The sequence below is a fragment of the Panthera onca genome, chromosome B2 (genome assembly GCF_046562875.1).
Source record: "Panthera onca isolate mPanOnc1 chromosome B2, mPanOnc1 haplotype 2, whole genome shotgun sequence".
In the NCBI taxonomy this organism is placed as follows: Eukaryota; Metazoa; Chordata; class Mammalia; order Carnivora; family Felidae; genus Panthera; species Panthera onca.
Genome location: NC_138343.1, coordinates 133,916,376 through 134,060,554, shown reverse-complemented (window position 1 = coordinate 134,060,554; position 144,179 = coordinate 133,916,376). Strand labels below are relative to the sequence as shown.

The window sequence follows — 144,179 nt, the reverse complement described above, 5'->3', positions numbered from 1 at the left end:
AAATAAATAAAAAAACGTTGAAAAAAAAATTAAAAAAAAAAAAAAAAAAACAAACCAAAAAACTCCGAGTATTTGCAATATAACCCCCAAAAAGAAACAGAGTGGAAAGAGGGGTGTGCTTTGCACCTCCTGCCCTGAAGGAAGCATCTTTTCCTTTCCTCCCTCCCCACAAGCACCACCTTGCTCGCCCGGGCACCGTTCTACAGGTCGCTAACTTCTGCAGACACCTCCTGGGCAATAGTCAACGATACAGTGATGGTCCACTCAATGTACTTGGTCCACTTGCTGCAAATGGCCATGCTGACTGTGGGCACCCCAGGCGTAATTGTCCCACAGGCCAAGTTTGCCTCGGGCACCAACCCACTTCCCCTTACCACCCTCCCTTTATCCAAAACCTACCGCTTCTGTCTCCTTTTCCCAGGGCCTGGCTCTCAGCTCTCGGTGATGAGCTGGTTCACAGTGACTGTTAAGAAGCCCTAAGGGCCCTCCCCAAACTCCAGCATTTTAACAGCAGACGACTTAACCTGTCTGGGTGTCAGGGGAGAGACCGGGGAGGGGCAGGAATAAATGGAATAAGAGACGGGGGAGGAGGAGTTTGCAACCCAACAGATCAGGCTCTGAGATGTGCCCCTGGACCAGCCAGGTGGGCACCTGTCTTCGCTTTAGTTTCCTCAAGGGTGCGGTCAGAAGAAGGTCACTTCCTCGGGGGCTCGTTGCAATGATTGAAGCACAAAGTGCAAAGCGGCCTGGGACACGGGACTCTACAAATATTAAATATGAGCTCCAAGAAGCAGGAACAAGGTATGTCTCTGAGGACCCAGCACAGAGCCTCACTGAAGATTTTCGTAAATTGACGTTGAGTAAGTGGAGGGATGCACAGATAAATAAATGCTTTGGGCTTATGCATTTACCTCTGTGTGCTGAGGGGTGTGGACCCAGGATGACCTCGAGTGCTTTCTTGCCTGACTGGGAGCTCTGCAGACAACTAGGGACAGACCCCTCCGTGGTGGGAAGGTGGTCCCTGAGTGTGGCTTCAATCCTGCCATGGCCCAGGGCTCTCTGTGGTCAGAAATATGGCAGCCATAATGGGGTTATGAGGTTTTTACCAACCTCAAAGTTTGGTAAAAAAAAAAAAAAAATGTGGCAAGGATCGAACGGTAACAATCCTCACATCTCAAAAGAGACCAGAAGGCTCAGAAGAGAGGTTGGGGTGGAGCGTGTGGGAATCCGGTCCTGCAAAACAATAGACCTGAATGAAAACCCTCCATTCCAGAGACATCAGTTTAGTGATTCTAGGGGTCGGCCCCTGACTTCCCTTGCCTGGAGTCAAAGCTGGAGAGGAGAGCACTGCTTAGGGAGGGAAGGAGGGCTCTGGGCAGATGTATGTTTGTTCCAGCTTCTTCTGGTCTTCATCGTATTTACTGCCCTTTGGAAACTCTTGGCTGAGGAAACATCTTGGAAACATCTTTCCAAACATCTTTGGAAACATCTTGGAGTCTGGGGTCAGAGAGGCCACGGGACTGGATTTTGCTGCATGAAGCTCAGGGTAGCACCATTCCTCAGTTTTTCTCTTCCTGAACTGCTGAACTGCCAACCCCTTCCCCTCTACAAGCCCCCAGCCAGGGCCACTTCAGGCTGTGGTCCTGACCATCGTCACCAGAACCTGTGGCCCTGCTCACCTTTGCCTCCTCGGAGGAATCGGGTTCAGCCTCATCACCGAACATGCTCCCTCCACCCACACACCCAGCAAAGGTGTGTAGTCACAGAAACAGATGTGTGGTCACAGGAAAGAGAGCCCTCAAGAAACCATTTTTTTTTTAAGTTTGTTTGTTTGTTTGTTTGTTTACAGTATAAGTGGGGGTGGGAGCAGAGAGAGAATCCCAAGCAGGCTTTGAGCTGTCAATGTAGAGCCCAACACGGGGCTCAAACCCATGAACTGTGAGATCATGACCTGAGCCGAAATCGAGAATCAGAGGCTTAACCAGGCTCCCCAAGAAGCCATTTTTAAAAGAAGGGTGGTGGTGAGATGTTTGCTTGAGAACGGAGGACAGACTTGTCACTGCTGACAGAGGCATGTTTGGGAGTGGGGGTGGGGTGGGGTATCATCAGTTGTTCATATTCCTGCTCCAGTGTGCGCAGAAAATAGACCTTATTTTCTCAGATACAGTCTCTTCCCTACTTGTTCAGGTCGTGGCGAGCGGCAAACCTAAACTTACCAGTGTGTGATATCTTGGTGTCTCCTGCCTTCTGGATGACTTGGGGTTCATGTTTCCTCTCTCTCCCCCGCTCCTCTCCCAAACGGCATCTGGGGGCTTTGAGACCTGATGTTGGCTGGGAGAGGGGGGTCTGGGACCCTCACGGGGCTCTGCTACGGAGCAGCTGGTCTGACCTGGCTTAGCTTCCAGAATGGTCAACGTAGGAGGGTCATTGGTCTTTTTGGGATCCGTGCTGGCTTACAGCCCTGCCCCCCTCACAGGGGCCTCTTTGCCCCTCCCTAGGCCTCCGACAATCTCCTGGGCCTGGGGGCATGCGAGGGATCCAGGGTGATGCTTCCAGCTCACTTATCTGCCCCCTTCCTCTGAGGCAGCCGTGCAGCTCTGTGGACACTGTGCCCTGCTGAACCCAGGATCTCCAAGAGCCTTGTGACCTGCCAACACTGTGCTGGGAGACCGACCTTTGGCCTCCTCTTCACACCCATCCTGATGTTTCTATACTTTCTCCTCCCCTTCTGGCTGGTGGGTGAAGCAGGGGTGGGGGGTGCATGGGCAAGGACCCTGTGAACGCCCTCCTCTTTCTCCCTCCCTCTCCTTTCTTTCTTCATCTTCCTCTGGGGCAGAGGGACTGGTTCTACTTCCTTTCTTTGCACCACAGACATTGATATTTTCTCCTTACTGTTTGCATAACCCTCACAGCTTAGCCTCAGGGGCCCAAGGACTATTTTCTCTAAACTGGAAGACACTACGGGTGTAGGACTCAAGGCCTGGTTCCCGATACGTTACTGGAGTCAGAGCAATTTAGAGTTCTCGTGTATGTCCACAAAGCCTGACTTTCAAGACTATTGACTAGTGTTTCCAAAGCCTGCCTTCTTCTCGTGGGCCTATCCTGATCCCCTCTGAGAAAATAGCAGGAGAGGCCACACACACAAGAGAAAGCACAGCATGGAAATTTAGTGTCGTCCTTGTCTGGACGTGGGCGGTGGGCCGGCTGCCGCGGGCCAGGCTTCTGAACAGAGGCTGTCATGGTGCCCTGGGCTCTCCGTGAACTCTCAACTCTCCCCTTTGCTCCCTCTCCCTGCCCCAGTCACTCTGTTGTCTCTTTGGTCCCTAGACACAGAGAGCCTTTCGCGTTGTCTTTCCACCCGGTTCTTCCCCCTTGCCTGGGCTGTACCCCTCTGGTGGCTCACAGGACCTGTGTCTTCTCAGCCCTTCATGCATTCGACACATTTTTACTGTCCCCTTACCGATCATCAGGCGCCATGTGGGTGCTGGGAATTCAATGGAGAGCAAAAGGAGCCTGTGAGTTAAAGAGGGGGAGACCTGTTCATCCTATAGGTGTGTGTAATCATTTGGCTGAGATTAGGGCCAGGCAGAAGCAGCATGTGCTGTGAGGACTCGTAATAGGGGAATCGGAGGGGGACCAGAGGGCAGGGATGCTTTCCTGAGGAAGTAGAGATGAAGTTGAGATCCGCAGGAGAAGGAGGCGTGGACCGGGCTGAGAGGAGAAGAAACAGCTGGTTCAAAGGTCCTGCGGTGGAAGTGGGGAAGGTGGCTGGCCAGGACAAAGTGCTGCAGGCCGCATGGGTGGCTGGGCTGGAAGCAGAAGCCAGGCTGTATCGCACCCGGGGCGAAGTCCGACTGATTCTGCGATCTCATGATCTCGTCTATCCGCTCGTCTCCTTCGCCGGCCAAACACCACTGACCTGCACAGACTCGTCCTCAGGGGTGTTTTCAGGCTTCATGGGTTCCTCCAAGCAGCACCCGGATGCCTCCTTCCCATGGCTTCCACAGCGTGGCACTCCTGGTTTGCTTCCTGTTGGCCTGAGAGATCCTTTCCGTCTCTCCTGTGACATTGCCCCACCCCTGCCGTAACCAGCTCTGAGTTCCAGAGCTCCCCCCAGACCCGTCTCCCGGGCCCCTCACTCCCTCCCCTCACTCCCTCCCGGGAGTCAGGCAATTCTCTGGCTTCCAGTGCTGTGTAAGCACAGATGCCCTACACGTTTCGTCACCCAGAACTCTCTTCTGGAACTCAGCATGTCCACCTACAGGGGCTCCTCCAGCTCAGTAGGTGTCCATGACAAAACCCGCGGTCTTTCCCTCTACACCCTGTCCTCTCCCAGGACTCCCCGTCTCAAGGAGGAGCCCACCAGCCACACAAGCCAGAGATCTGGAAGCCTCCTCAATGCTTTCTTCTCTATCGCCCTGGATCTAACCGATCACCACATTCTGGAGATTCTCCTTTCCAGATATCTCTCAGGTTCACCTACCCTTCTCCCTTATCCACCACCACCCACTCAGTCCCAGTCAGCATCCAGTTTTGCTTTGATGACAGTGACAGCTTCCTAACTGGGTATCTCACCCCCACCTTGCTCCCTTCCAATTTACTGTCCTCTGTGTTGCCAGATTGAGCTTTTAGAAACATACATTGGATCGTATCACAGCACAGCACATATACCCCCCATCTTCAAATCCTGCTATGGCTTCTCATTCCTTTTAGGAGAAGAGTTTGGGCCACCTGGGTGGCTCAGTTGGTTAAGCCTCAGACCCTTGGTTTTGGCTCAGGTCATGATCTAACGGTTTGTGGGTTCGAGCCCCACACTGGGTTCCACACTGACAGTGTGGAGCCGGCTAGGGATTCTCTCTCTCTGCCTTTTTCTCTGCCCCTCCCCTGCTTGCACGCTCTCTCTCTCTCAAAATAAATTAAATTAAATTAAATTAAAAAGAAAAAAAAAAGAGTTTTCAGTAAGGCACGCCAGGCCCTGCCTGGTCTTGGGCCTTCTCTCCCACTGCTCTCTACTTCCTGATGCTTCAGTGGAATTTCTGGGGCACCTTGGCCTCCTTCCTTGGGAAGCCCCATAACACATACACAGCCCTCTCTTAGGGTAAGAGTATTCCGCAGATGGCTACTCTCCTCCGTCTTATGTTGATCCTTATAGCTGCAGGGAAAAAGGGGATCGTGCCTACTAATCCTTGGGGTGCACTTCCCCAGGAGCCCAAGACCCTCTATACACATGACTATCGCAAGCCGCATGGTGCCAGTTAAAGGATCCATTTTTTGCCGAGAATGAACTATTTTTCAAATGCAGATTTGCCTGATTCCCTTTGATTATGAGCCTGTGATTCAGGATATTCCCAGGGGAAATCACTCTTCAGAAACCTTTTCCGTGACTCTACAGATTTCTTTGTTTTCCCATCGTAGCCATGGAAATAAAGAAGCCTTCTCTTGCCGGGGAATCCAGCTGGCTGTGGACTGGTTCAGGGACAGAGGACACGCCTACATCAAAGTTTTTGTTCCATCCTGGAGGAAAGACCCACCAAGATCTGATACCCCTATTAGAGGTATGCTGGAGCAGATATATGCTCAAGAGGTACTCCACACCTTTCCTCGGTAGTTCTCGTGGCAATTACAGTCAATTAGCTATTTGTTTGATAATGTCTGTGTTTGTCACCGCACTATAAGCTCCATGGGAACACTAACTATGAATATTCACTGCCATAGCCCTAGCACCTAGCATAGGTGCTCAACATATAGTTGGCATATAGTAGGTGCTCAATAAATAGTTGTTGAATAGATGAATAAACTACTTATTTTGTCTTCTAGTGTGAACGATTAAGTCCCCCAAATGATTGTGTCATACAGATTTTAACATTCTGCAGAGATTGGATCTGCATCCCGCCCCTAACAGAATATAGGATCTGAAAGAGACATTCATTTGGTTCAATGATATTTATTTACTTTATACCTTGTCCAATCTCTGCATTAAAAAAAAAAAAAAAAAAAAAAGGGAAGGATACTTCGGTGGCTCGGTCGGTTATGCATCTGACTTTGGCTCAGGTCATGATCTTGAGGTTCATGGGTTCGAGCCCCACATCAGGCTCTGTGCTGACAGCTCAGATCCTGGAGCCTGCTTCAGGTTATGTCTCTCCCTCTCTCTGCCCCTCCCAGTGCTCGGTCTTTCTCTGTCTCCTAACAATAAACAAATGTTACACTCATTGACCATAAAACAAACTGATTTAAAAAATAATAACAATAATTAAAAAAAAGAAAACTAAGGCCCAGGGAATTCTTTATTTTTAATTCTTATATCAGCTAGGAATATTTTAAGCTACAAATAATAGAGCAGGTGGTTTAAATAAACAGGGTGTTGCTTGTTTGTTTTTGTTTGGCTTTCTCATTACTAGAAGTCAGACACTAAGCCACTGTTGGCATTGTTTCTTCAGTGATGGTGGGGCTGACCTCCTGGCGATTCGGGGAGATTTCTTTGATTTTGAAAAAAATCTTTTTAACATTTATTTATTGTCAAGAGGCAGAGACAGAGCATGAGAAGAGCAGAGACAGGGGGAGACACAGAGTCTGAAGCAGGCTCCAGGATCCAGTTGTCAACACAGAGCCTGACGTGGGGCTTGAACTCATGAACCGAGAGATCATGACCTGAGCCAAAGTCAGATGCTTAACTGACTGAGCCACTCGGGCTCTCCATCTTTGATTTTTTCTTTCAGCCTTTTAACCAAAAGTTTTTGGTGTGGTTTTTAATTCTACCAATGGTTTCTAATTGCTGCTTCTTCTCTTTCAGATTCCCTGTCTTTATTTTTTAAATAAAATGATATTCTTGTTGGGGCACTGGCGTGGCTCAGTCAGTTGAGCCTCCAACTCTTGATTTCGGCTCAGGTCACGATCCCACGGTTGTGGGACCGAGTCCTGCATCGGGCTCCATGCTGAGCATGGAACCTCCTTAAGATTCTCTCTCTCTGTCCCTCTGCCACTTCCACCAATCGCATGTGCATGCTCTGTCTCTGTCAAATTAAAAAAAAAAGATATTCTTGGGGTGCCTGGGTGGCTCAGTTAAGCGTCCAACTTTGGCTCAGGTCATGATTTTGCAGTGTGTAAGTTTGAGCCCCGCATCAGGCTCTGAGCTGACAGCTCGGAGCCTGGAGCCTGCTTCGGATTCTGTGTCCCCCTCTCTCTCTGCCCCTCCCCTACTCATGCTCTGTCTCTGTCTCTCTCTTTCTCAAAAATAAATAAACATTAAAAAATATATATCCTTGTCTTAGGGATGAAATATCTTTAATTATTTCTATAGTAATATAGACTTTAAAAAGTTCCCTTTAAGTTCTGTGAATCCTATTTATTTTTCTTGGGTCAGTTCCCTTTGTTCATTTCTGTGGTGTGTGTGTGTGTGTGTGTGTGTGTGTATGTGTGTGTGTGTGTATGTGTGTGTGGGGTGTGTATGTGTAGGTGTGTGTAGGTATGGGAGTTTGGGGGTGTGTTTGCGTGTGTGTGTGCATGAGTGTGTGTGAGTGTGTGTGGGGGTGTGTGTGGGGGGTGCTGTTAAGTCTTCTCAAAGGTCTAGTACTTGTTTGGCCGTCAGTTTTGATTTGCAAACAAAGAGCCAGATCAGTTAGATACACCTCTATGTGATTTCCTTGCGTCTTTTCTCCTAGTACGTGGATCTCTCCCGGAGTGGCAGGGCTGACTGACCGTCAGTGTAGACCAGCAGATTTCACTTGGGCAGACCCTGCATGGGGCAGGCAGGTGCACAGTGCAAGGTGCCCCATGATGGCTTTACTCCAGGAGGTCAAAGGCCACAAGGGAACCTCCTCCTTCCTAGTGATATCTCACTTTCCTTATAGCAGTAAGGGTAGGGAAAGGGTACTGCCCCAGGAGTAGCCCTTCAGGTAGTCAGTAGCCCTGACTTCCACAGACTTCCCACTTCCTCTCCACAGGCCCGCTGGACACTCTGGGCCTTTGCAGAAAGGATGGCCTCATATCCACTTTAGCCTTCTACCCACGTTCTGGGCTATGGCTCCCTACGTGCCGGGGGATCAGTATGGTTTCCTGGGTTTGCTGCTGTTCCCTGGCCCATTCTAATGTGATTATGGATCCCCTCCCCGTTTCGTACTTCTTTACTGCCATTTCAGTAGGATTATGAGAGAGAGGCAGGGATCAATACTTGTGTTCAGTTCTCCACCATGAACTGCTTACCCTAAATTATTCTTTACAGTCTGAACATGGAGAATGGCAGCTCTCAACAGCTGTGTACTATTTAAATATAGTATGGGTAGGGGCGCCTGGGTGGCTCAGTCGGTTGGGCATCCGACTTCAGCTCAGGTCACGATCTCGCGGTCTGTGAGTTTGAGCCCTGCGTCGGGCTCTGGGCTGATGGCTCAGAGCCTGGAGCCTGCTTCCGATTCTGTGTCTCCCTCTCTCTCTGCCCCTCCCCCATTCATGCTCTGTCTCTCTCTGTCTCAAAAATAAATAAACGTTAAAAAAAATTTTAAAAAAATATAGTATGGGTAAAGGGTAGGGAAATCACTTTGGGGTAGGGAAGGAATTTTAAAACAAGTCACAACAAGTGCAAAGCTTCAGGGGAAAGATTCATAAATTTGACTGCATTAAAATAAAAGCTTCTGTTCATTAGTGGATACCACAAAAACCAAAAAATGAAAAAAAAAGCCTTAAACTGGGAGAGGCGATCACACATTCCTGATGAAGGATTACTGTCCAGAATCTATAGAGAGCTTCTCCAAATTAATAAGACAAAGACAAAGGGCCAACAGAAAGATGAACTAAAGCATGAATGGGCCTTTCACAGAAGAGAAGACATAAATGGCCAATAAACGTATGAAAAGACGCTCACTCTCATTAGTACCCAAAGAAACGCAAAAGAAAACCACAATAAGAGGGCACTGTACACCCACCAGATTGGCAAAAATTCAGAAACCTGAAAAGCCAAGCCCTGACACGGTCTTCTTGAATGCTGTGTTGGGTAGTCAGCTGATAGAACTGCTTTGGAGAACAATCCAGCACTGTCTTGGAAAGTGCCTTTCCCTACCACTCAGCAATATCACTCTTAGAGTTACTCCCTAGAGAAGTCCTTGTACTCCTGTCCCCGGAGACTGACGTGCAGAACTGACAGTGGGGAACACAGGGACGTGGCCGAACCTCTCCAACACGATGTTACAGGAAGAAAGTAAGCGCGTAATTTCATGTGTGTAAAGTCTAGAGGTTCCTAATCGCGTGAAAAATAGTCCTTTTGGGACGATGCATACATACGTATTTTTAAAAATGAAAGGAGGGGCGCCTGGGTGGCTCAGTTGATTAAGTGTCCGACTTCAGCTCAGGTCATAACCTCGCAGTCAGTGGGTTCGAGCCCCGCATCAGGCTCTGTGCTGACGGCTCGGAGCCTGGAGCCTGCTTCGGATTCTGTGTCTCCCTCTCTCTCTGTCCCTCCCCCCGACTTGTGCTCTGTCCCTCTCCTGCTCATGCTCTGTCTCTCTCGTTCTCTCTCAAAAATAAATAAAACATTAAATAAAAAAAATAAAAAATGAAAGGAAGGGAACTGTAAAACACGAAGTCTACAAATTGGGCTACGTCAAAGGGGCAGCAGGACGTGCAAAGTGGGAGGGGCGCGGGGGACCTCAAAAGCATGGCCACGTTGTAGTTCTCTATGGGAGTGCTGCGTAGGTGGCTTTAAAAGTTATCCTTGGTGCCCTTATATGCATTATGGACTTTCAAAAAGTCATATAGGACAGGACGTAGATTTGAGGGAAGAGACAGTTAGTGAAGAATATGCTAAAGTTCTTCCAAGTTCTGAGTAACTGTTACAGTAGAAGGGATTTTCTTTCGCCTGCCTCCAAAGGCAAAACTAGGATCAAAGAGTAGACTTCCCGGGAATGTGGGTTTTAGCTCCTGTAAGAGACCTTGTGGCGTATCAGGTGTTCACCTCCTCACCAGTCCGCATACTAAGCTGTCGCCCACGTGAGCTTATCAGTCTACTCACAGACACTGAGACAGAAGGAGGAATTGCTAACCTCATTTTATACTAGTTGCAAAATCTGGTGTTCAGAGAGGGAGGAGCCACAGCTGAGACCAGAACCCAGGCGTAGGGTCTGAATCCCAGACTCTCCCTAGTACATCCTTGTGTCCCTCAGAGCTGTGTTACGGTGTGCTCTGTCCTAAGGGTGTCCCAAGCAGATTCCTGTACCATGGGGGAAGATGGACAGTGGCTCTGAGCTACGGGCTCAGGCAGGAGCCTTCCAGGTGGATGCAAGTCTCCTAGTAACTTCTAAGGCTTTGCCAGGATTCCAGTTAAACTATGAATGTCTTTCTCCAGAAGGCCTCTCGTGTCTGCTGTGGTAGGGGTATTATGGCGTGTGACCATCAAAAGGACAAGAGCTATGGCTTCGCTCTCCTTTCTGAAGTGACTCCCCCTTGTAGGGTATCATTCTCGGGACAGAAGCCAAGAGCCCTGTTGACCCCAAGCTGCTGGCAAATTTCTCTTGACCTCCCTGCTCATGTGCCAGGCTGGGCCATGGGGTGGGGGAGGAGGAGTTGGCTCAGAGAGGATCCCTGAGCTGCCGCACATGCTGGGCGATCTGAGAATGGTTTTAGGGGTGGGGGTCCCACCCAGAAAGCCGCCACATCCTGTCTCCTGCCCCCCCTGTGGCCCCCAGAGCAGCACGTGCTGGAGGAGCTGGAGAGGCAGGCGGTGCTCGTGTATACCCCGTCCCGCAAGGTGAATGGCAAGCGGGTGGTCTGCTACGACGACCGCTACATTGTGAAGGTGGCCTACGAGCAGGACGGTGTCATCGTCTCCAACGACAACTACCGCGACCTCCAGAGCGAGAACCCCGAGTGGAAGTGGTTCATCGAGCAGAGGCTGCTCATGTTCTCCTTTGTCAACGATCGGTACGTGGTGGCACAGGGGGTCCTGGCATGGCGGGGGGCTGGGGTGACCGGCAGAAAGCCAGTCCAAATAGCCTAAGCCCAGCGGGGCTTGCCGTCATGGGCACACCGTACCAAAGCAAAGGACACCCAGTCCTGGAGACAGAGCCCACTGGAAGTCACCTGCTCTCTCCCCCGGGGTCCGTAAAGGCTCTCTCAGTCCCTCTGGGTCTCCTCTCCATCGCGATCACGATTCCTCAGCAGGGCTGTTTTGTCCCAATTGTCCATGACCTTTCTGTTCCCATGCCCACATGTGGTTGACCTGGCAAAGAATTGCCCCACAGGTGGGCCAAGCTTGAGCTTGGGGCACCATCAACTTGTTGCTTTTATTTATTTATTTATTATTTTAAATGTTTGTTTATTTTTGAGAGTGCACATGGGGGAAGGGCAGAGAGAGAGAAAGAGAGAGAGAGAGAGAGAGAGAGAGACAGAGAGAGACAGAGAGAGGGATACAGAGAATCCCAAGCAGGCTCTGCACTGTCAGCACAGAGCCCGATGAGAGGCTCGAACTCACGAATCGTGAGATCGTGACCTGAGCTGGAATCAAGAGCCACCCAGGTGCCCCTTGTTGCTTTTATTTTTAAAGCATTTACTACAGGTAAGAGCACTGAAACAGCCATCCTGGGGAAAATCGGAACTTTGTTGCACTTCCCTTCACTTGTTTTACGTTCACGCCCTTTTTTTTAAGTTTTGAATTACGTACGGGAGTCATCTTTTTTGGGGGGTTGAGAAGAACTTGGAACTAAGTCCATCGCAATACCTGTTGTTGGTTGCAATTTTCAAGAGCGTCGAGTTGGTTCTTCTGTCCCCTAGGTTGGTTCCCCTGGGTCAGGTCCACCCTGAACCAACCAGCTCCAGCTGGGGGAGGGCAATGTCATGGACGCAAGGCACAAACCTGTTAGCAGGTGCTGGGCAAGGGCCCCTGGACAGAGCTAAGGTGGGGAGGGAGCAGTGCGGATGTCGTCAGGCACGCTGAGGGCAAAGGCTAGGGGTCTGGCAAGGTGGCCATGGGTCTGAGACTTAGCGGGGGTGGGTGGGGAGGCAGGGTGCAGAGGGTAGAGCACGCTGGGATATCACTCTCACTTCGCTTTCTGTTCCAGGCAGTGATAGCTTGACCCTCATTCTGGGCTCTTGGACTGGCCTTTAGAAATATGGTTTAAGAGAAACTCCCAACTCTGTGACGACAGGGGCTGTATGTGCCTTGTCTGCCATGGCCCATCACAGGCACTCAAGAACTAGTTGTAGGTGGCAAGTGAGTGAGTGAGTGAATCAGTAAAGCGAATGGCTGCGGTCCTGGGGAAGGGAGAGAGGTGACAGGTCGGCTGGGTCAGGCCACTTGCGCGCGGCAGGCCCGTTCCTGACCTTGAAGCCCAGGAGGCAGTGTGGTGTTCTGGAAAGAGCTAGAGCTTTGGAGGCAGCAGATGAGGTTTCCAGTGGAGGCTCCGTCATTTACGGGCTGTGTGTCATGGGGGAAATCCCTGTCATTGAACTAAATGTCCCTCACCTTGAATTAACCATACCTGGATTAATCATATTTATGTTTGAGATGGTTCTGAGGACTAGGGAGAACTGTACCCCGAAGAGTACCTAACTGTACCTAAGAGTAGCACTTACTTTCAGGCCAGGCCAGGACGTGGTGCCTCTAGAGGGCACTGTGCCCCTACTACTACCCTCCCAAGCCCCAGAGCAGAGGCTTGCAAGCAGCCAGCTACCTGCTCCCCGGCCCCAGGAGCCTCCATGGCCATTTCCATATACTCAAGGCCAGCAGCTCCCTCTATCCAGCTCAGGCCTGGAGAAATCTGGAAAGTCTGGTGACTGTCGGTTCCAGAAAATCCTCACTGAAGTCTGATGGATCATGGCTGCCTTTGGCCTGGCCACAGCCTGGGGCCAAGGCCAAGTCCTTTTGACGCACCGGCCTCTGCTAAGGGCCTGCCAGAAGGTCCCCCAGCTGCCAGAAGGCAGAGCCTCCCTGCCTGCCTGTGGGTGAGGACGCCTGCCCCAGTGCCCTGGGCACGTCCATAGGGCCCTCTTGGCCCAGCTCACCGCGGCCAAGGCCTAGCAGAGAGCAGGAGGTAAAGCCTTTGGGAACCTCTAATAACCGCAGTGGGCGGCTCCCCAGATTCTTGGTCAGGGCCCAATTCTGAGAAGCCGGCTGTGTAGCTGGGATCTGAGCCACGGAGGCTGCCTGGGACCAGCGACTGCCCAGTTCTGGGCTGGCCTAGGGTATGTGGTCTGCATGGTGGGACTCAGTATGACCCTTGACTCTCAGAGGGACACCAACCCCTGAAAACAGCCCCCCACTTAGGAACCACAACCCCTCTAGCGGAACCTTTATATGACCTGGAAATGCCTCCTGGGAACGAAAGTATTCACATAAAAAAATGGATGGCCCTAAATGAAGGGCGTTTTCCTCCCAAGGAATGTGTTCCCCTCTGAGCTGTGGGCACACTGACGATGCATTCCCTTCCTTGTGAGGCTTAATTCCAGGGAGATGGGAAGGGGCAGACAGGGGGCAGGAGGGTATCAGAGAACGGGGCCGGGGTCAGGCAGCCCCGGAAGCTGAGACCAAACCCAGAGCTCCCCGGGGTTCCAAAAGGACCTGCCCTGAGGCTCTGTGTGCCGGCTACACCTGCTTCTTCACCGGCTCACTGGCTGGCATTTCAAACCGTATTAATATTTATCCCCCATCTGTATATGTCCAGAGCTGTGGGGCAACACAGGAGATCTGAGTAAGGGAGCCCGCAGGACTAGGGCTGTTTGCAGCCCCGGGGAGGTCCGGACAGTGAGAAAGCAGCACAGGGTCACTTTCGGACCCGGGACCCAGGGGAACCCTAGAGGGATTACGCTTCAATTTCAGTGCATAAAAATCACCTGGGAAGTTGTTAAAAGGCAGATTCCTGAACCACCTGAGAGTCTGATGAAGCAGGTCTGGTGGGAAGCCAGGAGCCTGCAGTTTTAAAGGCGTTGCCGGGTGATTGCAGCCCTTGCTGGACAGACTTTCGGAAGAGGCCCGAGGCCACTCTCCCGAGAGCCGTGCTCTCCGCTCATGGGTTCAGTGAGAAGGGAGGGCTGTGCTGCTTTCAAATGCTACACGGCCCCGGGGTGGGGGGGAGAGCCCTGGATGGTGAGCCCCGCCCGAGGCCGGCCGTGCCTGCTGCGCCCATTCTCTCGCCCGGCTGGCTGGGGCCCGCTCCCCATGCAGGTGCTGGTGGTGAGTTTCTGTGGGTCTAGCAGTTGCCCCCCTGTGCTTGTTTTACAGGTTCATGCCTCCCGATGACCCCTTGGGCCGCCGGGGACCCACCCTGAGCAACTTCCTGAGCAGGAAGCCCAAGCCCCCAGAGCCATCCTGGCAGCACTGTCCGTACGGTGGGTGGCACCCCCATGCCTCGCGATCCCGGTTCAGGTCTCGTGTGAGGGCGGCACAGGGCGCAGTCAGAAGTGCGGGCCTGCTCGTCAGCAGCCTGGGTTCTTGCCTGGGTTCTGCCCCTAACTGGCTGTGTGACATCAGAGAGACCGTTTAACCTCTCTGGATGGCACTTGCTGACAGGGTTGTTATAAGGATGAACTGACATCCTGGGTGACTGTTGCATGGGAGTGTCTGTGAGGGCCGGATGCCGGGGTCCCACACAGGGCAAAGCTGTATGGTGTGTACCCCCAAGCTCCTCCTTCTCAGTCCCTCCCCCTTGCACTCTGCCACGCCTGTCTGCATCCCTCCACCCCTCCCTCCACCAGCCCTCCACCCCTGGACCTTCATGGCCTTCGTCAATGCTATCCATTAAGAATTAAGGCTTTTTATCCCAGAGCACTTCTAGCCAGCTCTTTCGCTAACTTGCTTTGGCAAGTTCATTTGTTCGTTTAATGCCGCCGGGGCTTGTTTTTCGTGTCCAAAGAAGTTCAAAGTCATATTCAAAGTCATTTCTTGTTCGAGTTAAGGTGACCACACACACATTCACGTTGGTTCACCTTGCTCCCATGCCCTCTCAGAAGTGTCCAGGTCTGGGCAATAAACTGCTTGATCACCTCTGTTAGAACAGCCTGTTGGGGAGGGCAATGATCAGCACAGGCGATGAGGCCAACGGTGGAAACTGAGGCAGACTGGACGTGCAATCCTGTGCGGGGCGCACCGGCTCCCCACCCTCTCCACAAGGGTGGCCCCATCCACAGGGTTCCCTGGGGAAGTGGAGGCCGAAGGTCATTGGATCTAGAGGTTTGCTTTCAGTCCCTGGTCGAAAGGAGTTCCCATACGGACAATCTCCCGGCCTGCCACTGAGATTACTGGGTCCAGCGCCCTACACCAAGGGAGTGGGTACTGCACCCTCACCCACCTAATCCGGCCCCAGGACACTTTCTCCCCTCCTCCCCTCCTCGTCCAGCCCCAATCGTGAGACTCCTGAAGGGGGCCCGAGGAGTCTCCAAGGAGAAGGGCCGGGCGCCGACCACAACCCCCACACCCCCTCTCCTACCCGAGGTCTCACCCGCCCTCTCCCCCTTGCCCCCTCCCTCCCAGGCAAGAAATGCACCTACGGCGTCAAGTGCAAGTTCTACCACCCCGAGAGGCCGCACTTGGCGCAGCTGGCGGTGGCCGACGAGCTTCGCGCGCAAACGCGGGCCTGGCGGGGCGCGGGCGCCGAGGCGGAGCGGCGGAGGAGCGCGCGGGCGGCCCGGGAGGAGCAGGGCGGCCCCGGGGGCGCTCCCGCCGCGGCCTGGCCGGGGCCCCCGGAGCCCGGCGTGCGCAGCCTGCACCCCGCGCGGCGGGCGGCCGACGTGGCCGCGCTCGAAGCCGGCTTCTCGCGCCTCGCCTTCAGCGAAGACCCTGGGCCCCTCGGGGCGCCCCCTCGGGACGCCGGCCTCGCGCCCCGGCCGCGCCGTCCGGACTGGGGGGCGCCGGGGGCCTCGAGGTCCCCGGGAGCCCTGCCCGGCCTGCTGACCCCCCAGGTCGGGCCGAGGGGGGGCCACGGCCCCCCGCACAGTGATCTCCCCCAGCGCAGGAGGCCCGCCGAGCCGCGGGCCCTCCAACAAGGGACCGGCCGGTTCCCGGGCCGCTCGGCCTGGGCGGAACGCGGCTGGGGCGACGGCGCCTTCGGGGGACCTTCGGGGTCCCCGCCTCCCTCCGCTCCCGGCGAGGTGGACGCGCGTGCCCGGGCGCGCATCGCGCTTTGCAGCATCTTCCCGCCCCACCAGGTGGACAGCGTCATGGCCCTGTTCCCGGCGCTCTCCGATGTCACCCGGCTCATCCTTCTCATCCAGAGATTCCAGACGTCTGGGGCTCCCGTGGGGAAATCCTAAGGAAGTCGTCCAAGCCACCGGAAGTCCCAATCTTGCCTTGCCGCTTGGTCAGGGCGGATGGTCGGCCTGCCCCTGGGGCGAGCCACCCTGCAGCCCTCTTTTCCTTCAAGAAGGTCAGGGAAGCCGGCTTCCTCACCCCCAGCAGCACCCATGGTGGCACTTGATGACCCTCACTGACACTGCAGGGCTTGCTGCTGGAGGTCCGTGTCCTGCAGAATAAGGCTGGCCACATCCATGGAGGGAGTGGCCTCCTATGTCTGGAAGACTAGAAGGTCCCATGACGGCTCCAGGGGTTTGTCCAGAACACTGCATGGCTGTTTTGTCAAGCTGCATTTGGGATCCACGAGTGGGTCACAACGTCAATTTAGTGGGTCACACCAGAAGGAGTGGTGTCGGAAATCTCAGAGCACAGGCCACATGGCCAAGCTAAGTATGAAACTCTTGTATGTTAGCTACACGTGTGTGCACCTGTGTGCCCTTGGTAGCCGCGCAAACTTAACGTGGGTCATGGGCAAAAGTTTAAAAAATCCTGGTAAACGGCCTTGGCTTTTACTGTATCACGTGACATCTGAAATACGTAGTCAGTTGACTGGTGGAGGTCTTGGCGTCTGATGGGTTTCATATCAGCTGTTTCTTACCTCATGAGAGGAACCTAGAATTCTAGCCTTGATGGGTGGGTCCGCTTGTCACTCTGTGTGGTTGGAGGTGGGGCAGGGGCACATGGTCTTGAGGGCAGAGCACAGATCCTCAACTGGTTGAGCCTTCTAAGTCACACCTGACTCTTGAGTCAAGGCCCAGTGAGTCAGGACTTGTGCTCAGAAACCTCCAGGTGGGTCCGTGAAGAGCTGGGATGAGCCTCAGTCATGGGGGTTTATCGCCACCTTCCACCAGTGCTGTTTCTTCCAGCCAGCTACTGCTTTGAGTTTTGGGGAGGAGGGACCCACCTGCTTGCAGTGGACAGGACATGAGACCGTGCTTGCGGGGTGTGGACCCTGCGTCCTCAGGGGCCCTGGCATCTCTAGTGGGCATCCACCCGTTCACTCTGGGTTACAAGTCCAGATGTGCAGGTCTTAGCTCATTCGTTCGTGAGGACCCTTGGTGTCTTGGCCATCAGGGAGAATGTGAGGCACCTCCCAGTGGAAAGTCAGCTCCCATCCCCCAAAAGCTTCCTGCAGACTGGCGAATGCAAAGGGAAACTCTTCTCAGAGCATCGTTCAGTGTTGTGGACACAGAGCAGGGTGCACCCCTGGGCGAGTCTGCTTCTAGCCCTCTAGTTCATGGTAAATGCCGCCAGTGGAGGTACAGTGACGCTGTGTCTCCCTGTGACCCCTTTGACCTTTTTTTTTTTTTTTTTTTTTTTTAAGTAGGCTTCATGCCCCATGCAGAGCCCAACTTGGGGCTTGAACTCACAACCCTGAGATCAAGACCTGAGCTGAGATCGAGAGTTAGATGCTTAACCGACTGAGCCACCCAGGCGCCCCCTTTTCGTCTTTTTAAACCAGATTCTTAGAGTGGCTCCAGCCTGATCTGTTCTTCACCTCTTTTTTGCACCCACAGTTATATCTTAGTATTTTGGGAACTTAGTCCTGAAGAGGCCCCACCCTTCCTGGATAAAGTGGATTTCCCTCGTGGTGTTTTGTTTTGTTTTTTCCTTTCTTTTGACAGGACAACTTTATGTGTTTGTCTCTTGGGTCTGTCTCCTGGCGTAGAGCCGTCTCCTTGCTGACTTACAGTTGGAGATGTTTAAACTGCTTCCTTTGAGGACAAGTTTGAGTTTTAGTAAGCTGTAAAGCTATTTTATTTGGTTCACTGTGATGAAGACAAGCACAAAAACAGGTGAAGAGACAGCGCTTTTCAGTGTAATCCCCTTTGGAATTTTTTCCAGAGTCTTGGTACGTCTTTTTGACACAAAGCATGGATGGATGGGTGACTGAAATGTTCCTAGTTGCATAACTGTCACCGTGATCCAAAAATAAATCACTTTTATTCACACCTGGGCTCTCCGTTACCAAATTGTACATCATTTTCTCCCATGGCGGCTTCTCCCCTTAGGCCAAGTTTTCACGTCAAATATTGTGGGTGTGAAAACTGATGTTGTGGCTGCTTTATTTAGTGTTATCCGTCCCTTGGGGGTGAGGAGGCTGGGATCTGCCTTTTCCAGGGGAGGCCCAAGGTGAGAACATGCCTTTGGTGGATGTTCAGCCGGCGGTTACCAAGGACACAGGTTGCGTATCTGTTTGCTAGACTCTTAAAGTCCTCGTTACAGAACCACAAAGCAGTCTCATAAAAGCCGCTCTTCCTGTGTACACCTGCAGCAGAATCCTTGATTGCTCAGATCTGAGGAGCCTGCTGCTACTCCGTGCTTTTGCTGGGGCTGCTTTCCCAGAGGCCTCTGGGCCGCGGTTTGCGGCAGAAACTGCAGAATATCAGGGGTTAAGGGGGTAGAGGCAGGAGAAGCCACTCACGTCAGCCTTGCTCCAGATAAAATGAATCCCAGCCCTGCGGAGTTTACACAGAATTCACGTGGGGGACAATGAGCCAACTGCCCGCTGGCACGGGTACAGCTTCCGGTCTCTAGAGCGGTCTTCCCCCCAGAGCGTGGTGGGGGGGAGGGGAAGAGGCATTAAGGAATGGGTGATGGGGGAGGGGGCTCTGGGAGATGGAACAACTACTTGGAATCACAAATCCCACCGTGAGGGAATGCACGGAGCCAGGCCCAGCTACTTGTGGGGCCCTGTATGGATTTAAAATGCAGGGCCCCCCAGGGGCGCCCGGGTGGCTCCAGCTAAGTATCTGACTGGGGCTCAGGTCGCGATCTCACGGTTCGTGAGTTCGAGCCCCACGTCGGGCTCTGTACAGACAGCTCGGAGCCTGGAGCCTGCCTCGGATTCTGTGTCTGCCTCTCTCTCTGCCCCTCCCTTGCTCGCACTCTGTGTGTCTCTCTCTCTCAAAAATAAATACACGTTAAGAAACAAATTTAAAAAAATGCAGGTATCTGTTCAAACGTGGTCAAGAATGTCAAGACAGCACAGCATTCAACCAAGCATGGGGCCCTTCTAAGTGGGGGTGCCCCGTGTGCCTGCCTACTGCCCATGAAGCTGCCCGGTGTGGAATTACCAAGCGTGCAAGGGAACATTTTTCACGCCCAGAGTGTCAGAGCCCAAGATATGATGTGCACACTTCATAGCTGGGAAAGGCCACGTGTGTCCAGGGAGGGTCCTGGTCCCCCCGGGTCTCCCCCTCAGGGACTGTCTACTGCACCCCCTGAGGACTGACTGAGCGGACCTTCCTTGGCTTTCTCTGCCCACCTCTGACAACAAGGGGCAGAAGAGGAGAAGTTAAGGGTCCTGGGAAACCAGACACTGGACCAGCTCTGTCCGTATGAGTACGAGAGGGCAGTAGGGGTGGGCCCAGCTGGGCAGCGAGTATACTGGTTTGTATTGGGCAAGGCTCTTTGGGTGTGGGCATGGCTTACAAACCAAAGGCCAGGAGGCCAGGGGTGGAGGCGGCTTCGGGGTCGGCTGCAATGAGGGGCTTGAACCCTGTCTGTCAGAATTCTCTCTTTGGTTTTCTTCTGCATGTGGATTATTCTCTCCTTCTGAGGTTTTCTCTGCACAGCGAGGGCCACTGTGTTGGCAGACCCAGGCACGTGTCCTTCCAGCTGAAGGACTTTCAGCCTCAGAAAAATCCTGGGAAGAATTGAGTGGCCTGACTTGGGTCATGTGCCCAGCACTGAACCAGTCACTGTGAGGTGTTGCCCTAGACGCAGCTGGGTCTCACGGCCCCGTCTGGCTCAGACGAGGGCACGTATTGTGATTGTCAGCCCCCGCCAGACCCCACACGGTTGGTGGGGGAGAGGGGGCGGGAGGTTTAAGGGGATGCCGGGCTCTTCCCTCAGATCTAAGAAGCGGGCACGGTGTCCAGGCAGACAGAACGAACGCCAGGCAAAACAGCGCTCAAATCTGGACTCTGGGCCAGGGTTTAGGATGGCCGCACCGTCCTCCACCGCCGGCTCCGGTGGCACCGGAGAAGGGAGCCGCTGTGTGTCTTCTCTTTCTCGCTTAATCGGGAAAAACCTTCCATCCACAGTCGGCACAGCTCTCTGCGGGAGCAAGTTGGAGGGCCTGCTGCTACAGGGCCTGAGCGATCGTCGATCGTCGTGCGCATCTCGCCACTCCCGGACTGCAGCCAGATGAGCACTTAGGTGGGAGACTGCCAAAATGCCCCGCAGAGGAGGAAGTGGCTCTTCAGAGTCAAAAGGTGACCTTGTTCCCTTTGACTCACTTCTGAACCGATGCCCTCTAGAACTCAGGAAGCTCTCAGGATCGGAGCGCTCAGCCCAGCCGCTGGCAGCTTCGCTGAAAAGGGGGGGCGGGGGCGGGCCCTGGCCCAGCTTGGTAATTACTTAGCTCCGAGTTCCTGGGGGAACAATGTCACCTCTCTGTCCTTATGGAGGAATGACAGACTTAACCCCAATGCCCAGGAACAGGAAAGGTGTGGTAAATAAACAGAAAGGCAAGTGGGCCACAGGGCTCAAAAGCCAGTTGAATGCCGTATATATATCCACTGGCTGGCTGGCTGACGCTGAGTGACACTGAGTGACACTGACTGGGTGGCTGACAAGGTCTGAGTAATCACTCAAATAGGGTTAGTAAACCACAATAGTTGCGACTTTGCCTGAAGTCCAACTTACTCTTGAAAATGGCGTCTGTGTGACTAAAACAAGCCACACCAAGCCTTACCGATGCCGTTCTTGTTGGGGTAGTGGATGGAGGCTTCTTCCCCCCAAAGGAAGGATGGGAAGCACAGGATGGAAATGAGGTCTCCCTCTTTGCGCCGGTGATTTTTTTCCCAGTCCGGCCCCCTTTTCCTTTCTCTGAGACTGTCTCTAGCCCTCGTTTTCTCAAAGCCCCTTCTTCCTACAGAACCACCTTCTCAGTGGTCTTTTGGGGGCCGTGTTTCACTTGATTGTATGTCACTCCTCTGATCTGTCCTCTTTGGTCTCCTGCTCCCACCGCTGCCCTCAAAGCTCTCCGGCCCTCAAAGCCCTTCTCTCTCCCCTTCCTCCATGAAGTCTACCGGGGCCATTCCAGCCCTTGTGACCCGGTCCTCTTCTCGGATTCTTCACCGCTGTCCCTTCCGGGGCTGGACACTTCCCACTGCCCCAGGGCACCCTTGGAAAGATTTTGCTCTGAGTAGTTATTTGCTGTTCATCATTGAACTCTTTCCTTGTATTTGGGCATGTAGACCATGCACATTTGAGAGGGTTGGGGCTCTTGTCTTTAGCCTTGTCTTTCCATCAGCTCTGAGGCCAGTCGGGACCAGTGAGGTTATGTCACTGAACCCAAACAGTCCCAGATCCCAATGGCTAGGACCACAGGGTTGTGCTACATTGTGCTCCAGGTCTGTCGTAGGTTAGCCGGGGCTGTGCACGCAGAGACCCAGGCTGAGGGAGGATCTGTCTCCAGCTTCCAAGTGGGCGGAAGAAGAGAACGTTCTCAAACGTGCACCGATTCTTAAAGCTTCCAAGTAGATGGCAACACCCATCTGCACGGGGCAGGAGAACGCGATCCTCCTGTGCGTCTGCTTAGGGTAGGCAGAATGGCACCATGATAGTTTGCCTGTGGTGGCCAACAGTGAATTATTTATTGATTGAAAGCCTTGAAGGAAGAAATGAGTTAAATAAAACATGGTACGTTCATTTAATGGAATCGTATAAGCCACTAAAATGATATTGCTGGAGGATGTTAATGACATAGAAAACGTTGAGCATAGATTATGAAGTATAAAAGCAGATTGTAAAAAAAGAATGTGCCATATTTCTCTTTTGTTAAAAACGCATATTATATGGGGCGCCTGGGTGACTCAGTCAGTTAAATGTGTGAGTCTTGATTTTGGCTCAGGTCATGATCTCACTGTTTGTGGGATCGAGCCCCACATGGGGCTCTGTGATGACAGTGCCTGGGATTCTCTCTCTCTCCCTCTCTCTCTGCCCCTCCCCTGCTCACATGCTCTCTCTCACTCTCTCTCAAAATAAAATAAACATTTAGTAAATGCATATTATACTTATAGAAAAGAAATTCTCGAAAAGGTCCACAGATCCAGATGGTGAGATTATGAGGACAGGCAACCTCTCCTCCTTTTGGTCTTTATCTATTTTCTAAATCTTCTCCAGTTGATCGCTTTCATAACAAGAAAAAAAATTTCTTGCTAAACAACCCGGCCTTTTAAAAAGTGGTAAAGTATACATTCATCATAAGAGATGCGGAAAATTCAAGCCCCCCTTGAATTGACATGCAAAAACACCAAAGTTTAGATCTTTCCAGACCTCTTTCCATGTATGCGTGCATATTTCGTTGAAAGCGAATCCTCACCCGCCAGAGCCTGGAGCGCATGGGCTGATGTCAGTGACGTGATGGTGCCCGTGAGCATTGTGCTGGTTCCATGGCCAGAAAATCCTGTGCAGGCCCTGGCTCCTGGGAGGGATGAAGGATCCTGGGAGGTACCCCCCCCCCACCCCCCCCCCCACCCCCCCCGCCAAAGCTCTATGTCTGCCAGCTTCTGTGGCTGCTCTGTGGAAGGCCCACCATTCGTGGCACCCCGGGTCCCAAACACGTACATTCGGGCTCGTGATATCACAGGCAAGGAGGGGGCACTCGCTGTGGAGAATTTGGCCCTGGGGCCTCACGGCCTCGTTGCTTGGGAAAGGAGGAAGATGGACGTTTCCCCATTCTCGGTTTGTGTTCTTTGAGTTGGTTCTGCTCCAGGGAATTTTTTTGGCCAAGGCAAGTTCAAAATAACTCTTCATGATCTGTTTGGTGCAAATGCAAGTTGATTTATGGCTTTGCTGACCTTTGATTCACTGGCAAAGCACTGCCTGGGGCCCTGGGGAGATTTTCCTTTGCTTGTTTACCCGGGGTGATTTAGGAGCTACAGTGCCAAGAAGGTTTTCCTATTTCTTCCACCCCAGGACTTGACCTCGCGGTCCCTGCCCTCAGGGCTCACACCCTGGGGGACTCAGCCTCAGATCGTCTACAGACGGACAGTTAACCTTCAGATGCCCTGGACCATGTTACTCATTCATAGTCTCTGGCTTTTAACCCCTTTCAAGAGGTCCCCAGAGAGGGGTGCCTGGGTGGCTCAGTCGGTTAAGCGTCCAACTCTTGATTTTGGCTCAGGTCATGATTTCACAGTTCGTGAGTTCCAGCCCTGTGTCGGGCTCTGTGCTGACAGTGGGGAGAGCCCGACTGTCCTTCCCCCACTTACTCTATCTCTCAAAATAAATAAATAAACTTAAGAAAAGAAAAGAAAAGAAAAGTTAAAAAAAAAACAAAAAGACAAAACAGGAGCGCCTGGGGGGCTCAGTCGGTTAAGTGTCCGCCTTCGGCTCAGGTCATGATCTCATAGTTCGTGGGTTCGAGCCCCGGTTCAGGTTCTGTGCTGACAGCTCAGAGCCTGGAGCCTGCTTCGAATTCTGTGTCTCCCTCTCTCTCTGCCCTTCCTTTCCCTGCTCACACTCTCTCTCTCAAAAATAAACAAACATTTAAAACATATATATGTATGAAGTGTATTTATAGGATGTCTCTTTATTTTTTTAAAGTTTCTTTATTTTGAGGGAGAGAGGTGGGGGGCAGAGAGAGAGAACCCCAAGCAGGCTCCGCAGTGCCAGCACAGAGCCCGACGGGGGGCTCGAACCCACGAACCATGAGACCATGACCCGAGCCGAAACCAAGAGTCAGACGCCCAACTGGCTGAGCCACCCAGGTAACCCAGTAAAGCTCTTTAAAAGCAAAAGAAACCTGTAAAGAAAATGTGTTCCCAGAAGAACTGACTCCGGAGGGTTCGAGGTGGACTGGCTCTCACCATGGGCTGGTCCCAGCTTCTCCTTGTCACCTCTCTGTCTTGTACCAAGCCCAGCAGGAGGCGACCCTGCCCTGTCTGTGCCCCCTGGAATGCGCTGTTCCAATGTGCCCACCTCAGCCTGAGGGGCAGCTGGGGTGGGGGGCGGTCTGTGGAGAGACCACAGGGCTGCTGGGCCCCCCTGTGGAGAGCAGTGGCCTGTCCCGGCTGTTCTACGCTCACTCAAGGTGGGTCCTCTGCCTGCTTCAGAGGTGGGCTGGCGCTGGGCCCCATCCAGGCTCTGGTCTTCTTCCGTCCCCTTCACGGACACCCCGGAGGAGAAATCCCAGACCGTGGCAGCCCCTCCTGTTTGAGTCCCAGCCACCAAAGCCCCAGAGGAGGTCGGCGGGGGGAGACAAGGAGAGGAAAGCCTTAAGTAGGTGCTTCAGGAACAACTGGAAAACGGGAGATGGCGGTGGGGGGTGGGCATGGGAAGCGGAGAGGGGAGAAAGCGGCAACAGAAAAAAGAGAAGGCGCGAGAAAGTACCACCTTCCAGTTCTGGCCCTGAGGCAGACCACCACTGATTTTATACCTACTTGTTTCTACCTAGCATTTTCCAAGCAGTGTCAGTATCCGTGAAGTCCTGGGGCGATACGTTAGCTACAGTTTCCCCAGGAGACATTGAAATAAATAGGTAACAGAAGCCATTTCTACAGAGACAGAAAGATGAGCGGTTTCCTGGGGCCGGGGGCTTGCTGGGAGAAGAAGGGGATGAGAACTAAAGGCATGGGTTTCGTTGCGGGGTGGTGGAAATGTTCTAAATTTGATTGTGGCGTCGGTTGTACAAGTCTGTACTAAAAAGCATCGAATTGTTCACTTGAAAGGAGTGAATTGTATGGTATGTGAATCATACCTCAATAAAGCCTTTACAAAAGCGAAACAAAAAAGAAAGAAAACAAAGCGGGGCTTTATGAAGCCTGGCTCTCCCTGCACCTCTCGGCGGGGCCGGGACCGCTTTGGAAATACTTGGCAACGAGAAGTCCACGGCCCTTTCCAGTTCTGACATCTCGGGGCCCTTGCTGAAGCTGTACCGTGAGCGGGGTGAGTAGGGAGCCGGCGTGTGGCAGTGGAAGGGACCCGACTGCCGCCTGGCTTTTCGAGCTAAGCAAGCAGGGGCCAGCCGTCTAGGAACCGGAGAGGGCTGTGACCCACAACGGTGTTCCTACCACATCGAGGGCTCAAAAGCAGTGACCCAAGGCAGCTGCCAAACATCCGTCAGTGTTGCACCACCGAGAAAACATCTGGGATCCAAAGTTGCAGCTGCCCTCGGCCTCAGAGACAGTCAGCCACGAGACCGCTGGACACTTCTGTGGGTCTAGGGCTGGCTTGGTATGGACATCGAGGCAGGCAAAGAAACTGGAGCCTCTCAAAGCCCCTCAGATGGGGCAGGGCTCCTGGGGTGACTCTTATGCAGGTTGCCCGAGACTAGCCCGGTTTTAGCATCGAAAACCCCACACACCCAGGAAACCCTCTGTTTCGTCGGGACAAACCGGACAGCTGGTCACCCAGATTCCTCACAGACCCCTGAAAGCAAAGGGCCAGGCTGAAAGACTCCTGGAAAGGCCACAAGAACGGCTTTCACTCTCCCTCTGCTCCGATAGCCACAGTGACTGAAAGGAGTCCTGGAGAAGGGAGAGAAGAGGGTCTTACTGTAAGCCTGGCAACCCACTTTCCAGAAACAGAAAACAACAAGAAGCCAGACTTGAGAATCAGGCCCTTGGCCAGGGCGGCGTGGCCACTCCTGGCCTTTGGGGGGGGTCTCCATCACAGAGCCACCCGTGGGGCCCAGCGGCCACTTGCTTCCTTCGGCTCCCACGCTCACCCTTGAGGGGGTAAACTGTCACTGATTGTGATGTTTAATTTCATATGTCAACTTGACTGGGCGACAGGGCACCCAGATATTTGATCAAATATTTTTCTGAGTGTGCCTGTGAGGGTGTTTTCTGGATGAGAATTGGTAGACTGAGTAAAGGGGATCGCTGTCTCGAATGCGGGTGGGCTTCATTTAATCAGGCGAGGGGCCTGACTAGGCCAAAAGGGCTGACCATCCCCTGACTTACAGAGAGTTCTTCCTGCCTGACAGCCTCTGAAGGCATCAGGTCTTCCTGGGTTTCAAGCCTGCCAGTCTTTGGACTATACTTCGGCTCTTCATCTTAGGCTTTTGGACTCAGACTGGAATTAAACCATCGGTGCTCCTGGGCTTGTCAACTCAGCTGCAGATCTTGGGGCTGCTGGTCTCCATTATCATGCAAGCAAACTCTGTATAATCTCTCTCTCTCCTATTGGTTCTTTTTTTTTTAATATTTAATGTTTATTATCATTTATTATTTTAATTGTTTTAATGTTTTTTTATTTTTGAAAGAGAGAGAGAGGGAGAGAGAATGCGAGCAAGGGGAGGGGGGCAGTGAGAGAGGGAGACACAGAATCTAAAGCAGGTTCCAGGCTCTGAGCTGTCAGCACAGAGCCCCACGTGGGGCTCAATCTCACGAGCCAAGAGATCATGATCCAGCGCAAGTCAGACCATTAACCGACTGAGCCACCCAAGCGCCCCCTATTGGTTCTTTTTTTGAAAAGCCTTAATACACTGATGAGTCCAGCTCTCTCCCTGCCCTACTCAGTCAACGACCTTCAAATGAAGATGTTGATTTTTGGTAATTTTGAAAGACTCAGGCTGGTGATGATGTCAACGTCAAGGCAAGGAAGCAGTCAGTTTCACCAGGGGCTAGTTCTTGTGCCGGCTTCACGAATTTATGAATGGCTGTGGCAAGAAAGGCCCGCTCCTCCCCTGGTCTTGCCTGTTTGGGGAGTGGCCTGTGTGGACGTGTCAGAAATACAGACATCGTTGAGTCCGTTTTGTTCTCAGTCTCAAAGCCTCTGGAGAGCTGGTAACATAAACCCTAAGGTCTTGTGGGGCCTGACATACTGTGAGCTTTAGACACTGACCCCACACAGCTAGCATCACTCACCAACTTGCTCTGAAACAGGAAAGAATACGTGTTCCGACCCCATGCAGTCTTTCTTTTTTTTTTTTTTTAATTTTTATTCATTTTTTGATAGAGACAGAGTGTGAGTGGGGGAGGGGCAGACACCGAATCCGAAGCGAGCTCCAGGCTCTGAGCGGTCAGCACAGAGCCGGCCGCGGGGCTCGAACTTGGGAACCGCGAGATCGCCCAACCGACTGAGCCACCCAGGCTCCCTCCCTTGCAGTCTTTCTTACCCGACTGCAGAAATAGTTCTTGGCCTGAAATCTCACTTCAAATGTGGGTCTAAGGTGTTCTTTTTAGAGGATTTCAGACACTGCCAGGACGCCGGGAGCAACCTTTTTCAGGACGCAAAGCTCGGTGCCCTTAACTCCCGGAAGAGGAGGAAAAGCACAATCTCTGAACTAGGTTAGGTCTTCTGGGGAGTGTTCATCGGCTTCAGCTCACTGAGAAGGGAGTTGGTCAAATATAAAATTCCCCAGTCTGAATCCTTCTCTCTCTTTCTGGTAAGAGCAGCTGGAAGACAAGCCACCCAGCTTAGTGTCCCCCCCCCCCCCCCCCACCTCCCCACCTCGGCTCCCCAGACTTTCAGACCCAGGAGCGCACACAAGTACCGATCCTGACCATTAGGTGTCACTGTTGTACACGACATGGACTGACCTGGGCTCCGGACGATTGACCGCCCTCCAACTTGATCGCCTTTCGATTTCTGCATGACCGTGGGGTTTCCCAAAGTGTAGCGGTGCCCAGCCTGAGGCCAGTAACCAGTCAACTGTTGACACAAAATACAGGTAAAGCCCACCTGGGCTTTGCACTCTGGCAGTTACAGCTCTTTGTGATGGAGGATGTAAAAGCAGTCGGTATGGCGAGCAGCCGGAAGGGCAAATAAAAATATTTTTTACCGTTGTATTTTAAAATTCATAATAAACTATGTCAAATGTACAGGAAAATTACAGAGAACATTATAAGAAACCCTTGAATTGAATTGCCATGTTTGCTTCAGTGTTTTGCTTTGTTTTATATATGTATTCACAAACATTGTATAGCATCGTTCTGTGTGTTTTCATATTTTATGTAAATATTTCCATTTCTATTACATCATTTTGCAAGTTGCTTTTACCACCTCAACCATTATTTTTCGTTTTGGGGGTTTATTACTGTCGCTGTAAGTAGCTCTGATTTATTTATTTGAACCACTGTATTGTATTCCATTGAATCTCTACAACAGTTTATAAAATCATTGGCTATTTCCAATTTTGTTATTACTGCAGGTAAGGCTGAAATGACAATTTAAAAACAACTTTATTTAGGTATAACTTACATACCACAGAGTTTACCCACTTTATTAAAGTATACAATTCAATGGCTTTCAGCGAATTTACTAAGTTGTGCAACCATTACCACAGTCAAGTTTCAAACGTTTCTATCACTCCCGTGAGACCCTAGAGCCCATTTACAGGTACTAACCCATTTTCTGTGCAATGACTGTTCTCACACAGGTCTCTGTGCTCATGTGCAAGAGAATCTTTCTCTTTCCACCTAAGAGTGGAATTTAAAAGGCCATGGACATACACATTTCAATTCTCAAATTCTGCCTCATTTCACGTTGTGTGGTTGAAACAATTTCCACTTTTAAAGCAGTGATGTGTATGGGGCGCCTCAGTGGCTCAGCCGGTTAACCGGCGGCTTTGGCTCAGGTCATGATCTTATGGTTCATGGATTCAGGTTATGATCTCACGGTTCGTGGGTTGGAGCCCCACGTCGGGCTCTGTGCTGACAGCTCAGAGCCTGGAGCCTGCTTCGGATTCTGCGTCTCCCTCTCTCTTTGTTCCTTCCCCGCTCGTGCTCTCTCTCTCTCTCAAAAATAAATAAACATTAAAAAAAGAAAATAAAATAAATTCTCTCTTCTTTAAAAAAGGAATAAAGCAGCGATGTGTAGACTTCTTTGGCCACATTATTAACATACTTCTTTTGTCCTTTTCTTTAGTTTTGTTCTTTTCCTTGCCAATCTGATTTTAACCATATTGTTGCTTCAATTTGCACTTTCCTAATTTCTTTTTTTTTTAAGTTATTTATTTTGAGAGGAGGGGAAGAGGCAGAGGGAGAGAGAGAATCAATCCCAAGGCAGGTTCCGTGCCATCAGGGCAGAGCCCGACATGGGCTCAATCTCACCAACCCATGAGATCATGACCTGAGCCGAAATGGAGAGTTGGACACTTAACCGACCTAGCCACCCAGGCGCCCTTTCCTATCTTCTATCTGTTGATGTTTGTTGGCTATTTGGGTTTCCTCTTCTGTGAGTTGCCTATTAATGCCCTTTGCTCATCTTCTAATGTATTACCTTTTCCCTATCAATTTGTAGCAGTCTCTTATATATACTGGGTAATAATTTCTGTTTTCAGTTACACACTTTGGAAATATCATCTCCCAGTCTGTGGTTTATTTAAACTCTAGGGACTTCTTCTGAACAGAAGTTATAAATTTTTATGCAGCCAAGTAATCAACAATTTCTTAGTGGTTTGTGCTTTTCATGTCTTAGGAGAAGTATTTCCCTATCACAATGTTACAAAAATATTCTTTTGTATTTTCTTCTGAAAGTTTTAAAGTTTTATCTTTCACTTTAGGTCTTTAATCTACCTATAGCTTGTTGTTGTGTGTGGTGAGGAATTGTTTTCTCCAAGTAGACATGCTGTTCCTCTACCAAGCCCCATCCTGTGTCACCTGTTCATCTGAGCCTGTTGCTAACGCCACAGCATCTCGGTTACTATAGCTTTAGAGCGAGTCTTGATATTTGGAGTGTGACCAAGCTCGATGAGGGCAGGAATTGCTGACCGTTCTGTTAACTGCTCTGCTCCCATCACTTCAAGCTAGAGTACACAGCGTGTGCTTCCCATTTGTTGAATAAAGAAATGAGTGGATATATAGTAGGGCACGTCTCTTCTCTCCTTTTTTTCTTTTTCTTTAGGAGAGTCTTGGTTGTACTTGGTCCTTACTTGTTCTGGATAATGTTAGGATCAGCTGGGCAAGTTCTACAAAACACATTACTGGACATTTTAGTAGAATTGTTTTGAGCTTAGAGACGAATTTGTGGGAAATTGACATCTTTATAATCCTGGATCTTCCCAGCTAGGAACATGGCATATCTCTAGACTTATTTAGGTTGTCTTTATTTTCTTTAGTAGTGATTTGAGATTTTTCTCTACAAAGGTATGCATGCATATGTTATTGAAATTATTCCTTGGTGCCTTGTAGTTTTTGTTGTTATTATGAACTGGTTCTTTTTTCTTTACACTTTCCTACAGTTTTTCATTGGTGTTATTTATTTTTGTATGAACAAATCTTGAATTTCTTGAATGTTTTATCTACATCTACGAAGATGATTACATTTTCCCTTTTTATCTATTAATATACATTTCTAATTTTTTAATGTTGAGCCATCTTTGCATATGGGAAAAGCCAGTTGATTTTCTCCATTAGTGCTTACCAACAGAAGTTTCTGTGATGATGGGAATGTTCTGGTCTGTCCAAGAGAGTAGTCATTACACATAGGTGGCTATTGAGCATTTGAAAGGTGGCTACTGTGACTGAGGAATTGAACTTTAAATGTTTATTTATTTTGAAAGAGAAAGAGAGTGCAAGTGGGGGAAAGGTGGAGAGAGAGGGGGAGAGAGAATCCCAGGCAGGCTGTGCACAGTCAGCACAGAATTTGACACGAACTGTGAGATCATGACCTCAGCCAATGTCAAGAGTTGGACGCTTAAACCGGCTGAGCCACTCAAGTGCCCCAGCGCGGAACTTCAATTTTTACTTAATTTAATTATAAATTTAAGTAGCCACCCGTGGCTCTGGTTGCTGTACAATGTCCAGCTGTGTGTAGTGCTGGCCTGGCATGTAGCTTTGGGTTTATCTTCTCTGTCCTCCTCGCTCGAATGGGCTCTTCCGGAAATGGGATAAACGATGCAAGGCTATGGCTTTCCTTAGGGAAATGATAAAAAAGCAACTGAGGCTGAACCCAAATCATGATGCAGTGAAAAAGTCACATGATGGCTGCAAAAGCCACCACCCCAGGCTTTCCCGCTCTGTGCTCCTTCTCGTGAGCAGGGGACGCGTGCCCAACCTCACGATAACCTCGTGATGCGCACATCCACTGAAGACGCCTAACATTGATTTTCCTCTGGAAAATAATGTGCGTGTACACTGCATTATGAAAGAAATACATACTCATTATAGAAAACACAGGAGACACTAGAAAATCAAGGAAAAGATCAACTGTTTAACATTTTGGTGTATTTCCTTCTGATACGCTTTCAACGTACAAATTTTTGTTACTGTTGGTTTGCAGATGTATAGTTGAGATCATTCTCCAGATATGATTTAAAATTCTGGATTTTTCTCCTTATAAAATTATAACATGAGCCTTTCCTCAGCTTACTACGATCTTTGTAAACGTCATTGGTTAGAACGATATCATAACTTCCATATACAATTTACTGAACATTATTTATTTCTTTTTTGCCAGAAGTATATATAAGTGTCTTTGGCTTAAAGCTCTTTCACCATTTCAAAAAAAAATGTTTTTTAACATTTATTTAGTTTTGAGAGGCTGAGACAGAGCATGAGTGGGGGAGGGGCAGAGAGAGAGGGAGACACAGAATCCCAAGCAGGCTCCAGGCTCTGAGCTGTCAGCACAGAGCCCGATGCGGGGCTCGAACCCACAAACCGTGAGATCACGACCTGAGCCGAAGTCGGATGCTCAGCCGACTGAGCCACCCAGGCACCCCACTTTTTCACCATTTCAGAATTTACCCCTAGTGGAATTACTGGAGGCAAGCAAAGTAATTGATATTGGAAGCCCTTCTATGCCTATTGTCAAATTGCTTTCCAAAAAGGCAGGTGAATTTATACCCTCCCCGGAATGCGCAAGGGCCTGACTTAATCACCCCACCAGCAAGAACTGATTAGGAACAAAACTGCCCCCCCACCAGCAGCACCAGCACACCAACAACTTGATAGGAGAACAGTTTAAACTCCCCATCTTTGATCAACACGTGTTTCCTCTTTGGTGAACTGTCTATTCAAGCATTTTACCTACTCAGTCATCAAGGTCTTAGTGCTTTTTATTTATCATTGTAAGAATGCTGTACTTGTTGAATATGGTAATCTTTTGCCTGCCTTGTTTGTTGTAGACATTTCCCTCTGTTTGCTTTCTAGAATTTGGCTGTTTTGATACACTGACATTTCACATTCTTTTCCAGCCCCTTTCCCCGTTCTTGACCACGACGTGCAGGGGTGCTGGTCAGGCCCTTCTTTTCTCACCCTTTCTGCTGGTGACCCCACTACGTGCTTGAATCGTTATTGACAGGGAGCTGCCTCTCCAGCCTGGAACACACTCAGGATTCAGCAACCCACCTCCCCTCCCCCCTCCCCCCCCCCCCCCCCCCCCGCCACTCGGTCCCCATGACAGTTCTATTCAGATGACCCACTGGTGCATGCTCTAAACCTGATGTCATGACTTTCCCCTCACACCTCTTCCATCTGTGTCCTGTCTTCACTGCCTACCTGGCTGTCAGAAATGGGAGGATATACTTGACCTTCCCTTCTCCATTTCCTTGTTTTTAAAAAAATATATATGTATATTTTTAGTGTCTATTTTTGAGAGAGAAGAGAGAGACAGAGTGCGAGTGGAGGAGGGTCAGAGAAAGAGAGGGAGACACAGAATCTAAAGCAGGCTCCAGGCTCAGAGCTGTCAGCACAGAGCCCGACGCGGGGCTCAGACTCACTGTGAGATCACGACCTGAGCAGAAGTTGGACGTTTAATCTCCTGAGCCACCCAGGCACCTCAAACACTTTCCACTTTCTAACGTCAACTATCCCATCCATTCTGCTTCCTACCTGCCCTTTCTTTGCTTCTGCTGTGATTACACCCAGGAATTCTCTCCTGGACTCCCCGGATCACCACCCCAAAACTTTGGTTTTTTTCCAACGTTTATTCATTTTTGAGAGAGAGAGAAAGAGAGAGAGAGAGAGAGCTCAAGACAGGGGAGGGGCAGAGAGAGAGGGAGACACAGAATCTGAGGCAGGTTCCAGGCTCTGAGCTGTCAGCACAGAGCCCAATGCAGGGCTTGAACTCATGAGTGGTGAGATCATGACCTGAGCTGAAGTCGGACGCTTAACTGACTGAGCCACCCAGGTGCCTCCCCCAAAACTTTCTTAAGAAAATGTTTTAAATGTACAAAAGTGAAGAATGTTATATCATATACCTAAGCATGCTAACATTAGCCACTAAACGTATCAAATATTTAAAAGGATGTGCATACTATAGATATGGTTGAAGCCCTCTTTCTGACTTTCTGAATCCTGTCATTGGTCTTCTCTCTCTGGGGGTGACCACTATTCTAAAGCTGATGCCTACCCTCTCTTCTGTTTTTTTATAGTTCTACCATATACAGAGAAGTCTGCAAATACATACTATTTTGTACTTAAAATAGTACATAAAGGGTACCAAATGCCATATCATCCTGCTTGCCACTTACTTTTGTCCCTTTGCCACGGGGCTCCATGAGCACAAGTGGCTCTGGGTTATTTCAATTGTTCTCTAGATTCCATAGTATGAACGTACCCATTCACACATTGTTCCCCTACTGGCGGAATTTAGGTTATCCCCTCTATTCTTCTTGCATGACAAAGTATGCCTCAGTAAGTGTTCTTACATTCATATTCTTGGACTGGGGATGAGCGTCCACAGGGCACCTCCCTGGAGGAGTATCGCTGACAAGACACATCCTCAAACTCATTAGATTCTACTGATTTGTCCTCTGGCCTTGAGAGCTTTGTTCTCACATTCTCACCAAAAAGGTATTGACAGTTTTTCTACTGTTGCTAAGTCGATGGGTGTATGGCTCTCATTTCCCTGTGGTTTTATTTATTTATTTTTAAAATTTATTTACACACGGTAAGTCTTTAAACACTTTTTTTTAAAGTGTTTATTCATTTTTGAGAGAGACAGAGAGACAGAGAGTGAATGGGGGAAGGGCAGAGAGAGAAGGAGACACAGAATCGGAAGCAGGATCCAGGCTCTGAGCTGTCAGCACAGAACCCGACGTGGGGCTCGAACCCACGAACCATGAGATCATGACCTGAGCTAAAGTTGGATGCTAAAAGCAACTGAGCCACCCAGACGCCCCTATTTTTTTTTTTAATTTTAATTCCAGTGTAGTGTTATATTAGCTTTGGGTGTACAACATAGTGATTCAACAGTCCATTTATTAATGTTCATCAAGTTAATTGTATTCTTAATCTCCTTCCCTTATTTCACCCATCCCTCTGCCCACCTCCTTTCTGGTAACCATTTGTTCTCTATAGTTAAGAGTCTTTTTTTTTTTTTTTTTTCTGTCTTTTTTCCTTTGTTCATTTGTTTTGTTTCTTAAATTCCACATATGAGTGATATGGTATGGTATTTCTTTTTCTCTTACTGGCTTATTTCATTTAGCATTATACTCTCTAGCTCCAACCATGTTATTTCAAATGGCAAGGTTTCCTTCTTTTGTGCTGGATAATGTTCCATCTCACACACACACACACACACACACACACACACACACATACACACACACAGCCCACATCCTCTTTATCCATTCATCTATCGAAGGACACGGGCTGCTTCCATAGTTTGGCTATTATAAACAATGCTGCTATAAACACAGGAGTGCGTGTATCCCTTTGAATTAGTGATTTTGTATTCTTTGGGTAAATACCCAGTAGTGCAATTACTGGATCTAAGTGTAGTTTCTATTTTAAACCTTTTGAGGAATCTCCAGACTGTTTTCCAAAGTGGCTGCACCAGTTTGCATTCCCATCAACAGTGCACAAGGGTTCCTTTATCTCTGCATCCTCACCAACACTTGTTTCTTGCGTTTTTTATTTTAACTAGTCTAATAGGTGTGTGGTGATATCTCATTGTGGTTTTATTTTGCATTTCTCTGATGATGAGCGAAGTTGAGATTTTTTTCATGTGTCTGTTGGCCATCTGCACATCTTCTTTGAAGAAATGTCTGTTCATGTCTTCTGCCCATTTTTAAAATTGAATTATTTATATTTTGGGTGTTGAGTTGCATACGTTCTTTGTATATTCTAGATACTCTTTGTTGGATGTGTCATTTGAAAATATCTTCTTCCATTCTGTAGGTTGTCATTTAGTTTTGTGGGTTGTTTCCCTCACTGTGCAGAAGCTTTTTATTTTGATGTAGTCCCAAGAGTTTACTTTTGCTTTTATTTGCCTTGCTTCAGGAGACACATCTAGAAAGATGTTACTATGGCCGGTGTCGGAGAAACTACTGCCCCTCCTCTCTTCTAGGATTTTTATGGTTTCAGGTCTTAATCCATTTTGAGTTTGTGTGTGCGATATAAGAAAGTGGTCCGGTGTCATTCTTTTGCATGTAGCTGTCCAGTTTTCCCAACACCATTTGGTGAAGAGGACTATCTTTTTTCCATTGGATATTCTTTCCTCCTTTGTCAAAGATTAATTGACCATATAATTGTGGGTTTATTCCTGGGCTTTCTATTCTGTTCCATTGATCAATGAGTCTATTTTTGTGCCAGTACCATACTGTTTTGATTACTACAGCTTTGTAATACAGCTTGAAGTCCGGGATTGTGATGCCTCCACTTTTGTTTTTCTTTTTCAGGATTGCTTTGGCTATTCTGGGTCTTCTGTGGCTCCATATGAGTTTTAGGATTGTTTGTTCTACTTAATGTGAAAAATGCTGTTGGCATTTTGATAGGGATTGCATTAAATCTGTAGATTGCTTTCAGTAGTCTAGACATTTTAATGATATTTGTTCTTGCAATCCATGAGCGTGGAATGTTTTCCCGTTTTTTTTGTGTCATCTTCAGTTTCTTTCACCAGGGTTTTATAGTTTTTAGGATATAGGTCTTTCACCTCTTTGGCTAAATTTATTCCTAAGTATTTGATGATATTTGGCACAACTCTAAATAGCGTTGTATTCTTAATTTTTCTTTCCGATGCTTCATTATTAGTGCATAGAAATGCAGCAGGTTTCTGCACACTGATTTTGTATTCTTGCAACTTTCCTGAATTCATTTATCAGTTCTAGTAGTTTTTTGGTGGAGTCTTTTGGGTTTTCTACAGATAGTAGCATGTCATTTGCAAAGAGTGAAAGTTTTACTTCTTCCTTACCCATTTGCATGGCTTTTACTTCTTTTTGTTGTCTGACTGCTGTGGCTAGGACTTCCAGAACCGTGTTGAATACAAGCGGTGAGAGTGGACATCCTTGTCTGTTTACTGACTTTAGAGGAAAAGCTGTCAGTTTTTCCCCATTGACTTATGAGTTAGCTGGGGGTTTTTCATATGAGGCCTTTATTATGTTGAGGTATGTTCCCTCTAAACCACCTTTGTTGAGGTTTATCATGGATGGATGCTGTCCTTTGTCAAATGCTTTTTCTGCATCTATTGAAATGATCATATGGTTTTTATCCTTTCTCTTGTTGATGTCACTGTGGTTTTAATTTGCACTTTCCTGTTTACAGTGAGGCTTAGCTCTTCTCCCTGGAGCCTTGGCTGTTGTGTTTTCCATGTCTGAGAAGTGCCTGTTTGTGGCCTTTGCTCATCCAAGAGCCTCTTGCCCCCCTAATTCATTCTTTACACTTGCCGCCAGAGCAAGCTTCTAGAAAAGGACCACTCTGTTTAGCACCCCCCCTGGGCCTCTCAAAGCCCCAAACTCATGATGTGGCTACGGAGCTGCACATCCAGCCAGTACCTCCCACTGTGACCTTTGTGCAGGCCACACTCCCTTCCTCTCTCTGGACCCCAGGCTACCTGGACTTCTGTCAGTTCTTCAGATATGCCACATCTTTCCTGCCACAGGGCCTTTGCATCAATTTTCTCTGCTCCTGCCCCACCTCCCCTCCAAACTCCTGAAATTCTCCAAGCCCAGAACAGCATGGAGTCCCAGGGTCCCTTCACCGGTCAGCGGGCTCCTGGCAGCCTCCCTCCTCCGGGGTCCTTCCATCCCACCCCTCGAATCTGAATCCTGGAAGCCCGCTTGTCCCGTTTATGACAGAACAAGTGACTGGGCACACAGGTCCTGGATCTCTCCCCTGCCTGTTCCCCTCATTCAACTGGTGCCACAGCCACCCCATCTCTTCAGGCCCTTGCTGGATAAGAGTGGTAAGAGTTGGGAAGGTAAGACAGCATCTCAATATATCACGAGATTTAAAAATAACATATAATGACGGGCACTGTCACCCAAGCTGTCTGAGGTCCCTTACTGCTGTCCGTCGGTAGAGATTCTCTTTCATGGCTAATGAAGACCTTTCTGAGAAGGTGATTAAGTCTCATACACACTGTGCTTCCCAACAGAAAACAAAACGAAGCAAATCAGGGTGCTTGATTCCCCCTCCCCCGGCTTACTGCTATATTAGAACATTGCGTGAGTGTAGGACACACGATGTGATGATTCCATTCTCGTCTATATCGTGAGATGAATACCCCAGTAGGGCTAGGTAACACCACCACCGCCTCACATATTTACCCCCCCTTCGTTTGTGGTAAAAACATTTAAGATTTACTCTTTGAGCGACTGTTAAGTAGACAGTACGGTCTTGTAAACTGTCATCGCCGGGCTGGGCAGGAGATGCCCAGAACGGATTTCGTCTCAGAGCCGGAAGTCGGTGGCCCTTGACCGACCCACCCCTGGCTCCGTGTCAGAGTCTGGCTTTTTACGATTCCACCTGTAAGTGAGATCATATGGCGTGTGCCTTTCTCTGACTCATCTCACCTAGGCCGGCTCCGTGTTGAGTCTCCTTGCTCCCCACTGGCCAGGAAGAGCACCCTGTCTGACTGTCAGGGAGCACCCCCCGTGGGAGCTATCTAAATCTGCCTTTCTTTGAGAGCCGGCCGTCCTTGGAGCTAAAGGTGGAGGTGGGAGGGGGATTTTGCCGCGACAGCCGGAGCCATGCACCCCTCGGATCTCTCCCTGCGGGAAGCACAGATGACAGGCCCAACTGCTCCCCTCTGGGTCCACCGCTGTGTTTGCCCGAAGGCCACTTTTCCAACGAGCTGCTCCCAGCCAAGGACAGCATGGCGGGAGCACTCATTCAGCCCCTTTCCTGAGAGACAGATCTCCTCCGTCAGAGGACTCAGCCCTCTTTCCTGCTCTCTCTCCTCCTGCATTGCCCTCCAAGGTTCTCCTGTCATCTCCCGCGTCTTCCTTCTTTATCCTTCAGGGCTCTGCCCCCAGGATGTGTCTCACACAACTCACCAGTCTTTGTAGCTCCTTCTCAGAGGACCTGAACCAACACAGGGGACATGAGAGGGGCTTAAGGACCGGATGGCTCACTCCCCAGAGGGTGAAGAGGGCACCGTCCTGAGGGGTGTGTGATGCAGAGAGTCCCTGGTACGTCGTGGCAGCCCCGTTATGAAGATCCCGCGGTGGTGACCTGAGGTTGTGGGACCCATCCTTCGGAGGGGAAGACGGGGGACCATGTCTCCAGGGGGAGCCGTGTTAGCTGGTGACCGCTGCACGTATTGAGGCCTTGCAGAAAGATAGTAAGGACGGAGGGCTCTTAACGAGCACAGAGAGGGTGGGTGTGAGAGCCAGAGGGCCTCCTTGCAAAGACGCCTCTGTCTCCTGGGGGGGAAGAACGGACACAGATGAACAGTGAATGAAGGACCCGAACGTCACAGAACTTGAGAGACGTTTCAGAACTTGGTCAAGGCAGATCTGTAATGTTGCCAGACTCATTGTCCTCACTGGAAAACCTGGCCCTCAAGCATGGGAGGGGGGACGTGGCATCCCCATGGGTGCCTCCAAGAATGTGGGTTCTGCAGAACACCCCCCGCCCCGAACCCTCAGGGCTTGCAGAGGTGGCCAGTCCCTAGTAAGGGAGCACGTCCCCTGTGCTGAAAGACGCTGCAGAGGCCTCTGTCCTACAGAGCTGACTCTTCTCCAGCCTGCAGACTGATAACTAGGGTTCGATCCCAGCATAATTTGGTTGTATACAGACTGTACTTCGCCAGGGAGGAGAATGATTATGTTCCAGAAGAAGAGCAAGAATTAGCTAGTATGCACAGGATGTAGGGAGTATCTCTGGCATTGGATGTTGAAGGGCTTGATTAAGGGGGCTAGAATTTAAAGTTGGAGAAGCGAGAATTTATTGATTGGGGGGCGCTTTGTTGGACACAGGATTTAACACTGTAACAAGGCCTCCAGGGGAGAGGGCACCTGCTGAGGTGGCTGCTAGAAGCCTGGGAGTGTGGTGGCCAACACTGAGCGAAGTGAAAGTGTCCGAGTTGCCCCAGACGGGAAAGGAAGGAATAAAGAGACAGAGGGGAGTGGTCATACTAGAAAGCATATCTTATTTGAGGCAGGAAGACTGGGAGGACAGAGAAAATGTTCCAGAGAGGACTCCAGGCTATTAGGAAATGCACTGATACAGGGACCCAGCATCACTAGGAAGCTCAATGGTAGCTTTCCTCTGCAGCCCAGGGTTGATGGCAAAAGGGATGGCCGCCCACCCCCATGAAGTCATAGAGGCCATGGAAACACTAACCACCAGAAGCTGGGAGGTTGCAATCACTATAATGACCAGCAAGAGGGAAGGGGTGGCCGTGGGGACTTGGCTGGCAAGAATCACAGAGGTGGTTACTAGATCATGGGGACCCTAGAGCCAACTTTTTCTGTAACAGAAAAAGTCAAGAATGGAAGAGCGGAAAGCTAAGGGAAGTTGCCTAAATAGAGTCGTGATGTACTTTAAGTGGAAGGACAAGTGGCCCAAGAGACTAATACTGATCTCTGGGCAGTAGCCAATGGCCTGGCTGTCTGATCAGGTGCCTGGAAAGAAAATGACTGGACGATGGGAAAGAAGGAGGTCTGGGGTAGAGGCACGTGAAGGGTACATGGAAGTCGGCATGAAATAAGATTTTTGTACCACCCGTTATATCCACTGGAAGAGGCATTGAACAACGAAGTAGACAAGTGCTTAGCCAGTTGACATCGGTCAGATTTTGTTCTTGACCCCCTGGAACTGGCACGATGGGCACATGAATGGAGTGGCTATGGTTGCCATGATGGAGGTTATATATATGCCCAGCATGAAAACTGTCACTTACCAAGGCCAATTGAGTTACTTAACTGCCTCTGACTTTCTAACCTGTCAGCACTGGAGGCCGAAGTTGAGCCCCTGATGTGGCCTGGTCCTCTTCCTCAAGGACAACCACCGGCCCCATTTGGCCCATTGTGTGGGAGGGCTGTCAAGGTAGATACACATTCTTGGTGTGTGTTTGCCTTCCCTGCCCCCAGAGCTTCAGCCAGCTTCATTATCCGGGGCTTCCTGGATGCCTCACCCATGGGCACAGGGTCCCACACAGCAAACCTAAGACAAGGGGATGCTCGTCACAGAGTAAGAGCTGTGGGAGCGGTCCCTGATCCTCAGAGCCATTGGTCCTGTCACACACTGCACCAGTGCAGAAGCACGTGGCTCCGGAGAAAGGACCCCCCGCCTGACTGCTCAGCTGCGCACTGGCTCGGGAGTAGCCTTGGGAAAAGACGGAGCCATCTTTTCAGGCATTAGGCAGTTCAGGCATTAAGTCAGAAACCTGTCCAGGGTAGTGACCCCAGCTAGGGTACACAGGGCTGGGAAACGAAGGTGGGGGGAACAGAAGTGGCTCCACTCACCAGGAGTACCAGTGACCCATCCGAGATTGTGCCCTTCTCGTCCCCCAACTTTGGGGTCTCCAGGCTTGCAGGTCCTAGCAGGTCCCACGGAACTTCAAGGTACTGCCGTGGCAGGGCGCCGCGACCCTGGTCTCCAGCGACCAGCAGGTGAGGCGTCGCCGTCCCGATGCGCGGGAGGAGGCGGGGCTGCGTTTTACAGATGGGACCGTTTTACAGATGTGTGTGGCGCCCCGACGATCCCTGCGGCCACCTCCTGGCACTCTCCCGCCGCACAGACGTTTGCAGCCCACGGGCAGGGCCGCCAAGGAGAGGGGGGAGGTGCGGATCGCACCGCCGCGGCCACCGTGCAGACCTGCCGAGGTGACAGCCTTGGTGAGGGAAACTTGGACGGCGGAGGAGAAAGGGGCAGCCGTGGTTGTGGCCCCGGGACCTCCGCAGTGACAGGAGCCAACCTGGTTCTCGGGAAGGGCGGGTGGGAAGCGCGCGGAGTGAGGACACTGAGTTCTGCGACGCACAAGGCCGGGCGGTGACAGCGGCAGGCGCACCGGCCCCTCCGCGCCCAGCCTTCCGGCGCTTCCCGCCGGTCTCCGACCCCTGACCGGGCACCGGGGCTCCTTCAGGCCCCTCCGCCGGGACGCGGGACTCCTCCGACGCGCGGCGGCGGCCGCGGCCGCGGCCCCACCTGCAACCTGCCCGGGGCTCCTCCCGCCCCCGCATCCCCGCCCCCCGCAGCTCCACCCTTCCCGGGCCCCGCAGCTTCGCCTACTTCCCCCGCCCCGCCCGCCCTTCCCCTCCCCCTCGGCCCCGGCCCCCCCCCCACCCCCGCAGCAGCTCCGCCCCCCTCTCCCCCGCAGCTCCGCCTTCCCTTCCCCTAGGCCCCGCCCCCTGCCCGCCCGCCGCAGCCCGGCCCATTCCCCCTCTTTCCCCCCAAGCCCCGTTCCCCTCCCTTTAGGCTCCCCTCGACCCCGTAGCTCGCAGCTCCTCTCCCTGACCCCCCCACCCCCGCACTTGGTCCCCTGCAACTCCGACCCCCTCCCCGTAGGCCCCCCGCAGCTCCTCTCCCCTCCCCGGGGCCGCGGGCCCCCACCCCCACCCAGCAGCTCCGCCCGGCCTCTCCGCAGCTGGGGCCGCTCTGCCTGGGAAGCTCTACCCTTCGGCCCCTTCTGTGGGGCTGAGGGTCTATAGGGAAGTTTACAAACGTGGAAACAAAGAACAGACTTCAAGCCGAAATCCATTTTGCTTTCTGCGAATTCAGCGCATTGTTCTCGTTTTTCTCACGTGCCCTGGATCACCGAAAGAACCGGTGGTGGCTGGGGGGGAGGGAGCTGGGAGCTCGGCATGTGGGGGCCACAGGCATACAGGGCACCCCAGCGGGCTACCCTGGGGGCCGCGCGCCGTGGGGGGCACCGAGCCGGTTGCTTCGCCGCGGTTGCTTTGGTTCCCGTTAGCGCCTGGCGAGGGCGGTGGGGACGGGTCTCACCCCAGTTTAATGCCCCTCCACAGCTAACGGGTGGCGTGTGAACGCCTGCATGCTCACGCAGGGGAGGCGATGGCTTCACGTGGGTTTTCAAACCGCCCCTCCTGAGATGGAGTTGAGAGGGGCCGGTGTGGGGGGTGCTGACGGCGCCCCTCGAACCCAGAGTCCCCCCCACCCCCCCACCCCCGACGAACCGTGGCTTCCTCTGCTTGGCATTGGTTGCAGCGTCAGGTGCTCGGGAGCCCGCCTGACGGTGTTTGTGCCGTCTTTTGGAATTAATCAAAACTTTAATCCTCTTCTCTAGCAGCTTCTTTTGAACTGTGGAAATACCAACCTTGTAAGAAAACAGTTCTTCTGAAGGCAAAACTGAAAACAGCTTAAACTCCTCTCTGTAAAGTTTTTTCCGGGTGAGCAATGTTTTCAACTTAAAAACGTTCCCTTGTAATTATGCCTCTGCGTGTACTGGTGCTTTTCTTCTTGCTTGACTTCCATTCTGTTTATTCAGCAGTTAGGAACGGTGCCACATTGGACTCAGCTGGTGAAAGACGCCCTCACGATGTGCTTAGAAAGCAAGAACGTGGAGCCCAACGAAAGAAACCACACGTGTGGTTTCCCCAACGCAGCATTAGGTAGAAGGGAATCATCCCTTTGCGATGCCCTCCACTCTCCCTTCCTTATTAAAGACAACACTGACGGAAAGACGGCGAGAAAGAAACAAAAAAAGTCAGATTTAGGAATCCATCCAGCTTTCAAAAGAGAAAATCAGATGCTGCCCCGCGTACCACAAACGCAAGATACACAGCGTGCAGTATTTAGAGCAGCGTAGACGAGCCTTCAGGGAGCTGAGACACGGATGCTGCTCCTTGCCTGCTTCGCTTGCCACCCGGCCTCAGCCAGAAACCAGTTCTCAAGTGATTAAAAGCTACTGTTCTGAGCATTTAGTAACACCCCTTTGACTAATGAGGTTCTTTACTATCTCACAAAGCAGAAGCCAAAGAGCCTTGAAGTTTATAGTTTTCAGTGAAGGCGACCCATACAGAAATTTATTCTTCTGAATTTGAGCATTTGCTCCTTAGGAGAGAACCTGAAAACAAAATCCTGTAAGACTACTCTCAAAGCAATTGGGCAGCGTATAGGGAAGGCACATAATGAGCCGGGCGCTGTGACAGCTCAGTCATGGGAGATCCCAGGGGACAGATGAGCACGGGGATTAACACTGGGGCTTCTTCACTGATATGTGACCAGAACTCAGAATGTTTGGCACATAGGAGCGCGTTGTCTGAGTGAATCAAAAAGAAATCAAATTTCTAAGTCAAGGTTTAACTTGAGAAAGCAGGAACCTCTGATAGTTGTTTGGGATTTGTCAGCCTAAGATGCTGCATGCGAATGTTACCAGAGATGTTAGTTTAACAGAGAAGAGAATTACAGAAATCAACATATATTTTCACGAAAACACACCCGTAACTGGGAAAACTAAAGGTGGGTAGCTGCCTGGAGAATTCTGTCTGTGCTGAAGGCCAGAGGTGGTGCCTGCAGTGGGAGCATTGTGGATGCTGGGACGCTTTATGGGACATCAGATGGCGGCTGCATGGGCGTTGAAGCACCGCCAGAACAGAGCAGCTCTTACCTCCCTGAGAATGAACGATCCTGCGGAAGAATCAGAAGAACCAAAGTACTAGGCTGGTGCTGATGTTGGTCTACACACGGCAGGGTTCACACGGCCTCTTCACAGTGCAGAAGCGCTCACCGATTTCACGCGAGCTCCCTAGAAGAACACGACGCTCCCAACCACAGATGGCCCCATGCAGTTGTCTTTCTCGGCATTAATTCAGTAGTGTTACAGTTTGAGAAGAAACCCCGCCAGGTATATTGGTCACCAGGTAGCTAGTGGTGATAGAGAGGAATTGGTATCTATCCTACTAAGACGAAATTGTGAATCAAATCCGAGTTAGCAACAGGATGGATCATGGACATTCCCCAACTGGATTACGTCGGGGAGTTTTTAGCTTTAGATGTGACGGGGTTGTACTTTATACCCGATCATTACTAAGGGAGCATCTAGTGGTAACTTGTTTTGTGTTTCTGCTTTTCCACTTACTTGCCTTTCTCATAGGTGTCTGTTTGTCAGGATGCGGGAAAGGTATTGAAATATATACCAGATGCTTTCCCTCCTAAAGCTTCTTTTAAAACAAATTTCTTATTTTAATTTATATACTCTCATATACATTGCACGATTTTTATGTAACAAAATGCACCCATTTAAAAATTTTTTTTAATGTTTATTGATTTTTGAGAGAGAGAGAGAGAGAGAGAGAGAGAGAGAGCACAAGCAGGAGAGGGGCAGACAGAGAGGGAGACACAGAATCCGAAGCAGGGTCCAGGCTCTGAGCTGTCAGCACAGAGCCTGATGCGGGACTCGAACCCATGAACTGTGAGATCATGACCTGAGCCGAAGTCGGATGCCTAACTGACTAAGCCACCCAGGTACCCCCAAATGCACCCATTTTTAAACGAATTTTGACAAGTGGATACACCCATGCAGGCTTGCCACAGTCAAGATGTGGAACATTCCCATCACCCCACGCAAGTTCCCTTGTGCCCCTTTTCAGTGAATTCTATCCCCGTTTCTGCTGTCACCACAGTTTTGTCCTGTCTACAACTTTATATGAACGAAACCCTACAGATGAACTCCTGTGTCTGGTTTTTTTTCACGCCTCTCAATGCACTGAGATTCATTGATATTGTTGCACCATATTTGTCCCTTTTTGATGCTAACACCCCCGATGCAATGATAGACCACCATCTGTTTATCCCTTTACCTATTCATGGAAGTTTGGGTTGTCTCCACTTTTTGGCTTCTATGAATACAGCTGCTGTCAACACTGATGGACTTACGTTTTCATTTCTCGGGGGCCAACCACCCAAATTATTTTCATGGCTCCTTTTGCTCATTGAATCAAGTACACTCTTCATCTTGCTTCGCAGAATGGTTCAAATGACCTCTCCCTCCCGAGCTCCCCTTTCAGCCAAGTGAGGTTACCTGCAGATCTCCGCAGGGCCCCTGCGGTTTTTGGGCTCCACCATGGCTCACTTCTATTCTCTGCATTTTGGAGCATCTTCCCCCGCCTCCACCAGATCCTCACCCACCATTTGGGTCCCATCTCAAATGCTTCCATCGTAAATTGTCCCGGACTCAACCATTAGAAGTCATCTCTCTCTTCACTGAACGCTGTACCTCTGTGGACAGCACTTGCCTTCTGCTATAATTCCGGTTGATTCTCATTATTTGTGGTGGTTCTGTCCTATATAGTCTTCACAAACACTGAATTAGCAAGTACTAAATCATTGCTCCTGGGGCAAATGCAGGCTGAGGTTCCCACAAGGCCCTGCTCACATCTTCATCAACCAATCAATACATTGTTTTATATGTGTTTCTGTTTAATACATTATTGATTCACTAACCCTGAACTCACAGGCTGCACAGCACTATGGCTTAGGCCCGAACAAAATGCATTTTCTCTGTAAGACACGTCACAGCCTGCTTGCACTAAGGAGACCTAGACAGCAGCAATATGCTTGGAGGTCATTAAAAATTTTTTTTTCAATGTTTGTGTATTTATTTGAGAGAGAGAGAGAGAGAGCGCGCACAAGTGGGGGATGGGCAGAGAGCGAGGGAGACACAGAATCCCAAGCAGGCTCCAGGCTCCAAGCTCCGAGCTCCGAGCTGTCGGCCCAGGGCTCAGCCCACGGCTGGAACCCACAAACCGGAAGATCATGATCATGATCTGAACTGACGTCTGATGCTTAACCGACAGAGCCACCCAGGCGCCCCTGCTTGGGGCTCATTTTAAACAGCAAAATCGCCAAGAAAAAGCACCACAAACGTGCAGCACGTGTCACTGACTAGACCGTAAACACGGACCCTTGTTTGCAGTAGGAAAGCCCAAGCAGGGAGGCAGAGCGTCGGAACCTTGTCGGACCTCAGCTGGGAATGTGAGCGTCAGGAGACGGAAATGTTTCATCGACCTGCACATGTCACGAACGGCTATAGCGAGCAGGCAAAGTCACAAGCTGCACAACGGGAGAACGGTGAGCGCTGTGCGTGCACACATTTGAGTGGGGAAGCATTTGAGGGAAGTAACAGAAAAACACAGTTACGCGAGCTCACCAGATTTACAGGCTGGACTTAAAATTTGCTGTGCGTCTGCTACGTGCCGGGCCCCCGCCGGGAGCAGGGTGCACGGTGGTGACCACAGAAAGAGACCTCGGCCTCACACATCAGAGGAAGAGTCGGAAGACTGGCAAAGGAGGAAGCAGCACAAGTTGGAAGTAAAGCGTCTCCTAAAATGTAAAGATGATTCTAGAGCCTGAGAGCTGATAACTTACCATAGCCACTTTGGAGGAAGTAGGAATAAATATCCATTCGCAGGAGACGGAGAAGCCTGAAGGCAGCATGTCGTGGTGGTTAAAAGCGGGACGGGAGTCAGAGGCCTGAGTGGGAACTCTGGGCCTGAGTCTTACCAGCTGTGTGACCCTGGGCAGGTCACTTAATCTCTCTGCCTCAGTTCCTGGTCTGTAAAATGGGGATATCAGAACTGCTAGCTCTTTGGGCTCTTCTGAGGATTACATGAGTTCATATTTGTAAAGCATCTAGAATCGTGCCTCACATAGTGAGCACGTTAGTCCTATCTAAAAAACCGTCGGTGCCTGGGTGGCTCAGTCAGTTGAGCGTCCGACTTCGGCTCAGGTCACGATCTCACGGTTTGGGAGTTCGAGCCCTGTCTTGGGCTCTCTGCTCTCAGTGCAGAGCCTGCTTTGGATGGCTTTGGATTCTCCATGTCCCTCTGTCTTCTCCTCCCCCACTAGTGCTCTCTCTCTAAATAAATAAATAAACATTAAAAAAATGAAATACTGCATAGCAGACAATTTATCTGCTGAAGGAGGAGATCTTGTCAGATCAATTTGATTACATTCGTGAGAGGAAACAGGTAAATGAAACATGAGGTAGTTACTTCTACTTGGCTAGGAAAATGCACTCTTGGCCACTCAAGGATGTGCTAAGAAGAGATGCTCTGACCCCGCAAGATTGAATCACAGTTTGGTCCTGGGGCTAAGCATCAGTATGGCCATTCTGCCCCCTCACCAGAAGACAAGCATTAAGCCCATTCTCTAAGCAAATCAGGATGCAAGAGGTCCCACGTCCCACTATACTTCATAAAACACGGTAGAGGAAGCTAGACCCTCATTAAAACAGATGGTGTAAGGAAACACTGAAGGCAGTTCGTCATTCTGTCTAGAGAGGACAAAGCCGAAATGTTACCAACCTGCACTTTCTGAGAATGAAGGACTTTTTTTCTCAGTATCACGCCTGTAGAAAACAGAGGAAATAGAATCAGTGACACTCGTTACAGCAATAAAATCCTTTTACTTGTGGATGGATGGGTCTGTCAAAATGCCATGAAAATGAAAGCCCTGTACGACTCTGGGGAGGGGGTCCTCACGATCTCTGCACTGCAGCAAATGTAGATTCCACAGCACAGATGCTCAGAGGAAAAAGTGACAGTTGGCCTAAGGTTTTCAGTGAGTCCTGCTTATTCTTTATTTCACTTGTCTTAGAATGTGGGGGCCATTTGTTCCATGTAATGTGAACCCACTGCATTTAACTGTAGGTTATTCATGGTTATGAATGATGGAAGAGAGATTGTGGTTGGTAAAGAGAGGAATACAAGTGTGCAAGTTCCAAACACTTTGCTGTATGTTTTTGCTTTTCGATATTAAATATAATTGTAACTATGGGACACTTCACAGTCTTAACAAAAATCACCTATGATCATTCACTGCAATGAGATTGTGTGTACGACTTCTCATTCAGTGGCTTCGTAGAGCCAGGCTGCCCGGGTTGGTAGTTCTAAGATGTGTAGACTGTTCTGTGGAAAGAATCTGGTTCTTCAGCATATGGGTTTGTGAAATAATTCTATTAAAAACCCAAAAGGTAGTTAATTACTGTTGGTAATAGAACGTACATTTGATGGCACTCATCACACAGGCAGTGTGTTGGTCCTACTTACACAATTCACAAATACACTCTCTGCTATCATGCACCTGGTCAGAAGCCTGCCTTTTCACCTTTCTTGGGAAAAAGGAGGAGAGGGTTATTACACCTTCTTCATTCAATTTTCTTTTTTCCCCTCTCCTCTTGACCAGTGTTCTCAGAAAACAAAAAAAACGAAACAACAAAAAAACCCCACAACTCTCTCATGTCCCTTTGCTTCAGTTGTGAGTTAATTTTTTTGGATCCTTATCATGTCTAAGAACAAGAAGCCACTCAAATATCTGACTCCAAGAAAAGGCAAAATTTAAGCTTTGAAGTAAAATCAGATAGAACAGAATCAGGGACCTCAATTTCAAATGCCAATGTCTGTATTTTCCAGAATATCCACCAAGGTCTCTACTTCTCCACACAGAAGATAACTGAAACATCCTATTATTTTGCTACATTTACATATCCCAATAGCATTGTGCCATATCCTAGCATTTTAAATGCAAAGCATTCCTATTAACTACTGGCTGGCCTGGGAATCTGTAACTTATATTGGTCCTATGTGAAATATAGCGGCTGTACCCATCGTTTAAATGTTAGAAATGGCCCTCAATCATCATCACCACCATCAACAGTTACGGACCTCTTTCTATGCATACGGGGTATTTACTGTGGAGACACAAAGGGCTACGTCTTAATACCTACCCTGTCAGTTTATGAATGGACAGGTCAAAGCGGCAATAAATGCCAAGTGGGCAAAAAATATAGCAAGTGCCACAAGAGGGTAGCTTGGGAAGGCCTCATGACCTTGACCCCTGACCTGATCCTTGAAGGTTTAAACTCAGAGAGAGGAAGTGGAATGGACAAAAGTACCTTGGTGGGGATGTGCCCTAAGGCTAAGGGAAGTGAACAGGCTGATTGTTCTAAGAGTATTCTGTTGGAAAATAACAAACCACCCTGAAGACAAGCTACAGAATTTTACAAGTAAACCCAGTCAGCTTATTGTCAGGAAACAATAAAGATTTCTAAACATGGGAGCATGGGCATGGTGTTACCTCTAACCCTGGCTGCACAGTGCAAGGAAGAGTAAGAAACAGGAGGCAGGAGAACCAGTAAGAGCAGTGTGAAAAAGCCACTTAGCTGTAAGAAATGACGGGTGGGCTCACAGGTGGGAATGGAAGTCTGGTTTTTTGGTTTTTGTTTTCTTTTAAAAATCTCTGGAAAGCATTTCCATGGCGGAAATATTTTAGTGTTTGCCCACTGTGCTATGAGGGTCAATAAACACTTTTGGAATATAGTTTGGGTCAGAGGAAGGATGTATTCCTGCCCTAAAGGGGAAAAAAAGGAGGTAAAGTAGGGGATTGGTAAAGAGAGAGGCTAGAATGACGTGTACCTTCGGTCAATTTCAGCCTTGAGACAAATATGCAAATGTGCAAACACTGGAGTAAGTCCTTTGAAGAAAGTGTTTATTTTCCTGGAGAAATCATGTCAGACTCCACCATAAAATACACGTTCTTTAGATAGCTGGACACACAACAGAAATATAAACACACTTGATCTTCAGGTTAGCCTTTGATAATCTTGGCAAAACAAGTAACTTTTTGACATTAAAAGGCATGAAGTAATTTAATCGCAATGACCGAAATCCCAAATTCTGGTCCACCGTGATGTCCCTAGGCCACTTCAGACAAATAATAGCAAACTTACCGTTTCACTCATTGACACTGATGAGAAAAATGCATCAAAACCCATTCAAAAACATGACCCACTGCTTAAGGATAGGGAAGTTCCTAGTGAGAAGGGGTTGGCTCAGATAGTTTCACCTTAAGGCTCTCAGCACTCCTGTGAGGCAGGCTTAACATAATTAATATAATTATCTTCATTTAACAAGGCAGGGAAATAAAAGCAAGGAACTATCCTAGGGTTACAGGGTAAATCTAGGGAGATGCCAGAATTGGACCTCAACTGGCCTGATTCTTAAATGAGTGGTCTAGGGAGCAAGGTGCCATAGTGCCAGAAATGCAAATGCACAGAGTATAGAGTTGTTAACTCACTATATTTTATCCCTGAAACTAATAGAACACTGTATGTTAACTATACCGAAATTAAAAAAATCAATAGCCTCCAAGTGCTTTCACAACCTTTCTAAAGAACTAGGTAAGTCAATCAACCATTATAACAGGGCAGTTCTATTTTTGAACCTAGAATATAGGAAGAAATGTATAGTTGCAAAGACAAGGTATTACAGCAAGCATTTCTGTATGATTAACTACATTCTCTTAAACAAAACAAAAAAACAAACCCAGTCTATTGCACACTGAGGGTTGGAAAATCCTCCTTTAACAAATATAAAGCTACAAAATTGTGTTTTCTTTAGAAGTCTTTTCTCTCAGTTGCTTTACTTCAGATGGAAGCAATAAAAACTAAAATGCAGCCTCAAACCATTTCATCTTCAAGTAATATGGATATAATAATTGTAGCTTCTAAGAACTGGAGTCAAAAATATGTTTGTCACAGAGAAATAGAAGTATTTTGTAATATCATAAGGGAAGTTATGCTAACACCCAGCATGAAGGTATTACATCTGGAACGGCCTTCAGTGCCACTACAGATTTAACATCATTTTCTAAGGCAATACAGCCAACTTCAATCACTCAGGGACTGAATATGATAGCTTACACCATTCACTTCTTAAACCCATCACTGCTCACTGGACTGTCCCGTCAACATTTAACTGGGATAGAGGTATGATGAAATGTCAGGGAAGTCTGCGGTTTAAAAATGCTTTAAAATACGTTTAAAGTTAATAACTAACATAGTTTTGACTACCTATGGATATGATTCTCTGCACAATTTCAATTCTCCAATATAAAGTCAATATTAGACTGCAGATTCATCTAGATTGGTCACTTAAAAAAGTAAACGGGGGGGGGGTGCCTGGGTGGCTCAGTCGGTTGAGCGTCTGACTTCAGCTCAGGTCACGATCTCACGGTTCGTGGGTTCGAGCCCCGCGTCGGGCTCTGTGCTGACAGCTCGGAGCCTGGAGCCTGCTTCTGATTCTGTGTCTCCTTCTCTCTCTCTGCCCCTCCCCTGCTTGCGCTGTCTCTCTGTCTCTCAAAAATAAATAAATGTAAAAAAAAAAAAATTTTTTTTTAAAGTAAATGTAAATTTTAAAGGAAAAATTAATGTTTATACTTTTCACAAAAACCTGCAATATGACATGCATCTTTGCATAATGTATTAGTTATAAGAGCATATACCGGCCACTATTCTGTTAATATAAGCTTTTCTGAGAAATCCAGGCTCCCCGAACTAATTGCCCACCTCACCTTTAAATAAGAGAACGTCAACACCCAAGGATAACAGTGATGAGAAACAGAAGTCCATCTTTCCATCTGAGGTTCTTAGTGTCCGTAATTCTATTTTAGTGCAGTAATTCTTGAAGGTGGTTTCCAGACCACCAGCAAGTCCAGGCCTCATATTCCTTGGCAAAGGGTATTTCTGTCTCACTAGGTTTAAAACACCAATCGAGGCAAGGCAGGGCTTTCTACGGTTACGACATAAAGAGGTCAGCAAACGCTACTTTCTTTTTTTCATACTCAGAAAAACCAAGTTATATTTTTCGGAAAGTCTTAATATAGAGATTCTCTTCAAGAGAAGCACCACTGGGATCCCCAGCACCTACACATTATGGGATAAAGTAGATACTAAGTGACTCCTCCAGCCTAATGGCCCAAGATATCATGCTTCCAATGAGGTAAACGGTAAAAACCCAAAAAGAAATGAAAGGAAAAGCAGTAACTACGAAAAAGAAGCAGTATTACATTGTTTTTGGCTCAGTTGAAACAGGGTCGCTTTCTTTCATTAGTTAAGAAGCCTGAGGAAATGGCGAAAAATCATCCAAGAAATGCAGTTGAATGCCATCTGTCACGAGAAGACTCTAGGGAATGAGTTCTCTCTGATGTCAATTAACTATCAAATGTTCGGCTGGGGTAGAAACTGTCCTCTGTCCCACAAACTTTAAAAACAAGTCACAAAAATCCACATTAGAATATAAGTTTTTTAATTTTTATAAATAACTTATCTGTTACAAAGATAGTTTACCCAGCTAAATCACAAAACCATCAACTCAAGATATCCAAATTACGTTTTATTAATAAAACAAGTAAAAACTGATTTATCAATCTTCACATAGAACTGCAGATGAAGCTGAAAAACAAGGCCTAGTTTTAAAACAAAACGTATCAAATGTAAGGGCTTTGGGTCTATGGGCTAATTAACTAGGATTGTCCTATTTCTTCCCATATACAAGATGCAAAGCCCGGAAGTCGAGGCTCTGACATTCATACAGATCACCTGTAATAATCCTGCCTATTTAAAAAATATCCATTTGCAGACATTTACAATGGGTGACAGTCAACATTATCTCCTACCTTTTTGCTACATTTCAGCACTTCCCTTAGCCCCGTTCTAAGCACTGATAGATAATTTCATAATTCTGCTCTTAAATGCATACTGTTATTTCTTTTTCTTGATTTCATTTAGTTATATACATTCCCGATCATCTGAATATTTATTTTCCTTATAAAAATAGATCATCAAAATAAAGAGATGCTTGAGGTTGCTTCAGTGTTCAAGTTTGCTTGTTTTTCTTTTTTCCAGCTTTCCTTCAGTTGTCCTAAATATGACTAGCCTCGTTTTATAAATACGCATGATACTGCCACCAAGTCAGGTTTAGAAACGGACTGCCCCAACAGTAAAGCATTGAAACTTCTCCCCACACCAGGGCTGTAGGTACGGCCGCTGTTGCTGGTTTTGCAAACTGTACTTTCCCGATCGTAATCTCCCGTGAGAGTTCTGTGGGACACCAGGCAGGTGGAGCAAGCTCAACCTTGTTGCTCTGTCAGTGGGTTAAAAATACCTTTTGTTTTAAGCTTCCCTGTGGGAGATCAAACACCGTTGTGCCGCCCACTGCCGAAGTCAGTACAGATAGTGTGACTTATCGACGTAAGTCTTGGAATATTTCCTGCAATTCACTGGGCAGCATCTGAATGTCTTCACAGAACATCGGCACTCATGAGGGCAAAGTACAGAGTGAGTAGAGGAAGGTTATTTTGTGCACAGCTTCATTTCGTTAATGCTTTTTTTTTTTTATTTTAAGGCATTGCTTCTCTCAGGTAAGGCTTAAAAAGGGACATGATCGTGCTTAATCACTAAAAGGAAAAAAGAAAATTAGTTAACAAAAGACTATTACACTATACATATAGAAATATAAGAAAATAATAAAGAAGAAAAGAAATCACTTAAAGCAGACTCGAGAGATCTGTACAGTAGGAAAAGCTTTGGGATATTTCACTGCATGTTTGTACAGACAATGCATGCTGCTTTCCTTTTCATCTTTAGAGCCCAGATGCTGGCTTCACAGAGTGGAGACGTTTTCAGGGAAGACAAAGACAAGGCCAAGAGTACCACAGATTCATGAAGTTCTTCCCCCATCCATTGGCACCATGCGGCAGCAAACAGTTTTTAAATAGTTAAACCTTGTTCCTTTTCTTCATGTTTGTAGTGTTTCACCGAAAGCTTTAAAAAAAAAAGCCATCGTTCTATTCCTTCCTCCTGTCAAAATTCAGTAGTGACATGAGGGGGAAAAGGTACTGGGAACACCTAGGCATTAATAGATTGAGAATTATCCATAACGGGCTACTGGTAACACTGTACATGGTTAGGCAGTGGGCAACCAAGTCTTTCAGCAGATTACCTTTCATGTGATGAATTTCAACTGCCCATGACATTAGACTGAGGTATTATTAGCTCTGTGGGCTGACATTTACCATTAGCACAACACCATCCTGTCACACCTTCAATTTGACAAAATCCTATGTAGCAGTGAAACTTTTCCCCTGATGACAGACTAGTTTCTTGAACTTCAGATGTGGTTTTAGAGATATAGGGCCTTTTGGCTCAGAAATGCCTTGGCATCTCACACTGTTCACAGCGGATTAAGGCTGGATGGTTCAAAAAAGTACAGGCAGTACAATTCCACTGAGCCCCCTCATCATCTTCTGTGTCTTGAGTCTTTGGTGTTTTGATGGTGGACCTTTGATCTATAAGGAAGCAAAAGAATGATTTTAGAAGCAAAAAGCACGAAGTCATCAATTACGGGCAACTTCAGACACCTGTAAATGCACAGCAGGAAAGCAGCCTGTCAAGCAAATGAAGCCTCGACCTGAAACTGACACAAAGCTCCGTTCTCTCCAACCTCTAGGGAGCCGGGTGCTCTGTGCCGGGGAGCCAACGTGGACATGACGGGGTCACCCCGCTATGTCCTTCAGGGGAAAAGAGCATCTTTTCTCCAATTTATAGCAGGAGAAAACCGCAATCAACTCACAGGGGACCCAACAGCAAATTCCCAGGTCACCTTAAGACTGGGAAAAGGTATCCATCATACTGCAATACTGACAAAGTTTATATCTCATTAATGCTAGAGTTTCATTCCCCACTGAAGTGGTATTTTTATTTCTGTTTTCTTCCAGGAATGGACGTTTTTGGTAAACGTCCTCTATCTGCTAAGAATGTAAGCCTTGACCAACACAAATAAAAATAAAAAGATGAGCTAATTTCTCAAATCCTCACTATGTATCAACAATAGACTTGGAGAAGCAAATTGAGTATGAACATTTTACCATCCTTTATCTCTCAGTTCATTTTAAAATCCTACTTATTATGGAACAGTAGAAAGAACATGAGGTGAAGTTCTGTTCCTGGGTCTGCTACTCATTCATGACTTTGTTCTGTGATCTCAGATAAACCACATACCCTCCAGGTCTGATCTTTCTCATAAACTAAAGCCACTGCAGCTCTAAGAGGCCGATGTTCTAGACTGTTTGAAAGGATTAAGGTATCTTAAATATCAAGAATAATTATATTCCTCCAAGGCTGTATCTAAGATGAAATTACATTTATGAAACTACTCTTGTGGGAATCCCATTAGAAATGTTAGGATAGAGTTCCTGCAAATTATTCAGGGAGATTTAAGGTAAAAGGAGCGCGTGTTGCTTGCTGGGACTCTCCTGCTGAGGTTTACAATGTAAAGATTCAAACTATGTTAAAATGCTGTCTATTAATTTGCAAATTCCACCTACTCTACTGAGTTGGTAACTAAATGATAGCTTTTCAGATAACCTAAAATACACACTGCGGTATCTAGTAGATAAAATATAGGAAGTCAAGTTTTTATAACAAACTTAAAATAATTAAGTGACGTTTGGTATTCTGTCCCCCTTCGGCAGCATCTTTTTTACTGATTAGTCTGAAAGAATACTTACTTTATTGCAAAACTGTCGACTTTCAGGCATTGGTAGCAATTTTTAGGCATCATGACAATTTTTGCCATATGCACGAGCAACCTGAAAGTGTTATTTATACAGTAATTTTCTTTAAGTTAAAAATATCTAATTAAGGGTTTTGTAAATGAAAATATTTGAAAAATCAAGGGTCTGAAAATACTAGTTAATGTTTCCTACCCACATTAAAATAAATAGTTAAGATTTATTTTGACATTTTACCATTTAAAATGATTTCACATTTCATACTTGGGAAACACTTTTATTGAATAATTGTTTTAATCTCGGGCTCCATCCTACTTATTAGAATTTTGGTCTCACTTAGGTGTTAGAAAACATTCCTACCTGGCACATTTAAAAAACTTTGTCTATCCTTTTTGTTTAACTACAAAAGTTTTTAGGAAGGGGTACTATTTGTATTAACATTTCAATCTATTATTAAACACCAGCATTATCTTCATTATTTAGATATCTAAGGCAATCAATAGGGGACCTACAAATTAAAAAAAAATTTTTTTAAGCTTTATTTATTTATCTTGAGAGAGACAGAGACAGTAAGGGGTGCGAGTGGGAAAGGGGCAGAGAGAGAGAATCCCAAGCAGGCTCTGCACTGCCTGCTCAGAGCCTGATGGGGGCTCGAACTCACAAAACTGTGAGATCATGACTTGGGCTGAAACCAAAAGTTGAATGCCTAACCGACTGCGCTACCCAGGCGCCCCTAGGGACCCACATTTTTTTTTTTTTTTTAATGAAAAGTCTCCAATGGTTTCCTTATATCTGCACAATCTCATTTGGTACTTAAACTTACCAATCTTTTTATTAGAGGTATTTGGAAACCAGAATTTAAAAGGAGGAAGTTGGATTGCAAAGGATGGCTTGTGATTTCCATACTAATTTTAGCCGTTAAAAAAAAAACAAAGATGCAGTGTAAAGCAGAACTATAAAATCATTTCTAAATAAATAAACCTCTATAAATGAAACTAATAAATAATTCTCTATTTTAGCCCTAAGGGAAGAATGTCTGATTCTGTATTTCCCCAAAATAGCATGCAAATTTTTATCTTTTGTGAACAAGGTAGTAAGATTTTTTCTTCTTTCTTTTTTTGGAAATAATAATATGCCATATTTCATCATTTGACATGTTATGAATGTTTTAAATTGAAATGTTGGCATACAGTGTTCTAGTAGTTTCAGGTATACAACAATTCTATACATTACACAATGCTCATCATGACGTAGTTACCATCTGTCACCGCACAAAGTTACTACAATATTGTTGACTATTCCCTATGCTGTACTTTTCGTCCGTGACTTACTTATTTTATAACTGGAAGTTTGTGCCACTTAATCTCCTTTACCTATTTTGCCCATCTCCCTCCACCCCAGAGGCCATTAGTTTGTTCTCTGTATTTATTAGTCTGCATCTGTTTTGTTGTTGTTGTTGTTGTTGTTTTGGACTCCACATATAAATGAAATCATATGGTATTTGTCTTTCTCTGATTTATTCACTTAGCATAATACTCTCTAGGTCCATCATGTTGCCATGAATAAGATTTCATTCTTCTTTATGGCTGAATAATACTCTATTGTGCACATGTGCACACGCACACACACACCCCACATCTTCTTTATCCATTCATCTATCAATGGACACTTAGGCTACTTCCATATTTTGCTTATTGTAAATAATGCTGCAATAAACATAGGGATGCATGTATCTTTTCAAGTTCATGTTTTCATTTTCTTTGGGTAAATACCCAGCAGTGGAATTACTGGACTATATGGTATTTCTAGTTTTTGAGGAACTTCCATACTGTTTTCCATGGTAGCTGTACCAATTTAAATTCCCACCAACAGTACACAAGGGTTCCCTTTTTTCCCACATCCCCATCAATACTTGTTATTTCTGGTCTTTTTCAAATTGAGTTTTTAATTTTTACTTCTTGTCTTTTTGATTATTAGCCACTCTGAATGGTGTTATTTCATTATAGTTTTGATTTGCATTTCCCTGATGATTAGTGATTTGTAGCATTTGGAAAAAGTCTACTCAGGTCCTCTGCCCGTTTTAAAATTGGATTATGTGTGGGGTTTTTTTGGTGTCCAGTTGTATGGTTCTTAATATTTTGGATATTATACAACCCAGTTGTATACAACCCAGTTGTATGGTTCTTAATATTTTGGATATTAAGCCCTTATCAGATATACTGCTTGCGAATATCTTCTCCCATTCAGTAGGTTACCTATTTATTTTGTTGGTGATTTCCTTGCTGTGCAAAAGCTTTTTAGTTTGATGTAGTCCCAATATTGCTTTTGTTTCCCTTGCCTGAGGAGTCACATCTAGAAAAATGTTGCTAAGGCCAATGTCCAAAAGATTATTGCCTGTGTTTTCTTTAAGGGATTTTATGGTTTCAGGTCTTACATTTAGGTCTATAATCCATTTAGGGTTTATTTTTAAGTGGTCCAGTTTCCTTTTTTTTTTTTTTTTTCAGTTTCTTTCTTTAGACACATGTAGGTGTCTAATACTCTCAATACCATCTATTGAAGAGATTATTTTTTCTCCATTTATATTCTTGCCTCCTTTGTTGTAGATTAGTTGATGATATATGGGTGGGTATTTCTGGGCTTTCTATTCTGTTTCATTGATCTATGTGTCTATTTTTGTGCTGGTACCGTATCTTAAAATCTGGGATTCTGATACTTCCAGGTTTGGCCTTAAGATTTGTTTGGCTCTTTGGGATCTTTCAGGTTCCACACAAATTTTAGGATTATTTGTTCTAGTTTTATGAAAAATACTACTGGTATTTTGATAGGGACTGCACCGAATCTCAATGTAGACTGCTTTGGTAGTACAGACATTTTAACAATATTAAGTCTTCCAATTCACGAACATGATACATCTTTCCATTTGTTTCTGTTGTCTTCAATTTCTTTCATCAATGCCTTATAGTTTTCAGAGCATAGGTATTTTTTCCTTCTTGGTTAAATTTATTCCAAAGTATTTTACTTTTCTTTGATACAACTATAAATGGGATGGTTTTCTTAATTTCTCTTCTGCTACATTGTTGCTAGTATATAGAACTGCAATAGATTTCTGCATATTAATTTTGTATCCTACAACTTTACTGAATTCATTTATTAGTTCTAACAGTTTTGTTGGTGGCATCTTCAGGGTTTTCTATATATAGCATTATGTCATCTGCAAATAGAGACAGTTTTACTCCTTCCGTATCAATTTGGATGCCTTTTCTTTTTCTTTTCTGAATCTGCAGCTAGGATTTCCAGTACTATGCTGAATAAAAATGGCCAAAGTGGACATCTTTGTCTTGTTCCTGATCTTAGAGGAAAAGCTTTTAGCTTTTCACCAATGATTATAATGTTAGCTGCGGGTTTGTCATATGTGGCCTTTATTATGTTGAGGTATATTCCTTCCAAACCCACTTTTGTTTAAAGTTTTTTTTTTTGATGTTTATTTATTTTAAGAGAGAGAGGAAAAGAGAATCTCAAGAAGGGTCTGTGCTCTCAGAGCAAAGCCTGACACAGGGCTCGATCTCATGAACCATGAGATCATGACCTGAGTTGAAATCAAGAGTCAAACGTTCAACTGACTGAGCCACCCAGGCACCCCTTGTTCAAAGGTTTTATCATGAACAGATACTGAATTCTGTCAAATGCCTTTTCGGCATTTATTATGGTGATTATATGGTTTTTATGCTTCACTTTGTTAATGTGGTATATCATGTTGATTGATTTGTAGATTTTAAACCATCCTTGCATCCCTGTAATAAATCTCACTTGATTGTGTTGATTGTGGTGAATGATCCTTTTAGTGTATTGTTGAAATTGAGTTTGCTAATATTTTGTTGAAGATTTTTGTATCTATGTTCATCTGGGATACTGGCCTGTAATTTTCTTTCTTTCTTTCTTTCTTTCTTTCTTTCTTTCTTTCTTTCTTTCTTTCTTCCTTCCTTCCTTCCCTTTCCTTCCTTCCTTCCTTCCTTCCTTCCTTCCTTCCTTCCTTCCTTCCTTCCTTTCTCTCTTTCCTTTCTTTCTTTTTTTGTAGTGTTTTTAAAAGGTCTGGTTTTGTATCAGGATATAATGCTGGGCTTGTAGAATAAACTTGGAAGTTTTCCTTCCTCTTTTATTTTTTGGAATAGTTTGAGAAGGATAGGTACTACCTCTTCTTCAAACGTTTGGCAGAATTCACCTGTGAAGCCATTTGGTCCTGGACTTTTGTTTGTTGAGAGTTTTTTGATTCCGGATTCAATTTCGTTACTAAGTTATTGAAATGTTCAGATTTTCTGTTTCTTCCTGATTCAGTCCTGGAATAATGTTTGTTTCTAGGAATTTATCCATTTCTTCTAGGCTGTCGAAATGTTGGCATATAATTTCTCATAGTAATCTCTTATAATCTTTTGTATATCTGTGGGTGTTGGCTGTTACTTTTCCTTTTTCATTTCTGATTTTGAGTCCTCTTTTTTCTGATGTGTCTGGTTAAAGATTTATCAATTTTGCTTATGTTTTCAAAAAACTAGATTTGGTTTCATTGATCTTTTCTATTGTTTTTCTTAGACTCTATTGTATTTCTACTCTTATCTTTATTATTTCCTTCTTTCTACTAATTTTGGTTTTGTTGTGTTTCTTCTAGTTCCTTTAGGTGTAAGGTTAGATTATCTGAGACTTTTCTTGTTTCTTGAGGTTATATTGCTATATTGCTATAAACTTCCCTCATAGAACTGCTTTTGCTGCATCTCAGAGATTTTGAAACTGTGTTGCCATTTTTATTTGTCTGCAAGTATTTTTTTACTTCCTCTGTGATTTCTTCATTGATGCATTGGTTGTTTAATATGTTGTTCAGCCTCCACATATTTGTTGTTTCCCCAATTTTTTCCCTGTAAATGACTTCTAGTTTTATAACATTGTGGTTGGAAACATGTTTCACATTTCAGTTTTGAGTTTACTGAGACTTGTTTTAAGGCATAATATGTGATCTATCCTGGAGAATGTCCCATGTGTACTTGAAAATATGTACTCTGCTACTTTTGGATGAAATTTTCTGTTAAGTCCATGTCATCTAATGGGTTGTTCATAAGCCAATGTTTCCTTATTTTCTGTCTGGAAGATCTATCCATTGGTGTAAGTGGGGTTGTAAAGTTCCCTACTCTTATTGTATTACTATCAATTTCTCTTTATGTCTCTTAATATTTGTTTCATATATTTAGGTGCTCTATTGGTGGGTGCATAGTATTTATAATTGTAATATCCTCCTGTTGATCTTTTTATCATTACATAACACCCTTTTTTGTCTCATTAGAGTCTTCATTTTAAAGTTTACTTTGGGGCACCTGGGTGGCTCAGTCAGTTAAGCATCTGACTTTGGCTCAGGTCATTATCTTGTGGTCCGTGAATTCGAGCCCCGTGTTGGGCTCTGTGCTGACAGCTCAGAGCCTGGAGCCTGTTTCGGATTCTGTGTCTCCCTCTCTCTCTGCCACTCCCCAACTCACATTCTGTCTCTGTCTCTCTCTCTCAAAAATAAATAAACATTAAAAAAAATGTTTAAAAAAAGTCTACTTTGTGTGATATAAGTATTGTTACCCCAGTTTGTTTGTTTGCTTCTATTTGCAGAGTATCTTTTTCCATCCCTTTCAGTGTCTTTAGGTCTGAAGTGAGTCTCTTGTAGGGAGCATATACATGGGCCTTGTTATTTTATCCATCTAGTCACCCTATTTCTTTTGATTGGAGGATTTTGACCATTTACATTTAAAGTAATTACTGATAGGTATGTACTTATTGCCATTTTGTTGTTCTCTGGTTGTTTTTGTAGTTCTTCTCTGTTTCTTCTCTTGCTTTCTTCCCATGTGTTGATTACTTTCTTTAGTGTTGTGTTTGGATTCCTGTCTCTTTACTTTTTGTGTATTTATTATTGGTTTGTGGTTTGTGGTTAACATTAAGTTCATATGTAACATCCTAAGTATTTAGCAGTCTATATTAAGTCAATGATTGCTTAAGTTGAACATACTCTAAATGCACTACATTTTTACTCCCTCCTCTATGTTTTAAGTAGTATTATATTTTATCTTTTTATTTTGTGAATCCCTTAACTGATTTTCTTTAGATATAATTGATTTTATTTTTGTCTTTTAGCCTGCATACTAAGTTCTATAAGCGATTGATCAACTATCTTTGCCATAAGTTTGCTTTAACCTGGGACATTTTTTCATTTCATTATTTTCTTATTTCTAGTTACAGTCTTTTCTTTTTTGCTTAAAGAAGTCCCTTTAACATTTCTTATGAGGTTGGATTAGTGGTGGTGAACTCTTAAGTTTTGTCTGGGAAACTCTACCTCTCTAATTCTAAATGATAATCTTGCTAAGTAGTATTCTTGGTTGTAGGTTTTTTCGTTTCAGCCCTTTGAATATATCATGCCACTCCCTTGTGGCTGCAAAGTTTCTGCTGAAAAATCAGCCGAGTCTTATGGAGTTTTTCCCCTATATACAATTAATTCCTGTTCTCTTACTGCTTTTAAGATTATCTATCTTTAATCTTTGACATTTTAATTGTGTGCCTTGGTGTGGACCTCTTTGGGTTTATTTTATTTGGGACTCCCTGTGCTTCCTGAATCGGAATGTCTGTTTCCATCCCCAGGTTAGGAAAGTTTTCAACTATTATTTCTTCAAATAAGTTTTCTGCTCCTTTCTCTCTCTCTTCTCCTTTTGGGATGCCCATAATATGAATGTTACTATTTTTTTAAATTATTTTTTTAATGTTTATTTTTGAGAGAGACAGAGAGAGAGAGAGAGAGAGAGAGAGAGACAAAGAGAGAACAAGAATGAGTAGGGGAGGGGCAGAGAGAGAGGGAGACACAGAGTCTGAAGCAGCTCCAGGCTATCAGCATAGTGCCTGATACAGGGCTTGAACTCACAAACCGTGAAATCGTGACCTGAGCTGAAGCTGGATGCTTAACTGAATGAACCACCCAGGTGCCCCTGAATGTTACTATTCTTGATGTCCCAGAAGTCTCTTAACCTATCCTCTTTTTTTAAAACATTCTTTTTTTTCTTTTGCTGTTTAGTTTGGGTGCTCTCCATTACCCTGACTCCAGATGGTCTATCCATTCTTCTGCATCCTCTAATCTGCTCATTCCTTCCAGTGTATTTTTCATTTCAGCAATTGCATTCTTCAACTCTGATTCTTTTTATATTTTATATCTCTTTGTCCAAGTTTTCGCTGAACTCATCCATTCTAATCTCAAGTTCAGTGAGCATCTTTATGGCTATTACTTTGAATTCTTTATCAAGTAGATTGTTTATTTCTGTTTCATTTAGTTCCTCTTCTGTAGTTCTGTCTTTGTTTGTTTGGAGCACATTCCTCCGTCTCATTTTGTTTGATTTTCTGTGTTTATTTCTATGAATTAGGCAAAAGAAAAAAAAGACCTTTTTCAGTCTTGAAGGAGTGGCCCTGTGTAGGAATGTCCCCACAAAGATGTGTGTGCCCGGCAGCTTTGGCTGGCCGGCTGGAGCCTGTAGCAGGTGTGAGCGGAGACCCAGGGTACTCCGTGCAGAGGTGCCCTGGTAGGACGGCTTGTCTACCAGTGCGCACTGCATCGGGGCCCTCTGGTGGGATGGCTGCAGCTCAGGTAGGCGTAGGCGCATGGGGCCATTTTGGAAGGATGGCCAGAACTGGTGTGGGAAGAGGCCCGAGTCTTGCTGAGAGGGCAGGTTGGCTAGACTTTGCTCCCATTTGTGCTATCATAGTGGTGGGAGAAGGTAAACATGGTACTTGCCGGCACTTCTGACCCCAGAGAGTTGCAGCAGTTCCCTCACCGTTTGGTGGACGCTCTAGGTTTGGTAAATGGGTTTTCCTCACTTATATTCCCGTTGCCCTTTAGACCACGTCTTTGTTTTATTTTTTGTTTTTCCTCTGGGGCCAGGTGGGCAAATCTGTGCGCGGGCTCCTCAGTGCTATCTCCCCCTACTGCAGTTTGTAGTGTAGGGGGTGGGGTTCCCATGGTTCCTGTGTCTCTATCTCTCTTTCCAATCTCTATGTGGTCCTTCTACCCTCTGTCGTGCAGAGCTGTTCAGTGAGCCCCCCAGTTCTTCTTCAGGTGGAACTGCTCCATACATATGTAGGTGTAGATTTGGTGTGTTTGTGGAAGAGGTAAGTTCAGAGTCTTCCTAGGACACCATCTCGGACCCCTTCCCTTGACATGTTGTAAATTTAAGGAAAGGCTTCCCATCCTTTGCTTTCACCGTTCCACGTTTCCTTACTTCTTATCACAAAAAACTTCAAGCATATCCAGTAGTGGAGAGAACGGTAAACTAAGCCCTCATGTACTTATCCTGCTTCAACAACTGTCATGACTGATTCCATTTCACCTCCTTTCCAACTACCTTCCATCTACACTCCCTCCTACCCTCAATACATAAGTACTGGATTAAGTAGAAGTAAAACAGGAATCTTTTTATAAGAACAATTCTACTTTTTGAAAGAGAGTGAAAAGATTATATTAAAGCAACTTATTCAGAGTCTGAAATACCCACTTTGTTTATTTTAAGAAGCTAGGCTATGCCACTGTTTTCTTTACTCTATTTAATTAACATCCAAATAGCATGTAGTATTTTAACCACTGCTTACTGTGACAAATGCCCTAATCTCACTTTTGCTCCTCTGGAATAATAGTTCATTGCATTCCAGCTAACTATGTTTAGAAACGTTTAAATTAAAAAAAAAAAATGATGGTACAGCTAGGCCCAATACAATTATATTTAAACAAAAATGACGGAGTGAACTCCACTGAGTGCTAATGTGAAAAGTCTTCTAACAAACCAAAGAGCTAGTAACATACCGATTCATTCTTGTTATCATTTCTCTCTTTTAATTCCTAGAGTAAAAAAATCCACACACCTACTTTGACATCTTAGTTTGGTGTGCATATGGTCTGATTATCAATGATGTAAAATGATAGTAGGTAAAAAAATTTTTTTTCACACCCAGCGTGGAGCCCAATGCAGGGCTTGAACTCACAACCCTGAGATCAAGACTGAGCTGAGATCAAGAGTCAGATGCTTAACCGACTCAGCCGCCTAGGTGCCCCTTAGTTTTTAAAAATGATTCATTTGGAATTTAGAGTATTTTGATTATGCAGAATTATGCATCAACAGAATACTCATGAAAAGTAAACTTCCCTAAGGTGTCTTCCTCTTCATTTATCTAAAATTTTAAAGAGTTCAAATTTTTGCACCTGATGATTTCTTTTGCCAAGACTTGCTCTTTTAGAGGGGTATATAATGAATCCTAAGGACCTGCATATTACTTTTAAAGAGCTAAGTACATAACACTTTTGCATCCTTTCCCATCCCCAGCATATAAGTGAAAATAAGCAACTGTCTTCCTGATGAATTCATCCATGAATGCCAATGTTTGAAGCACTTCTAGAGTGGAAGGTTGCTAAAAACAAATTTTTCTAAAATCTTGTTTTTCAAGATGTAATGGTTTTCACACTTAATGGAGACACTAACCTTTGGGTTTTGGTGGCACAGGACCTACAAATCCAATATTGTCATAAAAGTTATGAATAGCGCTGGGATTAAAATGTGGTCCTGAAATATATAAAAAGTAAATATATCAATGTTTATAGCTCAAAAATATTTAATTTTATTTTTTCAAAAGCAAACATATTCTTTCTAAAAAAGATCACAGTATAAATAGAAGAAATGTCTTTCATTTATTTTGCACTTCTAATCTCAAATTACCTGTAAGGATGTCAAAACAGCTGAGGAAGGTATAATACAGTACTCACAACAGAGGTCTGAGTGGTAAATGAGGGAAGAAGCCAAATTAAACCGTAAGACAGTGACAGATGTAGAACTAGACCACTATTCCATGTGACAAGTTAAAATAACTTAAAATGTAACAATTTAAAATATAATTTCAAACAATCAAACATGGTCTTAAGCAACTAAATAAATAGCTTGATCCCAAATAAGTATTAAAACCTTACACTAATGTAATATAATGGTTCAGATGTTAAATAAAAGGAACAGGTTCAAAAACTATAGTTGCTAGACCGGCACTAAATTCCTTTTTCTCTCTTTAAAGTTAAATATGGCATTTTCTATGAATGTCAAACATGACTTATTAACATTTTAAAAGGAAACACAACCACCATCTTTCAGTTTGATGGATTTTTGGCACACACTCAAGAGTAATTAAGGACTTCTTTTTTGTTGGCTTCCTTCCTTTTTTCTATCTTTTCCATTTCATACATTCTATTATTTCCCTAACTTCAGAATTAGGTTTAAGTTATAAAATTTCCTTTTAGCTGTCTATGGAACTGAATTACACTGTCAAGATTTTTTTTTACTACAATAAGCAATTATGGCTTATCACTAATAGCTCAAGCTTCATAATAAGTTGTTCTAAAAAAGTACAGGCCATACTTTTACTCTCTTTTATTAATTAAGACAGTGCCATTAGGGTGGGGATGCCTTTTAATTACGTTTTTTAAAAAAAGCATGATTCTTGAGAGGTAAAAGGAAAAACAGCAATAGGAAAGAGACATAGGCATACCTCTATTTTAATCTTAATAAATATTACAATAAATATTATAGATTCTACTAATACATAACAGTAATACTTTTGATAGCACAGCCAGACATACTAATTACTGTCTTCCCTTAACACAAGACTAAAGCGGGTTTGAATAATACAAATTTTATCAAATTACTCCTAAACCAAATACATAATTTCTTTTGGAGTCGGGGTGGGGAAGAAAAACACAATAGTTCTTTAGTACTATCTGGCTCCAAAGTCAAATCTGAGACAATAAGCCTACAACTGAGAAGTTTGTTTTCAGCCACAGGAAAAGAGTTGATAAATTAATACAATGAATTTCAGTTGAGTATGCACTGAACTTTACCTCGGGCTTGAAAAAGATCAATTTCTTTGGTTAAGCAGTCAATGTCAATCTGGAGTTGTCTATTACAACTTCTCAATTGCTGCATTTCTTCGAGCTGAAAAATAATTCCGTGTGAGAAGGATCTACATTGGATTCTCTTATCATTAGGTAAGAAAGCGTGGAGTTTGGCAAGGGAAGGTAAGGGCAAAGAAACAAGTATGAGTTAATAGGAGCATTTCTAGAAAACTAGACCAACTCTTTATACTTCTGACAGATTGCCTATTCTCATGTTCCCAAGCACAGAGGTCACAAGAATTACAGAAAGACTTACTGAAGGTATTTGGGATATGGAATTTGATCTTTTCAGGCGCCTTCGAGTTAGATTATTTTCCATTTCATTGACCTCAGATTTTAGTTTATCCAGCTTTTTCTTTTGAATCTCAAGTTCTCTTTGAAGTCGTTCCATTCTGGCCTTCTGGTGTACCAACAGAGCTGCAACACATATTAGCAAACATGAGGACCCACTCACTTCCGTCAATTAACCTTTAAGCAGCTTTGGGAAAACAAATAGTGTTTCTGCGACAATCAAGAGTATGCCAAGAATCCCAAAGATACACTAAAACAAAATATTTTGAGTTTGAACACTTAAAATTTAAAAAATTGTAACTTGAAAATTATTTTAATTATTTAAGCAGACAAATGTTGCTACTCATTTAAAAATTAAAAAAAACCAGTTTGGCTAAACCCACTTTGTGGCTAAGGACAGCATTTATAGCCTACTACTTCTATAAAGGCTCCGGTCTAGTTAATTAACCTACTCACTGTTATTTAATTTGCGTCTGACCCTCTAAAAGATGAGATCTACTCCAAGAAGCCTGACATGTTTGGACTATGCATAAGGTATTCTAATGTGAACACTTTATGGACATTTTAGAAGAGAATGTGGGTTAAGCCAAATCCATTTTGATGAATGCCAACAAATAAGACAGACTGATTTCAATCCACATGAATATTAACATTAAAGTGTTAAATGCTAACATTAAATTGTTCAAATCACGAAGTAAAAATGATACCATTTAAAGAAATCACTTCTATTTTGTGAAAATATTTTCCTAAGGTTTTTAAAGAAAGAAAGTATGCAATCAATCTTGTAGCATGAATGATAAGCTGCTTGGGAAACCTTATTAAGCCAAAAAATTAGTGTGTGTTCTTGTGATCAATCCTTGGGCAATGTGGGCCTTGTTTTTTAGGATACTGGGCTAGAAGTGAAGACACCTTTATCTACTTCTATAAAAAGGCAATGTGGGATGATTCTACCACGAGAAAATGGGCAGATTTAGAAAAGTACAATTAACAATCTTTAAAAATGAAAAATAGTTATTAAAATGAAGAAGTCAAGTAGATTAAACAGGTTGGATTAATGCTAAACAGTCATCTTAAACTAAACTCAGATTTCTTTATTTTACTTAATTTTTTAAACCTCATTTTCTAAGAATCAAAAAAATAAGGAAAAGGCTATGGCACATTAAGACATATTCAGGCCAATCGAGTACTGTATTCTAGAACCAGAATTAGGGTGTGGAGTCTGGGAGGCTGTTAGGATCAAGGACTTCAAAATTAACTTTAAACAGTAGATCATTTTTCCCAACAAAATCTGACACTGTTATAATCCACAAATGCTTCCCTCTATAATTTTCCTTTCTTATTAATTGGAAGAAACAAATACTAGGGCATTATGTTTCAAGTTTTAAAAAGCATGGCTGATTCTGATAAACATGAAAACCCTGTTAACCTTTCTCCCATTTTAATATATATTCTGTAAATGCAGGGAGGTGTTCTTGGAGGTACACGTGTTCCTGGTTGAAAACCCGCTGTGTCTTTAGTACATCCCTACCTATCAAGCTTGTTCTGTCAGGCTTTTATCAATTTGACTTATTTATTTGAACTGCAGTTTTACCTCTCTATTTCCAAAATATAAGAATTCTACGGTAGGGTTTATTTTCTTAAGAGGAGATGAGGATGTGGGCTGTTATTGAGGGAGACAGGAAGAGAAGAAAAGACGGAGGCAGGACTGCAGTACGAATGAAGGACAGAGCAAAGGAAAATGGGGAATAACATACTTTCTAAACTCTAACCACCTGCCAACAACATGTCTCACGGGGCATTAATTAGAAATTTGCTCAAATTAGTGATTATTTTACTTAAAAGTAGCATTTCTTAAATTTAATGATGGTTTCCTCCCTAATGACTAAATCCTTTAATATCCTCTGATGACCAAATGATGGTTGATATTTATGCTGAAATTCTAAAACAAGATCCATATCTGCGATATTCTTCAGTATTCTTTATGAAGCAGGGATGAGTAGAGATTTGCTGAGAAATTGAAGCCCAAGTTAAAACACATCTGAGTGGTCAAAATTTATATCTTAAGGGCAGAGAGAGAGAACCTCAGGGTGAGAAATACTGACGACAAAGAGCCCCAGGCTGGTGATTTGCTGGGAGGGGCGGGCAGAGGCAAGTGCAAGCTGCCGTGACAAGCCACTTCCACCGCCAGGAAGCTAGTACCATGGGATCCGTGGAGGAAACATCCTTTCGATAAAGGGAAGCTTTCAAAAGACAAGTCTGACCAAACAAGAAAATGATCTCCCATGAGGATCCATGGCCTGGAAGGAGCCCCCCAAACTTAGAGATTATGTAATAGTCTGAAAGAAGCTATATAAAAGCCTAAGATGACTACAGTGATAACAGAGTACATAAAAATACAGCAAAAGATACTATGAATAAAAGAGACAGATTTGCAAAAGTACCATCAACAACCTCTGGAAATAAAAAGTAGCCACTGAAATGAAAAAGTCAAACAGATTAAACAGACTGTATACAGTCAAAGACACAGCTAGTGATCTGGAAGATAAGCCTAAGATCACTACCCAGAACACAGAGATAAAGTGACAGAAAACATGAAAGAGGGGTGAAAAAATCTCACATAAATCAAAAAAGGAGTTCCTGAAGGAGACAACAGATAGGAAGGGGCAAACTTTGAGGAGATGCTTGCTGAAAAAACTTCTAAAACTAAAGAAGAGAAATAACAGATGCTCAAAGATAATAGCATAACTTGATCATCTAGTTAAATTATCGGAGCATGGATGCATAAACATTTTCAGGTAAAGTTTGGGGGAATTCACCAACCACCGGCTGCTGCTGAAAGAACTACTAATAATGTGTTTTTTGATAAGAAGGAGATTAATACAAAAGGAAAGAATAGGTGAACAAATCTAAAGTTCTAAACTCTAAAAAAAGGGGAAAGACCATGGCAGTGGGCAGGGTGGCATAAACTGCTTAAAACAAAGTAAAACTAAAACATTAAGAAATAACAAGAAATTGGAAATATGAAGCCCAGAGAAGCATTCTAAGGTCTTGAAAGTATTTAGGAAGAATACTCTAAAATGTTGACAAACCAAACCTACATGTCAGGGGCACCTGGCTGGCTCAGTCGGTAAAGCATGTGACTCTTGAACTCGGGGTTGTGAGCTCAAGCGCCAGGTTGGGCGTGGAGCCTACTTAAACACACACACACACACACACACACACACACACACACACACACACATTAAATGTGTAGGGATCACTATTAGAGAAAGCTAAATAGAATGTAGCTTGTAAATAAAAAGACTGAACAAAAGGAGAATGAAAATTTGATTAAACTTAGATGGCAGGAAAGGAGGAAAAAAGAGAAAGAAGTAGAAAAAAAAATATGACAAGAATAATCCCAGATATATCAGTAATCACAACTGCAATTTAATTAAATGTATTTGTTTAGATACAAGAGATCAGCACACTAAATTTTTAAAATTCAGCTATATACTGTTCATAAGAAGCACACAATATAATTCACTCACCCATTCTTTTATTATGTTGAGAGCCTACTTGTCAAATCAAAGAACAGGCAAAAATCCCTGCCCTTGCAGAGCTTACATTACAGAGGTAGGAGAGACTGGGGGGTGATGGTGGTGGTGGGGAGGGTGGTGATGGTGTGCAAGAACAAGGCTCTCAACGAGTGGCCAACAAACTACGGTCATTGGACAAGTATGGCTCACTGCCGGTTCTGTGAAAAAAGTTTTACTGGAATACAGCTATGCTCACTTGTTTACTTATTGTCTATGGCTGTTATTGTGTTACGACAGCAGAGCTAAATAGCTGTGACAAACTGCATGGCTTGCAAAATCAGACATAGTTTACTATTTGGCCCTTTATCAGATCATGTGGAGACTTGCTGATCATATTATGAAGTCTGAGTACGTGGGGACCCATCATAGCACAGAAAGGTCGGAAGTAAAAGGACTAAAGTAAAATAAATATTTTGCACTTCGGGTACCACTCTAAGAGATGCAAAGTAAGAGCAGTCAATTGCTGGAGATATTTGAAGGCAGTGGTACACTAAAGATTAACAACAAAACCCAAACCCAGCTCCGGGCCTGACTGAATTCACTAAAGTCCTCACACTAATAACCTGAAAAAAAAAAAAAAAAAAAAAAAAAAGAGCTGTTCTCATTTCCGGGTGCAAATACTACTTATCTCAGTCTCTTCTGTGTTTTTTTTTTTTTTTTCATACAATACTGGCATTCAACAAAAAATTATGAGACACACAGAAAGCAAGAGAAAAATGCAACTTCTCACCAAGAGATAAAGCAATCAATAGAACCATACTAACAGATGATCCAGATGCCAGAACCACCTGACAGGGAATTTTAAAATAACTATGATTAATATGTTAAAAAAAAAATCTAGTTAAAAGATGGATACCAAACAGGCAGGACCCAACAGATAATCTGACAAATGGAAATTACACAAAAAAAAGAGTCAAATGCTGGCAATTAAATATGGTATCAGAGATAAAGAATTCCTTCAACAGGCTTACCAGCATACTGGATACAGAAGAACCAGTTAACTTGGAAGACAGAAATTGCCCACACGAGAGGAAAAAGGTGGAAAAAAGAACAAATATCAAATAGTCTAATATACATGTAATCAGTTAAAGAGAAGAGAAAAACAAGGCAGAAGAAATATTTAAAGAGACAATGGGCGAATATCTTCCAAAATTAATGAAAGACAATCAATCATAGATCAAAGGAACCCAGAGATCTCCAAGCAGTAGTTAAACAAAAACCAAACACATCATAGTCAAACTGCTGAAAACCAGACACCATCTTGAAGGCCACTTGGAAGTTTTGAAGGTGACATAGCAGGCAAATATGTAAAACTGAAATAAAGCGAGTGTAGTAATATTCATTTCAGAAAAAGATGACTTTAGGGCAAAATATGAGACATAAAGAGGGTTCTTTACTTAGTGATAAAAGTGTGGAGGGGGAAGGTACCAACCGTCCAACTTTATTTCTGTTTCAATTTTATTTTCCAACCAATCCATCTCAGAACATACATTCTAGGACGGGGGCTGAGCACTCTTCCCAGTAATTCTCTGTATTAGTAATCCTTTCTACCAAAATAGGAAAGTATACCACAGAGCTGAGAAGGCCAATATTGGTAGCAGAGATCCTTTAACAAGGCAGAAATCTGGTTAAAAAAAATTGAGGACAAATAGAGGAGCCACAGTCACTGAAGCAGCCTCAGCTGCTGAAGGCTGTGGGCATATTTTGAAGTTAAGGAGTAGATTGTTCAGAATGTTTCCGCAATAGAAAAACGTTATTTACATCCCTGGGGATTCACAAAGAGTGGAGTTTCTGCAGTGGCTGAAGCTGGCTCGCCTCTGGGGAAAAATGGCAAAGATACATTTATGATTACACCGAACCCCTAAAGTAAAATACTGTGAATCCATGACCTCAAATTCTGTTTGAGGGATTTCTTTCCAGTGAAGACAAAATCTTAGAACAGAGTTATAATTATATCATATTATATTACTTAGGAATGAAAAATGTAGTTTATAGACTCTTCAGGATCTCTTAAGTATGTCTGTTAATTATAAACAAGATAAAAAGTGCTCTGAAGATAGCAGGAAAGAGATATGACCCTCTACTTCTTAGCAATTATTTCTTCTAAGTGCCTGGATTTTTATGTGCCCAGCTCACTTTTCATTTGTGGCTTGGGAGTTTTAGATAGAAATCTCAGGAAGATGAATGACAAAATAGGGGTGTCAAGATGAATCGCTATGAAAATTCAGCTAAAGGTAATAAACTTTTTCTCTCGTTGTGGTCTGTCTGCAGTTTTAACCTTCACCATATAAACCATTACACAGTACATATCATTAAGAACCCTTATTAGACTCATAATGAAGAAAAGTCATTATAGTGTTTGTTTATAGACACTTTTGCTCTGATCAGGCTCCACGAAATGAAAAAAGGGTGAGTGTTAACTACAGAGCAAGAAACATGACAATTATACTTCTGGCGTCCAAAAGAAGGGAATTAGCTTAGAAAGAGAGTCAGGCAGGCTTACAAAATTGGGCTGCAGTCGTGGGTGAGGCTAGAAAATTTCACCTCTGTTACAAGAAATGGCTTTGAAAAGGGATTTGAGAAATCCCTGAGACTGGTTTTTGGGTTTTGTTTCTTTGTTTTGACATGTTAAGAAAGTGTTACAAACACAATCACATCAACCACACATAAGGATAATTTGGGCTCATGTGCTATCTAGTAATATGTATTTATACGGGAGGAAGGGTGATTTGTTACACAGACTTCCATGGGTAAGCTAAAGGAAAAATTCTCTCTCCATTCTTGTCATTCATTTAGATATAGACAAATATGGACTTAAAAAGCCAGGCTATGAAGAATCGATTGTTAGCCAGGACTTCCATTTAAAGATGACTAAACATTGTATTTATATCATTTTCCACCTCCTGAAACCCCAAGACAACGACAGAGGAATAAAACCATCAATCCAACAACAACAAACAAGGGGAAAAAGGAAATTAATGGACAAGAGATTTCAACAAATTTCTGGAAGGCTGAAAGTAGATGGAATAGCAGGCTAATGAAGGAGGGTGGGGAAAGCTACAATCTCGGACAAAGAAGCAGCTCATCTGCACTGCACAGACCTACTGAGGCTCCAGACTGAAGACTGCAGGTGACAACAGGAGGCCGAAGTTAAGGAAATAAGGCTTTAATTGGATATCTGTTTATGCAACAGTCGACCTTACCCTATCCTGTGGGACAGACAGTTGCATGTCTATTCTCAAGGCCACCCAACACGGATTTCTCAAGCTGGTCCCCATATACAAACAACGTTAGGCCGTGATGGTAGTGTTCTCTCCTAGTAGCTGGCTCCTCACTCATCACATAGCAAAGTCTCCCAAGTGACAAGTCCCTCGTTCTCACGTAGGTTTCCACTTAGTTTTCTCAGTCTTTCATTCTCAAATATAAATTGGGGTGCCTGGGTGGCTCAGTCAGTTAAGCGTCCGACTTTGGCTCAGGTCATGATCTCGCGGTCCATGAGGTCAAACCCTGTGTCCGGTTTGTGCTGACAGCCAGAGCCTGGAGCCTATTTCAGATTCTGCGTCTCCCTCTCTCTCTGTCCCTCCCTACTGGCGCTCTGTCTCTCTCTCTCTAAGAATAAATAAACATTAAGAAAAAAAATTTTAAATATGAACCAACAGCCATGGATCACCATACATTTCAGAAACGTCTGACATGTCAAAGATCTATATAAACAAAGAGAAAGACTAAACCCAGATTAAGCAGAGAGGATTTAGGAGCTAGACGAAAACTTAAATTCTAATTAGCATCATTAAGAGATCTGAGACATTCATGCACCCATGCAACAATAGTCTGCTATGAAAAAGGAATTAGAGAAATAGCTCTTAGACATTAAGAACATCACTGCTGAAATGAAAACTTCATACATGGGTTGGAACAAAAATTAAGGAAATCTCCTGAATTACATAATGGGAAAGATAAGGAGGTAGAATATCTGAGGACAGGGCTATGAGAAGTAGAAGGTTGGTATAGGATGTTGAATAGCTGAGTAAGAGAAGCTCTAGAAAGAGACAATGGAAAAACTGGGACTCAGGAGGGGATTTCCAGAACTGAAAGGAGAAATAAGCCTTTCAACAGGAGTTCACTGAATATGAAACAAGGATGATTAAAAAAAAAAACACCACACCTAGACATAACTGTGTCTATATACAGAATATGTATATTTACACATACAGAATATACAGGATATACAGAATATAATGTAACATATATAAATGTATAAAATTAAAATATATCCAATCATGTATGAGTAAAGACTGTGCTGTAGTTTCTTTAGCAGTATTTGCATCGTAACAGTATTTTGTTTAGCCAAAAACAGATTAATTAAATTTTTAGTATTCTGAAATCCAAGGTAATTTTAGTAGTAAAGGAGCTTAAGTATATATTTCTATACTACCTGTTCAAAGGGCATTAAATAAATTAATACCCTGAAGTGTGAAGTATGAAGGAAGTGTGAAGGAAGGAACAAAGTTAAAGGAACTATTTCAAGAGCGTATATACTATTACTTTGTATTTATAAATCGGTATCCCATTAGAGAAGCAACTTTTTTTGTTAGATGAGCCCATTTCATTTCACACTAGGAAAAATTCAGCATTTTAGATTTTTCATTATCAAGTACATCTCTCAACTAAACCTCAAGGTCCTTGAGGGTAAACACTGATTTTGTACCACCTGGTATCTAGTACTAAATGTTGACAATTGTAGGCACTTGATAAATATCTATTACATGTAAAATAGTGACAACAGTTGACTTTTAATGAATGGTGGAGTAAAATACTAATTTTACGCCCAAGAGACGGAAATACTGATAAAACAAAAACATGAAATTTATTTTAGAGTTCTCCCTGAATGTTTAGTTTTAGTATTTTTCACTTAACACAGCTGAATACATTTTGAAATCTGGCAAGACTTTTAAGTTGCTCACAATGCAGAAAGGTGGCGTTGTTTTATATGCTAGTTCTGCCTAGGAAATAACCTAAGTGATGTATTTAACACCTCAATTACACACTGACTTTGGTTTCGAAACCTACCTATCTACTTTTAGATATACACACAAAAAAGAGAAGGAATAACAGGTAGTGGAAAAAACATTCAGTACCTTTTAAATCCTCTTTCAGGCAAAATTACATTTTAACATAAAAAGGTAATTTAAGCATACAACTCCCTCTTGTGGTTGTTAAAGTAAGTATTAGTGAATTCAAATACTGGGGCCCTTAAACCAGTCCTACGGGCATTTTTTTAAAGCAGCAGTTTCAGAAAGCTTAGTCTTTACCCAGCTTTTTTCAACTTCCAGGAACGATGGACACAATTTCTTACTCAGCTTTATTGGTAATTAGAAAAACACACTTCAAGTTTCAGATGGTGTTAGCTTTACTAATTTTAGGTATTTTTTTAAATTTTTTTTTTAACGTTTTATTTATTTTTGAGACAGGGAGCAGCAGAGCATGAACAGGGGAGGGTCAGAGAGAAGGAGACACAGAATCTAAAACAGGCTCCAGGCTCTGAGCTGTCATCACAGAGCCTGACGCGGGGCTCAAACTCACAGACCGAGAGATCACGACCTGAGCCAAAGTCGGCCGCTTAACTGACTGAGCCACCCAGGCACCCCATAATTTTAGGTATTTTTATAGTGTAAATAACATGTAATTTCTCCAAAAGTTAAAAAAAAAAAAAGAGATACCGTCTACCTACCATGTTTCAGGCACTGTACAAGCATTACAGAGAGAAAGGAGCAAGTTAGAAGAGATCCCATCCTTTGTGGCACTGACATTCAAAGCACGGCCAGATTTTTTTCTTCTTATGAAATGTGGGTATGAATTAGTAACGGAAGAAAGAACAGTAAAAATGGTTAACCATAAAACGAACCAAAAATTAATTTTGATTTGTTCTCCTCCCAAATGGGGGGTAAGAGAAAAAAGAAAATGCCTGACTTAAGCTTTTAAAATAACAGCATGGAACACAGCATACATTCTGAAAACTGCATTTCCATTGTGGGGGGGGGGGGTGGGGTGGGAAGTAAGAGAAAATGAGGAAGAGAACAGATGCACTTGAGACCTAAGGTGAAGAGATACGGAATCAACACTGTTGTCCGGGAATGGTGATGACAGGGTTGACATTCAAGAAGGAAAAATTGTAATTCTAATTAAGGTATTCACAGTTTTTTTTTTTTTTTTTTCAACTACCTCTCTTAAGCCCCACGTAAGTCTCGCATCTGCATAACTATTTTACAAATGGTAAAGCACTAGACAAATGTGCAGCTTTTGTATTATTAACAAATATCAAGTCTTTATAATTCTTACAGAAAATTCCTTTATCCTACAGTTTTTAAGGGTTTACCCATCTCCCCCCAAAAGTAGTTTAATTCTTCAGTCATCATTCTTACATCCTATTTCTTTAGACAAAAAGTTTGACTTGAAGTTGTGGGGAAATTATGCGATTTCTCAGGTGCCTACTCTTTTTAATTGGTGTCAATAAAAAAACTTGCTAAAAAAAAAAGAGGATGCAAAGTACATATTAAAAGAATACCTTTGCCACTGGAAAATGTACCAGGTATTTATGGATATAAAGATCTTTGGCTTATTAGAGAGAGAGAGAGAGAGAGAGAGAGAGAGAGAGAGAGAGGGAAATTTGCAACTGGAAATCTGATAGGTACTTACTTCTAATATCTTTTATATTTTTGTCTGTCATGACAATTTCACATGCCAAAGTCAGTTATGTGCCTAAGTCACTGTACCTAACAAAGTACAATGTCAGCTTCTAAAATAAATCAAAACTGTTCTAGACTGTAACTGTTGACAGCAGAGGTATTTGTTTTATATGCCAATGTATAATTACTGTCACTTATTTAGTGACGGAGTCACAAAAGATTGAGAGATGGCAATTACTCATTAAAATTAAGTTTCCTGATGTTTTCATCTACTTTTGCCATTTTTTAAAAAAAAAATTTTAACGTTTATTCATTTTTGAGAGACAGAGAGACACAGAGCATGAGTGGGGAAGGGGCAGAGAGAGAGGGAGACACAGAATTGGAAGCAGGCTCCAGGCTCCGAGCTGTCAGCACAGAGCCTGATGCGGGGCTCGAACTCACAGACCATGAGATCATGACCTGAGCCGAAGTCGGATGCTCAACCAACGGAGCCACCCAGGCGCCCCTACTTTTGCCATTTTTAAAGACAGTTTGAAATCAGATCTTTCAACAGTGCTGAAACTGGGCCTCTAATGTGGGCCACAGATGTAACAAAACTATAAGGAATGATGCCTAACTCCTATGATTAGGCTTCTGCTAGATAAACACTTTGTTGGCCTTTATTTGTGTGTACAAGTAAGATTCTACATATAATTTTACAGCATTAAGATAGAGACACTGTCTAAAACTTCTGTTATAGAGAAAAAGAAAACCAGGGCCTAGAGATACCAAAAGAGCCTCAAAGAAATACAACTGGATGAACCATTAAAGGAACTGGGGCATGTTTATAGCTTAGAAAAGTTTTGAAGGGTTGCCACAGGAAAGAGAAATGAGTCCAGTTCAATAGGGTTCCAAAGAATATCACTATAAAGAGAAGATATGTGCAAGATTTCTGGTCTTTTTTCAAAATCTTGGAATGGTGAAAGGCTTTCTAAATAAGACCTAAAACCCAGAAGCCAGAAAGAAAAAAAAAAAAGGTTGTTAGGTTTGAACATATAAAAGTAAGAAACTTTATAAAATAAAAAAATTTATTGACCAAGTTAAAACAACCTATTAGAAAAAAACAGTAGGTATCTTATAAAAACAGACAAGTTCACAAAATACAAACAGCTTAAAAAATTAACACACGAAAAGGTGCTCAACCTCACTCATATTCAAAGATGCAAATTTTAAAAAACCCGAGCAATAAATTTTTACCTACCAAACTGACAAAGATGTATTTTTTTTTTCAATCACCTATATCGTGATGATACTCATCACGAGGGAGGGAAGGAGAAAAAGAACATTCTTACAAATGTTGTCAAAAGTGTTCCCCGTTCACAAATATGAGATTATAAACTGGTAGCTAGACAGAGTCTCAAAACTGGCAATATTTTCTGTGACAGTCATCGGTGTCCTTCACCAAATATTTCTGGCTCTCTGCCTTCCAGGTATATACAGTAGAATTATGCCTCCCCATTCTCCAGGAATTAGATGTGGTTACGGGTGGCTGTGAAACTTCCTTTAGCTAAAGAGTAACATGTGTCAGGGCAGAAGCTTAAGGAATCAGTGCTGATTTGCTGATTCTCCTTTGTTTTATCTGAACAATCATGGAAACGTGGAATGGCGCTTCCCTCCACCTGGGTCCTTAAGTGAGGATGATATAGAACAGAGCCCACCAGCTAATCTACTGTGGCAAGTGAGCTAGAAATAAACTTTGGTTGTTAAAGACACGGTTTGTTACTGACGTATAACCAACCCTAAATGATACATCTATCAAAATTAAAAATACACATATCCCTTGACACATCAGTTCCACTCCTGGTAATCTCTTCTGCCAACATACTTGGACATGGGCATAAATATGTATGCAGAGGATTTTTCCTGCAGTGGTTTGTAAAAATAAGACCTTAATGTCTGTCTATCAAGAAAGGACTGGTTATGGATTATGGTACAAACTACTGTGCAGCCATTTTTTAACAAAGAGATCTATCTCCACCTGCTGTCATGGAATGCTCTCAAAGTGATAACGAAAAAAAATGACAAACACAAAACACGAGATACTATATTTCATTTGTATAAAAATATATCTATATACCTATATACCTTGATTTGCTACATTTCAGTTTCTAGAAGAATGCAAAATGAAATATTTGTGAATAGCTATCAGTTGCCTCTGGCGAGATGAACTTTTCACTACAAACCCTTTTGTTCTGATTGCATTTAAACAAAACAAAGCAAAACAAAACATCAAGTATATGTAGGAAAATACTCCAGTGCAATTTCTATTAGAATCCCAGCTGACTTCTTTGTAGAAATCGACAAGTTTATTCTAAAATTTATATAGAACAGCAAGAGACTGCAAATAGCCAAAATAATCTTGAAAAAGAACCAAGTAGAATTTACAGGTCTCAATTTCAAAACTTACTACAAAGTAACAATGATCAAGACAGTGTAGTACTGGCCTAAAGACAGACATATAGATCAATGAAAAAGAACTGAGAGTCCAGAAATAAACCATGTGTTTATGGTCAACTGATTTTCTATGAGGGTGCCACGACCATTCAGCGAGGAAAGAAAAGCCTTTCCAACAAATGGTGCTGGGGCATCTGGATAAGCCCCAGGTGAAAGAATGAAATTGGACCCTTGCCTCATACTATTATACAGAAATTAAGTCAAAATACATCAAAGACCAAAATACAAGCACTAAAACTACAAAACTCTTAAAAGAAAACATAGGAGTAAATTCTCATGACCTTTGATTTGGCAACTGATTCTTAGATATGACACTAAAAGCAGGAGCAATGAACGGAGAAACAGATAAATTAGATTGCAGCTAAATTAAAAACTTTCGTGCTTCAAACAACACTGTCAAGAAAATGAAAAGATAGGGGGCCTGGCTGGCTCAGTTGGTAGAGCATGCAACTCTTGACTGTGGGAATCACGAGTTCAAGCCCCACATTGGGCACAGAGCTTACTTGAAATAAAAACTCACACAATGGGAAAACATAACTGCAAATCATCAGAGACTTATATTCAGAATACACAAAGAATTCATACAACTCAATAATAAAAAGGCAACCCAATTTAAAAAAGGCAAAGGCTATAAATAGGCATTTCTCCAAAGAAAATACACAAATGGCCAATCAACACATGTCGTAATCCTCAACATCATTAGCCGTCAGAGAAATGCAAATCAAAACCACAAAGAAATACAACTTCATAGCTACTAGGATAGCAAGATTCAAAGTCAAATGATGGCAACTATTGATGATGTGGAAAAATCAAAATACTCACATACAGTTGGTGGGAATGCAAAATGGTACGGCCACTTTGGAAAACAGCCTGGCAGTTCCCCAATCGTTAGCCACAGAATTAGTATAGGAATCAGGAATTCTACTCCCAGTATATATTCAAGACAAATAAAACCAAATGTCCATCAAAAAGGTGTACATGAATGTTTACAGCGGCGTCATTCATAATAGTTAAAAGATGGAAACAACCTAAATGTCCATCAACTGATGAATGAACAAGCAAAAATGTGGTCTCCATCTATACAAAAGCACGTTGTTCAGCTGAAAAAAAAGAACGGAAGTAGTAACATATGCTGCAACATGGATGGATTCTACCACAGTATGCTAGGTGAAAAGAGCCAGTCATGAAAGACTCCACATTAGGTAATTCCATTTATTGTAAGAGTCCAGAATACATAAATTTAGAGCCAGAAAGTACATTAGCGGTTGCTTAAGGCTGAGGGTAGGGGTGATGGGGCAGGCAGCTGATAGCTAAAGGGTGTGGAGTTTCTGAGGTGACAAAAATGTTTAGTATTGGTTATGGCTATGGTTGTACATAGGACTCTGCCCAAAATCATTGGTTTGTACACCGTAAGTAAGTGAATTTCATGGGTGTAAACTCTATCTCAATAAAGCTACTAAAATGAATAAAAATGTTTAAAAAGTATATTAAAAGAATGAAAGAGATTTGTACAGGCTGAAATGCAATGATCTTAAGCAAAAACTGTGAAGCGTGCCTCTCCAATGTTTATGTCCTACATACGGTAGGTTATGTATGTATTATAAAATCCCACATGTGTGTATTTATGTATGCCATATGTGTATAGTGCGTTCCCGTTACAAAAAGTGTGTGTGTGCACGTGTATGATTACAGAGAGAAGGGGGATCAAGACTGTTAGTGGAGGTTACCTCTGACAGTCAAGTGGTGGGAGGGCCGGGGGGGAGACACAGGCAGGTGTTGAAAGGAGACAGATTGTAATCCTATCTTCCTTTTTTGGGGGGGGGGGGGTTGAAATTTCTTTTATCATGTGCATATGTTACTGCATAATACTTTTTAAAGAGACCAGTTTAATACAAGAAATAACTTGCCAAAAGGCAGAACTGTGCAAAGTGGGATTTGCTACCTCGGGAGGCAGCTTCTCTCTCCTCAGGGATTGAAGTACGTACACAATGGATTTACAATGACTAGGGATCGTGAGGACTAAGTGTTACCTGGGCAAGTGGGCTGGATGACCTCTGTACAATTGTACACAGTTGTACAATTCTAAATGACTTTTGAAGTCTCTTCCAATCCTGAGATTTCAAATTAAGAAAGGTAGTAAGTCTTGAGACTGGGAAGAACCTATGAGAAGTAGGGCAGATTAAAAACTAATTTAAATTTTATCTCCTCTTGAAAAGAATATTTAGCCCTCTCAATTTTTGTCATGATTAGCATATTTATTGAATATTGTTAAAAGAAAGTGTGATTTGGAGGGAAGCACTGGTTAAAAAAAAAGGACAAGGAATGAGACATACAAAGTCCAAGGAGCTAAATTTCATCTCGTAATTTTCCTTATTTGTTTTTGTATTTCAGGTTCAAAGTCAAGGCTACTGCTTAACAGTATGATAGGACCATAAATATAATTGGGAAAAAAGTAGTAGGGAATCATTAAAAATGTTTATAACCTTATATATGTAAATTTAAAAAAATGTTTACTTATTTTTGAGAGAGAGAGAGACAGACAGACAGAGAGTGAGTGGGGGAGGGGCAGAGAGAGGGGATCTGAAGCAGGCTCCAGGCTCTGAGCTGTGAGCACAGAGCCTGATGCAAGGCTCTTCAGAAATAAAAGAGAAGAAGACATCATTTTTGGCACCAGTGGTAATCTGGTAAGAGCCTCTGCCTGCTATAACAAAACATAGAAAGCAGGCCTTTCCTCCCATCCCCCACAATGTAAATTAGTTTGAATCAAAAAAATGTTTGTTCTTCACACCTAAAGAAGTTGCCAGTATTACTAAAAGCGTACATCTATGAATGCGAGAGGGCACCAGAAAGTCCCAGAATACAGCAAATGATAAAATATTTACTGGCACTTTTCAGAAGTTAGGTACAGTCAGGCAGTATGACTCAAGGGGGAAAACATAGCTTGTGGCCACACAGTATCCTTACTACTGGCAAGCAATTTTTACTTTAACATTTGTTCTTAGCAGATAGAATAGGAGTCTTTTTTATATCCACAGACTTCAAAAGGGCATTTCTCTCTAGCCTGAATTTGTCTTTTCTATTGGGCATTCATTTGTGTCTCTGGTTCCTGTAGTACTTTGATAAGGACTCAAGTGTAATTTAATTCCTTTAGCAGTGGTGTTGGTAGACTTGGGTGATGAAATGAGCAGGACCTGGGAAAGTTTCATTAATTTATCCCTTTTTCTTCTCATTCGATAGCAGAGGGCTTATCAATCAATGTATCTTTTATAAACATAAATTCTCATTTTTGACATGTTTTATTGTAGTATTTTTAGATTTTAAATGTTAGATGAAATACAAATGAAAAAGAATGCATTTAGTGTACCAAATTTATTTATGTATGTTCCGTCCTCAACTTGAGAAAAATATTTTCCTACAACTCTGGTACTTGGCTCAACTTCTCTTTCTATTCTGAAATAGTCTGTTCCAGGAGCTTTAGAGAGATCAATTTCACTGCAGGAGGCAGAGACACTTCTTTTCTCTTTATTACCCATGCCACATAAATCAGAATTCAGGTCTTTTCTTAAAGATCACTATTATTCGGGTCACCGCATTAAGTACCATAGTGAGTGCTGTATAAACTGTAGAGCATCAAACACGTATAAGTTAACCTCACAAAAGATACATTTTCAGGAAAGAATAATCTTTTTTTTTTTTAACGTTTATTTTTGAGACAGAGAGAGACAGAGCATGAACGGGGGAGGGTCAGAGAGAGAGAGGGAGACACAGAATCTGAAACAGGCTCCAGGCTCTGAGCTGTCAGCACAGAGCCCGACGCGGGGCTCGAACTCACGGACCGCGAGATCATGACCTGAGCCGAAGTCGGCCGCTTAACCGACTGAGCCACCCAGGCGTCCCGAATAATCTTTTGATTTGAATAGAACCAAGTCAAAGAAACACGAGATCAAGAATTTTGTCACTGGATGATGCATAAATCTAGGTCAACAGCAGTTCCACACTAAACAGAAAGAAACAAGATGAAAGGGCTGCAGAACGGTACTCCCACCAGTCCGGTGTGCACGCACCAGGTAATACAAGGATACGCAGCCACACGAATGTTATGAAATTCCACGTGTATGTACATATGTGCAAAGCAAGCGAGTGCTGTTGTTTCAGCTGTCTGAAGGCTGTTAAGGTAGAGAAGTAATTTGAGCGGCGAATTCCGTGGAACCCTGCTATTTGTTATTTGGGTAGGCTCTGGGCTCTCAAACCAGGGCCTTCACTCATCAGCATTTTTTTTTTTTCTTTAATGTTTAGGTGCCTTTAGAAGTCTAGTGCTCCCTATACTTCTTTCTCCAGGGGACTGCTTTATTTTTTCAAGTCGTTTTTCTAATTATATCTGTATATTGTGATTTCTTTCCCTATAGCTGCCTGTTTTTGTTTTACTTATTTTTACTGAGTGATCTTTTAGCTTCACGCTTCTTAAACTGGGGCACATGTCGCCCCCACTGGTGAACCAGGGGTTATGTGAAGCTACAAGACAAACTTGAAGCATCTATCCAGAGGGTTTATTTTTAAAATGTGGAAAGAGGTTACAGTGCTGTGGTTTAAGAGTGTGGGCTCCACTGTCAATTTCCTAGGTTAGAATCTTGTCATTTGTCCTTTGGCAAGGTATTTACCCTGTCTGTTTCTAAGTATGTTAATCTGAAAACAGGAATAATACTAGTGTCTGCTTTATAGTTGGTTTTGGGAAATAAATGGGCATTCAGAAAAGTGCCTAGCACATAGTAAGCTTTCAGTAGGTATTTATTAGTTATTATGTATCTTACTGTTAGATTATTCATTTTCCCCTCTCTGAGCAAAAATAAGCAAGGATGGAAAGATGGGAAATGCTGGCATGGAGATTTAGACAGGGAGACCAGGGATAATTTCACTGAAAAGGTGACATCTGAGTAAAGATCCAAAGGGAATTAACTGGATTCTGGGAGAAGAGAATTTCAGACAGAGAACAGCAAGTACAAAGATCCTAAGGCATCCCTTCCATTGTTTAAGGAAGGCCATTGGCAAGAAGGCCAGTAGGGCTGGAAGTGGTAAGCAGAAGGAAAAGAGATGAGCGATGGGCAGTGGATCACATAAGGCTTCATAGCTTTTACTCTGAATGAAATAGCCATCATATGCAGAAGAGTGATATAATCTGACTTACGTTTTTTAACAGCATCTGTCTGGCTGCTGAGCTGAAAGAAGACCATAAGGAAGCAAGAGTGAAAGCAGGTCGGCTACTGCAATAATCCACTTGAGATGATGGTGGCTCAGACCAGAGTGATAATAATGGGGTGGTAAGAAGAGAGAATTCTTGATACGCCTTGAAGGTTAGAGTTGATAGATTTTCAGATTAGATGTGAAATATGAAAAAAAGAAGGTGTCAAGGGTGTTTCTGAAGTTTCTGGCCTAATTAAAAAAAAAAAATTAAATTGCCATGAACTGAGATGGGAAAAGTGATTACAGGGAGAGTAAGCTGCAGGGAATATCAGAAGGTATTTCAGACACGGAAAACTTGAGACGGCCAGTAAACATTCAAATGGAGATGTTAAATAAGTAGTTAAATAAACTGGCTTGAAATTCGGGATTAAGTCTAGGTTATGAATTAGGCAATCATCAGCACATAGTATTTATAGAGTCATAAGGCTGAATGAATCACCTAAGGAATGGTACAGACAGAAAAGAGAAGGGGCCCAAGGATTAAGCTTTGAGGCATTGATCCCACTTCTTTGAGAAGTGGAAGGATGAAGAGATGAGAGATGAGGGAAGGAGGACGAGCAAAGAATAAAAAGGAAGGTGGAAATTTTATAGTATCCTAGAAGTCAAATGAATAAAATGTTTCACTGTGAAGAGGGTGTTTCACTGGTAAATGCGGCTGTACACACATCAAGGAAGATGAGGGCTGAAAGGAGACAGATAGGTTTTGTAACAATGCTGTCACTCATGACCTTAACAAGAGCTGACTATAGTGGAAAAAATCCTGACTAGAGTAGATTCCAAAGACAATGAGAAAAACTGGGAGATAGCAAGTTTAAGCAACACTTTATATTCACAATCCAGTTAAATGTGATCATCATGTCTATTTCAATTGAAAATTCCCTTTACCAAATCATCTTCATACAACAATTTATTCTCCATTTAAGAAATAGCAAACTATATGAATACAGGAAATCTGCTATTTTGATGGAAGGAGAGAAGGAGAAGGGAGGACTTTGGGAGAAGAGTAAGAATTAAATATCAGTGGAATAAATAGTGGTATATTAAAATTCATATACCACTGAAACCAAACAAAAATGGTTCCAGTTTGGGGCACCTGGGTGGCTCAGTCAGTTAAGCATCTGACTTTGGTTCAGGTCATGATCTCACGGTTCCTGAGTTCAAGTCCTGCATCGGGCTCTGTGCTGGCAGCTCAGAGCCTGGAGCCTGCTTTGGATTCTGTGTCTCCCTCTCTCTTTCTGCCCCTCCTCTGTCTCTCTCTGTCTCTCAAAAAGTAAACAATAAAAATAAATAAATAAATAAATAAACTGGGTCCAATTTAGTCACGGATATATGGAAAACAAACAGAAGTTTTAGCACAATTTTTAGTGCAATTGGAATCACCCACAGACCTTTTAAAACACACATGTACACTAGGCTTCACCATTCAGAGATTCTAACTGAGCAAGTTTGGGTTAAGACCTGGGCATCTTAATTTGAAAGCTGCACAGGTGTTTATGGAATCTGAAAATACCACAGTCCAGCTTGAGTTGAAAATCGCAAGAATCTAATTGCTTGAAACATAAAATAAGCCAAAACAATCAGATCTTCTGAGAAACTCAGCAGTGAAATCATTATTTTTAGAAAATTTTTTAAGTTTATTTATTGAGAGAGAGAGAGAGAGAGAGAGAGAGAGACAGAGGGAGAGTATCCCAAACAGGCTCTGCACTGACAGTGCAGAGTCTGATTAGTGGTTTGAATTCACAAAACATGAGATCATGACCTGAGCTGAAATCAAGAGTCGCAAGCTTAACCAACTGAGCCACCCAGGTGCCCCTATTTTTAGGAATTTTTAAAAGGACAAGTGGTACTAGGGGTAGTAGGTGGCTGCGTGGGAGTGATGATATATATAGTACTTTCCTGCCTACAGTACTTGGAACAATTCACTGGGGACACAAAGATGGGTACGACATGTTGTTACTCTAAAGGACTCGCAGCCAATCTACAAATTTACATCAATAGTCAAGAAGACACTTACCCTCCACTTTCTTATCTGAATGAATTTAACAGTTTCCTACTGAAGATTACGTAACTTAAGGCACCAAATAAAATATGTATGACAGAAATTATCTCTACTTGAACTAATACAGATATCATTTAGTATTATGTCAATATCAACTAGTCTATTTCAGAAAAGGATAATCAAGAGAGACAGATTGAAAACTAATGTTTTTATTCACAATTCCAAATAAAAAGAAAGGATGGATGATTCATGGATGATTAAGGGTGACCGAAAGAGACAAATATCTAGAATAGAAATCAAATCTCTGAGTGAAATTATTCTAGGACTTGAAGAAGTTAGCTTTTGACATAAAATAAGACGAACAACGTCATATTAGAAAAATGAAAATGCCTTAAGAGTAAGTAGAGAATTCGCCTGGTTGAAGAAGGCAGATTTACTGTATGAATTCACTCATCTCTTACTAAGATGTGTGTTTGCAGAAATTTTAAAGGGCAGGTAAGCATTACCATGGAGAAGAGAATTACCTGAAAAGCAAACATTAAGAAAGTAAACAGACCAGGAGCGCCTGGGTGGCTCAATCAGTTAAGGATCCAACTCTTGATTTAGGTTCAGGTCATGATCTGGTGGTTTGTCAGTTCGAGTCCCGCGTCGGGCTCTACACTGACAGCGTGGAGCTTGCTCGGAATTCTCTCTCTGCCCTTCCCCCGTATGCACTCTCTCTCTCTCAAGTAAGAAAATAAGCATTAAAAAAAAAAAAAAAGTAAACAAAGAAGAGTGGATTGTTCTGAAGTTGTGATAACCCTATCAGTTAAACTGTAACTTACACAATGATAAAACTGAAATTCAAAGCTCATATGAATACTCTCAAAGGTTTTAAAAACAGTATGAGTTGGGGCAACACTTAAAAGATGCAGTAATAATGCTGACAGCCATGTCTACAGTGAAATCCAATATACACCAATAAGCCCACCATGGAAAGTGACCCCACCTTCCGTATTATTACCTTGAGTGTAGGCAGCATCATCAGATCCCATACTCAACTTCCGTGCTTCACTTATTCTATCCACATGTGCTAAAGTAGGGTCCGTGAGGTGCTGAATATTCTCTGTTTCTACATAATGATCAGGATGGTTTAGAAGGTTTGTAAGTTCAAAGGTAGGGGACACCACCCCTGGTGAAACTGCAGGGGGTTTATTAGGAGAAACTGTAATTTTGAAAGTATACTTTGTATTGGGTTGAGTGACCACCACTCGAGGAGAAGTTGCCGAGTTATTGCCTATTGCTCGGCTTTTGGGAGGGTGGTGGTGAATAAAGGCAGGACCCATGCTCACTTGCCCAGACATGTTCCTGGAGGCGGCAGATGCTCCGGAGTTTGTGGATATGAAGAGGGTGGGCTGATTCCTCATGATCTGTTCATCTCCTGGGGCGGCATTGGCCGAAATGTAGACCTTAGGTTGACTACGGGACATCATCTCGTCAGTATTTGGGGGACTGGCAGCTATGTAAACAGTGGGCTGATTTCTATTTAAGGTCTGGCTGTTGACCGAAGAGGAACTGCTGGAGGTTCGAGGTCCAGAGGAACGCAATTTTGAAGAGCTGTTTCTTTGTGGGGGTTCAAGTTTGATTTCGATCTGGTTTTTTCGAGGTCCTGTCGAAATGTTCTGAATGTTGTATTGGCTATGGGCAGAAGACTGGGAGCTCCCAGATGAATGAATGGTCGGTGGCTGTGGAGTAGTAGGTGAACTGATGGGCATGTAGACGTGAGAGGTCTGGTGGCCTTGCTGGTTTGGCTGCTGGGCTGAGGTATGTGACATAGGATTAGACGCAGGATAAGGAGTCCAGGGGCCAGGCTGTGAAGGCTGATAGACTTGTTGAGGGTTCATAGGATTAAACTGAGATACCCAGCCAGAATGCTGTTGTGTCTGTCGAGCTGTACCACCAGGAGTCGTAATATAAGGCCTAATATAGATAGAATTTCCCTGTGGACTGTTCAGTACAGGGGGAGGTACACCATGTATGTGCAAAGATGTAGGAGTGTTACGACCAGTCTGGATGTTTGGGGCTAACGTCACCATAATGGGATTAAATCTGGGAGTTTGCTGAGAAAGGCTAGATGTTCCTTTGCTGCCTAAGTGAAATCCAAGATGCGGTGCTGAATTTGAAGCACCCGATGCACTAGACATTCCAAAAACGTTAAAGCCTTGAGGAGCTTGAGCTGGTGCTGTCTGTGGCTCCTGCTGAAATAGCTCGTTATTGGCCGGACCACCTGGAAGTTGTCCATCACTAATGCTGTGCGTCAGAGTCCTGCTTCCGTTCACTCGATGTCCTTCTCTCCCATGGTGGTAAACATTCTGCGACTGCAAGTCCAAGTTGAGAGAAGTCATGTGATTGCGTAGGCCAGAAACTCCAGAGTCATCCGAGAAGTTCAAGTCTCCCTCACCATAAAGATACCTTGTACTCTCCTGAGAGAGAACTGCACAGCAGGCATCCAGGTTGTTATTATTCTATAAAACAAAAATAAAAACAGCTTGATGTTAACAACCAGAAGCTCATGCTCACATGCTCAACACTACTAAAATATTACGTGATTAACTAGCGACTAGTTAATACAATTCTAACAGATCTGTTGGAATCTTTAATTTGAGAAGAACTATTTTTGGTGCAAATGACGGAATTATAAAAATCCTCACTGCTAACATAATGGAAAAGCTCTCTAGCAATAGCTGACAGCAAACCAGGTCACGGTTCTGTTTTAGGAGCTGTTTTGTAAGTAAAATGGATTCATGCAAATACAGTAAAAGTATAACCTAATTAAAAACACGATTTGAATGTTGAACAAAACATTACCACTCGAGTATTATATATTAATTAGATGTCCTGCATTCAAATGCTGTATCAATTGTTTTAAACTAATGACCTTTTAAAAAAATCACGTATGGAGTGTTTAAATATAAAAAGTCCTAAAACTCACAACAAAGTCATCTCAATTCCTTACATGCTTCCTCTTAACCTGTGTAAAAAAAACCCCACACATATATAGGAAATGGAAGTTCCAGGGAGGCCCTAGAGTAATGGAGTTCGTATCTCTGCCTTTAGACAGTACCATACAAATCTACTCCATAGAAATGAAAACAAAAACAAAAAAGCAACCAGATTATTTCCAAAGAATCCTCAAGAGACTGACCAATCATTACTCATAAATCATCCATAAAAATATTTACTGAACACCCAAATATGCACAGTAGTCTGAGCCTGTGGAAAAACTCAATGACCTATAAAACCAAACTTTCCCTAGAAGAGTTCTGGAACTCGATTAGGGAGACAAACCATGGATTTATGAAAAGGTAACATTATTAAAACAGGAGTATGTGCCAAGTGGTTTTGAAGTTCGACAGAGTCAGTACTGTAGGCTACTGTACAAAGAACTGTTATTAAGGGACATGTAGTCTGATGGGTTTCATATACAGTAGGATATGCGTTTATACACGACTTGGATAGGAACAAAGAATTCCAGGTGAAGGGAATGGCAGGAGTAAAGACAGATGTAAGTGTGATCAATAAAAGCATATTTTAAACAAGGTAATTTCAACAGACTTAGTTGGAGCTAAAGGTTTTATTGGAGATTTTAAGATTTTAAGAAAAAAAAGAGATTGAGATTAAATTAGGCATACCTCGTTTTACTGTGCTTCTGTGCTTTGCAGATACTGTTGTTCTTTTACTAATTCAAAGTCTGTGGCAAGCCTGCATCGAGCAAAGGTATTGGCACTGTTTTTCCAACAGCATTTGCTCACTTAATGTCTCTGTGTCACATTTTGGTAACTGTTGCGATATTTCACACCTTTCCATACTATTATGTTTGTTATGGCAATCCGTGATCCAGTGATCTTTGATGTTACTATTATAATAGATTTGGGGTGCCACGAATTCTATGGATGTGCCACGACCCACATCCATAGAAGATGATGAACTTACCCGATAAATTTGTATGTCCCGACTACTCTCTCTCCCTATCCTTGGGCTTCCCTATTCCCTGTGACACAACGATACTGAAATTATGCTAATTAATAATCCTATGATGGCTTCTAAGTGTTCAAGTGAAAGGAAGAGCCACCCACATCTCTCACTTTAAATCAAAAGCTAGAACTGATTAAGCTTAGTGAGGAAGGCATGTTGAAAGCCGAGACAGGCCTCTTGTGCCAGAGAGCTAGGTTGTAAGTGCAAAGGAAAAGTTCTTGAAGGAAATTAAAAGTGCTAGCCCAGCGAACATACTAATGATAAGAAAACGAAATAGCCCTATTGCTGATATGAGAAGGCTGTAGTGGTCTGGATAGAAGATGGAACCAGCTTCACCATTCCTTTGAGCCAAAGCTGAATCCAGAGCAAGGCCCTAACCTCTCTTCAATTCTGTGAAGGCTGAGAGAGGTGAGGAAGATGAAGAAAAATCTAAAGCTGGAAGGGGTTGGTTTATGAAGTTTAAGAAAAAAGTCATCTCCATAACATCAAGTGCAAGGTGAAGCAGCAAGGGTTGATACAGAAGCTGCTGCAAGTTATACAGAAGATCTAGCTAAGACAATTAACAAAGGTGGATACATTAAACAAATTTTCAGTGTAGATGAAGCAGCCTTCTATTGGAAGGAGATGCCATCTAGGCCTTTCATAGCTATAGAGGAGAAGCCAATGCCCAGCTTCAAAGCTTCAAAAACCAGGCTGACTCTCTTGTTAGGAGGCTAACGCCTCCTAGTGACTTGAAGTTGAAGCCAATGCTCATATACTATTCCCCAAATCCTAGGGCCCTTAACAATTATGCTAAATCTGTTGTTTTTGCTCTAAAAAGGGAACAAAGCCTTGATGACAGCACATCTGGTTACAAAATGGTTTACTGAATATCTGGAGCCCATTGTTGAGACCTACAGCTCAGAAAAAGATTCCTTTCGAAATATTACTGCTGACAATGCACTTGGTCACCCAAGAGCTCTGACGGAGATGTACAATGAGATTTATGTTGTTTTCACGCCTGCTAACATAATACCCACTCTACAGCCCATGGCTTATGGAATCATTTTGAGCTTCAAGTCTCATTATTTAAGAAATATGTTTTGTAAGGCTATAGCTGCCACAGACAGTGATTCCTCTGATAGATCCGGGCAAAGTAAATTGAAAACTTTCTGGACACGATTCACCATTCTAGATGCCATTAAACACATTTGTAATTCATGGGGAGAGGTCAAAATACCAACATTAAGAGAAGTGAGAAAGAAGTGGATTCCAGCCCTCACTGACAACTTTGAGGTGGTTCAAGACTTCAGTGGACGAAGTCACTGCAGATGTAGTGGGGACAGCAAAAGAACTACAATAAGAAGCAGAGCCTGAAGAAGTGACTGAAATGGGTCATCTCATGCTAAAACTAACAGATGAGGAAAAAAAGTGGTCTTTTTGAGATGGCATTTACTGCTGGTGAAGATGCTGTGAAGATTGCTCAAATGACAATAAATGATGTGGAATATTATATAAACTTAGTTGAGAAACCAGTGGCAGGATGTGACGGACTCAATTTTGAAAGAAGTTCTACTGTGGGTAAAATGCTATCAAACAGCCTTGCGTGCGACAAAGCAATCGTTTGTGAAAGAGTCAGCTGATGTAGCAAACTTCATTGTTTTAAGAAACTGCCACAACCTTTAGCAACCACCTCCCCGATCAGTCAGCAGCCATCCACATCAAGGCAAGATCTTCCACCAGCGCAGAGACTGTGACTCACAGAAAGCTCAGATGATGGCTAGCCGTTTTGGCAACAAAGTGTTTTTTAATTAAGGTATGCTCATTCTCTTTTTAGACATCATGCTACTGCATTAATAGACTACAGTATAAACATAATTTTTATATGGCACTGGGAACCCCCAAAATTCGCTTGACTGGCTCGGTTATGATATTTGCTTTATTGTGGTGGTCTGGAACTACACCCTTAATATTTCCAAGGTATGCCTATAATTGAGGGTTTTGAAAAATGAGTCACACTAAAGTTAGGACTAGATATAGGCAGTGGGGAGAGCCACTGGACGTGAATGAACAGAGAAGTGCAGACACAGGGTATTTTGGGAGGGTGGTCTGTTGATACTTCGTACGAAAAGGAAAGGGGCAACTTCTTGATAAGACCACCACTGGAAGACATGAAATAAGGACTGTTTGACAGTAGACACAAATTATGAAGGATTACAAATAAACAGTCAACACAATTTGTCTATAAGAGAGAAAGAGACTTCAGAGGGGTTGGAACATTAGGAACCTGACAGAAAGAGGTCAGTTTTAGACACAAAAAAGGTAAGTAACCAAGTTAAAATGTTTACAGGTGGTTTGATAGGAGATAATACCTTATTAGAGAAAACTGAACCACAAAAGGCATCTTGAAGTCTTGTTAAGAAATGATAGTCCACAGTTTGAACAGGTAATGCAAAATATAGTGGGCAAGGCTTGACTTATTTCCTCCCTGAAAGCTCAAATCTCTTATGCTGTAAAAATTCTTTTACCCTACTCATAACTCTGAATTGATATATATCAGTTTTTCAACTAAAATTTAAAAAGACACCACAATCTTCATCAACCAATTACTTACTATAGTTAGACCTTACCTTTTGCCAAACCTAAATGGTGCTTTTTGCTTCAAGTTACCTTTATTGCTGTTCCTAGCAAATTCTCCCTACTAAACCAAAGCTCACAAAGACCCCATCTTCTCGTCTCTTCTCTGCCAACATCCCCAAATTAAAATGTGTCTACCAAATCCAATCCCCACACTTCCTTTTTTAAAAGAGATACTCCTATTTACAAAGTCTTTTTCCTTAATTCTCTTGAGCTCTCAAAAATCCCTTCAATCCTTTATAAAATCTGATTATTTAATATGTTCTAATCCCAGCTATGTCATAACTCACATGCACTTAGGTTATTTACCCTCTACAGACATCACTTTCTTATCAGAAAAACACTGACAAGTAGTATACTTTGGGATTTTTATAAGGCCATAACAGGATAAAAGGAAATGTACCTTTTATCAAATGTATTAAAAACATTAAAAACTAAAGAGTAAATACGATAAACTCATCTATATCATCATCCATCTTTAACAGTATCAAAATTTTTTCACCCAATGTATATGCCCCAGCTACTCCCCTCACGACGCTAGATCAAGTCTCAGACATTATTTCGCTTTCATCTGTAAATACTTCAATATGTATCTTTTAAAAATAGGGACTTGGCCGCCTGGGTGGCTCACTTGTTTGAGTGTCTCTTGATTTAGACTCATGTCATGATCGCAGGGTCCTGGGATGCAGCCCTAATGCTTGGGATTCTCGCGCTCTTTCCCTCTGCCCCTCCCCCACATGTGCAGGCACACACACACTCAAATAAAATAAAATAAAATAAAATAAAATAAAATAAAATAAAATAAGATAGGGACTTAACCATAATCACAAGGTCACTATCACACCTTAAAGTAATCAATACTTGATATCACTTAATATCTAAATAGTGTTGAAATCCTGCGTCATAAATGTCTTTTTAGTTAGCCTGAAGGAGGATCTAAGGAAGGTCCACATATTTAATTTGGCTGATATGCTTCTTAAATTTCTAATAATAATTAATCCTCCCCTCTTTAAAAATTCTCTAGCCATTTGTTTGTTGAAAAACAATCATTTGTCCAGTAGAATTTGCCATCTATACTGGATGGGTGCACTCTGTGATGTCAATATCCCCTGTATTTCATCGTGAATGTAACTCTAAGTATAAGCAGGTTCATATACAAATTTTTGGCAAGACTCTATAGCGTCTGTTACTTACTGCATCACAAAGGGGGCATAATAATGTCCGCTTGTCCCTTTATGACCTTCAAGCTGATTGGTAGATTCTGATATTATCAGCCTGATACAGGTAATGATTTCTAGCAATTACTGATGATCGCTATTTAGAATCTTTATTTCATTAGGGGTTGCAAAATGCTGATATTTGGGATATCTCAACTGTAAGATTCCTTTTTTAAAAATTTTTAAAAAATATTTAGTTTTGAGAGAGAGAGAGAGAGAGAGAGAGAGAGAGAGAGAGGGCACAAGCAGGAGAGAGGCAGAGAGAGGCGGAGACAGAACGTGAAGCAGGCTGCACGCTCTGAGCTGTCAGTACAGAGTCCGACGGGAGGCTTGAACTCAAGAGATCATGACCTGAGCCAAAGTCAGATGCGTAACTGACTGAGCCACCCAGGTGCTCCTAAGATTCCTTCTTCATGTATTAGCTGCAATGCTTCCTCAAAGAACTTGCTGTCTTTGACTGTTTGGCACTCTTTGCACAGAAGAAACAGAGTAAATAATTTCTTTCTCTCTACTGGTTTTTAGAATAATGAATTGATGTTCTAGCAACCTCTAAAAGTTACTAAGATTTATTTTCAGTATCATCACAAACTCCAGCATCTTTAATGTTTTGATGTTTATCGATTGTGGTCATTCTTATTTGATCTTTAGGCTGGTGGAAAGGACTTCAAGTTGGTCCATGTGTATACACGACATGAACCCAGTAGCCTTTCATAGCTTGTTTTGTCATATGACAAGATGTCCAAGATCATCTTGTACACTTCCTACCCTAGAGGAATCACCTATTTCTCAAAGACACCCTAGTTACTTTTAGTGGGACTCCATTTAAGTGTAACAAGAGGTGTGGGGTAAGATTCTAAAAGGTTGAAAACCATTGCTTTTTTGTATATATGCAAATCTGCATTCTCTTCAAAGCTACAAAAAGGTCTGACTCATTATTTCCAGTTCCTCTTTCATTTTTCCTCAAGCTTCTTACATAGACACAGAGATTACAGATAGTGTCAAAATATCCTCTGTGATCATCCTTCTCTAACTGATTCATTCACTCCTTCAACCAATTTACTGAACTTCCCTTAGGCAAACAGAAAGAAATACAATTACTGCTAAGGATCTCCTGGTCTGGTAGAGGAAATTAATGTGTTCACAAACAGAATACAGAATGATAGGTGTAGGGATAAGGACTATGGGCAGAGGTCACCTGAGAAGACTTCACCTAAGGATATGTATGGTACTTAATATTAAGTCTTACAAACACTAAATAAACACTACCTAATGCATTACTGTTAGAATAGCAAATTTTAAACTTATAGATTCAATTGTCATTTTAAGAGAACTGAAAAACTCAGTTAAAAAAAGGAAGTCAGGGTGTTAACGATGCAGTATTTTTACACCATTCTAATATTCAATTAACAAATATAAATTTTAAAGATATGAATTATACCTGCTGATAATATTGTCATCTTAGAGAATCCACAGCACAAGGAAATGATACAGGTAGTTCCAAACAGAGGAATCTGAACAGTCAATAAAGTCAAGAAAAGAACAGTAGATATTTCTGTCCTTAAGAAGCAAGATGTTTGGGGTGCCTGGGTGGTTCAGTCAGTTGAGTGTCTGACTTTGGCTCAGGTCATGATCTCGTGGTTCGTGGGTTCGAGCCCCGCATCGGTCTCTGTGCTGACAGCACAGAGCCTGGAGCCTGCCTCGGATTCTGTGTCTCCCTCTCTCTGTCCCTTCCCCACTTGTGCTCTGTCTCTCTCTCAAAAATAAGTATAAAAAAAAAAAAAGAAGAAGCAAGATGTTTAAGAGCATGTAAACATAGTGGCAGCATGGCATGATCCTTTGACGACTAATTTCTTCTATTTTCTTTACCGTGTTTTTTTCTATCGAGGAAAGTTCTGAACCAGTGTATTTATTACAGGGAGGTTCCCTCCAGAGGAAGGACAGAAGCCTACCCAATTGGGAAAGGGACAGCAGCTCCCAAAAGAAGAGGCTGTTATCAAATAAGAGGTGTTTAGAAGTACATTTAGAGGTAGCTAAATTTACTTTTACAGTTTAAAAATATCTCCCCAAATTTGGGAAGATGTGCACCCTAGCTGTGCTTTCAGAGGAGCTCTCCCCATCCCTTTCTTTTAACATTTCTTGTTCTAGCACATACAAATTACATTATTTGGATGCCCGGAATGATCATCAACTCAATTTAGAAGAATGTGATCTGTCACATGGGTAATTTGCAAGCAAAACCAATTTCATTTCAGTTATCATTAGGTGTTAGGAAGCTTGCCTTCGGGCAGTTTGCTTTGTGAAACCAGATTAACATGGTAAAAGTGTTACTACTGGGCCCCTAAAAGGAATTCAAAATCATTTATTTTCTATTTTTTGGTAAAGTTGAATACATGCTTACTGGCTACATTTTTAAAAAATTGGCAGTTCTTTCATATCAAGTCTTGTAACATTTTATTGAAGAAATTGTATTATTTTTCTATTTTTCAATGACTTATTGAACTCTTTCAGCATAGGGTTATTTTATTATCTCAGTATAGGGTTATTTTATTACAAAAATCCATTTGAAAAGTTAGAAAGAGGTACCTGGATTCTAGGGGGAAACACACCCCACTATCTCTGCTCCTCCCCATACTTTCTTTAACTTCTGACTCTACTCTTGGTACTTTTTTTTCCTTTTCCTTTTTTTCTTTTACGTATTATATCAATGAATGCGGACTACTGATTCATTCACCAAATATTTATTATAGGTCTTCTACTATTATTATTGTTATTAGTAATGGCTGCCAAAATTTATTAAGCACTTCCTATGATTCAGCTATCCTACCAGTGGTTTTACTTTCTTTATCATATTTTTTTTTAAATTTTTTTTTTTTTAACGTTTATTTTTGAGACAGAGAGAGACAGAGCATGAACAGGGGAGGGGCAGAGAGAGAGGGAGACACAGAATCTGAAACAGGCTCCAGGCTCTGAGCTGTCAGCACAGAGCCTGACGCGGGGCTTGAACTCACGGACCGTGAGATCATGACCTGAGCCGAAGTCAGACGCTTAACCGACCGAGCCACCCAGGCTCCCTCTTTATCATATTTAATTCACTGTGAAGTTTTTTATTCCCATTGTACAGTTAGGAAAATGAGGGCCAGAGAGGTTAATTAAATTACTGTTAGTAACTGTCAAAACTTGAACTCAAATCTGTTTATCACCCCAAACATATGTTATTTATTTATTATTTATTTAAAAAATTTATTATTTATTTATTTATTTATTTTCCCCCAATTTTACTAAGGTATGATTGATAAATGAAAACTGTATATATTAAGGTTGTACAATGTGATTTTTAAAAAGGTGTACAATGTTATGATTTAATATAGTTATACGTTGTGAAATGATTACCACAATCAAGTTAATCAACACATTCACCACTTCACATTGTCTCTGTCTCTGCATTTTTTTAGTGGTGGTGAGAACACTTGAGATCCACTCTTTTTGCAGATTTCAAGTATACAATACAGTATTATTAACTCAAAACATATGCTCTTAAACACTATATTATAGAAAGAGCGAGGCATGTTCAGAGAATTCCAATCAGCTGAGGACGTCTGCAGCATAGGGTGTGAGGAGGAAGGACTGGGCAAGAGACCAGGCTGCAGAAGAAGGCAGGATTCCAGATCACAGGCCTGGTATGCCCTCTTCACAATATATGAACTTTATTCTGAAGGGTATGAAAAAACAATCATGAGGTTTTTAAGCAGGTAAAAACATGACAAAATCTGCACTTAGAAAGACACACTGGCAGAAGTAATAAGGAGGACTGGAGAGGCCAAAACTGGATTAGGCTACAGGCAGGTAGAGCAATTAAATGTACAGATAAAAGGTGACAGGAGTATGAACAAAATGTAGTCACTTTATCAAGCAGATATCGAGCCTTTAAAAATTTCATACAATTTCAAACTTTTAAATTAATTTATCGAGAAAGTATGTCTGAGCCCAAATTACTTTTTTATATCTCTATTTTTAACAAGCTTGGAAAAGCAGTTTTTGATGGAGAGATTTCCAGTTTAATCAAATGAGAAGGCACACCTATCACCAAATATTTAGAATTATGGATTTCTAAGATTGTACACGCAAGAAAAATGCAAACATTTATTAGATGGTTAGTGACAACTGGAAAACCTACAGATTAAATTAAAAAATATTAAAAACAAACTTTTGTCTTTAAAATTGGAACCTGAGGCATTGTTGAAGTCAAATTCCTTCATTTTACAGACAAGCAAACTAAAGTATAAAGAAGGCATATTACTTGCCAAATACGCTTGGGGGGCTCATTTAGGATCAGAACCCAAGTTTCCTGACTCCTTATTTAATGATTTCCTGACTCTCATATGAAGATCTGGAATTTTTAAAAAGTGCAGGGGAAAAGTGAAGCGAGCTCAGAGTAAGTATGGACCACGTATCAGGGCTTTATACTGGGCTCTCATTTCGTCCTCACATCTACTTCACAAGGTAGGTACTACCTGTATTCCAAAGAGCCTAAACACCTTGTTAAAGGCCACACGGCTATCAGACACCAAAGTTCATTTCTTTTCATCAGAGCACACGAGTGCCAACAGGAAGATAAGAGTTTTCTTCTAATTAAAAAAAACAACAACCCAGGTTTGTATGAATGAATGCAGAAATCATTGCACACTGACCTGTAACATGCACCTGGATACAACAACTTCAGGTACTTCAGGGAATTTTTGTCGCAGGTCATGTAAAACCTGAAAATCAATTTGGTGGCTTCCTTGGGCCATTCGTATATTGCCTGATCAGGACTATTTGTACAGTAGGCAATTCTAGGCCTTAGTGGAAATAGTACTCATCTCTTCTGTCCAAGCATTTTCTGTGAAAGAAAGAAAAAAATTTTAATGAGAACTGATTAGAGAATGAATATTGTTGTGGATTTAAAATTTCAATACACAGGGCACGTGCTTTAGTTCCTAACATTTAATATAAGTTATCAAAATAGTATTTAGTCCTACAATGTTTTCCATGTAGTTATACTATCTTTTCAATTTATAACTCCTGATGTCAAACTTTTAGATTGTTTAATCCCTATTCGTATGCCTTATAATGGCTGTGCCAAAAGGCATTTAAGAAATTACTGTCAAGGATGTCTTCCCTCATTCTTCTAAACGGGGAAAATGAGTAACATTACTGACATTTTTCTTAATAATTAGAAGAGAATCTGAGGTGAGTTATCTTATTTACTCAAAATTTTTAAAGTTTGGAACCTGATAAAGTTTGGTTCTAAACCAAACTTTAAAAATGACTTTGCATGCTTTGTCTAATAATGAGCTATATAACCCAATACATTTTCTTAATTTCCAGATATACTTAATCCTTAAATGTGTAATGAATTCATTCTCAGGGGATCAGTGGCATTTTACTCCCTCTGTTTTAATAAAATCAGTATTTTGAAATATACTATTACTTGAGGCTCACCCCCAAAGGTCTGGATTTAATTGGTTGGGGAGTGGCCTGGGCATATGGACTTCTAACACTTCCCCAAGTAATTCTAAGGTGTGGCCAAAGTTGAGAACTACCTACCTTGTTTTTTTATTCCTAATGGAAACCATGTCTAATTCTGAAAGCCCTTTTGGCATATAAATAGTACGTAAGTATATTAAACCTAAATAACACGAAAATATTTAGATATAATGCTATTTGTGTGATCATGTCATTTTATGATAAATTTAACAATAAGACAATCTCTTTGAAACGGGTTTCTTATCTGTTGTATTTCTCATTTAACCTTGCTAACTAACATAAGCTTAAAAAATACAAACCTATAAACTCCATCAATATAGGAATTAGGTCTCTTTTGTTCCCTTCATGTAGCTAGCACCGTGTAAGCACTGTTCAGCATAACAGTAGATATTAAAATATTTTTTATTAAATTTAGTTATGGTAGAACTTCTGAGTCTTCCACAGAATATATAGACATCATGCATAGTAAAGCCTTTTAGCTTTTTATTATCATTTAATTAAATTCCTTAATTGTTTCGTCTCTGTGATTTCAGCTTAGTTATGTCACACAGGTAAAAATTACAATGGGTTATAGGAGAAAAGAGGAGTACTGAAAATTACTAAATGGTATTTTAAAATAGCTTAAGGGGTGATAAATGAGCTACAACACTGCTCAACTTGAGCTAGCCTCCCTTGACTTCACTCCAGCCATCAGCTCATTTCTCTGCCCCTTCCCTCTTCTGGGCTAAAACTCCTGGAAAGGAAGGGTTGTTTGTACCTAAGTGTCTTCCCTTTCTCCCTCCTAATCTCTTTTAGCCTACACAATCAGGCTTTCGCAGTTTTTCTCCACTGAAACTATACTTCTCAAAGCTGCCGCAGGCCTTCAGGCTGTCAGACCTCTTAAGCAGTCCCCAGTCCTCAGCTAACCACAGCTGAGGACCCAGTCAACCAATCTCCTCCTTTGAACAAGTTCCTCACTTGGCTTCTGAGGTTTCTATTCTTCTGGTTTTTCTCCTACCTGCTGGCAGCTCCTTCTCAGTTTTGTCAGATCCTCTTCCTTTCCTGCACATCTAGATGTTGGTGGACAATGGAGTTCGATCTAGGGTTTCTTTTCAACTAAACCTACACTCCTCCGCAGTGTAATTTCATCCAAATTTACCGCTTTAAACAGAGGCATTTGTATCTCCAATGTCAAGGGAGCGCTCTCCCTTGAGTTCCACACTAATCTAGCCAATTACCTGCCTGACATCTCCTTCTGGACATCTAAAACTCACTTCAAACTTACTATGTCCAAAAGGAAACTCTTAATTTCCCCCCTTTCAAGCCAATCCTTTCGCAGTCTTTTTCATCTCAGTAAATGGTGCCATCATTCATCCAGTTGATCCTTCTTTCAGATCCCAGATCTAATCCATCATCAAGTCTTGTTGGCTGGATCTGTAAAATAATATTCTGAATCTGACCACTTTCTCCCACCTCTGTTACTGCTCTTGTCCAAGCCACCACTGTAATTCACACAGACTGCCACTGCAAAGGTCTCTTACTGTTTCGTCCCTTGCCTTCATTTTCTGTTCCCCCTCTGCCCCTCATTCTATCGAGGGATCTTTATGAAAAGAAAACCAGAGCAAAATCCCCTGCTCAGTCCTACAACACGAGGCCTGTGGCTAACTACCACCCCTCAGACTTCACCTTCTACCATTCTAGCCCCCTCGGTTCTGGTTAGTTCTCAAAAAAGCCACTCTTTCCTCCCTTATGGTTTTTGCACCACTGCTCCTTCTGCCTGGAACATTTTACCCTCAGATACTTGCATGGCCCCCTTTCTTAATTCATTAACATCTCTGCTGGAATGTCACTTCCTCAGAGACAGTAGCTTCCTTGCCCAATCTCTCAAGAATAAAGCCACAAGTCTCCTCCTCACATCCTCACACCCTACTTTTCTTCATAGCGTGTCAATACCTGATATGTATTTATTTATTTATTTTCCATCTATCTGCAAAATGGTAACTCCACAGGATCAAGAACTTTGAAATTCACTGCTATACCCACCTCAGGACCTAGGTCAAACATGCAACATTTGCTGCATGAAATGAAAGTTTTACTGTATGGTTTCTTCACATTACTTTGCTTCTAAAACACTTTTCAAATGATCTAGATTTGGAAATTTTTGCACAATTTGAGGGAGAGGCAAATAAATGAATTTTCAGTCTAATTCAGGACCACCTTTATTAGAAGAGGATGAATCATGAAAATAAATTTCAACTTATCCCATTATTAAAACATAAAGTTCCCAAATTCTTTGAAAAAATCTTATCACACTTGCTTTTCTAATAAAGACCATCAAGTACACAAACAGCAAAATTTTTCATATGTACAACTGTATTTCAGGGATTTAATTTCCTGTAATGGCTGAATGGCTCCTACTAGATCATTTCTCTCATAAACACTATAAACACTAGACAGAGTATAAAAACAACTACATGAAAGCAGAAGGCATAACCAGTAATAGAGATGGTGGGGAGGAGAAGGAGTCAGTACTTAGAAGGTTAACAGCATGGGGTGATTTTCCATTTTCTTTAGTGGCGTTTAGCCAGAGAGCAGGCCTCGGCTGGTTCGGGTGGCTAAAACCTAGACAGAAAACCTACAGCCGTACCAGCTTAATGAACCAAAGGGTAGACTCTGGCATACACACAACAGCTGAAAACCTAGTAAGTAAATCACAGCAAGGAGAGAAGCACCAAATCCTATGTATAAATTCTGCACACATCTCTGATCCCCAAACTACACACATGTGAGATTCCAAGCAGCCCAGCCAAAGCTAAAATAACTGAGATTTCAGAGTTTGAAGCTGGGAGTTCAGCCAAGTTAACTGCCTCCTAAAGCAAGCAAGCAAGGAAGGAAACCAACCAAACATCAATACTCACTACTGAAGGCACACAATAGAATCCAGAGTCTCTACATGCCATTCATAAGAAACAGGAAAAACTGACCCATACTCAAGAGAAAGGGCAACCAAGGGAGACCAAGCCCAAGATGACCCAGGTGCTAGAATTAGCACATAAGGATTTTAAAGCAGCTATTTTAACTATGCTTAAAGATGTAAGGACACACATGCTTGGATTTCAGCAAAAAACCACTCCCCTGAAACCCCAAAAAACCAAAAAGCCAGAAACTATATTCTTTTAAAAAAGAGAACCAAACATAACTTCAAAAAGTGAAAAATAAATGTCCGAGATAAATTCACTGGGTGGATTCCCCATATATTGGAAACGACAGAATAGTCGGTAAACTCGAAGACAAAGCAATAGAAATTATTCACACCCAAGGGATGGAGAATAAAAAAATGACTGAGGGTGGGGTGGGGTCAGGTAGGTGAGGGTAGGAAGAGAACCTAAGGGTAAATATCAAAAAGTCTAAGGTACTTGTAACTGGAGATCCAGAAGGATAAAGGAGAGAGAATGGGGTAGAAAAAACTATTTGAAGAGTAGTGGCTAAAGATTTCCCCAAGTTAGTTAAGACTTTGGTCACCTTCTCAGACATGTGTGGCTGCTATTGGTCAGGGGTCATCCCACACAGCAGGCAGAAGATGGTGGCTGCAACACCATCCAGAAGATGATGGCCGGAGTCCATCAACTCTAGGCTCCAACTCCTCATGAAAAGTGGGAAGTCCTTGCTGGGGTTGGAGAAGACTCTAAAAATGACCAGACAAGGCAAGGCAAAACTAGCCAATTGGCCAACAGCTGCCCAGCCTTGAAGAAATCTGAAACAGTACTATGTCACATTGGCCAAAACTCGTGTCCGTCTCTGCAGTGGCAATACTACTGAATTGGGCACAGCATGTGGAAAATTCTGCACAGGATGCCCTGACCCAGGTGATTCTGATATCACTAGAAGCCTGTTAGAACAGACTGGTGAAAAGTATGCAGAAGTTGTCTTTAATAAAACTGGCCAGAGCTTGTTTTAAACAACAACAACAACAACAGCAGCAGCAGCAGCAGCAGCAGCAGCAGCAGCAGCAAAAAAGATCTTACTTAAGAATATCAAAGCCTAAACAGGTTAGGCTCAAAGCTTAAACAGGAAAAGCCAAGGAAGACCACGCACAGGTATAAGTGTCAAACTGCTAAAAATCAAAGACAAAGAAAATGTTGAAAGCAGCGAAAGAAATGACACAAAGGGGAACAATTCTAATAATGCTGACTTGTCATCAGAAACTGTGGACGCCAGAAAATAGTCAAATGACATAATTGAAGTGTTGAAAGAAAAAACGTCAACCCACTTTCTATATCCAGCAAAAGTAAACCTTAAGAACAAAGCAAGATAACTATTTTTAACGTAGCCTTTGGTGGTGAGTAAATAAATTTTACAACTAAGCACATTATTGAAACAAACCAATGTTAGATTCTGTATGAACTATAACGCAGCTAACTATGGGTATTTATGAGGCAACTGGATACACGGAATATTGAAAACCAGACAATCATTTAGTCTAATTAGCCACGACCCACACACTTAAGGAGTGCCTAGAACGTGCAGATACAAGTACTAGTCAATGCCCTTGCTCTCCAGGTCACAGAAATTCTTGGATTAGAGGCACATCAACACAGTTTGTAATTTAGGTAGCTATTCGAACTTGTGCACTATTTTACCTTCTGTCTGCTTCCTGCTGCCACCTCAGCCTAGCCTGTTGCTATCACATTGGTTTCGTCTCTTTCACATTCAAAAAAGGATCAGGAAGGAGCACTGTGCATAAGGAAAAGTTGTAGAGAGCAGAGAGCAAGAAGAAGGTAGGCTCCAAGTCATGATGTGTCTTGCAGGTCATTAAAATTTGGGAGTTTTATCTTCTGAGTAATGGGAAGTCACTGAAGATTTAAGCTCAGAGGCAGGGAAGGGGACATGATGAAAAAATCATGTATGTATGAAGAATAGCTACAGAATGGAGAAAAGGGCAAAATATATGAGAAACTCAGTTTGAAAACTACTGTTGTAGTCTAGCTGGCAAATGTTAATAGCTTGTAACTACAGAAACAGCAATGGAGGCCGAGTAAAAGGAAAAACTGAAAGGATATTTAGGAAGGAAAAATGAATAGAACTTGTTGATGGATTAAATATTGGGGTGAAGAAGTAGGTGTCCACACTGCTTTCTGATCTGCTCAACTGGATGGTGGTCCCATCTACAAATGATAGAACAGGCCCAAGAAAACAAAGGGGTAGATTACGGGTTTGGTTTTGAACATGCTGAGTCTGGGGCACCTTTAAAACATCAAAATAGATGTATCACAGAGGGAGTAAGGCTATATGGGTCTAGGCTGTACACGAGTGCTACCTAAGTGGTATTAACTGTGCTGTATGTGTTTAAAGGGCTCTCTGGGCTGAGGGAGAGACTGGGAGGCCATAGAATCATGGCTACTTTCGAAGTTTAAGAACATAAAAAGGAATGAAATCTTGCCATTTGCAACAACATGGATGGTCTAGAGGGACAATACTAAGTGAAATAAGTCAGTTAGGGAAAGACAAACACCAAATGATTTCACTCATATGTTTCAATTAAGAAACAAAACGGGCAAAGAAAAAAGAAAGAAACCAAAAACCAGACTCTTAATTATAGAGACCAAACTGATGGTTGCCGGAGGGAAGGTGGGCGGAGGGATGAGTGAAATACGCTTATTGTGAGGAGGCCTAAGTAACGCGCAGAACTGCTGAGCCACTATATTGTACACCTGAAACTAATGTACCTGCATGTCAACGAAACTGGAATTAACATTTTTAAAAAAGAAGGTTAAAAAAGTATGAAGCAAAACAACCAAATCTGAGGCAGATTCTGGAGACAGTCAGTCATCTGTCTGGCTAGAAGAAAGGAGGGACAGTAGGATTAGGAAGAAGGAGTTTGGGGTGGGGGGTAGTTACAGGAGATGAGAAAGGCCTTGAGATATAAGAACACTAAAGTTTTAATATTATTATGTAAACTATCATTTATCTTTGCCCTATTCTTGCATGGTTGAATTTTACTGAAACACATTTAATTATAGTTCATGTTGAGTACCAGAAATGGAATGAAATACATAAAACTAAAATTTACTTCTCAATTGCATTAGGATTCTCTTTTAGCTTATAAGACAAGAAGGTAAGGAGGTCTTCCCATTCTAACATATATACCATCCTAAAATTTAGTTCTGGTTAATAACCTTAAGAGATGATAACTTTTTCTGTAAACAATGTAATCTTGAGTGGGAGAGGACCCCATGAAATTATCTGGCGAAAGTATACAATTTCAGAGGTTAGAGAAAAGCCTGTTGTCCAATAGACTCCTTGCTAGACTTCTCCTTTCACCTGTGTAATTTTACTTCTTAAAACTGACCCTTGACAACAAAATTCTTTACAAAAGTACTGTTATTCTCAAAGTGGAAAGACTACCTTGTTCACTGTTGTGTCCTAAATACTTAGAAAGTGTGTGCTAAGTAGTAGATGCTCAGTAAATATTTGCTGCAATAAATCTCTACATATCAGAAAATGCCTAGATTTATTTTTTTAAATAATTTTATTTATTAAGTAGGCTCCATGCCCAACGTGGGGCTTGAACTCACGACCCAAGATCAAGAGTTGCAGGCTCTACGGACTGAGCCAGCGTGCCAGAAAATGCTTGGATTTTGAAGACTAGTATAAAAAGTGGTCTCTATCTATCCAAACAAGCGTTTCCCTTACCCTCAGCTTTAAGTCGGTGCTGCTTAGTACTTATTTTGAAACTGCAAATTTGTTCCAATGCAATTGAAATAATAGGGAACAATTTGAGCGTTAGTTACCAGCTAGAAATACTAGTTGGATGCGGAAAACCACGCTCAAATGAAACAAGCTGCATGTGAATACACAAAATGTAACACACCTCAAACATCCGCCAGCCGCCTCAGCTGGCCGTATCAGCATGCGGCCCCACCTAGCCATATCTTGTGTTACAACTTTCCTTCTGATTTCAGAAAACCCTTCTTTGACCACTTCAGGATAACAAATTGCCACATCTATGCTCACTTCCATAAGCCAACTGCAGATCTTTTTCAAAGTACCATATTTGTTTGTACGTTATAGGAGTACACATTTCTTAGTCATTTAACATGGGTAAAACTATACTGTCATTTTTTTAAGGATCCTATCTTTTTTAAAATGTTCTCTGATAAAGTTTTTGAGTGTTGTATCTGGAACTCCACTTTTTCCATAAACCCTGTGGCTTTTCTTTTTCATGATTTGCATAGCATGGTGATTTTTAGAAACACAGATGTTAAATTTTAACAGAACTGTCTGAACTGCAAAGCCCCCCTGACCTTAACAACTGTGAACAGTAACTTCCCCAGGATGACTACTGGGAAGGCAGAATGTTTTAACTTATCTATTTGGTTGTCAAAATGATGTTAATAGTTTCTTATAACTGATTATAATTTGTGTCTTTTCTGTGGATTGGCTGACATTACCAGACTGTGCAGTGAGTTATTCTTAAAGAGTATCATAGAACGAAGCATTGATATACAGTTAGAATAGCTGGATGGTGCTACAATTTTTAAAATTAAAGTTAAAGCAAATTTTGAAATCTTTAGCCCCAATAAGATTTCAGAATTAAACCTTAAAAATAAATCTATTCCATGCCTAATCATACACACACTATTCTAAATACCTTTTACTTTACTCATGCATTATCTAAGTATCTCAAATGCCAGTTAGGTAACAGTTGATGCACTTCACATTTGATTAACCTCAAAAGAATTTACAAATGTCATTAATTAAACATAAAAACTTTCAAAAAAATTTTAACAGCAAATTATTGGAGTTATATTTCTTGGAGCATGATATGACAACTTTACTAAGGCAAAGCAAACTCCTTCCCCCTCCCCCCCCCCCCACCCTCCACCAATCTATAATATCAAGTTATTTTCCTAAGAGTTAAAAAATGCAAGAATTGTAGCCATGTAATCAAAATCTAAAATTCAAATACTATCACTGTTTAAGACTAAAAATAAGAATCATAATCCCTCTTTAGCATAAATTTTAGCATGAAAGAATTGTAATACTGAAACACTTTACATAGATAGCTAGTTATTTGCAAAAGTAACAGTAAACATACCAAATCAGTCATCTAAATGCTACATAAAGTTAGCTATCATGTTCAGCTTTTATGTTATTTAAAAGCTTGAAAGGAGCAAGGGACTGGTAGCAGAAAATGGATTTCTCAACTTCATAACGCTGCAATAATTTACTTTGTAAAAGAAAAAGTTAACACTAATGGCTGAAGTACATAATGATCTATACTTCCTTCTCTAAGCAAGAAAACTTCCTGACTTTTTCATTTACTACATTGCCTCAAGTCCATGAATGTTGGCCATTCCTTATGGATAAAAGTCTTACCAGTTTTAAGTTCTTCTAAAGGAATGTGCAAGTCAGCCACACTTGGCAATTTATGTACTGTGGTTTTGTGGTGAGTGCTACCATTTTCTAAGGATCAAGAAAAGTGCAATAAATCTAAGACAGAATGGTTATAATTCATCAAAACATATTATATAACTAACTACCTTGTGTGTATTTTCCAATTCATATCTCACTATTTTTTTCCAATACATTAGGGCTTTAAGATGGAGACAAAGTTATTTTTCAGTGCTCCCTTTTCCCTGTAATTTTTGGATAATCCATCCTGTGCATAAATATCTTGGAAAGAAAACATGATATAAATAAATGATATGACAAGAAGCTCCTATTATGGGTAAAAGGGAAAAAGAGAGGATAAAAGAAAATGAAAGCACTTGGAAGTACCAGTTTGCATCTTGTATCAACCATCAACATTTAGAACGAACCAATGAACTCAGTGGCATGTGAAAATTATAATAATCTGGTTAAAATATTAATCTAAAATGGCATCTTTATATGCAGATTAAGAGAAAGTTATGAGAAGTTTTATCAACTGATCCCTGTGCAGTTCTAATCACTTACTTGGCCCCACGCTTTCTTTTTGTTCATCTCATATAATTTTGCCCATCTTCCTTCTAATGTCATGGCCCTCAGCTGACTTCTCCCCAAAGTGGACTTCTGGCTGCCTGGTAGATGTATGCATGTGTGTGTGTTATAGCACAGGGCACAGGTCGATTATGTTCATGAGTTAGACACAGTGTAAATGGACAATTAGTCTTTTCTTCAATTTTAATTTTTTGCATGTTTATTTAATTTTGGGGGTAGAGAGAGAGAAGGAGAGAGAGAATGAGCAGGGGAGGGACAGAGAGAGAGGGAGACATAATCTGAAGCAGGCTCCAGGCTCTGAGCTGTCAGCACAGAGCCTGACATGGGGCTCGAACCCACCAACTGTGAGATCATGACCTGAGCTGAAGGCAGGGGGCTGAACCGACTGAGCCACCCAGGCTCCCCATTAGTGCTTTCGTAATAACTACTAAAATGTTTTACTATCTAACGAAAAGTTAAATTGGCAATTTGAAAATTATACACATACACTTGATTGGTAATACAACCGTGGTTAATAGAGACTGCTAAGCCTGCTAATGGAGAAAATATATACAAATCTATATGTAAAGACCAACATTTAAATAAAATATTTCATTACTAGATTATTCAGAACCTTAAAAGGAAATCACAGAGAATTCAAAAGAGCAAAGTTAAAATTGGAAAGGCAGTATTAAATGAATCGTTTCTAAAATACAACACCATGCTGTAATTTTGTTTAGTATGTGCCAGTGTTTCAATCTAACACTGTGAAACTGTTGTATATAGTTGGCTATTTGTCTTGTTATAGTTATGGTGAATGGATTTTTTATTAGATGGTCAAGAATAATCTCAGAACTATACAGAAACTTTTATCAGCAAATTTATTATATACAAATCTATTTCACAAATCTCTAAATTAGACACCCTTAGAGAATATTCAATTTAATATTTTTAGTTGTATAACATAATCAAATAAAGAAACAGAAATCACATCCTACAAATACCTATTCATAAATCTGCAGCAAAGTCTTTCCTAACTAAGTAGGAAATCTGAACTGTAAAAATATATTAAAGTGATCTTCTACTTAACATTTTTATTTATGACATAACCCATTTTCTAATTTATCATTTTTATATTTTTTCATATGTACATTTTTCATATGTAGTTTTTCATATATATATATATATATATATATATATATATATATATATATATATATGTATGTATCTCAAACTTTATTGAGTGCCTGCTACTTACTCTACACCATAATGGGTGCTGAAAGTATTAAAATTAATAAAAGCACAGTTGCTTATGTTCAAGAAATTTACATTTTAGGGGTGCCTAGATGGCTCAGTTGGTTAAGCCTCTGACTTTGGCTCAGATCATGATCTCATGGTCCGTGCGTTTGAACCCTGCATCAGGCTCTGTGCTGACAGCTCAGAGCCTGGAGCCTGCTTCAGACCCTCTGTCCCCCCTTTTCTGCCCCTCCCCTGCTCGTACTCTGTCAATCTCCCTCTCTCAAAAATAAATAAACATTAAAAATTTTTTTTTAATTTACATTTTAGTAGGGGAAACAAACATTCGACAAATAAATGTAATAATGGATACAGATATAATATGCAGTAAACAGCAGAAATGAAGGAGGGACCAGCCAATTCTAGGAGAAGGGGAGGATTTAAGGAAAGGATTCATTAAACAAGGGGACACCTACGCTGGGTCTTGGAAGATAAAATGTGTTCTCTTGGACAGGTGAGAGGGAAAGAGTAACTCAGGCATAGGTAGTTGCCTAGGGAAAGACCTAACGGGGTGAAGCAGCATGGCAAGTTCAGGAAACCGTAAGGAGCTGGCTAATGCTGACCTGCGGGGGGTGAGACTCACAAGGAGACAGCGTGACAAAAGACGAGGCTGAAGAAGTGGGGTAAGGAGGGGCACGTCACAGAAGATTTTCATTGCTCTCTGCGTCATGCATGCTGCCTCCCACAAGTCAGCAAAAACATGCCTCTCACTTTCTCCGTTCAGGTCATTTATCTCTGAAGCTCCAGGCCCTGCCACAAGACCTACCACTATGCCCCAGCACACAGCAACAAGTACTCTGTGCCATTTACAGGTGTACAAGCTGCAGTGAAGGTCAAGGGAAGAAGTGCCTAAAACTGAGGAACTGAAGAAAGGCAGGAAAAATGTCACAAAGAATGTCGTGCTTGAGCTTAGGAATTACAGAGGAATAATAAAGGTCTCGCAGGAAGGATATCCCTGACAACTGTTTGTGTTGAGGGAAAGGCCACGAAAGAACACGATAAATTAGAAGAATTACAGCTGAGTAGAGTAGAAAAATGAGTGAAGTTTGAAAAGGTGGGAAAGTTTCAGTGAAAAATGTACAGATTCCAGATAATGTAGAAAATAGATCTGAGAAAATTCTACGGGCCTGAACGACTTTTTGGCTCACCAGCATTTCTAGGATCCACTCTATAAACGTTGCGACTACAAGCCAGGCAATGTGCTTTAAATATGCAAAGATAAGTAAAATATAGTCCCTGCTTTTGAGAAGATTATAATCTAGCAGAATTCAGATTTATATTGGGACTTCTTATCAGCACATGTCTATTATCTCACCTTATCCTCCCCACATGTGAGGCACAGAGGACAGCTGTTATATTCCTTTTAACTGAGGAGCATCATGGAGAGAGACACTGAGACATCTATACACACACTTCCCACCAAGTTAGTCTGCAAGGCCAGCTGTGCACAACTGTGGTGTCACCCCCCACTGCGACTGCAGTCGGCTGTGAGGCAGGCTGAATGAAGTCTGTTGCAGATAATAAAGAACCAGAGGTCTCTTTATATAAATTAGAGCATCTCATCTAGAGACAAACACATGTGTTTCAAGAGGAGCAGAAAGTCACCTCCTTAGTGTGTATTACTAAAAACAACTGCTACTGGCAAGTGAATAAGTAAATTACTGTATAGCAACACTAATGAATACCAAGTAGCTGTGTGTGTGTGTGTGTGTGTGTGTGTGTGTGTGTGTGTGTTTTGGTGGAATAAGATATAGAAATAATTAAATGGAAAGAGAAGATTTTAATGAATAAAAAAAGTAAGAGGCAGAATCTGTGTATTTAAAAAAGGGATACAAAGATGTATTTTAAAAAGATATTTTGTATGTATCTACAGGAAAGACTCTGAAAGAATATACACTTATTTTGGAGAGGGAGCGAGGCCAGGTAAAAGGTTACATGGATGGAATATGGTCCATCAGTATTTGTATTCTGATACCTGAGCAGGAGAGTAAGAGTAGAATAATTTGAAAATACCAAACTTAGCCAACTATATGTACTTTAAGATAACTTAAAGCCTATGTTATCTATGCTGAGACTGTTACTGTTCTAGTTAACAGCTACAACAATTAACAATCTTCCAGATGTTTGACAAGATGAGATCTACAGTTACATTTTGATTTAAACGTTACATACAGGCTATATGTTTAGGTGCACGACTAGCCCTATGCTCAGTCCTGTTAAAACAAAAAAGCCAGGTCCCTTTGATTTTCAACCAAAGGCTAACTCAACGTGAACTAATGCTGAGTTACTCTCAAACGGAGTAAGAAATACTCATCCACCAATGGGATGGTTTAATTGTTTAAAAGAGGTAGGGGGTTGTAGAAAAAGAGGTTTAATGTTACTATCTTAAGCCTGAGTCCCTCAATAAACACAATACTTTTATAGAAAGTTATAACACATAAAGGTGGACAAGAACACTTTTCTCTAAGTTTACAGTGTAAACGCTATGGTTCAGCATTACTGGTTCACCATTATTATGGGCCAGGTCCTATGCTAAATGCCTAACGTGTGTCATTTCAGTTACTTCGCACATTCCTGTAGTAAGGATTAAATGAGAAACTGCAGGAAAAACTCTTCACACGTTTGGCACATATAACAATAAATGTCCTTAATGAGGTACCACTACTGCTAAAATCTAACTTCATCAAGACAATTACTCTAATACAGTTAGCTTTTCAAAAGACTCACGGACTTAAGTGCACCAAGGCTAAGAAATCTTCAGTGGATACCCATTCCCTGCTACTGAATTAAGTCCAAAATCTTTCACCTGACATTCAAAAGTATGACACAGCTCCATCTTCTATCACATCCTGTACTCCACTGTTCTCTAGGCACACTGGGCTGCTCACAATTTCTAGAACATGTTATACACTTAAAAAAAAAATTTTTTTTTTACTTCTTAAAGAAGTAAATAACATTTAAAATGTTTACTTATTTTTGAGAGAGTGCAAGTGGGGGAAAGGCAGAGAGAGGGGGACAGAGGATCTGAAGAGGGCTTTGTGCTGATGGCAGCAAGCCTGATGTGGGGCTCGAACTCACCAACTGTGAGATCATGACCTGAGCCGAAGTCGGAAGCTTAACCGACTGAGCCACTCAGGTGCCCCTATCTACTTCCATTTCCATAACTTAGATTTCTAAGATTTCTAGATTCTTGCCATTCTCTCCAAAGACTTTTATCTATCCCTCAAGGCTTAGTAGAAATGTTACCTTCCCCACAAAGTTGATTCTATCTGGTCCTTTCCCGTATACTGTTAGCACTCCTATTATAGTACTTCCTTTGGTATTACTTGTCTGTGAGCTCACCGAAAGCAAAGTTTATTCATTTGCACATCCCTTTGGGCCTAGTACAGTGTTTTACACAAAACTTGCATTCAGCAATGTAGAAAAATTTCACCATTACTAACAGCCTCCCAGTGATAACAAACAAGACTTGAAATTCAAATGCAATTCTCTCTTCAATTTCTCCCCCAATTCACCCATCGGCAGTAAAGATCCTGTAATAACTCTGATAGTAGCTCTCTTTCCGGTCCTAATACAACACTCAGTGAGAGTCAATCCTTTCAATACCAAACAAATCATGTGGGACATAATCAGGGACCCAATGCTGACTAGACTGGCTGACATATTCATTATACAATAACAGTGGAGGAGAGAATTTCTGAAGCAGAAGCTAGGATATTAGAATCATCCTTTAAAATCACAGTTGGGACATAAAATTTCTCGATCAATTCTTCTGAACTGAACTTTAAAAACAAAAGATAAGTATGGTTATCTGCCCATTCAGTAAATAAAATCACCTTTCATGGATTAATCCAGTTTCTAAATCTATACAAATTGGTAAAAGCAATAAATGCCCCTAAAAGCTAACTGACCTCAGCCCTCGAATCCTTCATAAGTAGTTTTCACTCCATTAAAATCTTAAGCACCAGGAAACGTGTTTTTGTTTTTGTTGTTATATTCCAGGACAATTTAATCTACTTATGACTTTCTTATTGGATTTATTTTGAATAATCAAGTATCATTACAGCAAATATTAGTTACACACTTACATTTAAAATTAAACTCTTTATGTAGAAGTACTATATAATACATTATTTGGTTCTGCTTCCAACTGCTGAAGAAAACACCGACTCTATGCGAAGGCACGCATTGCGTGGAATGGTTGAGAGAACTAGTTTCCCTTATTTAACTCCACGTACTACTCAGACTCTGTGTGAACCTCTTAAAGGAAGACAGTTTTGCTGTCGATAATGGTTACTTTTCATTGAAGACCAGAGTAGTTTTTGCACATTTACAGGGTCTAACTCAATAGTATTTCCAATTTATTTTTCCTAAGTTGTCTTTGCATTAGTTTGCTACTACTAGCAAACAAGTTAAATCAGAAATATTCAGGCAAAGTAAGTTAAAGTCAAGAGTAGCTGCATGTTACCTAGATGTTAGGAATGTTACTATACTTGAAAGCAAGAAGACCACAGATTTTGAAAGTAAAGTTTTGGTTATTATAGATGTCACAGTAAGGCAGTTACACAGGCTAAGCTTGACTGGTGCCGTGGACTTTAGCATACCTGGAAATAGAAAAATTCAAATTGTAGCTGTTCTTGGTTGGCCCATTGCCATTTTTGCAGCTTACAAATTTTTAATTAAGTAACTGCAGTGAGCTCATCTCTACCGGATACTTCTTTTCCAGGGCAGGTCCAGGAACTGGGTCTGGAGCCTTGAAAGCAGAAGAGAAACTAGAGTAAACTAGAGGCAGGCGGAACAAGAAACGTGACCAGGTAACACTATGAGATCTAATGGCAGTGATGAAGTCCCCAGTGCGTCTCACAGAAGATATTCGGAGGTGGAAGAAGGATCTCTTAAGTTGTAAGTTCCCAGAAGATGCCATTTACATGAGTTAAGTCACTGTCTTTCTTTACCCAACTCTACTCTAGACTTCCAGTTCCAGCTACTGAAACAGTGGCCTTCGTGAGACCTGTGATCGCTTTGAGCAGCAGACTGTCCAACGTGGGACCACAGACAATAGCCGAAAGAGAAAAACAGCAAATCCACTTTCACTGGTCAAATTAAAATTGTAAAGTCCTCATTTTCAGGTCATTTTGCTCTTCTTTCACTATCTTATTTCCAATTGTCTTCTAACTGCTCCCCTGATTTCCTACAATCAAGTCTCAGAGGTTTCTTCAGAAATACATCCAAGCAATGAACTGAATTTCAAGTTCCAATTTTTAAAAATACTTGGTAATTCTTAAAGTGGGAGGCAAAAAAACAGCTCATAAGATGTGGTTCTTAACCACACTGGAAATTCTCTTTTTCCATTACCAAAATAGGTTCAATCTTTTTGGTATAAATTTGTGGGGTCCATATTAAAACACACACACACACACACACACACACACACACACACACACACACACAAACTACAGAGGTTACAGAAATGGTAGGATATTAAAAATGGTAGACTGTTGTATGAGAGCCTGGCAAAGATGTCCTTACACTTGGTGAGCTGGCACCCGAGGGAGCTTCTCTAAGAAACAAATGCCACAGCACTCAAAATGAATTGAATTCTCTGCTACTGTCAAATGATGGCAGATTGTGGGAACTGCTAACAAGACAAAATAATAATAATAATAATAATAATAATAATAATAATAATAATAATAGTGAAGACAAGGATTCAAAGAACTCCCTGTATTTCTAGTGACTAGCAACACAGCAAAGCAAAACAGAATCAAAATAGTTTTTAAGAAAAATGTAAATTTTCCATCTTTCACGATGGCATATTCTCAGTGAAAAAATTCTGGCAGAGACAGATCTAGGTTCAAATCTTGTGTCAGCACGGCCTTGGACTAAAACTCTCTGCAGAAGTTTCTTTTCTATCAAGTTGGATACCACATCTCACTTTACTAGACTGTCAAGACAATTAGCTAAAGTACACAAGTGGCTAACAACCTAGCACACAGTAGATAATCAGTTTTTCTGCATTACTACAGAGTGAAACACATTTTTTAATTCTAAACATACAGGTCTACCTAAGTTTTCATTTTCATATATACTAAAACAACAGTGTGTAACAAGCTTTAGGTTTAAATAACTCAACTGCATCACATCCTAAGAGACACAACTGATTTATCAACATTGATTTCAGAACTACAAAGGAAATGTGTCAGAGAGCTCAATTCTGAGAGCTGATAATGAATACAAATATAACAATTTACATTTAGAACATAAAGGGAATCAGTGGTAAGCAAGGTAAACGATGTAATTCTTCTCCCTCCAAATAAAATAGAAAGTACCTTTGTCAACACATCTCTTGTTAAAAAGTTACAGATCTGGAGTAGTGTACTTTAAAAAGCAAAAAGAATCCACGCATGATATAACTTGGTTTTTAAGTCAGGAAATGCTTTAAGGGCAAAGAAAAGCCTTACATTTGGGCAATAATTTTCCTCTTACTGATAGAACAGCGGGTTCCATACAAAATTACTATTTACTAAATATGGTTCAAAGATCAGATTACACCTTTCCTAGCATTACCAAGTAATACAGCAAGTATCAAAAGTAACAAAGAATTAAAAAAAAAAAAAATCCTTAGTCATTCTATTCACTGCTACAACTTTATTTCAAAATATTTTTTAAAAGTTAACATGGAAAGTGTCTATTCAAAACCCACTTCAATTTACTTAGAGATGATAAAATTAAATTGCCTGTGTATTCCATAGAAGGAAAATAAACAAAAAAAAAAGCAAAGAAAGTATTTAGGGGTGCCTGGGTGGCTCAGTAGGTTAAGTGTGGGACTTCTGCTCAGGTCATGATCTCAGTTTGTGAGTTCGAGACCTGTGTCGGGCTCTGTGCTGACAGCGCAGGGCCTGGAGCCTGCTTCAGATTCTGTGTCTCCCTCTCTCTCTGCCCCTCCCCCACTTGTGCTCTATCTCTCTCAAAAATAAATAAACATTAAAAAAAATAATTAAAAACAGTATTTAAGAATGAGGATTCCTGGGGTACCTGGGTGGCTCAGTTGGTTAAGCATCTGACTCTGGATTTCGGCTTAGGCCATGACCTCAGTTTGTGACCTGGAGCCTAGCATCAGGCTTCTCACTGACAGTGTGGAGCCTGCTTGGGATTCTCACTCTCTCCCTCTCTCTGCCCCTCCCCAACTCACACGCACGCTCTCTCTCTCACTCTCTCTCTTGAACACTCTCTACGTAAACTTTAGGAAAAAAAAAAGAATGAGGATTCCCATTCATTAACCCATACAGATGGGCTTTCAGTTTAAAGTCCACCAAGAAAAATATGTATTTTTTAATGTTTATTTTTTTTTAAGGAGAGAGAGACAGAGCATGAGCGGGGGAGGAGCAGAGAGAGAGGGAGACACAGAATCTGAAGCAGGCTCCAGGCTCTGAGCCATCAGCACAGAGCCCGATGCAGGGCTCCAACTCACACACTGTGAGATCATGACCTGAGCCCAAGTCGGACGCTTAATCGACTGAGCCACCCAGGTGGCTGGAAAAATACTTAAACAGTTAGTTTTCATGTTTGGTATTTTATTACTAGCTATTATAATGAAACCTCATGATTCATAGTAATGTGTAGGTTGATTCTTTTTTTGTCTTTTCCAGATATACAAGATCATCTACAAATAATAAATCTGTCTCCTCCCTTTCAACAATTATTTTGTATTTTGGTCTAATTTTTGCATTGTATTCCAAAGACAATGTTATAGAATAGTAACACTGGCCAGATCTTCCTTGCTTCATGACTTTAAAAAAGGAATTTAGTATTTCACTAAACACTAAAATAGAAATTCTAGTATTTCATGTCTAATAACAAAATGCAGTCTTGTGGTTGGAGGTATGTAAAATTTTAAATATATTCATTTATCCTGGTTTCACTAAGGATTATTAGAAATAAATGTTGATTTCCCCCTTTTTGGAATCCTTCAAGATACTCATAATCCCCTCTCACCCACTAAACGTGAATGAATTTATCATTACATTTCTAGAGTGAATTCTACTTGGTTACGCTTTATTCTGTTAATGTAATGGTAGTTTCCATTTGGTAGTTTTATTAAGCATTTTTTGCACCAACTTTTGGGAGATTGGTGTGTATTCTTCTTTTATGTTCATATTTTATTATCATGTTATGCTGGCTCTGTACAAAGGACTGGGAAGCTTACTTTTTTTTCTCTACGCTCTGAAATGGTTATCTGGGGCTTAGCGTTCTTCCTTCAACCTATGAACATGTTTGAGTCTTAACCATCTTAAACATACATCCATGTATAAACTCGTGGATGTATTTCCTTACCTTAATTGGTATATATAATATACTGGTATATACAATATACTGGAAATACACAAAGTATTTCCTTACCAGTTAAGCCCTGTAACAAGTATGTCTTCACAAAGCTATTAATATGCTACTGTATTCAAGGCACTGAGGAAAGAGAATGAGCTACAGTTTCTGCCCCCTACATCCTCCTAAACAAGTGAGAAACACAAGCATACATACCAAAATCTGCATTAGCAATGTAAGGACTGAACACACTATGCTAGGCCCCCTGTGTCTTACCATTCATGCCTTTTGCCAAACTCCTCTACAGAGTAGTTATACTATGGCTTCAACTTTCTTTTAAACTGCCTCCAAGTTTCCTCCCTTGATAATAGTTTTATTCAAATCATCAAATACAATACCCTTTTCAGGATCGTCATCCACCATTTTGCAATAACTTAATTCCATAGTATATTTAAGTTTTCTTGAGTACTTTCTAATTCATCGTATCATTTGATCCTCATGAAAAACCAGTGAGGAAGCCTAGGTAGCTATTATTCTCATTTTGCAAGGTTTAGAAAATTGAGTAATTTACTAATCAAAACCTCAATTAGTGGCAGATTTAGGGCCAGAAATGTATCCGTGGCTTTCTAACTCCAGGCACAGGGTTCCTGCCTCTATGTTTTTGTTTTTTGTTTTTTTTTTTTTAATTTGAGAGAGGGAGGGAGGGAGAGGGAGAGGGAGAGGGAGAGGGAGAGAGAGAGAGAGAGAGAAAGAGAGAATGGGGGAGAAGGGCAGAGGGAGAGAAAGAATCTTAAGCAGCCTCCACACTCAGCATGGAGGCTGACGTGGGGCTTGATCCCATGACACTGGGATCATGACCAGAGCCGAAATCAAGGGTCAGACACTCAACCCACTGAGCCACCCAGAGACCCCCTTTCCTCTATATTCTATTAAGTTGACTGATTACTAATTTGAATGATTACTAATCACTCTTTTCTTGAAAATTTTTCTGCTCAATAGCGTACACATTCTTCATTTTTCTAGGATTGTTATTTCTGTGCTTCTGGTTTGTCAAAACCATGTGGTGCAGAGTTTTGACACTCGTCCTTGCACGTCTTCCTCAGGCACCTTTTCTGCACTGTTTCCAGCATAATCGAAGGAGAATCTCCTTTAAGGTGTAGTTCAGTCCTTCTCTTCTACTGGATGAAATCTAAACATTCACAGCCGTAGAGTCTGATACTGAAAGGACGCTTATATATACTCTAGTCTGATGTCCTTACTCAATTAAAAACGTCAAGTTTGTATTATACAAGTCAGTGGGAGAATCTGAATAAAGGTTTAAGACAAAATTTGCCTTCTTAAACTATACGTAAAGTAAATGCATATATGTATGTACAGTAGATACAGCTAAGTAATTAAATTTTAAGAGTAATTATTGGACCTTATTTCATTTTTGCTAAAGACTTGTCTGTCCTTATTTCTATTTCTATTAAAGACTTGTCTGCTCCTATTTCTAAGAGATGTTATTTATGTGACAATATTAATAGGAGTTCATTTATCAAAGTAGATTAAAAAAAATCACAGAATAGCAATAAAGTTGAAACCTACTCAATTCTACATATTCATGAATTATCCATACTCTGGATTTTTATGTTTAAAATTTGTCTAAATGTATAGAATTTGAAGTTGGTCAGTTTTTTTTTTTTATAATATTTATTTACTTAACGAGAGAGCGAGAGCGCGCGCGAGCGTGAGTGGGGGAGGGAGAGGGAGAGAATCCCGCGCAGGCTCTGCGCGGTCAGCACAGAGCCCAGCGTGGGGCTCGATCTCACGAATCCTGAGATGATGGCCTGAACCGAAATCCAGAGTGGGACACTTAGCCAACTGAGCCACCCAGGCGCCCCTCACTCCAGATTTTTAAGGTGAACTGGGAATCAAAATCATACCGCTAGCTGTGCTAACGCTTCCCACCCACATGCAGTCATGACCTGGACTACAAGGCAGAGAGGCAGGAGACTGCTTGCTGTAAAGCATTTAGAACAGTGCCGGCCTGCGGTAAGCATTCAAAGTGCGTCAGCCACCACGCTGCAGCTGCAACTGCCATTTCCGTACGCGTTCACATCATTACAAATATGGCCACGTTAATGGCTCAGCCACACAAAGAATCCCGTCATGGTATAAGTACCTTACTCCTTTTCGGTCTGTTTTCCAGGTTTTGTCCCAGTTGAGCAGGGCCACAATTTTAATGCTCCAGGAACAACACCTTTCAACCACTCTCAAACCCGAAGTACTTTAATGTCTCAACATCAGAGACTGTGAGTTCTGAAAATTAAGAGCTTATTTTATTTTATTTTTAATTTTTTAAAATATAATTTATTGTCAAGTTAGCTAATACAATGTATACAGTGTGTTAAGAGCTTATTTTAAAAGGAAATTGTACATTCCACTTGTAAACTTTCAAGCTCATTCTACCAATATGGAACACTTGAAAAATAAAAGGGAAGTAAGCTTAAATTTAAAATCCTGCCCAAACTCGCTTCCCTCCTCAGCTTCCCATTTTTATCAGAAGTAGTAATTCTCTTTTTAGCCTGAAAACTGAAGTCACCTAAACGCTTCTCTTGCCTTTCTTTACCTCTCTTTCAAATTTCATCCATTTCATAATCAATATTCCTCAAAACACAACTCCTAAGACTCTCTTCACTGGATGTTATAATCAATACAGTTTACAATTACTTCCATAGTTCTGAAATCTAAAAGTACTTAAAAGATTTTTTCCATGACTCTTCATGTCGAAACTCCTCTGCACGGGGTGCCTGACTGGCTCAGTCGGGAGAGCATGTGACTCTTGATGTCGGGGTTGTAAGTTCAAGCCCCACATTGGGTGTAGAGATTACATAAAAATAAATCTTAAGAAAAAAAAACCTCATCTGGTAGTGGCAAAAATTTGCTTTGAACTGACTTACTGACTTAAGGCTATTTATAGGCTTAGTTAGCCTACTGTGACTATTTCCATGCTTCACTGCAGAAATAATTAGGGTTTAATAACTGGGTGATGCCTCAGACCTTGTTGGGGGCATTACATAATATACAATATAAATGTCACGTTTCCTTTCTAAAATTCAAAGAATTTTGAATTCTAAAACACAAAGCTGGTCTCGGGTTACAGATAAAGCACTGTGAACCTGTAGAGTATTATTCCAGGAATCCTAATTTAGGCACTCTCTTCTTAACTTTCTGGTACTTTCCCCTACACCACTGCATGCATTTCGGCCACCATGATTACCACCAACCCCTTTAAAGTTCTTTCTTAATACCTCCTGGCAATGCCAATTCTAGCCCACCCCTAACGCTACCCATACTATCCCAGTCATTCAGCATCTAACTCACCAGACCCACAGCTTACCTCCCTGACACCAAAGTCTTCCCGCTTGACCCAGTGTAGTACAGCAGATTAAGAAATGCTCCTACCTAACCACTTTAAATATTTCATTCCTTTGCACAAAAACTTAACAAACTGGAACAGATACACGGTAAGAGGGTAAGGATAAAGAGTGTGGGATTATACAAGTTTTGGTTGCCTTGTAAACTTACATTTATCTATAGTTGTAAAATAAAGAACTCCCTCTTTTTAAAACTTAATGAAAATTAAAAATCCTTCTAAGTTAACTTGTATTTATTCTGTATTTAAAAACAAAAGAAAAATTCATTAGGTTCCTCCTCTACTATTCACTTCAACTAAAACTCTTTGGTGGGGTTCTCAAGGCCTTTTCTTGTTTGGTTTCACTAGATCTGGTGCCGTTGACCCCTTTGGCAGTCTGAAGAAAGCTACAAATATCCTCTCAGCATAGTTTGAAATGCATAAAATACAATACATAGGATTACAAAGAAAGCCAATTTCACTAAAGTGTAATTATTTTTTAAAATATGGATGGTTTTAAATGCATAAGTGATTACAAAGAAAACCAATTATATTGAAAGTTACCAAGTATTTTTTTAAAACCTGTATTGGTGATGCATATATATATAGATACAGATATAGATACATATAGATATAGATATATATGCTTCTTTATTAACACTCAACAAAATAAAATCTAGAAGTCTAATAACCATAATTTTTTATTAACCTATGTAAATTATATTCAGAGATATCAACAACTGTAAAGTAATATGAAAATCCCTGTGCTTTTACTATTAGTAATAAAGTCATAGGCACTGCTTTACTGCTTAGAATCACAGTACAGATCTTCCTTGAGTTATGATGGGGTTATGTGCCAACAAACCCACTGTAAATTGAAAATACTGTTAGTCAAAAATGCACTGAATACACCTAACCCACCAACCATCACAGGTTAGTCCAGACTACCATGAATGTGCTCAGAACACTTACACCTCATTTGGGCAAAATCATCTAACACAAAGACTACTATATAATAAAGTGCTGACTAGCTCATGTAATCTATTGACTACTGTACTGAAAGTGACAAACAGAATGGCCGTGCGGGTGCAGAATGGTTGTAAGTGTACCGGTCACTCACCCTCGTGATTGTGTGGCTGACTGGGGCAGCGGCTCCCTGACACTGCCCAGCATAGAGAGTCCAGCACTGGGAATCGCTAGCCAAGGAAAAGATCTAAATTCAAACTCTGAAGTGAGATTTCTATTCAATGTGTATCTCTTTTTCAGAAAGTTGAAAAATCATTAAGTTGAACCACTGTAAATACGGGACTGTCAGAAGAAACTGCTAAATTGCAGGTACAGGTTTCTGTTAGTGAAAACATAAAGATGTGGAGTTTTTTTCTCATCTAAGTGCAGGGATCCCTCTAAATTCTATCCTCAGACCTCTTCGGTTTCACGGAACCTAGAGTAAAACTCTACTAAATCCACCTACCTTTATTTCCCACTCGTCCTCACACCCGTAGGAATCCAGTCGGGCTTGTCTGAACATGTTTAACCCAGTTTTCCTTCCTGATTACGCTACTGCCTTGGCTTAGAATGTCATTTCTCCATCTCGATGCTTATCAAACTCTGACTTACTCTCCAAAACCAATTCGTTTCATCTCCTTCTTGAATTGTTTTGCTACTGCTTCAACCCACATGGATCTCTCTATTCTTAGAACTCCCACTGTACCTGTAGGTCAGTGCTTCATGATCTAACATTTAATCAGTCTTCTAGTTTCATTTGTGTGTCTCTTCATCTAGGTTATAAGATCCCTGGGGACATGGGCTATATCCTTGTAAATAAGACACTGCTTACATATAATATAGACAAACAGAATGTAATCGGTAAGGAAACTTCTCATTAAATGAAGTATTAGAAAATCATTTGACAACTTTAAGTATATAAGAAGATACATCATGAAGGCGAAAAATTCCACGAAGCAACTAAAAAACAATATAAATTAAATAGTTCGCCTCAGTCAGAACCTAGATACTCCTATTATATTAAAAACTTAGAAGCTTATTTACTAGGTAGTACTGAATCCCAAGTAATAAATCAGGAAAGCAGTGCTAATGTAGACATAAAACAATGATTTATTCCACGAATATTTGCTAATAAGCACCTACTGCATGCCAGACACTATTCCAGATCCCATGGATTCAATGGTAAAAAAACAAAATATCTCACACAGGAATTTACTGTTAGAGCTTGGACTAGAACCTAGGGTTTCTGACTCTTCATTCCGAAGCTCTGGGAACAAGAAGCCATTTCTATCTTCCAGAACAGGTTAAGTGTGGAGCAAGGGGAATGTTCCCTATTTCAGAAGGGAGTACATCATATAAAAACATTATAAAGAAACATACTTGTAGCTACTAAATACATGTATACATACACACACACACACACAGGTAAAACCTACATAGTGCATATATATTGTAAAAATCTCTATACACAAAATCTATAAAAAAAACATTTTGGGATAAATTTCAATTATCTTATGTAGCATATTTATAACCAATGAAACTAGATGAATGAAGTGTTACACTACTCATTGATTAATGCTTTAATCACAAACACCTTACATAAAGTTTTGTTTTTTCTTCAAAGAGCTCTACCAAGTTGCCTCATTTATTTCAAGAAATATAAAAACTTATGTATCAATATCCCAGAGATGGGGTGGGGTGAGGTGGTAGGAGCGATGGTGGTAAATATTATTCTAAGTTATCTTTCTCATTGGAAGAAGAGGAGGATAATGGGAATGTGGGTAGGAAACAAAGATGGTTTCCACACAACACACTTTCTACTGCTGATTATAACCAAATAGAAATGACTTTTCCTAAAGGGAAGTTCTTAGACCAACAGCACTGGAATTCAGAGTGAATGAGGGGGAAGACTGGGGGGTGGCGGGGCAGGGAAACTGGAACAAGTAAAACTAAATAGCCTGATGATGCTATGCTAGGAACCCAAGTTCTCTGTCTAAAACTTATCTGTCTCCCACGCAGTAATTGCCTCTCCAAGACAGGCAATAGGTTTTCTAGAATTACACAGTACTGAGTTTTAGGAGAAGGTAGTGACAATGACCCAGGGAATTACAGAAAAGGTGCTAAGCAGGAAAAGAGGAGACTTAAAGACCAAGAATTTACAACAAAAGAGTCAAAGTTAGATACAACTCAGAAAAGAGTCGGGTCAAGAAAGCCAAATGAAAAGCCTAACGATAATTATTATAAAGTTTTAAGTTTATTATTTTGGTAATAATTTTATAGCTATGTTATAATTGAAAAAGTTTTCTATAAACCTCTAACACTTATTAAGCATTTATCACATCAACAATTTCAGAGAAAGATTCTTCCTATAAACTTTATTAATTTGTTATGGACTAATGGGACATATATGTACATGTAGATACATACATACGTACATATATATATACACATACATGTACAAACACACTATGGATTTAGAGATAAAATACCTGGTTGCAAAAATAACTGTTCTCAGGGCGCTTAAATCTGCATTGGAACAGTAAAGGCTCAGGGTATATTTGTCTTGTAAAGCTCAAAGGAACAAGAGTATATGAAAATGCTCTTAAAAGTATAATTATTACTGAAGAGAAACGTGGCCTATAATTGTACCATCTACTTGGAAATGGGGAGAAGGACTAGGTAATAAGCGTGCACATGAAAATCCTATGAGGCATGTAACTAACTGTGGGCTAAACTCTAAGCTCAGCTTCCTATCTGTAAAGCGTATGCCATTCAATACAAGTCTGGGCCAAAGTTGAGATGATTTTGCATAAATCCATTACCACTAGGACAAAAAGAACAGATAACAAAAGGCAAAATGTGTGTCTCACTGACTTTGGGTTAGTAATGTTGCTATGCGCATTCTGTCGGAGTATAATGTTCATTGAAAGCATCAACTGAAAATGTAGTACTCGGAAGAGACATATGACCATAACCCACACTCTGGAATCTCAAAAACTCATTTGCTTTCAAAAGCAAGGTTATTAGCTTTAAACTTTAGTAGTAGGTGTTCATGCATTCATTCACAAATACGTACAGAGAGCTTAAGTGCCAAGGCATTGTACTAATGCTGTAAAACCTGACATTTAGTGGGAGAAACTGAAAAGTAAACAGAATATTGTAACACAATTTGGTAAATTGCACAACAGAGGAACTAAAAGTGCTAGAGACACATAAATTTCTTTATCAGTACGAAAATATTATATTAGAGGGGCGCCTGGGTGGCTCAGTAGGTTGAGTGACCAACTTTGGCTCAGGTCATGATGTTGCTGTTCGTGAGTTTGAGCCCCGCCATCGGGCTCTGTGCTGACACCTTGGAGCCTGGAGCCTGCTTCAGATTTTGTGTCTCCCTCTCTCTCTCTCTGCCCCTCCCCTGCTAGCACTCTGTCTCTCTCTCCCTCTAAAGTAAATAAATATTTAAAAAACATTTTTAAGTATAAAAAAAGAAAATATATTAGAGTTAATCAGTTATAACAAAAAAGATTGTGGCATTTAAAAAATATTTTCTGAAACACTTTTATATGAAGTAAACATATCTGAATGGAACTCAGATCTGTCTTTTCACCAATTCTGTAAATTGAGGCTCACCCTCTCCCTTTACCGATTTAATTTTGGACCTAAGTCAGAAATCGAAGTCTTTTCCTTGCTAGCTATTTTGCACTTCTGTTTTTAATTTTTGTTTTTGATTTGTCTCCCTGGCTGTCCTGTTTTACCTACAAAAGAAATCCTGCCACAGAAAGCCTATCAGGAATCTAAATAGTGTCAAACCCTGTTCACAATACACACAGAAATACTTCCTTTTATAAAGGTTTAGGACAAACCTCTGAAAATAAGTAAGACACACTACTATTACAGTCATCTGCCTATCAAAAAGCATGGCTAAATACAGTATTATAGGGAATATATATCCCCCCCCCCCCATCACATAATTTCTGGTGCACGTCACGTAATGTCAGATACACAGCAGTCTGGTGATAAACAGAACCAATCCAAATTTAAACAAAGTTCTTCACGTGGTAAGAGAATACGGCATTTTGCTAACAGATAGATAAACTTAGATAACAGTCCAGTAAAAAGGTGGTAGGTATAGTTTTTAATAAATATTACTATAATTTCTCATATGTCAACTCCATTGATAATTCTCAAATTTCTAGTCTGAATCTCTTGCTAGAATTCTATTTTGTATACCCAATCACCTACTTGTTATCTCCAGTTACAAGTCTAATAGGCCTTTCCAAGTTAACATGTACAAAACAAACTCTTGATTGCCTAGCGCAAACTGGCTAGACATCACTGTCTTCTCCCACTCAGTAAACAGCAACTCCATACTTCCAATTGCTTGGGCCAAAAATCTTAGGAGTCACCCCTGACTTCTCTTTTATGCCTCAGATCCAATTCATCAGCAATTCCTGCCCACACAAGGTTTGAAACATGTCCAAAATCTGACCTCTTCTCACCCTTCCTAGTCCAAGTTACTATCCTCTTTCATTCGGATTACTGCAAAAATTTCCAATATGGTTTCCCTGCTTATATCTTGGCCCCGCTCCCATAGTTTATTCCACACAGCAGCCACAGTAAATCTTTAAAAAGGAAAGTTACCATTAGTTAACAGTTTAATGAAGAAAAACCATGACCTATTAATTGATGTAGAAAAAGCACTTGATAAAATTCAATACCTGGTCATAATAAAAATTCTTAAACTAGAAACAGAAAGGGGCTTTTTCTCAATCTGATAAACAGCATCTACACAAACTTTCAGCTAACATATACCAAATGGTGAAAGACTGAATGCATTACCCTTAAGATCAGGAGCAAGACAACCTTGTCTGATCTCACCACTCCTACTAAACATAATACTGGAAATACTAGCCAGAGCATCAAGGCAAGAAAAGCAAATAAAAGGCATACAGATTGGAAAGGAAGAAATAAAACTGTCTATATTCACAGACACATTAGAAAACCCAATGGAATCTGCAAAAAAAAAAAAAAAAAAAAAAAAAAAAAAAAGACACCTAGAATATTTAGCTTACTGAGGTCAAAGGATACGGGGTCAACTAACAGAAATCAATCATACTGCTAAAAACTAACGATGAACAACTAGAAACCAAAATTAAAAACATAATGTTATTTATAATTGCTCCAAAAAATGTACCTAGGTAGAAGTCTAACAAAACATGGACAAGGTTTGAGTATTGGAAACTACATAATGCTGATGAAAGAAATCAAAGACTACCTAAATGTATGGAGAGAAATGCTGTGTTCGTAGATTGAAAGACTCAAAGTAAAAATGCAAATTTTCCTCAAATTAATCTACACATTTAATGGAGTTCCTAGCAAAATCCAGGATTTTTTGCAGGATTTTTGTAAAATTTTATGAATTTTACATGGAAAGGAACTGGAACACCTACAAAAAATTCTGAAAAAAGGAGAATTAAACTGGAGGAACTTCGATACCTGATTTTAAGACATACTGTATATAGCTGCAGTAATCAAGATAGTTACTTGTGGAGAAACAGACACAAAGATCAATGGAACAGAATAGGGAATCCAGAAATAGACCCTTACAAGTACAACCAACTGATTTTTGACAAAGGTACAAAAGCAATTCAATGGAGGAAGGATAATTTTCAACAAAGGGTGTTGGAACAGACTGGTGAATATCCATAGACAAAAATGAATCTAAATCTAAACTTCATATCTTAAATAAAAATTAAGTCAAAATGGATCATAGATCTATATATTCAAGATGTAAAACTTCTAGAAAACTTTTAGAAGAAAATTTGGGATCTAAAGTTAAGCAATGAGTTCTTAGACTTGACAACAAAGGCACAGTCCACAAAAGGAAAAAAAAATGGATAAATTAGACTTCATTGAAATTATTTTTTTCTTGCTCTGCAAAGGCCCATTAAGAAGATAAAAAGATAAGCCACAGACCAGGAGAAAATATTTACAAATCACATACTTGACAAAGCATTTGTATCCAGAATATTTGAAGAACTCACTAGGGTAAAAAAGAAGAGAACAAAAAAATCCCATTGAAATATGAGCAAAAGACTTGAACAGATACTTTACCACAGAGGATATACAGAGAGCAAAGCACATGAAAATATGTTCAACATAATTAACCATTAAAGAGATGCAAATGGACGCTTTAATGAGATGTTACTCTAAACCTATTAGAATTTCTGAAATAAAAAAATACAGTACCAAATGCTGGTAAGGGTGTGGAGAAGTTGATGTCTCATACATTGCTGGTAGGAATGTAAAATAGGGCAGCCACTCTGGAGAAGTGGCACCTTCTTAAAAAGGTAAACATATATTTATCACACAACCCACCAAAAGCACTCCCGAGGACTGACCCCAGAGAAATAACAATGTATTTTCACACACATACAAACTGTACAGTTTTATTTTTATAAACTAGAAACTCATAAGTCTATCAGTCCATGGTTGAACAACTTGTGGTATATCCATACAATGGTACAGTTCTTTGGTGTTAAAATAGAATCAACTTAGATGGATCAAGGGCATAATGCTGAGTAAAAAAAAAAAACAACAAAAAAAAAACAGTCTCAAAAGATAACATAATGGATGATTCCATTTACATAACCCTCTTGAAGCACTAAATTATAGCGATAAAGAACACGTGGTTGCCAGGGGTTAAGGTCGGGGGAAAGGTGTGACTATATAAGGGTAACACAAAGAGGTTTTTTTGTGGTGACAGAAGAGTCCCAGTTCTGTATCCTGACTGTGATGGTTACACGAATCTTACATATGATAAATGATAGAGTCATATATATACAGCTGCAAACAAATAGACATGTTCTAAGAAGGGAGAAAAAAAGCACATAGATCATGCGTAAAAACTCTTTAGGGCTTCCTATCACATCCTGAATAAAATCTAAAGTCCTTCCTACAATCTAAAGACACTATGAGGAATACATACTTGAATCTCATCTACCCTTCCCCTCGCTCTCAGCTCCAACTAGTGTGGCCTTCCTGCTCTTGGAATATGGCAAGCACTCCCCTCCCACCCCCCAAACGCCTCTGCACTTGCTATTGCCTCTGTTTGGACAGCTCTTTCCCTTTATCACTTCATCAGGTACCTACTCAAATGTCATTTAATTAGAGAATTCTTCTCTGCCTCCCCGCAATAAAGCAATGTCTTGCTTCTCTTTTCTCTCCATAGGAACCTTGAAAACAACAAAAAGAACTCAGATATATTCCTCACTTGTTACTGCCCTGGTATGTCTTACATTGGTAAATGGCAGGCACTACACTATATACCCAGGTACTCAAACCAGGCCATGTGTGATCATTATGACATTGTTTTACTTCACACTCAGTATTCGCTTCTCAAATTCATTTCCTACTCTGCTCTTTAATCCCTGACTTAATTCATTAATTCAGTTCCTTATCCAAATACATGGTTATAAGGCCTGCCCCTGCCTTCCAAGCCTAGCTCTTTTCTATTTTTTTAAATTGATTTTTGAGAGAGAGATCACTAGTGGGGGAGGTACACAAAGAGGGGGACAGAAGAGCCGAAGCGGGCTATGCACTGAGAGCAGCAAGCCCGATGCAGGGCTCGAACTCACGAACCTAGAGATCATGACCTGAGCCAAAGTTGGACGCTCAGCCAACTGAGCCACCCAGGTACCACGTCCTCCACCTTCCCAAGCCTGGCTCTTTTCTAAATATTCTCTACACTGCAGCCAGAAATACCTTTTTAAGGATGTTAATTTAAGCACTTGCCTTCCATCATTTATAGAATGAAGGCAAATCTACTTTACAGAGCAGGCAGTATCTTCATGTCCTGTCTTCTAATTTTCCACCTCACTTCCAGTAACCCCTCACTAGTGCCTACACACAGTGAAACTACTCATAGTTACTGAATATGTATGGACTTTCCTGTTTTCACCCTTTACACATGTTGTTTTCTCTGAAATAGCCTCTCTCCTCCCAGCTTGTACTCCTTGTCTGACATACGCTTAGATTAAGCTTCACCTTTCCTATGACGATTTCCCTCTCCTATTCCTTTCTCACTCACTGAGTCAGATGCTCACTCCTAGAGACTCCTAATCTATAACTCTCTCATTGCACGTGTTACAGAATAGCATACTAGTTTGTATACATGTCTCTCGAAGGCAAGAACTGTATCTTAGTCCTCTTTCCGTCCCCCTCACCTAGGAAAGTACCTAGCACATGGCAGAAACTCAAAACTACTCCAAAACTATTGGATAAGTGAATTAGATTAACTAATCAAGAACGCAGAGATGAAGCATAATGGAAGAATCAGGCAAGATTCCTTGGGTTTTACACAGGTGTGCAAAGGCTGTGGAGTTTCTTTCTAGTCTTCCTATCATGTGACAGCCTAGAAAAGTTGAAGTACTAGTCCTGTAGTTTGGTTCAGGTGAAGATCACCCGTTCAATCTTCCCATGAACCAGCACTCCCGAAAGAGCACTCCCTGTTCCACTTGCACACATACAGGAACGGCTCTGAACAGTAATCCTGTCAATTTACGCCGTTGTTCGTGAGGGGAAGATGTGAAAAGACTGAGGATGTCTCACTCGGGCCAGCCAATCACTTCGCCTAGAAAAATCCTGAAAAAGAAAAAGAGAAGAGAAGAAAAAAGAAAAGGCAAGCTGGCAAGCCCAACCAACATGTCAACACATTTTCCTATGTAAAAAAGCGTAATCGTCCATGTGGAAATGAAAGGGTTTTTTTGAAACTCCAATTTCCACGTTTATTTTTCCATTTCCTTAGAAAATCATCATAAAGTGGACATCAGTACTTAGTCAAGTACCATTCGGGTACATGCTAGCTACAAGGTAAACTGCAAGTTACTCTCAATGCAAATATACGGTACCTGTATTTCCACCAACTTTTGTTTGACGATGGTTATATCTTAGGTATCTCCTAAGTACTTGTTCTCTTCAATCCTAGCAACTACTTGACTTCAATGCCTACACACATCTGCTTCAGTTCCAAAGAGTAAATGTCCTTGTTTATCAGGTCACTAATTGCCTTTTAAAAACTAGCCAAGCAAGTATACATACAAAGTGCTCAATGAATTAAAGTGGAACATACACAGTGTTCTGAATTCCTGTCAAAAAAACAAGTTTTTGTTTTTGTTTTTCTTTTGCCTATATTGCTATCTTCTCCACAATTATTTTCTAGGGATGACTCAGTACCAATAAAAACCTATGATCAGGAAATGCTGGTATAAAAGACAGGATAGTTCAGATAGTTAAGAATATGGAAGCCAGTATCTATCTTTATCTTATTTTATACCATAGATTTGAATGTTATAAATTTTTTAATGTTTATTTACTGGAGAGTGTGTGTGTGAGACAGAGAGAGAGAGAGAGAGAGAGAAATGGGGAGGGGCAGAGAGAGAGGGAGACACAGAATCCAGAGCAGGCTCCAGGCTCTGAACTGTCAGCACATGCTCTCTCTCTCAAAAATGAATAAACATTGGGGCGCCTGGGTGGCTCAGTCGGTTAAGCCGCCGACTTCAGCTCAGGTCATGATCTCGAGGTCCGTGAGTTCAAGCCCCGCGTCAGGCTCTGTACTGACAGCTCAGAGCCTGGAGCCTGTTTCAGATTCTGTGTCTCCCTCTCTCTGACCCTCCCCCATTCATGCTCTGTCTCTCTCTGTCTCAAAAATAAATAAACGTTAAAAAAAAAAAATTTTAAAAAAATGAATAAACATTAAATAAATAAATAAATAAATAAATAAACAAACAAAGGGAGGCTTCTTCAATTTAAATTCTTATGCAACTGATTATTGATTTGCTACATGTAAGATGAACTCTGTTGCAAAGGGCAAAAAAGCAAAATTTGTTGGCCTAATTATTAGTAGCATTAAGTGATCCATCTAAACAATTTTGAAAACATAATTTTCAAAATAATAGTATTTGAGGAAAATAAAAATGGAACCTTTGTGTCTATAAATAATCCTATGCACTACACATGACTTTGCTAAAAGAAAAACTATTTAGCTATAGAAAGGACACTGGAAAGACCAACACAGATCTCATAATCCTCTCTGCAACAATGTTATTTATTCGATGATAAATGGTTAGATCTCCACTATCCTTTGTGCTTCTAGGTTCACACCACAGACCTCACAAAAACTGCACATTTAGACAAAGAGTATTTATTACCTCTAGAGCTACTACCAAATGTTCTAAACATACTTATTAAAGTGCAGGCAATTATTGATGGATTGATTGATTGATTGGTACATACTGCTTAACAGTAACCATAGCAATTGGACTTACAGTTCAGTAACAGGTTATTTGTATTGCTGCAATACCAGGAAAAGTTCTGAGGTTTACTGGATGATCAATAAACAAATGGTATTGTTGGGGCACCTGGGTGGCTCAGTCGGTTAAGCGTCTGACTTCGGCTCAGGTCATGATCTCACTGTCTGTGAGTTCGAGCCCCACGTCAGGCTCTGTGCTGACCGCTCAGAGCCTGGAGCCTGTTTCAGATTCTGTGTCTCCCTCTCTCTCTGACCCTCCCCCGTTCATGCTCTGTCTCTCTCTGTCTCAAAAATAAATAAACGTTAAAAAAAAAATTAAAAAAAAAAACACAAATGGTATTGTTAATATGTTAAAATATTACTTATGCAAATAGAACTGAATACTAATTAGTAGAGCAAAATATTCTACAACAATCACATCAGTTCTTTCAGTAGATTAAAATAAAAAACTTTTAGGAAAAAAAAAAAATCAAAGCATCCAGTAATAAACGTTGGGAAACTCAGCACTATATCCGTTTAGAATGTGAAATAACAGACACAGAAGAGTATTATCGAAATAACTAAAAAAAACATTGACTAGGAATTTAAAACAGAAAAGGTACAAAGATCATTCTATATAAAGTAACACAAGATTTTTTTTAGGTAGCACAAGTTTCATAGTATTATATTTAACCTCATATTTAAGGTGTTTTCAAATATGACCCATGTCAATTTTCTAATGCTTTTCATTAAAAAGAACTTAATTATGAGTCTGGACTACTTTCAAATGAAAAATGTAGGCTTTTTCATAGGAATGGGTAAGGAAAATACAAAGAAGTTACACATTTATTTTGTAATGAAAAAATAACAGTGATGTTTGTTATTTCATCCTTGGTCTAAAGAGGAACAGTAAATTAAACTGTATAGAAATTACTCCCTTTTCATACTATTTATTGAAAACAATAAAGGGAGTAAGTACCCTGAAGGAAAACCCTAACAAAGCAAAATTCCAAAAGTAAAATTATTATTTCTAATTATAAGCTAGATGTCTAATGTAAGTACAAGAATTTGCCTTGTTCTATTTTAAAGATTAATACCTCAAAAAATTAAACTGACTAAATAGAAATTGCTCAATATGAAGCTAACAAAGTTAGAGGGAAGAAAAGCTGTCTTGAAAAGCACAGGATATCATAGGATATATTTTACATTTTGACTATTTATCGATGTCTACTAGGTTCCATGTCTGTATATAAGTAATATAAGAAATACAGATAATGTGATTAAAACTCCCATGCAAGTTAAGTATTAGTGTACATACTTATTTTTCTAAAAAAAAGTCCTAGGCTCAAAAAGTCTGAGCAATTAATCTAAGGCCACATACTAATAGCAATACAACTTGGGAGCTGAACTAGGGCTCATGTGACCTTAAAGCCCAGGTCTCTTACTAAACCTCGCTGAACCTCACCATGGTAAAAGCTAAGATAATTAGCTAAAGGGGGTGGAGGTTGACAAGCTGACCAGTTAAGAGAGATCAACTCAAGTCAAAAGTAATAGTTTCTTCAGTTGCACACAGAATCAAAACTAAGTAAACTCCCTTCGGCTCCTATCTCCCCAGTTGATATCAGAATTAGTTTTTGTTGATTTATCTGACTAAGCACTTGCCTAGTGTGAGAACCAGGTTCTGTAAGGTCAAGTTGCTGATTTCAAGTTTTAGTCTGTCTTGGCAAGTATTTTCTCTCATTGATAGGGAATGGAAAACCATTGCACTGAACTGCCATTGGCTCTGTAGGGTTGACGCAGGCGGTCATCTCTGGCCTGCCCAGCTGGCAGGCTGACAAGAAGCAACCTGTGACATGCTCAGTTTTGCTAACACTGAAAAGGTGACCATTAAGGTAGGCCAAAAGAAATTTTCCTAAATATAAATGTTAAGAGTAAACCTGTAAGGTAACACTCAAAATAACTGAATATTATGTAACAATTCAGATAGAGGTACAGTTAATAAACCAGGGAGAATTTACTAATTTACTAATTAAAATTTACTAATCAAAATTTACTAATTTAGAATTTACTAATCAAAAAGGACTCTGTCACATAGTTTTTTGGGGAGGGGGCAATAATTCGCTCATTCTCCCAGAACGTGTCTTCTGCACCAAGTAAGCAGGCAAGTTAAACGGTCAGAGTTACCTCCAGAAATGTTTAAGACTTTGGTGGTAGCACTAACCCCCGTAATATATCTAGGAATGTGACACTGCTTTGAATTGTTTTCGTAGGACTGGCTGAGGGTACTGGTTGCAGGGGTCACTCGCTTTAATGGATTAATTCTTTTGAATAATTTATTAATAACTACCAGTATTCATGTATTTCCACCAAAATCCTTGTTAAATTCTACATTACTCTTGCTTCTCTCCTGTCTTTCTCTGCAGGACCTTCCCAACCTCTATTTTTTGGCTTCTGTGACTTATACTAGGACTGTTTTTGTTTTTAAGTGAAACAAGAATGTCATTTTCTTTAACAACGCAATTAAAATACTACAAATTCTTACAATGCCCTCGTCTATGTTCTACCTGTTTGTGGATAAATCAGACTTTCTCTCTGAAGCCACTCACACTGACACACTGTAGAAGTATCCCTTTTCAGTGGCAGGTTATTACAGTTCAAAACAAGCCAACAAACAAAAACCACAAGAATATCAAAATACTCAATTGTATGTATTTCTATCTCATTTCTAAAACAGTACTGTAACATACCAAATTTGAATATAAAGCAATGAGGAGCAGTTTTTAAAAAGCCAAGAAACAGTTTGTGTAAATGACTAAATGTCTTAGAAGTTGAAAAACTCTTTAAGTTTTAAGAAAGGTAAAATTACTATTCATTAGGCAGAGGACAACTTGCCACAGAACAGGAAAAAGCTGGCTGATGGTAAGATTTAAGCATATGAAAAATGATTACTGTTAAAAGTAGGGTGGGGTGGGTTGTTTTCTCTTTTCTGTGTAAACACCAATATTCCCCACATCGTAAGAGTGTAAGAACGTGACTGAGCCATTTAACTCATAAAGCCAGTATAAATCGACAGTTTCATCAAAAGTGCCCTAAAGAGAGAAGCTTAACTTGTCTTTTAACAGGTAAGAGCATGTAATTATGCATGAACTATATTTTCTGCTCTACTTGTAAACATTGCTATTCACTTTTTCACTTTAATGTCAACAACTTCATAGGACTAGGTTAACAAATGCCAATCTAGCTGCAAATAACTGATTTCTTCCTCTCAATTTCTAGGATATTTTTCAAATTTTTGGCTAGATTCAAAAACATGGCATTCATAAGACCTTGCCTGACATCTTGCCTGACATTAAACTACAGATTCAAAGATTTAAGTCCAGTACTGTCACTTTTCAAACTCAGAAGTGGCTTACTACCAAAATGAGTTGTGATACAAAGAAAAACTAAGAACTATTCAACATCGAACACACATTTGTTGAGCTCTTAAGTAGAAGCCAGCCACTAAAGATATGGTGAAATTAAGACTGAAATGAAAATAAGCCGTGGTCCAGGGGTGCTGAAGTGGCTCGGTCGGTTAAGCGTCCGACTCTTGGTTTCGGCTCAGGTCATGATCTTCTGGTTCTGGGAGTTCAAGCCCTGCATCAGGCTCTGTGCAGGCAGCGTGGAGCCTGCTTGGGATTCTCCCCCCCTCTCTCTGTCCCTTCCCTGCTCCTGGTGTCTCTGTCTCTCTCAAATAAATAAATAAACTTTAAAAAAAAGAAAAGAAGCCATAGTCTGTCCTTGAGAAGCTCGGTTAGTGATCTCCCAGAATAAAAATGAAAAATACTGCAATTTGGCTATCCCACTCTTCCCTCAAAAAAACTCATCAACAACTTGCATTCTTTTATCCTTGTAAAAGTTTTCCTTAATACTTTCTGAACTCTTTGATTACACCCTTCACACAATAAGGAGTAATGAATGAAAAAAGCAAACGTTTATTGAATACTTACAATATGCTACGCTGTACTAAATGTTTCACAAGTATTTGCATAAACGGGAATCTTACCCAATATTTGTATTTGTCAAAATGCTGTGATCCAGCTTGTCACCCTAAATGACAAGCTATGTCACAATGTTCCTTCACCAGAAAAACACTGTAGGTTTACTCCCAATATCACATTGACTAGACAACTGTACAAGTGTCCCGGATAGTACTAGTGACTATAGGTTACAGGTATATATTAATTATCCTTATGCTATCAGACAAGAATGCTTTCGCTGTTCAAATGAAATATATATTAAACAATGCCCCACAGAGTGCGAGCAGAGCTTCTTGGAAGGGTCACCAACTTCAGGTGTATTTGTTTGACAGAACTTTCCCATAAGCAGTAAACAAAAAACGTTACAATTTACTGAACCCCTCCTATGTATCAGATAATTGACACAAAATGTGTAATTTATAATCACAACCACCTTACTGATATCACAGGCATTTTAGAGAGAAGAAAACAAGTTCAGAGAGGCCACCAAATTGTAATCTGCTCCAAAGCACAAAGCTAATCATTGGCAAAACCAGGATAGCAGATTCCAGATTTTCTATTGAGCCACAAAGCAGTTTTCTGAAGTACTAACAATAGAAAATTGCTATTGGGGTGCGTGGGTTGCTCAGTCCCTTAAGCCTCTGACTTCCGCTCACGTCATGATCTCACCATTCGTGGGTTTGAGCCCCGGATCAAGCTCTGTGCTGCCAGTTCAGAGCCTGGAGCCTGCTTGGGGGGGGGGGGGGGGGGGGGGGGGGCTGTGTGTGTGTGTGTGTGTGTGTGTGTGTGTGTGCGCGCGCGCCTGTCTGCCCCTCCACCGCTCGCACTCTCTCTCAAAAATAAACATTAAAAAATTTTTGAAAATTGCTATCAACTGAACTCTAAATTTTTTTTAACGTTTATTTATTATTGAGAGACAGAGAGACATGGAGCCTGAGCAGGGGAGGGGCAGAGAGAGGGGAGACACAAAATCCGAAGCGGCTCCAGGCTCTGAGCTCTCAGCAGAGCGCGACGCGGGGCTGGAACCCACAAACTGCAAGACCATGACCTCAGCCGAAGTCGGTCGTCCAACCAACTGGGCCACCCAGGCACCCCTGAACTATAACTCCAAAGTACAAACATAAATATGTTCACAAGTTATGAAGTATATTTTTAAAGAAAAAATTTATGTAGTGGATAGTTTTTGCTTTTGAAATCAAGGATAATGTTCATTTCACGGTTGTGAAAACAGCAAATAAACGATGTCCATTCTCCAACCCCCTTTTATTTTTCTCCACAGTACTTTTTTCTCCTAGACAATTCATTTTACTCATCTGTCTTCTACTACTAAAATGTAAACTATACGAGGTCAGCTATTTTGTCTATGTCATTCACTGCTGCCATCACCTGCATCTCAAAGGTCCCTAGCACGCAGTAAGTGCTCAATAAATATTTGTGAACGAAAGCTTGGCATTCAGTAGCCATTTAGTAAATATTAGTTTCTTTTTCTTTCCTTTACTATGAAAGAAACACTAACAAGACTAACATAAAGCTATTAAAGGTCAAAAAAAAATTCATCACTCCCTTGATACCAAATTTTGAACTGGAACAGATGATTAGAAATGCAGGAAGAATTTATTAAAATTTTACATTTAAAATGTTGAGCAAATCAAAAGATATTCAGCAATTTATCAGGCATCAAGAGATAAGGAAGGGGTCTATATAAATTATATTTTGAACAAATGCACTTTTTAGTGCCTAAACTTTAATCCAATTTCAGTTATATTTCATTGATATTAATATCTATGATTTTAGTTTGTGGCAATTGTGACCTGGATCTTCTTCTGAAATATCAAGGTGTCAGCTGACACTTTTTACTGTGCTTTTAACAGTAGCTCATTCCTTTTCTGAGGACTAAGAAATTAGAAACGAAGCATATTCTGTAAAATGAGTCAATAAAACTCAGAGTGAAAAGTCTAAGTGAAATGCTTAACTTTAATGCTAGAAGGCTAGTAGTTATACTTAGTACTAAACATTGTTTTGAGGGATGGAATAGTTAGAAAACAAAGAAAAAGAAAGCCATTCTTAATCTATGACTCTATCAAGATCATAGTCAAGTTTAGTGGTCAACAAAAGAGAATGCTAAAAATACAATACTGGCTACCCCTAAGATACTTCCTCTGGTTTTTAAGCTTTCTGATTAAGCAAGTGTCCTTGATTTCCTAGGACCAGAATCATAAGAAATGAAATGTTAAACTACTGTGTTTTGGAAATATGAGCCAGAGGTAAATAATATGAACAAATATACACTTAAATTTCATACAATTTCAATGTCTCCAAATCCTTACCATTTCTATAAAATAAGATGACATACATATGGCCAAAGTCCCTCAAAAGATTCAGAGCAAATCTCTTCAGTACAGTTCAGCATGATCATTTTCCTATGCTTGGTAGCCACCACTACCCACATCTACGTATTTCCAGCTGCCTAAAACTCTTCAGCTAATAATCCCTTATCTCCTCATTATTATTTTGCCCCAATCTTCACACTGGCCTCTGTTATTGCCTCAGTCCCAGTCTCAGATGGACCAAACAGACATGACAGAAGTGAAACAATGAAAAGTGCTACCACTATTCTCCTCTGGGTGATGGGAACCTGGCCAGGTAGAGATATACTGCAATCGAAGCCTTTCTGAATCAGTTTAATTTACAAACGTTACATATTGGCAAGATTACCAGGTACTTTTTCTCCAAAACATGTACAAAAGACAAAATTTCCGTTGATGATTGTTTGATTGTTAAAAATAAACTTTTAAGTCTTGATCAGTTTATGTCTCTTAAAAATGTTTTAGAAAATTCTGACATTCCTCAAGGAATTTTTGGCATGAAACATAGTTTCGTGTAAATGGTCTACATTACACCTATTTTTCAAAATGCGGCATGTTTACAGATAGATGTGTATATTTCATCCTAAACAGTATTCTGAAAAAATAATTTTCCTTACAGAGAAAATGACAGAAATAGAATACTTTTATTTCTGTCAAGACACAGACTAATCACATTAAGACAATTTACCCATATTACTAATACTAATGAAGGAATACTCAAGGACATTAACTGGGGATCTGGGTAGTGCTTGCTTAACGCCGCAGAGTTTAAAAACTTCATTTCATTAGATGCAGTAATTAAACAATCCTTAGTTGAAGGCAGGTGCTTCTTTCCATTAAAGAGAGGACCAAATATAGATGTTATTGCAATCAAACAGGATTGATTTAAGTTAAAACGTATTTTTCAGGAAATCTGTATCCGAGGAGACTCCCATCATTACCCACTTCTTAATGAGTTACAAAAGCACAGTCTCTACCATTTGACAGTTCACTGAAGAGAAGCTGAAGGGCTGCATTTCATCATTGTCCTTTGAGAATACTTTCAAACTTAGAAAAAGTTATTCCATGCACCCAAGAGAAAAATGAAATAATGGAGTCTGTTCGGGGGATGACTTATTCATCTAATTAACACATTCAACTTTCAGTTGATCCTTCAAAGATTTAAATCATAAGCACCCTATATTAGAAACTGATTAGATTTAAAGGAGAAAAAACCCCAACAGAAGTTCTGAATCACTGGAATTTTTGCTCTATTTCCTGTTAACACACTGATGGTACCATCACTCAATACATTTGTTCCATACACGTTTTTAAATGCTTCAGGATCCCTTTTAAACTAACTTGGCCCTAATTTAATTTGTAGCTCATTTATCTGACAATTCCTTCCATTGTTTCTAATTTAAGTGTTCAGCCAAAACATACAATAAGATGAAAAGCATGTCTTCCTTTATTAGAAAATGCAATGGTTTCAAAACTAAAGTTTCAAACTGCAGGTTTATTAAAACCAATCACGATTTCACGGTTACAAAAAAAAAAAAAGGTGTCAATACTCTGCTACTGTATAAAGAAAAGTGTGGCAACCAGTTAATAGTGTAAAAACTGAAAGCAAAAATTCTACTCCATGCCCACCAAAATTCTCAGCCAAGTCTGAAATTGCATAATAAGCAACATACTCTTTTAAGTGAGCTAAAGCACAGCCCCAATTCCTTTTATAAAATGTGAATCAACCTGACCCTAAAATTCGAACCTTTACAAACTTACCTAAAACAGACAAAATGGATGCAAAATCATACTGCCTTACCGTTGCCTCAAATACGACCTTAGTGTTCAAGAACTTTCCAATGAATAAAAGGCTCTTAAAAACAGCCTCGCATGGGGGACCTGAATTTCACGAGCTACTGAGAAACCCCTGTGAAGCTGCAAACTCCCTCCGCTCTCCTGGAAACTCCTCTTATCAGAAACATTTGAAGAATTTCTCCACAACAATTAAGCGGACTTGAAGAATGGAAACCTAACATCTCAAATATACTATATATGGAATGAAACGTGGCCAAACACATAAATACAAACTCACACGGTCCCCGAAACTTTGGTTTACAGCTCTGCCTGAGCAATCCGACAGCATCAGCAACAGAAAGATACACCTGTCACCTGTTCAGCACTATCCAGACCCTTTCAACCTCCCTGCTACAACCACAATCTTAGGGGTTGGAGATAGATCGGACGGAACACTAGAACTCTCCAGTGAAATCGAGGGGGCCGCATATTCAGAGCGGGGCTTGCTCCCCATTTCAAGAAGGCTGCAGAAAACCAACACTGCAAAGGGAACGAAGTTCTCCCCCCCACCGTCGCCACACAACTCTTTCAGTCTCTAACCCCAACACCCTGGCTAAATCATCTTGACCGGACTCCGGCTCCCCAAAAAGGAGTTTTCCTTCCCCCACCCCCATCTCACACATGCCTGAGGGGCGGGCCGGGGGCACGGGTGCAGGCAGGGGCCCTCCCCACCCCCTGGCACCCTCCCCTACCCGGGGCTCTCCCCGGCTCCCGACTGCAATGAATGCCCCCCTCCCCCTACACACAAACTCCCCGGAGCCCAGGCCCGGCCCGACACTCCCCACCCCCACCCGGTCGGGAGGACTTGGGGGGGCCTCCCACTCTTCCTCGCCACTGGGGGAGGAAGGAGGCGGAGGGAGGAAGAGTGAGAGGAAGAAGCGGACGCCCCGCAAGGGCCCTGCGAGTCAGCGGAGCCCCTTCTAGACGAAAGGGGGGTGCGGGAAGCTGAGGGGAGAGCCGGGACCGGGGATCCCGCCGAGGCCCGGCAGCGCTGTCCGTTTACCCTTCGCCGCCGCCGCTTCCCCCTCCTCCTCCTCGGCCGCCGCCGCCGCCTCTCCCACTAGGGCAGCCGTCTCCACCGTCGCCGCTGCCGCCTCCACCACCACGGCCGCCGCCAGCGCCGCCGCCGCCTCCGATTCCACCCGGCAGGGGGGACACCTCAGCCCTCCCTCCCTCCCCGCTCAGCCCCTCCGATCGGCCGCCGCCGCCAACTCCCTCCGGCCGCCGCCGCCGCCGCTCGTGGCTGAGGGGGAGGGGAGGGGAGGGGGTCGGGCTGGGTCGCCCCGCCGGCGGCTGCTGCAGATCAAAAACGCTGGCTGGGTGGCGTCGCCGCTCCCCGCTCCTCGGCTCCGGCTCGCTCGGCCTCCCTACCTCCCTCTGCCCCCACCCCCCTCGCGCTCGCCTGCCCTCCCCCCACCCCCCCAGCTCTCGCTCGCTCTCGCCGCGGCTCCGCCAGCCCAGTGCAAATCAAAATACTGTCACACAATATGGCGGCGCAGCCGCCGGCAAACACCGCGAGATCTGCGGCCGCTGCTGAGGCGGCGGCTGTGACGAGGCCTCCCCCAGCCGGCCGGCGGCGGCCGCCGCCGCAGCGGCGGCGCGGGGATGCTCTTTCTCCGCCCTGCACCCCTCCCCCGACACTCGCAGACTCCACGCCCGCCTTGTGAAGGCCGGAGGGAGAACACAGATCAGCGACGCGGACTGGCGCGGGCCGCCGCCGGGGCAGTGCAAGAGGGGGCGCCGGCGCAAAGAGCTCGGGGAGGGCCCGGGATCCTACGTTTTTAAATCCCGATCTCTCATACTTTGGAGGGCTCTGTATGTCGGTGCGTGCGTGGGTGTGTGCGTGTAGAAAGTGCAAGCTCCCCCACCCCACGGGGCCGGTAGCAGTTTGCGCTGGAAGGCGAAAGGAACCCCGGCTCCGTCGGCACGGCCCGTCCGGAAGCGGGCGACGGGACCTGCCCCCGATCGGCGGCGCCCGCGGGCTAGGGGCCCCGCGCTCCGGGCTGGGGGTGGCCCCGGCGCACCGGTAGCTCAGCGCCTCCCGCGCGCCCGGGGCCGGAGGGGGCAGCAGGTGGGCCCCACGGCGGAGGCGGTGTCCGGCCGCCCCGGGGGCCGGGACACACCCCCTTGGAGCCTGGCTGCGCGGAGGCCGTCGGCTGACCGGGGTGACCCGAGCGGGAGCCCGGAGTCCGGAGTCCCAAGAGAGTGTGGGAGAAGTCCTGGAAGCGTCGGCACTCCCACCTTTGAGACTTGAAAAAAGAGTCGGACTCGGAGTTTTCTAGAGCGCTTGGGGGAAAAAAAAAATCGAAATGCTGCAAGGGTTTTGTTTCGATTTTATTTTAATTGCACGTTCCTAGAAGTCCTAGAAGCAGAGCCAAAGACACTTTAACTTGGGGGGGGGGGGGGGGGGAGAAGGGGAGACTT

At 42.2% G+C, this 144,179-nt stretch overlaps 2 protein-coding genes and 1 pseudogene across 5 annotated transcripts in view; 2 read left to right on the top strand and 1 right to left on the bottom strand.

Moving 5' to 3' along the window:
- ZC3H12D (zinc finger CCCH-type containing 12D) overlaps positions 1-19,181 on the top strand; it is a 33,969-nt gene extending 14,788 nt beyond the window's left edge. Inside the window, exons 3-6 of the mRNA XM_060616871.3 lie at positions 5,416-5,555; positions 10,671-10,905; positions 14,201-14,307; positions 15,449-19,181. Of these exons, the coding sequence (XP_060472854.2) occupies positions 5,416-5,555; positions 10,671-10,905; positions 14,201-14,307; positions 15,449-16,227 (1,261 nt within the window). The 3' untranslated portion in view covers positions 16,228-19,181. The remainder of the gene's footprint in view (positions 1-5,415; positions 5,556-10,670; positions 10,906-14,200; positions 14,308-15,448) is intronic.
- A 33,184-nt stretch (positions 19,182-52,365) lies between these two features.
- On the bottom strand, positions 52,366-143,155 carry TAB2 (TGF-beta activated kinase 1 (MAP3K7) binding protein 2). 4 transcript variants are annotated; one of them, XM_060616867.3, is made up of 8 exons: positions 142,759-143,155; positions 115,130-115,278; positions 99,452-99,642; positions 87,920-89,420; positions 66,888-67,048; positions 66,578-66,671; positions 65,178-65,258; positions 52,366-54,423 (listed from the first exon to the last, which is right to left on the bottom strand). In XM_060616867.3, exons 3-8 carry the CDS (start codon positions 99,551-99,553, stop codon positions 54,281-54,283), a joined length of 2,082 nt encoding a protein of 693 aa, XP_060472850.1. In that variant the 5' UTR covers positions 99,554-99,642; positions 115,130-115,278; positions 142,759-143,155; the 3' UTR covers positions 52,366-54,280. The 4 variants fall into 4 exon arrangements, with proteins under 4 accessions (XP_060472850.1, XP_060472852.1, XP_060472851.1 ...); XM_060616869.3 differs by lacking the exon at positions 115,130-115,278 and adding an exon at positions 101,554-101,702; XM_060616868.3 differs by lacking the exon at positions 115,130-115,278.
- Positions 103,791-104,274, top strand: LOC132667742 (large ribosomal subunit protein eL30 pseudogene; annotated as a pseudogene).
- Positions 143,156-144,179: the final 1,024 nt, after the last annotated feature.

Bases quoted from the DNA above. Each gene is read 5' to 3' on its own strand.
- TAB2 (XM_060616867.3), bottom strand. From the start codon at position 99,553: ATGGCCCAAGGAAGCCACCAAATTGATTTTCAGGTTTTACATGACCTG. The intron at 89,421-99,451 runs GTCAGTGTGCAA...TTTGTTTTATAG, and splicing joins TATCCAGGTGCATGTTACAG to AATAATAACAACCTGGATGC. The intron at 66,672-66,887 runs GTAAGTCTTTCT...ATTATTTTTCAG, and splicing joins CCATATCCCAAATACCTTCA to CTCGAAGAAATGCAGCAATT.